Raw genomic sequence first — 144,179 nt, 5'->3', positions numbered from 1 at the left:
TAGCTTAGTTTGCCGGCGAGGGATTCTCCACACCAGGTAAAGAATTGGAGTCTTCTGATGGTTTCTCCTCACTTTTATTTATCCATATCTTATTCATCTCAATTCTGGTTTCTCCCACATCTACCTTCTTCTTTCCTTTCCAATCAACTGAGAGATTAACTGATTGGCTCATTCTAGCTCTACAAAACCTTGCAATGTGTCCCGGTTAATGACAGTGGAAATATGATATACCAGATTCTCTCCAAGGTCCAGCATTGCCTCTACTAGTTCTTCTCTAACAATTCATAGTGACATGACCATAGTTGTAACAGATTGAACATGTCACATTCTATTTATTCTCCATTTCATATGGACTAGACTGGTTCACATAAGGTCTCTGCCAAGTAGGGTTCCTCCAGTAATTGTAAGATCTTTGATTGTTCACTCTTGACCTATACTCAACAACTCTATGCCCATAGTTGTTGCAATTGAAGCAATATCCATCAAAATTGCGGTGCAGGAGCACCCTTATAAGGTCTTCCTCCATGTGGATTTTGTTGGGATTTTGCTTCTTTAAGAAGCCATGCAAATGTAATAAGAGCCAAGAGCTCATTGGTCTTGTTTAGGTCCTAGTTTACGTCCTAGGTTCACAAGTCTAGGTCGAGTTTTCTTGTAGAGTAGAGGGTAGGTGTTCCATTGATGAGTTTGGGGTCCTTTTAGCATGGATGTGTCCATAGGATAGCCCAATGTAGGCCTAAAAGTCAAGAAAAGCAACATTGCAAAAGTTGCTCAAGAGTTGCAAAAAGTTGCATGACAACTTTTCAAAGTTGTCATGCAAATTTTCCACCAAATAGGTCATACCTTAGGTTGGTGTGGAAAACCCTAACCTTGGCACATAAATTGAGGCAAAGACATGATATATTGTTGCTAACCCTAAAATGAGGGGTTGGATGTCAGATTGTACGGCCAAAAGAAAAAGACCTTGACTGTGACTGTGTTTTGGTTGCCAGTCGGCACAAATGGAGCAATGAAGGATTGTTAATGGATTGTTCTGGAACTTAAATTGTATTGGGAGTCTTGTTTAGAGTTGACACAATCATTTTGAGCACTTAGATTAAGTTTGTTTTCCAAGTTTTGGTGTGTTTGTAAATACTTTGCAAATTTCTTCTTTACTATCCAGTTTTGGACTGTTTTGTGTAAATGGGTTGACAACTCCTATCCCCATTGTGGAAACACCATGAAACCATGGGGAATAGGAGTGCATATCCTGTACAATATCTCAGAGGAAGTAGGGCCCTTGAAGATGCAGGAAATCCTTTCAAAGACCCACTCCTAGGCGAGAATGGACCGTGCCCGACTAGGAAGGGTTGAGGTTGCAGAGGTCCGTGAGAGAAAGGAAGGACAAGGAAGGAGGAACCCTTTGGAGGAGTTGTAGAGGGGTGTGTGGAGAACCATTGGTGAGAAGGAGGAGCTTCCACCAATCCAGACAAGGTGGTGAAGATAGAAAACCATCACTGTGACCCTGACAGGCCTAAAAACCCTCATAAAAACCCTCAAAAACCCCTAAATTCACCTAGGGTAGTGTACGGACACTTGGAGGCCCAAAACTAGGAAAATCCTTGAGCCTTTTCCAAATTAATAGCAGTCCCTTTGGGAAGTTTCACAAGTTTGGGCATCGTTTGCAAGAGGGAGCCCTAAAAGTCCGGAATGGAGGCCTAATTGGGCACATTCCTTGTAGCCCTATTTTGTAGGAAAGAAGCAAAATAGTGAGATCAATAACAAATAGGATGGTCAAAACCTCTTGGGGGCACATGAATGGATGGAGAACTATGTCAAAGACCTATCCTATCCTTGCTAGGACTTGAGAAGGTGTAGGAAGAGTTAAACCCTTATTAGCCTATGTGAGGGTTTTTGAAGCTCGTGAGTAGGTGAGACCTTAGGAGAAGCATCACATGTTGTTGGTGGGTGGATTAGGAAAGGTCAAGGGATTCCATAAGCAAGAGAAGTCTTAGAGACCCTGGGGTGTGGTTGGAACACCTGGTGATCCAAGGAGAGGATCAAAGAGCATAGACTAGGCTAGTCTATCCCATACCTATTCCCATCAGATTGGTATCAGAGCAAAGTTAAAGATTTGGTGGACCGTTCATGTCTCTATATTCTGGTGAATCAGTAGGGGATAACATAATGGTCACTAATGCAGAGCTAGCTAGGGAGGTAGAAGAACAAAAGGAGAAAAATAGACTCCTTGAAGATGCTATGAGTGAGATAAGGAACAAGTTGCAAGAAGTGGTTGATCAGAGAGCAAAAGAACTCTGGGGTGCGGACACTAGTGACAGAGGCAAGAAAGCTATTGATCTAGATGACATCATACCTAAACCAGACCCCTTAATCAATGAAGAACCTTTTGTAAATGCCATCAAGGCTTTGAATACAAAAGCTTTTGAAGGATTGCCACATTTCAGTGGAAGGATGGACATTGACACCGTCATGGAATGGATTGAGGGTATGGAGAACCACTTTGAGTGTGAAGGTGTGACAGAAGATCAAAAGGTTAAGGTTGCCAAATCAAGACTAAGGGGGGCAGCCTTGACATGGCAGAAGTACTTGCAAGAGGAGAGAATTAGCATGGCGAAGCTACCTATTGCAAATTGGAAGGCCATGGTAAGTAAGATTGGGGAGAACTACTTGCCAGAGGATTATGAAGTCCAACTTCATAAGAAGAGACAGGGATTGAGGAAAAAAGATCTTGATGTCGCCTCCTACATAGAGGAGTTTCAAAAGCTTTGTCTTAGATCCAAAGTCCAAGAAGAGGAATCTATCAAGGTGGCTAGGTATCTAAGTGGCCTAAAGTGGAACATATAAGAGGAGATAAGCCTATGGACTCCTACCACTGTCCAAAAGTGTCATCAACTTGCTGCTAAGGTGGAAGAGAGGAAAAAAAGGAAGGGAGACTCCAACAACGGGAGTAGAGGCAGAGGTAGAGATCAAATTAATCACCGAGGTGGTTACCAAAGCAAGGAAAGTGAGCAAACGAATCAAGGAGAGTCCAAGTTGACTGAACATGACAGTGAAACCACTCTTAGAGGAGGCCATTCTCGAGGAAGAGGTGCACAAGGGGGCCCAAATAGGAGCAGAGGTACCGGCAGGGGTAATTCCTACTTTACAACCATGAAATGCTACAATTGTGGTCAATTGGGACACTCGGCCTATAGATGCCCTGACAAGCCTACCTCATCAAACAGTGGAAAGAGGGTTGCTTATGCCCATGAAGACACATCAAGCAACAAAACACCTGAGGTGGACCATATTGAATCAGAGATTGGAGAAAATATGATGTTCAATAGAGTCTTGATAAGACAGCCGGTTAAGGATAAACCTAAGCATAAGAGAGCATTGTTTAGGGTGAGATGCAAAATCCTTGGTAAGGTTTGCAAGGTGATAGTTGATTCAGGGTCAACTGATAACATCATATCAGATGAGTCAGCCAAGAAGTTGAAACTCACAAAGATACCCCACACTAGCCCTTACAAGGTGACATGGTTGAATCAAGGACAGAGTGTGCTTGTCAATGAACAGACTCGGGTAGAGTTCTCTATTGGAGGATACAAGGATAAGATCCTTTGTGATGTGTTACCCATGGATGCTTGTCATCTGCTGCTAGGTAGACCCTGGCAATTTGATAGGAAGATGATCTATGATGGAGAGGAGAACTCCATTTCCTTCAAGAAGGACAACAGAACCTATAAGATTCAGTCTCTGACAGAGAATGATGAGGGAACCTCAAGAACACCTAGTGTCTTACTTAATACTGGTAAAGAGTTCTTACACCTGCTGCATGAAGAGGAGATAGTGGGATGTGCCATCTTTGCGAAGCCAAAGGAGGAGGAAGATAAGTTGCAGACAGAGGTACCTAAGGAGGTAAAGCAAATGTTGCAAGAATATAAAGACATAGTGAGTGATGGAGCACCTGCAACACTTTCACCAAGAAGGTCTATAAGCCATCAAATAGACTTTGTCCCTGGTGCATCCCTGCCCAATAAAGTAGCATATAAGCTCACACCTTATCAAAACAAGGAGGTGGCAAGGCAAGTGCAGGAGTTGTTGGATCAAGGACTGATCAAGAAGAGCATCAGCCCATGTGCAGTCCCGGTGGTACTAGCAACAAAGAAGGAAGGCAAGTGGAGACTTTGCACTGATTCAAGGGTAATCAATAGGATCACCACAAGGTACAGATTTCCTATTCCTAGAATAGAGGATTTGATGGACTGTTTAGGAGGGGGTGAACTCACAATACTGGTTCCCACTTTTTTACCAACTTTGACACTTAGATGAACATTTTGCAAAAAACCTTCACTTTTCGACACCTATAACTTTTAAACCGTTAAGAATTTGAAGATGATGTAAACTAGTGATTTGTAACATCTTTTTTGTAGATTCTGAATATAGTTTTTTCAATTTTTTTTGAATAAAATTTTATTAAGTTTTCCATCTCCCTCAAAAGTAGTTTTTTACAACAAACAACATTTTTTAGGAGTGATGTGCATCCCGAAATGTATAATTTTTTTTCTATATATGATAAAAGCTTATCTTTATTAAATTTTGGTTTGTAACATCAATACCTGGGGCATATAGTTGGTTTGATAGTGATATGTTGAATATTTTTTTATTTTATTAATTTTTGAAGTTCGACTAATTATAATTTAGATATAGGTGTACGTTTGAACACATAACTTGTTCTATATATATCAAAATTCAGTTTTATTTTTTTTGTTAGAAAGAAGACATCAATACCTAGTGCATAGATATTTTTCAGATTTTTTTTGAGTTATTTTACTATTTTTCCCAATGCATTGAACAAAGAAGTTCATGTTCGGTGAAAAACCTACATTCGTAAAAAATAAAATAACAATATATTAATGAAATTAAATGTATTAAAAATTATACTATTTGGAAAGCTTATGATAAGGACTAAATCTTTAAGAAAAAAAAACTTCTAAATGAATTCATTTGACCCTTCAAAATCTAATGTAAAATTGATTTTTTATCAGCATTTGATAGATGCAAAGGAGACTCCATTGCAAGTATGATTTAGAAGTAGAGAGGTTATATCCAAGAAATTTTGATCTAAGAGCCTTTGATCTAACTATCTTCAATTAATTACTTCAAATGGGACCTCTTAAAGCTTGAATTATTATATTTTCTAAAAAATGTATGATTTCAGCAAAAATCAAGATGTACCAAAAAGTGGGAACCAGTTTTGTGAGTTCACCCGAGGTGCCATGTATTTTACTAAGTTGGACCTTAAAAGTGGTTATCATCAGATTAGGATTAAGGAGGGTGATGAGTGGAAGACCGCTTTTAGGACCACAGAAGGGTTGTATGAATGGCTTGTGATGCCATTTGGACTTACTAATGCCCCAAGCACCTTCATGAGGTTGATGAATGAGGTGTTGAAGGACTTCACAGGTAGATTTGTGGTGGTGTACTTAGATGGCATACTCATCTATAGAAGAACCAAAGAGGAGCACCTAGAACATTTGAGGTTAGTCCTAGAGAGGTTGCATGAAGAGAAGTTGGAAATCAACTTAGAGAAGTGTGACTTTTTGAAGAAAGAGTTAGTCTATTTGGGGTTTGTGGTGTCTAAGGGAACCTTGAAGATGGATCCAAGCAAAGTGGAGGCAATCTTGAATTGGCTTGCCCCTAAAACAAGGACTGAAGTTAGGAGTTTCCATGGTTTAGCCCAATTCTATAGAAAGTTTGTGAGGAACTTCAGTGGCATATGTGCACTAGTACTTGACACCATAAAAGAAGGCCTTAAAACTAAGTTCAAATGGACTGAACAAGCTGATGAAGCATTCCAATTATTGAAGCAAGAAGTAGCCACAAAACCCATCCTACTCTTACCTACTTTTGACAAGCTATTCACATTGGAATGTGATGCAAGTGGAATTGCAGTAGGGGGTGTATTGAGTCAAGAGGGAAGGCCTATGGCATTTTTCAGTGAGAAGCTTAATGAGGCAAAAAAGAGGTATTCTGCATATGATCTAGAGTTGTATGCACTAGTTCAGTCTCTCAAGAAGTGGAGGTATTACCTACTCCCAAAGGAATTTGTGGTGTTCACAGATAACTAGGCTTTGACTTACATCAACACTCAAGAGAAGCTTAGCAATAGACATTTGAAGTGGATGGAGTACCTCCAATCCTTTACCTTTACCATCAAGCATAAAAAGGGGTAGCTCAACAAGGTGGCAGATGCTTTAAGCCGGAAGTTGTTGACTGTCCAAGAATTACAATTGCAGAGCATAGGGATAGAAGGTTTCAAGGATCTCTATGAAGAAGATGAGGACTTCTCATCAGCCTACAAGGTCTGCAAGGAGTTTGCGAATCATTTTCATGGTGAGTATGCAGATTACACTCTTCAAAATGGTCTCTTGTTCAAAGGCAATCAGTTGTGTGTGCCTAGAGGATCCATGAGAGAAAATCTCATACAAGAGAAACACAATGGAAGTCTAAGTGGACACTTTGGAATCAATAAAACTTTGGATCTAGTACAGAGGTACTACTATTGGCCTAGGTTGCCAAGGGATGTGAGAAGGTATGTGGAGCAATGTGGTGTGTGTCAAAGGGCAAAAGGAGGATCAAGAAATGCAAACCTCTATCAACCATTACCGGTCCCAAATAGGCCTTGGGAGTGTGTGAGCATGGACTTTGTGGTAGGACTCCCCAAGATAAAGACAGGTATGGATAGCATCTATGTGGTGGTAGACAGATTTTCTAAGATGAACCATTTTATTCCATTTTGGTGGAGAAGACTAGGGACTAATTTATCATTTAGCTCAACTTACCATACACAAACTGATGGTCAAATTGAAGTCATTAACAAGGTGTTAGGAAACTTGTTGAGGTGTCTAACCAAGGAGTATGGGCAGACTTGGGATCTAGTTATTCCACAAGCTGAGTATGCCTACAATGATAGTGTAAATAGGACCACTGGAAGGAGTCCTTTTGAGGTTGTCTATGGCAGACATCCAAGAGGGGTGTGTGAACTAAGAGAACTTGGTTCCATGGAGACGAAGAGTGGGAAAGCAGAGGACTTCACTCAAACCATCAAGGAAGTCCAAGAACAGGTCAAGAGAGCCATCCTAGAGTCTACTCAAAAGCTAAAAGCTAAAGTGGATGAAAAAAGGAGAGAGGTTCAGTTCAAAGTGGGTGACTACGTGACGGTCCATCTAAGTAAAGCTAGAATGCAAAGCGGAAAGCCTACTAAGATACAAATGAAGAGGGTAGGACCTTGTATAATTTTTTCCAAACATGGTGAAAATGCTTACAAGGTGGATCTTTCTTCAGATTTGGCTATATCACCAGTCTTCAATGTTGCTGATCTGATATTATATAAAGGTGAAATAGCAGGGCAAACTGAGAATCAAGCCAAGGTGCTGCAGGACTTGGATGTGAATGCCTTGCCTCAAGTGAAGCAGCCCATAGCAGAGGAGATCTTGGAGTCAAGGGTGAAGAAGTCTACTAGACACTAGGTCTACATGGAACACTTGGTGAAGTGGGCAGGTCAACCTAAGTCTAAAGCCACTTGGGTTGAAGAGGGTAGGTTCAAGAAACTTGGTATTGACCCATCTCTCATCTCTCCCCTAGTTCCTTAATTTTGTGCAGAGGGGGAGTATGGTGCAGGAGAACCCTTCTAAGGTCTTCCTCCATGTGGATTTTGTTGGGATTTTGCTTCTTTAAGAAACCATGTAAATGTAATAAGAGCCAAGAGCTCATTGGTCTTGTTTAGGTCCTAGTTTAGGTCCTAGGTTCACAAGTCTAGGTTGAGTTTTCTTGTGGAGTAAAGGGTATGTGTGCCATTGATGAGTTTGGGGTCCTTTTAGCATGGTTGTGTCCATAGGATAGCCCAATGTAGGCCTAAAAGTCAAGAAAAGCAACATTGCAAAAGTTGCTCAAAAGTTGCAAAAAGTTGCAAAAGGTTGCATGACAACTTTTCAAAGTTGTCATGCAACTTTTCCACCAAATAGGTCATAACCTTAGCTTGGTGTGGAGAACCCTAACCTTGGCACACAAATCGAGGCAAATACATGATATATTGTTGCTAACCCTAAAATGAGGGGTTGGATGTCAGATTGTACGACCAAAAGAAAAAGACCTTGACTGTGACTGTGTTTTGGTTGCCAGTTGGCACAAATGGAGCAATGAAGGATTGTTAATGGATTGTTTTGGAACTTAAATTGTATTAGAAGTCTTGTTTAGAGTTGACACATTCATTTTGAGCACTTAGATTAAGTTTGTTTTCCAAGTTTTGGTGTGTTTGTAAATACTTTGCAAATTTCTTCTTTACTGTCCAGTTTTGGACTGTTTTGTGTAAATGGGTTAACAACTCCTATCCCCATTGTGGAAACACCATGAAACCATGGGGAATAGGAGTGAAAAACCTGTATAGTATCTCAAAGGAAGCAAGGCCCTTGAAGATGTAGGAAAGCCTTTCAAAGACCCACTCCTAGGTGAGACTGGACTGTGCCCGACTAGGAAGGGTTAAGGTTGCAGAGGTCCGTGAGAGAAAGGAAGGATAAGGAATGAGGAAACCTTTGGAGGAGTTGTAGAGGGGTGTGTGGAGAACCATTGGTGAGAAGGAGGAGCTTACACCAATTCAGACAAGGTGGTGAAGACAACAAACCATCACTGTGACCCTGACAGGCCTAAAAACCCTCATAAAAACCCTCAAAAACCCCTAAATTTACCTAGGGCAGTGTACGGACACTTGGAGGCCCAAAACTAGGAAAATCCTTGAGCCTTTTCCAAATGAATAGCAGTCCCTTTGGGAAGTTTCACAAGTTTGGGCATCATTTGCAAGAGGGAGCCCTAAAAGTCCGGAATGGAGGCCTAATTGGGCACATTCCTTGTAGCCCTATTTTGTAGGAAAGAAGCAAAATAGTGAGATCGGTAACAAATAGGAAGGTAAAAACCTCTTGGGGGAACATGAATGGATGGAGAACTATGTCAAAGACCTGTCCTATCTTTTCTAGGACCTGAGAAGGTGTAGGAAGAGTTAAACCCTTATTAGCCTATGTGAGGGTTTTTGAAGCTTGTGAGTAGGTGAGACCTTAGGAGAAGCATCACATGTTGTTGGTGGGTGGATTGGGCAAGGTCAGGGGATTCCATAAGCAAGGGAAGTCCTAGATACCCTGGGGTGTGGTTGGAACACCTGGTGATCCAAGGAGAGGATCAAAGAGCATAGACTAGGCTAGTCTATCCCATACCCATTCCCATCAAATTGCTAGGATTATATCCTTCATATTCATTAGGTCTATATCCATCAAAAGTACTGGATCTACTTCTACAAACATTAGCAATATGACCTACCTTATGACATTTAAAACATATTGGTTTGTAGATTGTCTTACCGGTGTTCTTCCTGGTCTCAGGTGCAAATTTGGCTTCATGCATGGTGTTCTTGGTACGAGATGGCTCTCCTTGTTCAAAGTTCATGTATCCCAAGACATGTGTATCTACATTCTGCCTTTGTGTCTGAATCTGCTCATCAAGCACAATAGTGCTCTTGTTGAATTTAGATAGTAATTCATTAGCATCGGCCAACTCCTTTGTAAGCTCCTCATTCTTCTTTGTGAGACTTTCCCTAAGAGACATAGCCATGTCTAGATCAGCTTGTATTTCCTCTTTTTCTTCTCTTTCCTTATGAAGATATGCATGTAGGGTACCAATCTCTTGGTTTAGATTAAAGACCTCATGCTCCTTCTCTCTTATCTTGTCTTCAGTTGTCCTCCTGGCTTCCAACTCTTGACTCATCCTGATGGTAAGGGCTTCCAACTCTCTCCTCAGATTTAACTTGTCATCATTCAACTTTTCCACCTCATTAGACAAGGCATCAATTTTTGCTTCCTTAGATGAATTATTTTCACTAAGTTCCATCAACTACTCAACCAACTCTCTTCTCTTAACTATTGAAGTTTTGTACTTGACTTTAAGTTCACCAAGAGCTTGTTCAGATTCTGCAAGCCTATTTGAAAGCTCTTTGTAACTCATTGAACCTTCCCCCATGTTAGCCTTAGATATTCTTCCCAAGCGGTTAAGCCTTAAGGGAATTAGGCTCTGATACCAATTGATAAACTTATAAGGCACTGAGAGGGGGGGTGAATCAGTGCTAGTAAAAACTTAATTAATTTGATAACACCTTTCACCAACTTGAAAATCAATATGCATGCACGAAATATAACCAAATGATCAAACATCCAATAAAGCATGCAAACCATAACACAATGACTTTTCACGTGGAAAACCAAATGGGAAAAACCACGATGGGAATTAGTACCCACAAAGATAAGCTATCTGCAGTATAGAGATTTGATCGGTTAAGGTCATACAATCACCCCGTTAGGGGCACACCCAGTTAAGAGTGTCTTATCTCAGTTAAGAGCTATACAACAAGGCTTGTTAAGACCCAGCTCTGTTAGGAGCTACCCAAGTGACTAGGATTTACAAACATAGGCTAATGTGTCACCTTATTAGAGGATTTTACCTTCAAACCTGTTAGGATCCTACCGCACCCTGTTAGGAGTGACCTTGCTAGAGGATTTTCTTGCTGCAACTTTTAGGAAGACAACAAATTTGACTGATTTGTTGTTAGCACCTTTGTGCCTGATTAGATCCGCTTCTTCTCTGCTTATATCACTGACTAAACATCAAAACCTAACTCCTTTCACTACATGAACAAATTCTCTCTCTTGATACATGAAATCATACAATTTACATCTCCCTATAAAGAACTCTATTAGGCTGATGAAGAACCTTGGAACAATTCCCTAGATTAAATGAATCTAGTCACCTTTTACAATTTCCCACTCATTACAGTTTTCTTATGTTGGCACAATAATTCATAACTCAAAAACATAACATAAAGTCTACCGGTCACCGATCAAAGTAATTCTACTATACTGGTTCTTTGTTCTTCCTGCTTGTGACTGTTCTTCTGATCATAACTTGCTTAGTACATTGAATCTGTTGATGCGGTTTGGAACATAGGTGCATGTTTCTATCTCCAACACTCTTGTAAAACTGCATCATCTAACACTTCACCAATCATCCGTATCGGTTGTCTGATCATCACTTTGTTCTTGTTTACGGGTTTGACAACAACTTAGCAATTTTGTTGTCTAACAAATTCTACTACCAGTTAGACTATACCAATTGGTCTAGATGACTTATATGACTAACAAGACTATTAGACAGTTCAAATAACCAGAAGATAATTGAGAGGGGGGGGGGGTGAATCAGTTGTCATAGATTATCGAAACTATTAGCAATTTAAAACATTAATACTAGAACAGTAGTTAAACCAATTAAGCATATACAATAATCACATAATAAAAACCATCCACATGATACCAAGATTTATACATGGAAAACCCGGTAAAGGGAATAACCACGATGGGAAGCCTACCCATAGTCAGATAATACTTCTGCAACAAGTATGTGAATTACAAATGAGGGGCATGCATTTGCAGGAAGGCCAACAACCTAGAGCGCACTGCTCATCACAAAAGGAGCCTCACTCAATACATAGAAATTCTGACTACAATCCGAAGAAGTGTTGAACTGCAAAAGATAACATCTCCTATTCCTGAGTACAGTTCCAGTTAAGCTCAATACTGGAGGATTTAATCCTCTTACATAAACTCAATTCGATCTCGAATGATCGACCAAATCCTCTGCCTAAATGATATTACATTATTTGCAGATTACATTCCTTGACCATGACTTCTAACATAACCATGATGATCTACAATGAGATCTTACATCTATATATACAAACCCTCAACCATAAACAATTAGGTCAGCCACCAGATAATAAACCAATTACATAATATCAAACCATGTTGGCCTTAGACCAAACAAATAATATCCAACACATAAGACATCCCCAAAACACAACGAGAGGTCCAATCCACGCGTTGCATTAAAGCCAGTCCATAACCTAGATCAATCGGGACCCAATATAGGTCCACATGCTACAAAAGTGATCTCCATCCACCAGGTCTCAAACATGATCACCAACAACATCCTAAAACTCCACCAAAAGCTGCAATTCATCAAAGATCTTCATCAAAATCTCTGCCAGTGAAACCCTCGCCAGAACCAGAAACTAAGTTTCTAAGCAAGCAGGATAGCATCCGATCATCAGACCAAAACCAACTGACTGCATATGGGCATAAGTATCACGAACAAGCCAATTCCATCGCCAAACTATACCGGAGCCTACCGAATCATGTCGGATCCAAAACAACCAGAATCCACTCAACCTACCAAGACCAGAAGGGTGTCGGTAAAGAATCCAAACAACTAGTGTTGGCATCAATGACAAAAACATAAATGCAACACATAATCAATTCCACCAAATGGCCAACAATCTCCCCTTTTGGCATTGATGGCAACACTGGATGTGAAAAACATATAAGTACCAAGAAATGCCAAACAAGTCTCCCACAATGGAAGACAACCAACAAACTCTGAATGTCAATATCTCTCCCCTTTACTTTTCTTATTCATATCTCTCCCCCTTTGATATCAATGCTAGAAATCTGACAAAAATATCAAAGCAAAAACATAAACCACTGAATCACAAAGCTAACTACTCCCCCTGAGCAGTAGCTTCCCACATCAGTGCCGAAATGAATACTATCTCTGATAGTGCATGTCAGACTGATGCTAAACCACATCAATCAAGTCTTTACTGGAGGAGCAAAAACCCCCAATTTGTCTCTCAGGTACTCAAATGATTCCTTGGGCAAAGGTTTAGTGAAAATATTTGCAATCTGCTCTTTAATGTTCACATAAACCAGTCTAACTTCATTTGCTTCCACCTTTTCCTTTAAAAAGTTATACTTGATAGATACGTGTTTTATTTTAGAATGAAATACCAGATTCTTTGATATATCAATAGCTGCAGAGTTATCACAGTGAATAACTACTGGTGCATCACAATCCACCTTTATATCCTTCAACATTTTTTTCATCCATAAAGCTTGTGTACAGTTAGTAGTAGCAACAACATACTCAGCTTCAACAGTAGATAAAGAAGTACATGATTGTTTCTTGTTGATCCATGAAACCAGCTTCTTTCCAAGAAAGAAAGCTCCACCAAAGGTGCTTTTTCGTTCATCAATATCTCCAGCCCAATCAGCATTTGTATATGCACATAAAGTAAAGTTATCATCCTTAGGGTACCACAACCATATTCCGATGTACCTTGCAAGTATCTAAAAATCCTTTTCACCGTAATCTCATGATTTTCTTTAGGATCACTTTGAGATCTTAGAATAATACAAACAACATTCATAATGTTAGGCCTAATTTGAGCCAAATAAAGCAGACCTCCAATCATAGATTTGTATCTTGTAGGATTTACCAGTGGAGAAACATCTTTTCTTGTCAATTTCTCACTTGTAACCATAGGAGTACTTACCGGTTTAGAATTTCCCATACCAAATTTCTTCAACAATTCCTTAGCATATTTAGTTTGATAGATGAAAATACCTTTGATAGTCCAAGTAATCTATAAACCTAAGAAAAATTTAATTTCACCAATCATAGACAACTCAAATTATTTCTCCATATTCTTATAAAATTCTATGCATAACTTATCTTCACCTCCAAAAATAATGTCATCAACAAATACTTCGATAATCAGTATATCATCATCAATGATCTTATAATATAAATTATTGTTAACATTGCCCTTATAAAACCAAGCTTCAAAAGATATTTATCCAACCTTGCATACCAAGCTCTAGGTGCTTGTTTCAATCCATATAAAGCTTTTCGTAACCTGCAAACCATATTTGTATCATTTGATAGTGAAAAACAATTAGGTTGCTCAATATAAACATCCTCATGAAGATCCCCATTAAAAAATGAACATTTAACATCCATTTGATAAACCTTGTAGTTTTTATAAGCAGCATAGGCAAGAAATAATCTTACAACTTCAATCCTAGCTACAAGTGCAAAAGTCTCCCCATAATCAATTCCTTCCTTCTGAGAATATCCTGTACAAACCAATCTAGCCTTATTCCTTATAACTTGACGATCCTCATTCAATTTATTCCTAAAAACCCATTTAGTTCCAATAACATTTTTATTTTTACGCTGAGGAACCAAGGTCCATGTGTTATTTTTCTCAATCTGATCTAATTCTTCTTCCATAGCTTTCAACCAATATTCATCTTTACATGCCTCAATTATTGATACCGGTTCAACTTGTGAAATTAAACATACCTCATTAGTTGCCATCCTTATGCTTGTCATCACTCCATTTCTCTTATCCCCAATGATCTGATCTTCTGAATGATTCAATCTCACATACCCAGGAGTCTTCTGACTTTGTGTTCCTCTTCCTTGTTCTTCAATTACTGTAGAATTCTCTGATACTACTGAAGTAACTAGTTCAACAGTCTATTCTGGTAAAGGCGCTACCGGTTCAGATATAATCATTTCCATTGTCGGTTCCTTCTCATAAACTCTGATTTGATTTCTATTCAACTCATCTACTTTGACATTACCACTCTCCACAATTCTTTGTAATCTCTTGTTATAACATCTATATGCTTTGATTTCATTAGAATAACCAAGAAATATGCCTTCATCACATCTAGGATCAAACTGCCCAATGATATCATCTCTCCTGATATAACATTTACTACCAAAAATTCTGAAATACTTAACTGTAGGTGTATTGCCAAACCATAATTCATAAGGTGTCTTATCAGTTTCTCCTTTGATATGTACTAATGTTGAATGTATAAACCATTGTGCTCACTGCTTCTCTCTAGTAGATATGAGGTAGACTAGCTTCCATCATCATTGTTCTAGGAGCATCCAAGATAGTTATGTTCTTCCTTTCCACAACTCCATTCTGCTGAGGTGTCTGGGGAGTAGAAAATTGTCTTCTTATACCATGCTTCTCACAAAAGTTATTAAACTCACTGGATGTGAATTCACCACCATGATCTAACCTCAAAAATTTAATTTTCAATCATGTCTCAGTTTCCACTTTAGCCTTAAAGATTTCAAACTTTTCAAATGTTTCAAATTTCTCTTTTAGAAAAGTAACCTGCATCATTCTAGAATAATCATCAATGATTAGCATGAAATATCTATCACCTTGAAAACTTTTAACTCTAGCAAGGCCACGCAAATCAGTATGAATAAGATCAAGAACATTATTTGATTTATCTTGTATACTCCTAAAAGAGGTTCTGACTTGTTTACCCATTTGACATTCTTTACATACCATATTACAGGGCTTCATAATCTTAGGTATATCCCTATCTACCTTAGTTGAACTGATCTTCACAATGCAATCAAAATTCACATGACACAGCCTTTTATGCCATAGCCAACTCTCATCAATCTGTGTAATCAAACATGTCTTCTCACTGGAGTTAATATATTACCTTTTGTCTGTGTACCAGTTGCAATCTCTAAACTAGATATGTTAATGATTTTGAATTTTCCATCCTTGAACTGTAATTGAAATCCCTTATCTACCAATTGTCCTACACTCGAAAGATCATGTCTTAAACCTTCAACATAATAAACATTGTCAGTATTGTTCTTACCATCTAATGATTGTTAGGTCCCAGAGACAACTGAGAGGGGGGGGTGAATCAGTTGTCAAATAAATTCAAACCAAAACAACTTAACCAACTTAATGCTTAATACCGGTAAGCCAGTTTAATATGTCAGTAGATAGTTTTAATAGTTAATTGCTATACCGGTAAGGATTAGTGCATAAAACATAAAGACAAAGTCATCCACAACACATAACACCAATATTTGTACGTGGAAACCCTGTAAGGGGAAAAACCACGGTGGGAAACCTTACCCACAATCATATGATACTATTGCAGATAGTAAGTGTACATAAATGGGGTCTACACATGCAAAAAGGCCAAGCGCCTAGAGCTCACTGCTCAATCACAAAATGGGAGTCACACTGACTACAGTTGGATGGTTAAATCCAATAAGAATGTACTGCACAAAATAACATCTTCATATGCTGGATTCAGTACCGGTGTAGTTCTGATTGTCTTCAAAAAACCTTCCTTTAATCTTCAAATGATGTCTACGTGTATAGCTCTGCTTATTCTCGCATATACCTTCACACAATCCTTTTTCACATTCCACACTTGATCTTACAAATAAGATCTTACATTTATACCATACCCTAAGACCAATTTTAGTAGGTCGACTCTACAAGATATTACAATAAAAAACATTTTACAAATAATACAATATCCGATGCAATAACCGATTCAACATGTCAGCTTAATACATTTATAACAATAATTAATCATCTCCATAGCGTGCCATGCTGATCTGGAAAAGATAAACATGTCGGTGTAACCTTGACCTATTTGTCGGTAACAACAAATATGAAAATGCTAATGTACCAATAAACAAAAGTCCAAAACAAAGTGTCCACACGATGTTTTCGACATAACCAAGTGTTTTCCATATTATTCCAAGTGTCAGTGATCATTATATCCTGCCGGTGTACCATATACTAGTGACTGTGCATGAGTCACTTGCTTGCCGGTGAATGTTGCCGATTCTCCAAAGTGCTAGAGTTGATAAGTGTTTAGTGGGTGTTGACATCAATGGCAAAACCATACCAAAATACCAACAATATAGTTCTTTTTCCTTTGATCATACATGCTTTGCCATCTCCAAATCTAACTGGATCACCATCAAAATCTTGTGAACATAGAAACTTCCCTTTATCTCTAGTCATATGATGTGAACAACCGTTGTCAATTGCCCATTTATCGTTGTCTTCAATTTTAGAAGCAAGTGCCTTCTCTTCAGGTACATTCACTTCTAGTGCCAGATCATCTTCCTTGATATCCAAGAACACCCATTCCTTCCCATTGCCAGAACCACTAGTAGATTCTTCTGCCAGTTCATCATCAGAATCAGTAATGCCTTCCTCATCTGCTATGTAGCATGATTTGTCTTTGTTTTTCTTGTACTTGTACTTGTTCTGGTATCTAGGGTTAGTCTTAAATGATCTTCTAGCTCTTTCTTCAAATCTTGAATTCCTTTTAGGACATCTAGATGCAAAATGACCAATCTTATTACATGCAAAACATTTAAAAGGTGCTTTTTCCTTCATACTTACTTCCTACCGGTCCTTTAGGCACTCTTCTAGCAAATTGTGCTTCAACTTGCTCGAACTCGTCATCTTCTCTCTTCGTATCTTCTAATTCCTTTGAATACAAAGCTTTCCAGTATTTCTTACCGATTGTAGATGTTGATACATGAAAAGCAGGTCCAAACTTCATAGCTCCAGAAGGTCCAAATTCTTCAAGCTCAAAAGAAGATAGTTTCCCAACCAAAGTATCTCCGTTGACAGATGTATTATCTATTGTTCTCAACTCATTAATAGAAGTAGCCCTCATTTTGTAAGTCGATGGTAGGGCTCTCAAGACTTTATCATCTTCACTCAGAGTTCCACCACAAAATTAAATTCCCATAACAATCTCATTTACCCTTTCCATGAATGTAGTAATCCTTTCATCTTCTTCCATCTTTAGGTTTTCATATCTCACCTATTAACCGTCAAGTTTAGCAATCTTCACTATAGGGTCACCTTCATTAAGTGTCTCCAACGTATTCCATATAGCCTTTCCGGATTATTTATCGGTTAATCCCATTATTTGTTGATCAGAAAGTGTACACAAGAGGGCTTCTCTTGCTCTACAATCATTCTCAAGCTCCTTGTCTAGTTTTGTCGTAGGAGGATTGCCAGATCCCGAATTATAAGTTGTGACACCATTTTGTGTGATCTCCCAAATCTCCTTGCCAAGACATCTCAGATGAGTCTCCATCTGAATCTTCCATACTATGTAATTTGTTCCATCGAGCCTTGGAATATCCCTCTAAAAGATAGCTCTATAAGAACTAGATGAACTTGAAGTGTTAGTCGCCATAGGATCTTCCTCAAGTGGTTAATCTTTCTGCAGAGAGGACCAAAGCTCTGATACTAATTGTTAGACATTTCAAATAACTAGAAGACAACTGAGGGGGGGGGGGTGAATCAGTTGTCACAGATTACCAAAACTATTAGCAATTTAAAACTTTAATACCAGAACCCAAAACATTAATACCAGAATAGTATTTAAACTAATTAAGCATAAACAATAGTCATAGAATAAAAACCATCCACATGACACCAAGATTTATACGTGGAAAACCCCAAAAAGGGAAAAACCATGGTGGTAAGCCTACCCACAGTCAGATAATACTTTTGCAGTCAGTATGTGAATTATAATTGAGGGGCCTTCACTTGCAGGAAGGCCAACAGCCTAGAGCGCACTGCTCATCGCAAAAGGAGCCTCACTGACTACAATCCAAAGAAGTGTTGAACTGCAAAAGATAGCATCTCTTATGCCTGAGTACAATTCCGGTTAAGCTCAATGTTGGAGGATTGAATCCTCTTAGATAAACCCAATTAGATCTCCAATGATTGACCAAATCCTCTATCTGAATGATATTACATTATTCGCACATTACATCCCTTGACCATGACCTCCAACATAATCATGATGATCTACAATAAGATCTTACATCTATATATTCAAACCCTCGACCATAAATAATTAGGTCGGCCACCAGATAATAAACCAATTACATAATTACAAACCATGTCAGCCTTAGACCAAACAAATAATATCCAACACATAAGACATCCTGGAAACACATTGAGAGGTCCAATCCACATGTTACATTAAAGCTAGTCCATAACCTAGATCAACCGGGACCTAGTATAGGTCCACACACTACAACAATGATCTCCATCCTCCAGGTCTCGAACATGATCACTAACAACATCCTGAAACTCCACCAGAAGTTGAACCAACACCACTTATGCAATTCATCAAAGATCTTCATCAAAAGCTCTGCCAGTGAAACCCTCACCGGAACCAGAAACTAAGTTTCTAATCAAGCAGGATAGCATCCAATCACTAGACCAAAACCAACTGACCGAATATGAGTATGAGTATCATGAACAAGCCAATTTCATCACCAAACTATACTAGAGCCTACCATCATGCTGGATCCAAAACAACCAGAATCCACTCAACCTACCAAGACTAGAAGGGTGTCGATAAAGCATCCAAATAGCTAGTGTTGGCATCAATGACAAAACATCAATTCAACACATAATTAATTCCACCAAATGGAAAACAAAAACATGGTTGCCATCAATGACAACACAAATAAAGTCATCAAACATCCTATTACAACTCTATCATCATCATCATCATCATCAAGCCAACACTGAACACATAATCTATGCCGAAACACATGCTCTAGCGAATCAAAGATTTCAAGAGTATATATCTCGGATCACCAACACCAAGAACATCAAAGATACCAATGACAACCATTATGTTGACATCAATGACAACCACACATAATCATCGATAACATATTTGCAACAAATGCATTTATGGTATTTGCAGTATCTGTACTGGCCAATAAAGAAAATACTGATCCAAGACAAGACAACCATAATCACGAGTTGTATGCCAAATATGATCTGAAAAATATATAAAGTAGTCGATCCTGGAAATTAAAAAAACATCAACACTCTCTCAATACAAAGAACCACTCATGTATAGGTTGATTGAACTAGGTTCCAAAGCATTTCAAAGAAGCAAAAATATGTCTAGGCAAAGAATGTTGACTACTAATGATCCAGATCTAAGCAATTGACAAGATGGTCTAGATCGAAGCAATAATGTACCAATGAAATGGCACAAAAAATACCAAAACAATGTAAAGGCCAAACCACTATGGTATGTAGTCATATTAAAATCACTTCTTGTATGAACGATACATAGCCACCATGGAATATGGATCTATAGAGAGTGGAGAACACGAGCCATTGAAGGCTAAATGAGCCTACAAATATAATGCACAAATCTAATAAAGTGAGATATAATGCAATAAGGCGACCAACCAATAAATTGTGGCTGCTCCAAAAATCGGCTTACGAGTCTGTGAAACACTACCGATGAAATATTAATTAAATTGCCTCTAATGAAATTCAGGCAATCAATCTTAAACCTGCCACTTATACAATACAATTCAACGAAGAAACTGGCAAATCTTGTAAACATACAAGCCTTCAAATAAATATACATCCTAACCAAAGATAATAAAGGTCGGTCCAAAATAAGGATGGTAGGCTAAGGTAAATTAATGTAGACAAATTACAGTGAATATAGATCTCCACAACACGTACCACTAAAAAGTCCGATCCACCAAAATATTTGCCCAACAAAATAATATTTTGCCCATATTTGATAAAAAGTGCAGAAATAAATTAAAGATGGAAAACAATTTCTACTATCTGCTACTTAGGAGGGGCCAAATTGCCCTCCGACTAAATTTTTTTTTAACCCAAAATATAGGTGTATTTGTAGTAAAAATTCATGGAAACAACCTCCTGAACGTGATGGTGGAGTTGGATTTAGCCTAGGAAGCTCTAAGAATGCATTGCACAACAAATCTCCCAAGATTAATATCAAAGGCACTCTATGGGCTCTGGTACCATGTAAGAATTTGCTTGTAGAAACTCAAGATATAGAGGGAAATGAATAGAACAAAAACAAGAGAGAACAAAATAGACAAGAATAAATTGTATTCTCATCAAGATGCAAAATACCCAACTAAATATAATATACATAAGCCTGCTTATAAAGGCAAGGCTATAGGGAAATGAGAGCATATAATCATGACAAGTGGCCCAATGAGATTCAAGGGTAGGTGGGAGAAATAATAGAATATTTCACTAAAAGTGGATCACCCATAGAAGGTGGAATGTGATATTAAGATAACACCACAAAAGGTAGAATTTCTCCTACAACTATTTTTCCTAGATGTGCAATTCCCTAACTATCTCATATGCAAACTACAATGAATGCATTATCCTAAGTCAACTTGAGTAAAATGTAATTATAAGGCATAATTTACACCAATACTACTCAACTAACCTATACACATTCCCCTCCCTCGTACATATATTATAAATGACCTATTCCAATAATCTAACATAGTTTCATTTTTTATGTAGAATCCTCACAAAACATCAAGATATGACGATAGCCTCATACATCTATATGTTTCTAGATATTAGTAAATAATAATACAATGAAATTTAATTATTATATCAACCTTGATAAAAAAAATTAAAAAAAAGTCCCCACCTTATAACAAATTAGGTGACCACTAAAATTTATGAAAGTAAAGTAGTACATAAATGAAATATACAACTATAACAATGTGATTAACTTCAAAATAATATTAGTCAACTATATTCATCAACTATACAACTATACACAAGTACTCAATATCAATTGAATTTTAATTTAGGCGTTGACATTGTTTATAATTAATTAGATGCTATATATTGTTAATTCTCATATTACGTTTCATGACTCCTTTAGTCTGCAATGTCTATTTGTTTAACATTATAACAAAAAGACCATATGAAACAATGATCATTGTGTAAACACAATGATAACAAATAAGAAGAAAGGCAAATTTGCAAGGTGGAAAGTTAAGGACATATCATCCATATATGGAATGTTAAAACTCGATTTGATAATATTATTATAGCATAAGCATAAAACTAGTCACTTTAATAAGAAAGAAATGCAAAAAAAAAAATCTTATCCTTATTTTACTATTTGCGAAGGAGATGGTCGAATTAACACTATATTTGTGATCTACCACTGAGAACTCTTGTCCCAACACCCACTTGAATGCAAATAAAATTAATCTATGATTGGCTTGGAAGACGCATTTTAATCTCTGCTCTGTGATGACCCCTAGAAAAGCCATTTATCAATATGTGCTCACATTGATTGAATAGGGGTATCCATTGTTGGCCATTTGATGAAATTGATTATGCGTTGCATTGATCTTTTGTCATTAATGATGCCAACACTAGCTATTTGGATGCTTTATCGACACCCTTCTGGTCCCAGTAGGTTGGGTGGTTTCTCGTTGATTTAGATATGGCATGATCCGATATGATTTGGTTATGGAATTGGCTTGTTCATGATACTCATGCTCATATTCAGTCAGTTGATTTGGTCTGATGATCGGATGCTATCCTGTTTGCTTAGAAGCTTGGTTTCTGGTTCCAGCGAGGGTTTCGCCGGCAGAGCTTTTGATGAAGATCTTTGATGAATTGCATAAGTGGTGTTGATGCATCTTTTGGTGGAGTTCCAGGATGCTAATGGTGATCATGTTTGAGACTTGGCAGATGGAGATCATTGTCGTAGCGTATGGACCTATACCGAGTCCCATTTGATCTAGGTTATGGACCGACTCTAATGTAATTTGTGGATCGGACCTCTCGATGTGTTTCTGAGATGTCTTATGTGTTGGATATTATTTTTTTGGTCTAAGGCCGACATGGTTTGTAATTATGTAATTGGTTTATTATTTGGTGGCCGACCTAATTATTTATGGTCGAGGGTTTGTATATATAGATTTAAGATCTCGTTGTAGATCATCATGATTATGTTAGAGGTCATGGTCAAGGAATGCAATGTGTGAATAATGTAATATCATTCAGGCAGAGGATTTGGTCGATCATTGGAGATCGAATTGGGTTTATTTAAGAGGATTTAGTCCTCTGGTATTGAGCTTAACTAGAACTGTACTCAGGCATAAGAGATGTTATCTTTTGCAGTTCAACACCTCTTCAGATTGAAGTATGGATTTCTATGTAGTCAGTGAGGCTCCTTTAGCGACAAGCAGTGCACTCTAGGCTATCGGCCTTCCTGCAAGTGCAGGCCCCTCAATTGTAATTCACATGCTTATTGCAGAAGTATTATCTGACTGTGGGTAGGCTTCCCACCATGGTTTTTCCATTTGTCGGGTTGTCCACATATAAATATTGGTGTCATGTGGATGGTATTTATTATGTGATTATTGTTTATGGTTATTTGGTTTAATTGCTATTTTGGTATTAAAGTTTTAATTTCTAATGGTTCCGGTAATTTGTGACAACTGATTCACCCCTCCCCCCCCCCCCCTCACAGGTGTCTTCCAATTATTTGAACTATCTAACAATCCATATCTCTACCATTGTTGAAACTTGGTAACTAGATCTTACCTAGACCTATAGAGTGTGATTGCTTCCATAAATTAAAATCATGAGTTAGGAAGAAGTGAAAATCTGAAGCACATATTTTGGGACTGCTTGTGGGCTAGGAAGAAGTGGAATGAAATTTTCAAATATCTCCTTGTTGTTTTTGGTCATGTTCTAAGTTGGAGGTAAGCCATTTTGGGATTTGGCTTACATGATAATGTTCTGGCTAACTCAATGAGGCAAACTATTTAAATTCATATATGGAAAGTCAAATATTTGACAATTTTTTCAAAGCAAATTATTCATCCAGAAGCACAAATGTTGAATTTTTACTCTGACATCATCTTTCAAATTGTCTATTTGTGCTCTCAAATGTAAGGGGTACCCAAAGAATAGGTGAAGACTACTCGACAATTGGATGCCATCAAATATCAAGTTCTTTCGCTAAATGAGAAATACACCACGTGTTCCAAACAGATGCAAATATTATTGAAGTTCAAAGTCTAATTTTGTTGTTGTTCCTGACTATCAAGGTCCTTTTGTGTAATGATACTTTGTTGAGATTCAAAGTTTGTTTTGTCACAATGTATGTTGGTACAATGTTTCTTTTTGTTTAGACTGTTGTTATGTTCAAGGTTGTGTAATCAGCTATCCAAGTCACGATGAGGTGTTGCAACTTTAGTTTGCTCGATAACATTGACTACCATATTGGCAAGATTATTTTCCTAAGTACATGCTTAATGATAAGTGTGATTGATAACGTGGTCTTCAAACCCAGTTAATAACACAAGGGCTAGTTCTATTAGCCTTAGGTCTCCACCCTTGCACAACAACTTTATCATTTTTGTATTGGTCAACAAAGTAAAGTCTTTAATTGCAATATTAGAAAGATTTAGCTTCAAGCATAGTTGTAGGCCAAGGATGAAAATTTGGTTCTGCTTTATTGTTTGTTCTTTTTGAAGGCGTTTTTGAATATCTAAAGAACCTTCCCCAACCAATCCTGAATTAGACAACCAATATTGAAGGTGCAAGGATTCCATCAATAAGCTTTCTTGAAATTGAGCTTGAACTAGCTATATCTTGGTAGTTGCCATTCAACCTCTTTGTGCTTTATCAAGTATTGAATACCCCAACCAATAGGGGCAATAATAATTTATATTAACGAAAAAGTTTTTTTTCAATACATTTTAAAGTTATCTAATATTTCTAAGCTAGATGTAGTTAAGATATGTATACCAATTTGATTAATGACATAATACATAATAATTCAAATTAATATTTTTGGGTTAGATGTATTTTATGTTGTGGTTGATAGTTCTGATACTTAATATAAGTACAGATCCAATAGCCAACAAGATGAGGGGGGCGGGGGGGGGGGGTGTGAATCATACAAACTTAATCATCCATAAAAACATCAGATTCAACCTTGGTAACATATATATCAGTCATATAACCAAAATCTGTCAAACATGCAAACTCAAAAGCATATGAACAATATAAACCTCATAACACCAGATTTAACGTGGAAACCCAAATAGGGAAAAACCATTGTGGGATTTCGGACCCACTAAGAAATATACTCTTCTAGAGTATGCTCGGTTAAAAGTAAATCTTGTTAAAGATTACAAACACATTGCTAGATGTGACCCAGTTAAGGGATTTCCCTCAGATCTGTTAGGATCTTCACTTTGTTAGAAGTGACCTTGTCAAAGGATTTCAAACACTCAATCAGAATGTCAACTTGCTAGAGGATTTACATATAAGACTGTTAAGTCCACTCGGTTAAGAGATTTTCTGTCACTTTCACAAAATAACAGTAATAAAAATCTATCTGCAACTTCACATCTAAAATGCTAAAGCAGATTCCTATTTGTTCAATACAATCTAGACATAGAACTAATCTTGTCTATCTGTTGGGCATCAATACTCTGTTATTCTAATAGGTCTTCAAGCTTATGTGCTCGGTAATCACTATGTAGCATCCCTGTGCATACACTTGCCCGCATACCTTGTTTATCAACAGTTTCCTATTTATAAACAATCTTCTAACCGCTTAATCTTCTTGATCACATTTCCCATGATCAATCATAGCCATCAGATCTTCAATCTTGTCCAGATTCATTGTATCTTTCGATCTGAAAATGTTTTACCCCACCTTGGAACTTGCATATTCACCTTGGAACTTGTGTTAGGGTAATGTGGTTCAATCTGAGTTGTAGATCTTCCTGTCGACTTTCCATTGCCTTAGATTCGTTAACAAACTTCTTCCACGGCTTACCAATCATTGATCCGCTCCAGCTCATCAGCTTCTTTCATTAAATATCACATGTAAACATTTAATGCATTCTGTTATAGCTCAGTTGTAACTCGGTGAATACTAAACTTCACTCGGTAGACATTTTGCCTTCATTAACCGATAGCGATAACCTTAGGGTTTACCGACTAGGTTCTTTGCTTGATAACATAGTATAGTATTAACCTTTACATTTTACAACATATGTATGATGTTAAAACAATCTAAAACATCATGATCTCATCATTGTCTGACTCGGTAGTAGTTGCCCATTGAATAACTTATCCCCTTATTCATCATATTCTTTCCTGTGTCTTTTATCGACTTCTTTATAATCTTCATATCATACTTCTCAAGATATGGCAACATCATACTGAATTAGAAAATCAATTTCTTGACATCAATGACAAAATAATAATATCAAGATAGTAAAACATCTTTAATTAGTTATGTCCATAATCATCAACAACCTTCTTAATATCCTTATTGAAATGTCAACAATCTTTCATTGTCTGTTATAATGTAATATTGCCAACAGTGGTCTTATGGAAGGGGGGGGGAGGAGGGGGGGGGCGGGGTTTCCTAAAATAGTTACACGGATATGCATGGATCTCATAGATGTTTTAACAATGAGCAATCTTAAAACTTTATAAGATTAAAAATTTCAAGATGTTGTTGGTCTAATGATTATTTAGCGAGGGAAACTTTCAACCCCACTTAAAAGCACTCATTTAAATTTAATATCTATTAAATAAATACTCCTATTTATTTTCAGTATGATTTATTTATCACAGTTTTTTATTCTTATGAAACCCCTCTTCACAAGACTAATTATGGTAGTGACTCTATAAGACTCCTTCCTAAAATATACATACTAATTTAATAACATATTAACAATTATAAATTATTATAATATTGCAAAATAAAACAACGTTAAAATTATTAGTACTTGTCATTAGGCTAGTACTATTGCAATCGTTTGCACCCAAATTTCATTAACTCGTTATTATTCAATTGTTTTCCGCCAATTATATCTATGAGTTTTTTCTTTGGATGTTTTTAAAAAAAATTAAATAGTTAAGATGCATGATTTTTAAGTTTTCAAATTATAGAAATTGTTTTTCTTCAATCTAATTGGCTCAAATAATTTGCATCTTATTACTGGATTTTCGAGCTCCACTTGCTACATGAATTTTTTAGGCAAATTTTTAGGTCATTAAAATAATATTTAGTATGTTTTAATTTTCTTTTCAAATTATTTAAAATATGTATCTAAATATTTCCTCATGCAATTTGATAATATGAAAAACTTTGATAAATATATATTTTCTATATAGTATATAATTAAATTAAATATTAGATAAAAGATGAATAAATAATTTTAATATTATAAATATTATTAATATATTTAAGTCTATATATATACAATAATATAATTGAAGTTATTAGGATTAAATACATTTTTGATACTAAAATAAATAAAAATTAAACATGTTAAATATATATAATCAATGAATAATAAAATTAAATATAATATTTATTTATTTATTTTTTGATCGGTAAAAGGTCGAAGCCTAAATTTTTTATTAATTAGAGATAATGATTACATAATGGTGCAGGAGCACCCAGTTTTGGTTGCATTTACAAAGTTTTCAACAATTTTGGTGTGATTAGGTTCAAATGTGTGTTTTCTCAGTTTGAAATGGCATCTCATAAGTGCATCGGGATAACCTATGCCGATGGGTTATTTATTGGTGAGTCATCTGGTATCGAAAGGAGCCAGTTCAAGCTACCCCAATGACCCGATGAGTTAGCATTAGCTTGGAGCGGGGCCATCAGGTATCAGTGGAAGTGAAGGAGTCGGTTCAAGCTATCCCAATGACCCGATGAGTTAGCATTGGCTTGGAGCGGAGCCATCAAGTATCGACAGAAGTGGTTGCAAGCTACCCCGACGACCCGATGAGAAAACATAGGCGTGGAGTATTGTTATCGACTATTGGGGAGAGTGGTTTCAAGCTATCCATCGGACCCGATAGGAAAGTGGACAGATCGGAGTAAGTCATCGGCTATCGGATGGAACGCTTCAATGTTACACCGATGGCCCGATGACAAAGCACAAGTGAGACCCGTTGGAAAGTGCCAAGCAAAAGTGTGAAGATGTCGGTCATTGGTAGCCCGTTCTGATGTTACACCAAAGATTTGATAGGAAGTGCGAAGAGTTGGAGGTTGTCATTGGACATCGGTAACTTTGTTGGATGTTACCCCGATGCTTCGATAGAACTTGCCCGACAGTTTCCGTTGGAAACCATTGGTAATGAGATCAATCTTGTCCAATAGGAGGAGTTCATGATAGAGGATGGAATGTATAAAAGACCCAATAGGAATCTGTAAAAGGGTTGTTGTGGTTTTGAATATGGATCGTTGATTGCCACAGAGAACACATCTGTTTTCTTGAATAATAAAGAGAAGTCTATTTTTTGGTTTCCTTTTAGTGTTTGATTTCTGTTGTGAACTGCAATAATGTTTTAGAATCTTTAAGTTCACTTATGCAATCAATGTAAACGCTTCATTTCTCTACTCTGTGAGTTACTGGGTTGAACCCGGGAATAAGCTCAGAATCTGTAAATAAGTTTTCCTTTTTCAGTTTTGGTTCTCTGTTTGTAAATAATAACATGGCTCTGGCTTGAAACTCCACACGACCATTGGAGGTGGTCAAGCAGAGCCAATCATGTATAGTAGGTTTTCATTTGCGCAAGTCCAAGAGATGGCATTAACTATTCCTGCAAACTAGCCCTAAGCGAGCTTTGTGATAGTCCGACTAGGTGTCAGTAGTGTGAAGGAGATAACTTGCAGGGTAGGAATCTATTGAGAACTGGAAGAAGATCCAGAAGTCTATAAGCCATGGACCTTAGTAATTTTGTAACCGAAAGGAGAGAGTTTGCCAAACCAAACATGAAGGGTGGTTCTGCAAAGAAAGAGAACAAGTGTTGACTGTCCTGCACCCCTGCAAGGATATAGTGAGCAAGCTTACCTTGTGAGCTTGAGGAAGGTGAAACATGCAAACTAATGGTAGGGGAGTATATAGGAAAAGACTATGGGCCCTAATAGAGAATAGGATTACACCATCAAAGAACTTCGGTTGGTGGTAAATTAGGACTCTCCCCATCAAAGTGGTATCAAAGCAAGTTAAGACTTGGAAAGAAACTTGTTGATGACAGACACTGAATTCGTAGGAGAAAATAGTCTCAGAATGGTGACCAATGCAAAGTTAGCCAAGAAGGAAGAAGATCAGGAGGAAGAGAATAGACTGTTGAGAGAAAGATTGTTACAATAGGAGAGCAAATTGGACGTAGTTAAGGATAAAACTGAGAAAGTAACAATTAAGGTCAATGAAGGGAAGGGAAAAGAATTAGTAGAAGAGGATAGGATACCTAAACCAGACCTTGTTCTACCTGAAGAACCTTTCCTTAAATAAATTAAAGCCTTAGGCAGAAAATCATTGGAAGGAGTGCCACTTTTTATGGGAAAATGGAGCCTGAAGTAGTCATGGAATGGATTGAAGGATTGGAGAATCACTTCGAGTGTGATAGAATTAGTGAAGCCCAAAAGGTGAAGGTAGCCAAGTCTAGATTGAGAGGAGCAACCTTGACTTGGTGGAAGTTTTTCCAAGAAGAAAGGCAAAAAGAGGGTAAGAACCAAATAGCCAATTGGAAAGGAATGGTAGCCAAGGTGAGGGAAGCCTATATCCCTGAATATTATGAGATCCAACTGCACAAAAGGAGACAAAACTTGAGACAAAGAGACTTGGATGTGAGCAGCTACACTGAGGAATTTCAGAAGTTGTGTCTGAGATCCAAGGTGGTAGAGGATGAGAGCATCAAGGCAGCCAGATACTTGAGTGGCCTGAGATGGAATATTCAAGAGGAGTTAAGTTTATTATGTCCAGACACCGTGCATAAGTGCTTTCAATTGGAGCTGAAGGTGGAGGAAAAGAACAAGGAGAAACAAGAACAAAACAACAGAGGTAGAGGTAGAGGAAGAGATGGCAAAGGACATAGAGGTAGCTATGGTGGTAAAGGTGTAGACCAAATATCCCAAGAGGAATCCAAGTTGGTAGAGAAAAGTGGGGATTCCAATAGCAACAACAATTATAGAGGAAGGGGATCTAACAACTCTAATAGAGGAAGGTCTAGTGGATCAGGAAGAGGGTCCTATTTTGCCATAATGAAGTGCTACAACTGCTATCAGCTTGGACACCTAGCTTATAGATGTCTTGAGAAGTCTTCTTCATCCCAATGAGGTGAAAGGAGACTAAATTATATTCAAGAAGATGCAGCAAATGTGAAGGCATCAGAAGTGAGTTTAGATTCTGAGAGTGGACAGAATCTCATGATGAGGAGAGTCTTAATCAAAGAACTGATTAAGGAGGAACCTAGCCAAAGAAGATCCTTGTTTAGGATAAAATGCAAGATTATGGGTAAAGTGTGTAAAGTGGTGATAGATTCAGGTTCCACTGACAAATATTGTGTTAGAAGAAGCAGTAAGTAAACTTAACCTGCAAAGAATTTCACATTGTGATCCTTATAGGGTTACTTGGCTCAATAAGGAGCAGCATGTTCTAGTGAATAAACAAACTTGGGTGGAGTTCACTATAACAAGTCACAAAGACAAGATTTTGTGTGATATCTTGCCAATGTATGCATGCCACCTACTCTTAGGTAGACCCTGGCAATTTGACAAGAAAGTAGTACACCATGGAGAAAATAATTCTTATACTTTCCAAAAAGATGGAGTTACTTACAAAATTTAGTCCTTAAAAGATGAAGAAGGAAGCAGACCTAAGGGTTCCAATGTGTTGTTAGTTGGGGAGAAGGATTTCATTAACACCCTCAAGGAAGGAGAAGGAGTGGGGTTTGCACTTGTAGTGAAACCTAAAGAAGAAAGCAAGGAAAAGAAAGTATGCATTCCCAGTGAAGTGCAGCAGATACTAAACCAGCTCAAGGAGATCATTAGTGATGGAACACCTACAATGTTGCCTCCTCAATGTGCCATCAGTCACCAAATTGACTTCATACCTGGAGCTTCTTTGCCTAATAAGGTAGCCTATAAGATGACACCAGAGCAGAATCAGGAGGTAGCCAAACAAATACAAGAGATTTTGGACAATGGTCTGATAAGGAAAAGCATCATCCCATGTGCAATGCCCACTGTGTAGGCACCAAAGAAGGGAGGTACTTGGAGATTGTGCACCGATTCGAGATCCATCAATCGGATTACAATCAGGTATAGATTTCCTATTCCCATAATTGAAGATTTGATGGATTTTTTAGGGGGTGCTAAGTATTTTACCAAGATAGACCTCAAGAGTGGTTACCACCAAATCCGAATCAAGGAGGGAGATGAATGGAAGACAAACTTCAAGACTACAAAATGACTTTATGAATGGCTTTATGCCATTTGGACTCACCAATGCCCCTAGCACATTCATGAGGCTCATGATGAATGAATTACTCAAGGACTACATTGGTAAATTTGTTGTTGTTTACCTAGATGACATCTTAATTTTTAGCAAGTTCAGAGATGAGCATCTTAAGCATATAGGAATTGTATTGGAAAAACTATATGATGGACAACTAACCATCAATTTGGAGAATTGTGAGTTTATGAAATAGGAATTAGTGTATCTTGGGTTTGTAATCTCAAGTGGTGATTTGAAAATAGACACTTCAAAAGTGGAAGCAATAACCAATTGTCCTACTCCTAAAACAACAAGTGAAGTAAGGAGTTTTCACGGTTTGGCTCAGTTTTACAGGAAGTTCATCAGAGGGTTCAATGAGATATGTGCACCTATGCTAAAGACAATCAAGGGAGGTGTGAGAACCAACTTTGTATGGACAAAGCAAGCACAAAAAGGTTTTGATTTATTGAAGACAAAGGTGGCTACACAATCGATACTTATCCTACCAAGCTTTGACAAACTTTTCACAATTGAATGCGATGCCAACAACATAGTGGTTGGAGCAGTTTTAAGTCAAGACAACAGACCAGTTGCATTTTTCAGCAAGAAACTCAATGATGCAAAGAAAAGGTATTCTTCTTATGATTTGGAACTGTATGCACTTGTCCAGTCACTTAAAAAAATGGAGGCATTATTTTCTACCTAAGGAATTTGTGGTTTACACTGATAATCAGGCTCTTAGCTTTCTTAATTCTCAAGAAAAGTTAAACCATAGGCATATCAAATGGGTAGAGTATTTACAGTCATATACTTTTACCATCAAACACAAGAAATGAAAATGTAATAAGGTAGCTGATGCATTGAGTGGGAGGTTACTAATAGTACAAGAAGTATAGCTCGAAAGCGTCGGATTGGATAGTTTCAAGACTTTGTATGAAGAAGATGAAGATTTTGCTGCTACCTACAAGGTTTGCCAAGAGTTTACGAATCATTTTCATAGTGAATATGCAAATTTCACTTTGCAGGATGGAATTTTGTTCAAAGGAGGACAAATTTGTGTACCCAGAGGGTCTATGAGAGAAAATTTGATGCAAGAAAATCACAATGGATGCTTGAGTGGACATTTTGGTTTGAATAAGACTTTGGAACTTGTGCAAAGATTCTACCATTGGCCAAAGATGCAAAGGGATATCAGGAGATATGTGGAGCAATGTGTAATTTGTCAAAGAGACAAGGGAACATCTTCTAATGTTGGACTATATCAGCCTTTACCTATCCCAAACAGGCCTTTTGTGGTTGGTTTACCCAAGAACAAATCTGGATTTGATAGAATCTATGTTGTCGTAGATAGATTCAGTAAAATGGCCCATTTTATTCCTTATAAGGTGAATCATGATGCCAGTCATATTTCTCCTTTGTTTTTCAAAGAGGTCATTAGGATTCATGGTTTACCCATAAGTACAGTGTCAGATAGGGATACAAAATTCATTGGATATTTTTGGAGAACTTTATGGCAACGTTTGGGAACTAACTTGTCTTTCAGCTTAACATACCATCCCCAAACGGATGGCCAAACTAAGGTGGTCAATAGAACATTGGGGAACCTTATCAGATGTTCGACAAAGGAGTATGGACAAACTTGGGATTAGATCATTCATCAGGTTGAATTTGCTTACAATGACAGTGTGAATAGATCAATCGGTAAGAGTCCTTTTGAAGTAGTTTATGGCCTTCATCCCAGAGGTGTTTTGGAGCTCAGATAAATTGAGAAGATGGGACAATAGAGTGGACATGTTGTTGGCATGGCTCAGTCCATGAAGGATATTCATGAGCAAGTTAAGCAAACTTTACTAGACAACTCTAAAAAAATCAAGGACAAAGTAGATGAAAAGCGAAGAGATGTACAATCTGTTGTTGGGGACTTGGTAATGGTTCACTTGAACAAAGAAAGGCTTCAAAAAGGTGTCCCTAACAAACTTAGAATGAGGAGAATTGGACCTTGTAAGATCTTGGCCAAGTATGGAAACAATGCCTACAAACTTGACCTACCGAGAGACATGGCTTTATCTCCTATTTTCAATGTTACAGACTTGGTAGCGTATAAGGGTACACTTCTAGAAGAATGTCAGTGATTTTCAGAGGTCTCACAGGCACTTTCAAACCTACCCTTACCACCAACAAATGGGCCACAAGCCAAAAAGGTGTTGGATTCACAAGTCCTCAAGAAGACCAGGCATACCACCAAATGGAGAATTTAGTTAAATGACAACACCTTCCAGAATCTGAGGCCACTTGGGTTCCTGAGGAAGACTTTTCAAAACTCAGACTTACCTCCTCTGTATTGCCCCAAGGAGTCACTTGACTTCTTTCTCATTGGGGGAGTATGGTGCAGGAGCACCCAATTTTGGTTGCATTTACAAAGTTTTCAACAATTTTGGTGTGATTAGGTTCAAATGCGTGTTTTCTCAGTTTGAAATGGAATCTCATAAGTGCATCGGGATAACCTACGCCGATGGATTGTTTATTGGCGAGTCATCAGGTATCGAAAGGATCTGATTCAAGTTACCCCGATGACTCGATGAGTTAGCATGGGCTTGGAGCGGAGCCATCGGGTATCGGCGGAAGTGAAGGAGCCGGTTAAATTTACCCCAATGACCTAATGAGTTAGCATTGGCTTGGAGCAGAGCCATCAGGTATCGGTAGAAGTGGTTGCAAGCTATCCCAATGAACCGATGAGAAAACATAGGCATAGAGTATTGTTATCGGCTATCAGGGATAGTGGTTTCAAGCTATCCATCAGACTTGATAGGAAAGTGGACGGACCAGAGTAATTCATCGGCTATCGGATGGAACACTTCAATGTTACACCGATGGCCCGATGACAAAGCACAAGTGAGAGCTATTGGAAAGTGCAAAGTAGAAGTGTGAAGATGTTAGTCATCGATAGCCCGTTATGATGTTACACCAAAGATTTGATAGGAAGTGCGAAGAGTTGGAGGTTGTCATCGGACATCGGTAACTTTGTTTGGATATTACCCTGATGCTCCGATAGAACCTGCCCGACAGTTGCCGCTAGAAACCGTTGGTAATGAGATCGATCTTGTCCAATAGGAGGAGTTCACGACAAAGGAGGGAATGTATAAAAGATCCAATAGACATCTGTAAAAGGGTTGTTGTGGTTTTGACTATGGATTGTTGATTGCCATGAACAACACATCTGTTTTCCTGAATAATAAAGAGAAGTCTATTTTCTGGTTTCCATTCAGTGTCTGATTTCTGTTGTAAATTGCAATAATGTTTTAGAATCTTTAAGTTCACTTATGCAGTCAATGTAAACGCTTCGTTTCTCTGCTCTATGAGTTACTGGATTGAACCCGGGAATAAGCTCAGAATTTGTAAACAAGTTTTCCTTTTTCAGTTTTGGTTCTCTGTTTGTAAATAATAACATGGCTCTGGCTTGAAACTCCACATGACCATTGGAGGTGGTCAAGCATAGCTGATCATGTACAGTAGGTTTTCATTTGTGGAAGTCCAGGAGATGGCATTAGCTATTCCTGCAAACTGGCCCTAGGCGAGCTTGGTGATAGTCTGGCTAGGTGTCAGTAGTGTGAAGGGGATAACTTGCAGGGGAGGAATCTATTGAGAACTAGAAGAAGATCCAGAAGGCTATAAGCCCTGGACCTTAGTAATTTTGTAACCGAAAGAAGAGAGTTTGCCAAACCAAACATGAAGGGTGGTTTTTCAAAGAAAGAGAACAAGTGTTGATTGTCCTGCACCCCTGCAAGGATATAGTGAGCAAGCTTACCTTGTGAGCTTGAGGAAGGTGAAACAAGCAAACTACTGGTAGGGGATTACATAGGAGAAGACTATGGCCCTAATAGAGAATAGGATTACACCATCAAAGAACTCCAATTGGTGGTAAATTAGGACTCTCCCTATCACATACTCCATTCAGTGTGGGCATCGGTAGGAAAGATTGGAGGAAGAAAACATCCGGTCTCATCCAGATCCCTTAGAGGATCAAGATCTAATGATACACTTAACAAGAATGCGAACAAGATACAATAGTCCTTGGGAAAATCCCAATAGGCTGAGCTATATGACAGAGAGATATCATTCTAAAATTTTGAAGTTCCAAAAGAACTGCTCATTCCTAAAAAATGATGTCTACATCACCCTTTATTGCCTGTATCTAGTCTCTCGGAAGCAAGTTACAAAATGATATCCTAATCTGCAAAAGATCTTACGGCCAAGATCAATGTCAGGAAATGCACTACAAAGCTTAAATGAGAGACTCCCTAAATGAATAATAAAGCCTTAGAACCCTCAAGGGGAGGCCCTGCAAGGCTAATCATGACCAGACCTGTATAAAAACTTCAGGCTTATCCTACATCAATCACTCCAAGAGATGTTAGCTCGAAAAAACCGCACAACTGGTGGTGCCAAACCTTCATACCTAATCTACAACATCCCCAGAGACTATAAGTAATGTTAAGAGTTTATGAGGCCCAATCATGGAATAGCAATATCATAGCATTATATTGGGAAATAGAGCCATTCAAAAAGGACAATAAGACCAAATCTTATCAAAGTTAGATCGTTTCTCTCCTGCTTACTACAAAGAGAAATCAAGATGCCTTCCACCTTTCAAACATAGACAAACATCCTGCGCAAGAGAGGAGGAAGAAGGAGAAAACCCTGAACCGAATTATAGAAAGATGCTCACATAATCAACATAGAATCTTGCAGATGAAGTAAAAGACAACCACCTTATTGAATCATCCAACATCATTCAAAAAAGGCCAAACACTACTTAAACGAAACCAGATAGATATTTCTATACATCTAGATAAGAGATTTTACTTTTATATTCCCATATATATATATATATATATATAGAGAGAGAGAGAGAGAGAGAGAGAGAGAGAGAGAGAGAGAGAGAGAGAGAGAGAGAGAGAGAGAGAGAGAGAGAGAGAGAGAGAGAGAGAGAGAGAGAGAGAGAGAGAGAGAGAGAGAAATTGATTAAAAGCTTGGAACGAACTGAAACGAGTTTCCAGTCATAAAGGGCCATCAGTTCACATAAGATAAATAAATACTACTAGAGTAAAGACGATAAGATTAATATACTACATCCATAAACACTTTCAAAAAACTAAGTCCGGGCTACAAAGGAATGATCCAGCTTAAGGGATAGAAGCAAAACTAAAGTTAGAGTAAAAATTATTGCTTAACAACCATATGTCTAAAGATAGATTTGACTAATCTAGGTCAAAATACAAACTATAAACACTTGAGAGTCATAAAGAGGTGAGAAGCCTGTAACCATAACGAACCCCTCTAACCAGCCCGACATCTCCTTACTCGCTCCTGTGGAGACTTTTCTCTAGAGTTGACTGGCAGATTTGCAGGGGAGGACGCAGCGGATGGAGGGATTTCCACATCTTCCATAACCACTTCAATATTCTCCACTTCTAGATAGTTAGCCAACCACATGTTGCACATCGGTTTCCTAACCTGCAAAAGCCACATGAGGAATAAGAGATTCCTTTGCCTAACTGGGTTGTAGGCTTCAAAGGCTATCAGATCCTCAATTGACATAATTGGGTATCTAGGCACCCGATTATTCATCTTGATGAGAATATCATAGTCATGAGGCTTCGGAGCAGAGAGCTCCTCGTCAATATTAACCACCACCTGGTCCAATTCTCCAAGCAGTTCCTTCTTGAGGACCTTTTCACAAAGTTTCATTACCACATTCCTGTCATTCTCAAAATGCATAGCCACTGCCAAGAACATTGCGACAATGTCTGAATTGGCTCTGGTGCGGTTTTCATTCATAATATAATCATTCCCGAGGATTTTCATGACCGCCCTGATGACTAGGGGGTTCAGAAAGACTAGGATGCCTTTCAATCTCTCCTCCTTAATTTCTCCTACAAAAGCCATTTGTCACTTGAGCCTTATTAATCTTAGCGGGGTATCCATAGGAGTTGCTAGAATATAAGATAAGCTAGAGCCCAAGCAAGTAAAAACTTAAATAGAACTAGTATTAAAAGGCATCGTGAAATACAACTCATCTTGCCTAAGAGGGACGATAGACACTAATGGATGATAGAGATCGAAGGGCCAAGATGCAAATGAAACAATCTCCACGATCAAGGTAATTAATACCACCGCCTTTACACGAACGAGCTGCTAAGAAATTGTTGGCTATCGCGGTAAAGGGAGTCACATCATCACCATAAGTATGCTGCCAAGTTGCTACTAATTGAGGGGAGTCGCTGAAAGAAGATGTCCCGAAAAGGTATCGACTGCCTCTAAAATATGGCTAAAAGCCATAGATAGATATGGTCTAAATCAGAGCTATAAAATACTTATAGAATATAAAATAAATTAATAGATAATTCTAACTCTTAAAGCACCATAATCTCTTATTCCTATTGGTATACGATATATCTATATGAATATTAATACATATACATCCATGCATATATATATATATATATATATATATATATATATATATATATATATATATATATATGCATGTCTATATAAATATGCATATGTATACCAATAGACGTAAAATCTTACAATGCTCTAAGAGGAGGTCTAAAGAAGATATAAGAAAATAAGCTTTCCACGAGAAAGACCAGAGAACCATAAATATATTCTGAGAGCTTAGAGATAGGATCACTAAACTACCCCACCTTAGAGCGATGATAGGAACACTTCCTTCCATCTTCGATCTAGGATTATCCCCCTGAGGTAGCAGAGACTCACCTCCTTCAGAAGAAGGGGATGGCCACATTTCAAAAAAAAAGAAAAGAAAAAAAAAGACCTCGGGGGGACCCCGAGCCAAGTTGAACAAGACCAGAAGCCTGGGATAACCAACCAATTAGCTAAAAAAGAGGAGGAGGAATCCCTCCTAATTAATGAACTGCCCATCAGCTCCTGCATTAGCTAATTCATCTTCCCTAGAGTTTCCTTCTCTGTAGATATGGTTGAAGGTCGATTTCTTGAAAGCTTTAAGGAGACCAAGAGCTCTAGATAAGAGCGCATTCAACTTCCAATCAAGCAGAGAACCTTTTCTAAGGCCATTGATAATAATGGTCGAGTCTCCTTCAATGGCCAGTTTGCGAATACCCCTATTTTGACAAAGAAAGAGATCTTCAATTAGAGCTAAGATTTCAGCCTTGTTATTGGATTCAAACCCTATAGGTTTTGCTAGCCTAGCCAGTACCCTCCCACCCTCATCATGCAGACAACATCTGATGCCTACAAGACCTGGGTTCCCTTGGGAAGATCCATCAAAGTTTAGCTTAACCCAACCCCTTTTAGGGGCTCTCCACTTACATGCCTTTCTCAGCTCTTGTTTGTTAGAGTTGTCATCTCCAACAAAGGGAGGGATCCTCAAACCAAACCACCGCCCCCTCATCTTCTCATCCTAGTAGGCAATCTCTAAGAGATTACTAGGAAATTTAGAAGTTCTACTATTTAGAGTCTCCACAATTGAGGCTTCTATTTTATTCACTAGAAGGGTCCACTCCATCTTCTCCTCCTTAAAGAGTCTCCTATTGCGTTCCTTCCAGAGTTCCTAAATAACCAAAGAAGGGGCCAGGTTCCAAAGCCCACCATATAGGGAGTTCTTGAAAAGGATAGGCTATGCTTGAAACATCCCAAGGATGGTATTGGGAAAGGCTGAGTACCACCCTAATTTGTTGCACAACCAAAGCCAACACTTAGAGGAATAATTACAGTTGAGAAGGATGTGGTCTTTATCTTCTTCAACCTCTTCACATAAAGGACATCTGCTAGGGCCTTCATAGCCCATCTTTTTGAATCTATCTGCTGTTAAAATCTTATTCTGGAGAGCAAACCAAGAGAATAATCTTGCCTTTGGTAAACACGTCTTATCCCAACATAAGGCTGAAGGGACAAAAGTGGAAGAGGAGAGCTGCCGACTCAAAAGGAGATTATAACCATCTTTTGAGGTATATTCTCTCGATTTCGACCCATCCTAGACAAGAGTATATAACCCTAAGTTGAAAGAGACCATCCTCTTATTAAGGATGTCTTGAAGCAACAATTTCTCCCTTGAAGAGATGTCCACCTGATCAAGGGATCTCCAAGACCATCCCTTGGCTAAGTTTCCCTCAGAAGGCGTGATGTAATCCTTAACATACCTACCCCAAGCAGATTCCAGGTTAACTTTTTCGGAAGGACTGGGAAACCTCCCCAAGAAACAGGCTAGAAAAGGGCTTTATCACCCTTGCCCAGATTCCATGATAACTTGTCTAAGATGATTTTCCTACAGTCAAGCATAAAGTTACAAATACGCAAGCCTCTCGAGGGGGAGGAGTCCCTAAAGAGGCTCATATGGTCCCTGCCTTGGAGATATTTATGGTAAAGGATTTGGGCCCACTTAAGATGAGGAGATCTAAACATTCTCCATACTAAGTTGGCCCCTAACACCCTGCTTTGAAATTAATATTCTTAATCCCAATACCCCCTACCGACTTGGGCCTACAGATCTTATCCCAGGCCATAAGGGAGATCCGTTTATTCTCTTTCGCCCCTTGCCAAAAGAAAGATCTTAGATGTCTGTTAAGCATATCCTTTTTAGACTGGGGTAGGTTAAAACATGATAGCTGATAGATGGGCATAGCAGCCAGAACCGATTTGACCAGAGTAGCTCTACCCACAGAGGATAGCCACTTACCCTTCCAGGTTGCTACCCTGCTTCTAATCTTATCTACTACTCCATCCCACAAATTTGTCGACCCAGAGCCCTTATCCATGGGAAAACCTAGATACTTACAGGGGAGATTTCCTAGATTGAAATTCAAAATGCCACAAATGTCTTTTTGAAAGCTTAACTTAGTGTTGAAAATGAAGACTTCAGATTTAGCTGGATTGATTTCCTGACCCGAGGCCATGGAGTAAGAATCCAAGATTTTCTTAAAAGCCTGAGCCTCACCCAAATCACTAAGCCCATATAGCATAGTGTCATCCATAATTTTTCGATGCGTTATAGGGTCGAGGTTGCTAGTAATTCTAATCCCCTCAATTTTACTGTTCTCCCTAGCTCTAGAAATCAATCTCCCTAAGGATTTTGCCATAATGATGAAGAGAAAAGGGGATAAAGGATCTCCCTGTCTCAAACCCCTAGAGGAGCTAAAAAAACCTTCAGGGGTACCATTGACCAACACTAAGAATTTAGGCATAGAGATACATTCAAAAATCAAGTTAATCCAGGCAGAGGGGAAGCCAAAAGCTTCTAAGCATCTACATAGAAATCTCCAATTCATCTTGTCCTATGCTTTCCTAATGTCTAATTTTAAGAGCATACTGGGAGTTCCATTCTTCTAGACAAAGTGGATAGCCTCCTGAGCTATTATAACCCCATCGTAAATAGATCTTCTTGGAACAAAACCTATTTGTTCCTTACTGATCAACAGGAGAAGGAGTTCCTGAAGCCTATTAGCTAGAGTTTTAGAAAAAAGCTTATATATAGTATTGCACATGGCTATGGGTCGAAACTCATCAAAACGCTCAGGTTTGTCCTTTTTTGGGATAAGGGCCAAAAAGTGTTATTGATTTCCTTGAGGATATTACCTGAGTTCCTCATCCCTTCAAGAGTTGTCGTCACTTCCTCACCTAAGAAGGGCCAACATTTTTGAAAGAAACTAGTCGGAAAGCCATCCGACCTAGGGGATTTGTCTGGGCTCATCTGTATAAGAGTTGCTTCTACTTCTGCTAAAGAAAATTTAGCAGTCAGAGAATCGGTTTGGTCCTTACTCAGAAGCTTTGGGATACACTTAATAAACTTCAACTGGACAAAGCCATGAGGGCTCCAATCAAAGTTGAGAATAAGAGAAAAGAAATCTACAGCCTCCTTCGCAATGAATTTAGGATTAGCCACCTCAGAGCCATCATCCAACTTGATCTTGGAAATATGGTTAATGACTCTTCTCATCCTCACACTATTGTGGAAGAATTTAGTGTTCTTGTCACCCTCCTCCAACCAAGTCTCTCTAGATTTTTGTTTCCAAAAGACTTCTTCTTTGGCTAGAATAGATTCATGATCTGCAAGGAGTTTCTTTTCTCTCAGAAACAGGGCCTCATCCATCCCATGTCTCGTCACTTTCTCATTAACTACTACCAACTCAGCTTCCACTTGGGCCTTTTTGTCAAAAATATTGCCAAAGTGCTCCTTATTCCAGTGGATGAGATTTTGCTTAATAATATTAAGTTTGTTAACAAGCTTGTAGATCCCAAACCCAAAAACCTTGGCCACATTCCACCATTCCTTTAGACTCTTAAGGATATTGTCATCCTTTACCCACATATTCTAAAATTTAAAAGGGCATCTTTTTGGGCCAACCTCACCCTGAATGCCAAGTTGAACAGGGAAGTGATCCGATCCTGAGAAAGGTAGGATACGAATCCAAGGTATAGGGAAAGTTGATGAGACTACCCAATACAAAGAATCTATCAAGTTTCTCTGCATTGTTGCTAAAACCTAACCTTCGGTTATTCCAAGTAAAGGCTTCTTTTACCATATTGATCTCTATCATGCCACAACGATAGATCCAATCTGCAAAGTCAAGAGAAGCACGAGAATTTTTGCCAAGGCCTCCTCTCTTATCACGATGATGCAAAATTGCATTAAAGTCCCCTCCTAAAATGCATAACTGATTAAGGGTGCTCGTAAAATTCTCAATTTCTTCCTATACTCTCATTTTATCCTCATTAAGGATTGGCCCATACACATTAATAATGACAAAATCTAGATCATTTTTTAGGCTAGTAACCCTCCCGCTCATCCAATTGTTATGTGACTCCATAAGTGAGAAGATTATATTGTGTGGATCCCATATTATAGCAAGTCCTCCAGAGGTCCCATTGGTTGGAGCCCCTTTAATCTATCTAAATCCTAATAGCTTGTCGAAGGAGGCTAAATCCTCATTCCCTAATTTGGTCTCCTGTAACAGAGCTAATTATGGACTGTAAGAGGATAGGCATCGCTTGACTATCCTTTGTTTGTTAGAGGCATTTAAGCCCCTAACATTCCACGAAACTACTTTCATGATGCCTTGGGAAGGAACTTCCCCTTCCCTGCATGAAACATGTTCGTGAGTTTAACCTGGCCTTCCGCAGTACCATCATTAGCTCTTAGCTCCGATAAGGATTTCCTACCTCTCTTTTTGCAGAGGTTGGCACAATCCAGAGTAGATTTGTCATCTGCCCAGAGTTCGATACCCAAGGTTTTGTTTTCCTTGTTGTCTAAATCTAAAAAAAGTTCCTCCATGTCTGAGACCACAGGGGGGGAGAAGCCTAAAATCTCTTTTCTAAGCATTTTTTTCTTCTGAATATCGAGCTCATCCCTGTCTATTATTTCATCCAATAGTTTCTCCATAATTTCCTCAGTAACTGAGTCACATAAATAGTCTATAATGCAGTTAACCTCTTCCTCTTTGTGGGCTTGATCAACCCTTTCCACTCTAATGGGGCTTTCCCTCAGATGGGGGGAGCCATTAGAGTTGCTCTGACCATCCAAACTAGTAACCTGATTAGAGGAAAGAGGAAGGGATTCCTTCTCCCCACCCTTCCCATACTTAGAAGCCAAAGAAAGTTCTCCCTTCTTGACAAGGGGTATCTCTGGATAAGCAGTCCTGCCTAGCTTATCCAACGACAATTCCTCAAGGATGTGAAGAGAAGAGGGGATCAACCGATCATCCCTGCTCTGGTTTGCTATAATTTCCCCCTCTTCTACCTCCTTAGGTTGCCTAGTCGGCAAGGAGACTTCCTTGATCACAAACCCTCCTTGCTCCATATTTAAACTAATGTCTACCTCAGGAATTGTTCTAGGTTTTGATTGAGAAGAGGGAAATTCTAAGATCAGATCAGAAGCAGGGTCTAAATCCAGAAACCCTTTATAAAATTCAAGGTAGATAAGGAAAGATGACGCCCCTGATCTAATTTCAATGGGCCTTAAAGATTTAACACTAATATCCATATTAATTATCATTACATAGTTCAAATATTTCTTATTTTATCACTAATCTCTACAAATTTACCCAAGTGATTACCTATTTTTCTAATAATTTCTATGTCCATTAATTCTACTGGTAGGTTAGGGATCATAACTGGTCTATCTACCTTAAAAGATTTCAGTTTGTTTGGGTTAAAATCCGATTGCCATTCTAGAAAAATAAAATCAAAACCTTTGAAAGTTGGAGATTTACCTGTTAAGAATTCCTCCTTATGCCTCAAGTTTCCACAATCAATATACAAAAAACCCTCAGTCAAGATAGCTATACTTACTATCCATTTGAAGGAGGACTTGAACCAGTCTGCAATAGCCTCTGATGGAATTCCAAGTCCCCGCCATATAGCGAAAACCCCAAAATCCTTGCAAGATTGTTGAATACTCTTTACTAAATTGTCATCAATCTCTAAAATATTTGCCAAATCTGAATTAGGGCTCATATTTGTGACCGACTCAGCCCCTGAGGATTTAGGAGGCGTTGAGAATTTCTCGCCCTTACCCTTAGAAGCCCTAGGTCTGGTTTGAATACCAACCAACCTACTACAATTCTTATTTCCTCTGCTTCTAACATTGTCAGAATGAGATCCGACCGAGGGAGCTGGTTTTATGAAACCTTCCTCTCGATTCTGCAAATGATTAAACCTATTGGAGATAACCGACTTAGTGCCTCCTTGGCAACAGTTATTCATTTTACTCTGCTCGCCAATTCTAGCCATTAGAGGGTTTTTCAAAGTTGCCATGCGAAACCTCCTAGGTTTCAGCACTTGCCATTTCGAATTAGCCTGAGGCAAGGGAGCCCTATTCCTTGGGTTGCAGACCATGGACGCATATTTGGTTCGTTCAAAAAACCACCTCTGTTGAACAAGGTCTGGAGATTTCCACAGAGGAAATCACAATGACAAATTCGCTTGATGCATTCGCTTCATTTTTACAAATATAATAATTTATTAGTAAGGTATATATTAAGTAATTAAAATATAAGAAAGTTAGAGATTAGGGTTTGAATAAATAATTAAATATTATACATATTATTGACAAATATTATTAACATATTAAATTATAATCTAAATTATATTTATAACATAAATGAAATACAATATTATATATCCTTATCATATAATATTAAATATATATAATGTAATAATATAATTTAAAATATTATATAAAGATTAATATATTAATTATAAATAATTTATTAATAATAACATTATCCAAAATATATAATAATGAATCTATTATTAATAATTAAATTTAATTTTTTCATTAAATAAATATTAATTAAAATTAAGATTATTATTATTAATTTTATGGTAATAATTTAAATAAATGATTATAACTTAATTTATAATTCTTAATTATATTATAAATTTAATCTTAATTGTTATTTATTATTATAATTTTAAAATCATTATTATAATGATTAGGATTAAAATTAGGTTTCTTAATAAGAGTTAGCGGTTAGGGTTAAAAAAAAAGGTTCAAATTATTTCTAAATTAAGATTAGATTTAGGCTTAGAGTTAGGAATTATTTTAAGGTTAGAATTAGTTATAGATATTATTGTAATTTTATAACTATGTTATAATTATGAACACTCTCTATTATATTATTGTAAGAATATATTATCTCAAATTATTATCCAGCACTACAAAAGAAAACAGAATCTATTATTATTAAACATTTCCAAAACTTAATACTATTATTACATCATTAGAGAATCTATATAACAAAACATTTCCAAAGATTTTTTTTTTAAAGAAAAAGACAAAAAAAAGGGTGACATATTTTTCCCCTCATTGTTACCCGCGCGCCTTTTTTCAAATACGATGTCATCGAATTTGAAGGGAAACCCCCAAACAAAATGAGGCTTGACGAACAAACAAAACCCTCCCGCCTTTCGGCAGCGATGTAGCTGAATACTTCACAAATATCTCAGGTTTCGATTGTTTTTAGTTTTGGTAAAAATAAATTCTCTTCTTAGGAATCAAAAGATGGATGATGCCATGGCGGAATGCTCACAGAATGCTTCTCCAACAGAAGCAATTGTTGCCAACGGTGGATTACAACCGCAGCTCCCTTTGCTTCCTTCAATTCAAAAAATACCAGTTGCAGGTACACGGAAATGTGATTTTTGTTTGGTAAGTTTTCTTCCTAGGTTGTCCTTTGGCAGGACTTGTGCTTGATCTCGACCTTAGCGGATGCCACATCCAACGTAATTTTATAGGATTTGACATTCAGCGTTTTGCGCATTTAAGCATGCAACATGATTGCTGGGAACTTGAATGCAGGCTTTTGCAAAGAAAACCCTGATAATTTACCACTCGAAGTCATCCATTTGACCTGTGGAATGTAAATTATCTCCGCAGTTTTATTTTAATTTATTTAACATATTTAACTTGAAAAACTCCCCGTGCTCCAGAACTATCAGACACTTGCAGATTAGGGTAAAATGTAAACTACTTCATCAATGTAAATTTATATTATATTGTTCTGTTAAATTTGATAAGTTTTAGTCGCGGGGTAACCTTGGACTCCATGAATGTTACAATCGAGAGGTATCTATTTCATTGAAGCGCCCCGTGGCTTGCGAATTGGAGCGAGTACCTTATTATAGTTATAATTTTTTATTCATTTAGCATGGAAATTTTGACACAAAAATACTCTCTGTGACGTCACTTAGCACTTGTGGGTAACTTTATTCACTTGGATATTTTATCCATTATTAGCATTAACATATTTTCTATTATGAAGAGTGGAAATTCTTACATAGAAACATTTGCTGAAGCTTTTCTGGATAGCTTGTGTAGAAGTTTTTATTCAAAATTTTAAGTGAGTTAACTCACTCACCATGCAGGGGTTTGACAAATATTGTTTTTTGCTCGGCAATTTTTTGTATGTTTTATTTTGCCGATTAGGATCTGGTTTTCTGCTATGGAAAATTCCATGATATTTAGTCTAAGCTTTTCTCATTCCACTAATTGTCCCAAGAATTATTTCAATTGCTTCCGTTTACTTTGTCTCAAATGCTATTTTGATTATAACATAATTTGTATTTGCAAAATATTCAAGCTTTAATCTGAAGTCATCTCGTAGGGTAAACCTTTAATGTAAATGTTGACCACCATTAAGGTAATCTTTATCGTCAAAGTCACCTAAGACTTGCATGTCTATTGATATATTTTATGCAATTTCAATCCTTAACGTCTTTTTGGGTAGCAATTTTGACACTTATCATGTCTTCTAGGATAGCCATTTAATAAAACATGCCTTTTAGGGTTTAATTAAGAAATTTGTTTTGTGAGCTCCAATAATTTGCCACTCAAGATTGTTCCATTGAACAAGATTGTCACAAAAGTATTTTTTTTGGGCAAAAAGGGGAAAAATTATATTAAAAAAGTTAAAAAAACCAAATTACACATTACAATTCAAAGATTTCCAAATAATGAGAGCCACGTGTAAGCAAAGAGACAAAATACCTAGATGGGCTTGTTGCATGACCATCCCCAACAAAGTTTGAAAGAATCCATTAGATAGTGAGGAAATTGGAAGATTGGGGTCTTTTGAAGAGCAAAGCACCAATTCTAGAAGGATACTTGAGAAGAGAAGATCCTAGAAGAGTAGCAATCTTTAGACTTATATTGCCACAAAGACAAGGAGAGATCAATTGGAGTAATCATTCTAAATATGTTGGAGAAGTTGAGAGGTTTTGTTAGGAGCAAGAGACCCCCACTCAAAAAGTTACCAATTCAATTCTCCTTAGTAGCTTACTTGGCAAGACAATCATCCATTGAATTCCATTCTCTAGGATATGAACAAAAGACATAGCTTCAAACGAAGGAGTTAGATGAAGAGTCTACTTAATTGAAGTAGCAAGTCTCAAGGAGGACTTGTGAGTTCTTTGTTTATTTAGAAGAGAAATCATGATTAAGGAATCAAAATAACAAAAAAATTCTTCTAGCTCTTCCCATAAGCTTTTACAAGAGCTAGAAGAATAACATGGCCTTACATATGGTTATTGGTATTGATCCCCATAGTGATAGAGAAGAATAAAATGTGAAGATCCATCTCTAGCACAATCAATCTCGCCAATCCCATTAGCACCAAGATTGCCACGCGAGGAGCCATCAATATTTATTTTTAAAAAGCCTAATGGGGGAGTGTTGACGTGTATTTTGTACACTATCAAACACAGAATAAAATACCCAAGGGTACCTTATCCTCTCTTGAATAAAGCCTCTGATTGCTGAAGATGTCGTGAAAAAGGATCAATCAGGATGACTTCAAGGTTCTTGTATGTAGGGTCTCTACGTGTGGATAAGCTCTCTGTGGTATGATGTGATTTGCTGGAATCACAAGGGGACTTACATTTGATGATTGAACGTCTGATCTGCTTTGAATATTGCTGGAACTCGGGCTCTTGCTAGCTTTGATTTGAAAAAAGGAAAAAAGACGAGGGCGAGGAGAGGATCTAATCCTAACACTAAGAATGTAAGAGCAATGAATGATCTTTGATGAAATTCTAACTAAGTCTTGTTTTGACATCACATGAACATCTCCACAAGGTTAGTGCGATCTTCGAAGGAAAGCTTTATGATGTTCAAATCATCACTGCAGGCATAGACACCATCAGGTTGATGCATATCAATGAAGAAGCGACAATTGAAGTTAAGCTTAAGCTGAATGATTCCAGTTGACTACGCAAGGCAAGTCTGCAATCAACAAACTGCTAGTAGTATGGATATACGAATTCCACCATCAATCAAGCACATTTCTTCCATTCGTCTAATAACACAAAATCAAATATGAGAAGTATAAAGACCATGCAAATTGTTGAATCGACCCATAAATTTCACCATTTCTTCAATGAAGTTTTACAAGTCTCTTACAACAACATCTTGGCAACAATCTTTGCCTTCTCTCTCTACTCTACTCTAATTGCTATTCTAATACTTCCAACTGCTTACTAACTCCCTCTAACTATTGCCTTTACAAAATGAAATGCCAAGGCTTATATAGTGCCCCCAATACAATTCGATGGCTTAGATCAATTCGAGATCAAAGGCCAAGATTCAACAATGAAAAACCCTAATTAGGGTTTGTTACAACCATTACATAACATTTAATGCCTGACCAATGATAAAATTGTATTGCTTGGACACATGTACTCTCTAGAAAATTCCACCAATGGATAGCTAGGGTAGGTACATTGGAGTTTGGGCCACCTTCCATGAGTTAGGTACATTGAATCTGGAAATGCTGAGGTGGACCACACTGACTGGAGAAGTGATGACTAGGATGCCACCTCGTCTGACACTTGTAACTTGGTAGATATTCAACTTGATGTTGTTGAGAAGCTAGCTTTAATTAATTCATCTGGAACTATCTGCTTCTTCAACGAACCCTTGTTCTAACTTCTTGTGTCCTTATGTGCAGGATGATTGATGTACCTCGCCTTGGAATACTGGATTGGAAAAGTCGCCCTTGATGACGTTAGTCCAAATAAGGCCGTCCTTGTCGATGCTAGGCTGGAGGAGGTCGCCCTTGTCAATGCTAGGCTGGATCGAAGAAGGTCATTCTTGTCCTTGCTTGATCGTCCTTGATGAGAACCTGCCGACTTGTAGATCCTCCGGGCTTTGGAGTCGCCATCTTGATACCTACACAACATTTCAAAATTAGTAATATATTTTGAAATCTAAAAATTAAACTTTAAAAGGAAGATTCAAGATTTTAATTTAGGAAACCTCATGATAAATCTTGAGTTATCATTTCCTAATTTAGGATTTTCAAAGCAAAATTTAAATCTTCAAAAATGGTGCCGAGGTGATTACGCCATACCTCCACTTGATAATTAATTCTAGAAAAAGATGCAAAAATAAGGTGAATTCGCTAGGTAAAATGTAGATCAAGACTCCCTTTAGCAAAATGCGCCTCCTTTAGCTTGGAAAAGAACTCCATCTTCCTCCTCAAACATCTGGAAATTCGCCTTCAAATGTCTTCAAAAATCTGGAAATTATCCTCCAAACTAGCAAGAAATATGCCTCTCCAATAGCCTTCAAGATGAATTTCTCCTTCCTTAGTCTCCACACTTGGTAGAAATTCGCTCCACACAAGCTAGATTTCGCACCTCCTTCCTTGCTTCTCCAAATCGCACTTGAAATAATGAGTGAATGATTTGAATAATGAAAAAACACCTCCGATATATAGAGCGCTCACCTTCCACTTACCCATGAGGCCGACCTTGCAAATAAAGGCAAAAAAAAAAAAAAAGTTAAAAAAAAAAGAAGAGGCCGACTTGATAAAATGAATAAAAATAATACCTCAAGCGCTTCATCTTTTAATTTTAATTTAATAATAATTAACTTCGAAATGCCTCAATTAATAAAAAAACGATTTTCCAAGGCTCAAAATTAATTATTAAATGCTATGCGCTTTTATTAAATGTCAATTTGATTTTTAAAATATTTTGGAGTTTTAGCGAAATTGGCATTTAATGTGATTTGAAGGACATTAGCGTTTAGGCATAGTAAAAATATCAATTTGTTAATAACCTCGCTCTGGTCCCTGGGAGAGGGACAGGAGCGCCTTTTCATTTTGGCCTTGTATTCCTTGTCTTCTAAATCGCCAATACATGTTGGGGGGGTAAACAAATAATCTTCATTCGTCCGTTCAATGCATGTTTCACTCGCCTTCTCAAGGCAAAATTGGCCCTCTTAAGATTTTCGCCCTGGTCCTCCAGTGAAGGACAGGAGCGATTTTTGCATTTGTGCTTAAGATAGTTGATTTTTGGGGTTGATTCCTTGTTCATCGTCCTTTGAAAGGCATTTTTGACTTTGCACAACCTTGCTTTGGCGTGGTCTTGGAAGGGAATTATTGTTTTTATGAAAATCGCCTTGGTCCTTGGGTGAAGGACAAGAGCGCCTTTTAGCTTATTGCACACATTTATGATCGCGTCAACTTCCAGTTACCTTCAAGGCAAAAAACGTCATTGCTTATTCCATCTTGAGTGCTGGAAACGAAAGTGGCATTCTAAAATTAGGCATACTTGAATATTTCGCTCTGGTCCCTTGGTGAGGGACAGGAGCGCCCTAGCCAATTTTCATCAAGTTTTGTGGTTTTTTGCAACTTCGTTCTTCCTTGAAGCATTCCAAATATCATCGCCATCTTGTGCCTTGGCCTGGATTCGTCCAAGTTTGGAGGGAAAGACTTGATGATGTGTTTTCGCCCTGGTCCCTGGGTGAGGGACAGGAGCACCTTGGCCATCATGAGTTCACTTGTGCTTTGCCAACATTCAAAATTATCTTCAATGGAGTGACTACGCCTTCCTTCCTTCATCTCAAACTTGAAACTCGCTTTACCTTTGCCAAAAACTTGTCTCTTGAGAAAATCGCTCTGGTCCCTTGGAGAGGGATAGGAGCGCCTATTGCAACTTGGGTCGATTTTCTCCTTTGTAGGCCACTCAAGTTATATTCAACGAATAAAACATACCTCTTTTGACCTCTTCAAATCGCGAAATCACTTAAATCTTGCGAGGATAATGCAAATTCGGAATTCAAGCTCCGGTCCTTTAGTGAGGGACAGGAGCGATTTTTGTCCTCAAGGCCAAATCACTTTATCTCAAATTGCCTTTGCTAAGGAAGATTTCACCTTACTTCATGCTATGAATAAAAGTTAATGTCCAAAAAAGGTCTAAAATTGTGCATATAAAGAAAAGCGCTCTGGTCCTTGAGTGAGGGATAGGAGAGAATTTGACCTTTTAGGCAAAAAACTTCATCATTTCATTGTCTTGTCTCGATGCTCTATCATGCTCATTTCGTCCTTCACCATGCCTTTGATGTTCCAATTTGACCAAACAAGGTCAGGAATGACTCAAATAAGCCTTTTCGCCCTGGACCCTTGGTGAGGGACAGGAGCGCTTCGCCTTGGTCCCTTGGAGAGGGACAGGAGCGAAATTCGCTCTGGATCCTCGATGAAGGACAGGAGCGAAATTTGACTTTTTGAACTCTCTATCAGGATAATATTTATGGAATATAACATTTATGGATAATATTTATGGAGCGAAATTTGACTTTTTGAACTCTCTATCAGGAGTATAAGTGACATTTCCATTTCCTTCTATCTTTCTTCTTCATTTCCTTCTATCTTTCTTCTTTCTTATACTTTAAGTTATATTCCATATATACTTTCAGGATGTTTGAGAGTGGTTTCAGACCTCCAGGAGTTATATTGCAAAATCTAGTTTTTTGAGGTTTTTCAGTTTCCAGACTTAGTCAAATTTCAGGATTAGGACATTCCAGACTTAGCCAAATTTCAGGATCAGGACTTTCAGACTTAGCCAAATTTTCAGGATCAGGACTTCACTCAAGCCGGACTTGCTATCCTATTGATCCCCTTGACAACACTCAAAATGCAAAGGCTAACTAACAAAACCCTAAAAGACCCAAAAACAAACCCTAAAAAGCAAAAAAAAGCAAGGGTCCCCATTTGCAATGGGGCGATGTGTGAAAACGTCACAACAGGGAGGCAACCATTTACCATTTCTATTCACCTTTCTAGGAGCTCAAGAGGGACGATGAGGGCATCGAGAGGGAGCACTAGCAAAGAGAAGTTCTAAGCTTGTCAAGATTCTTAAATTAGAGGGAGACAATACTATGTTTAAAGAATGCTAAGACAAAATGGTTCCTTTGACAACATCAAAAGCGTTTTTCCAAACTTGAGAAATCAAGCTTGAGTGACATTGGAAAATCCAACAATTCGCTTTCAACAATATTTGCCAAAGGATGAAGGCCTTGGTCCCAAGCAACATGTAGAAAAGTAGCCACAAAAGGTTGCTGACCTAGGCTTGCCCAAAACTCTTGCATGGAGGTGGCATGAATGGAAGGACAACCCTAGAGTTGCCACAATTTTTCCACATGCCAATAACAAAAGGACAAAGGAAGAAAAAATGAGCAGTAAAATCATCTATAGAACCACATAGAGCACATTTTGAAGGCCCTTGAAATCCTTTTTTTTTGAATATTGCCCTATGTAAGACATTTGTTTTGACTAAGCAACCAAATGAAGAAGTTACATTTAGTTCATTTAGATTTATTCCATATCTTCTCCGCCAAAGGAACTCTTTGTTCTCACCATTGTACTTGATAAGGGACATGTGACCAAGGTTCACAAAATAAGTCCCTTTAGAATCAATGGCCCATGCAAGATCATCACCCTCCTCTTGAGTAGCATGGTCTATCAACAAGAGTAGAGGACAATATGTCTCTGGCTTTGAAATAATCCTTTGTAGGTAATAAGCTATAATCTTTCCAAGATATGTCATGGTATTTCCCAAAACTTGAGATCTCTTGAAGTCAACAATTGTTGTCCATCTTGCAGCAATAAAAGGTTGACTCATTGGTTAGAGGGAAGGATAAGAGGGGGTGATTGGAGGGTGAGGATCCCAAACATCATTCTAGAATTATGCTTGCTTCCCACTTTTAACCATCCAAAACAAGCCTTCCTTGACAAGTGGATCTCTAGACTCAATTGTGTTCCATATCACTGATCCTTTGCCAACAACATTCACTCTAGGGATCACAAAAGTAACAATCCCACCCATGTCTTTGGAGTTAGAATTCTAGTCCACAATCGAGTTGGAAATTTTACACCATCTCTAGTATAGCTTAGTAGCCAAGGTTTGGCTATTGAGAGTAGCATTTTGACTGCCTACACCACCATTTCTTTGGTGTCTACATGCTTGAATTCAACTAATAAGGTTCCATTTATTTGAATCTAGATTGCCTTCCCAGAAGAATTTCTTTGATGGTGCATCAAATTTATTAAGGATGCACTAGGAGTAGGTAAGACAAAGAATCTATACATGGGCAAAGCTCGTAGAACATATTTTAGCAAAGTTAAGCAGATTGCAAAAGACAACCAATGAAAGGTCCATGGCTGGTCTTCAATTTGAATTTGTCAATAATCATTCTCCTTTGTTCCTTTTTGGGAGTAGTAATATAAAGAGGAATGCTGAGATAATTGAAAGAAAGTTGCCTTATGTTGAAATGAAAAGGCTAAGCTATTTTTTGTTGGATAATGAGAGGAGTGTTAGAAAAGAAGATGTACATTTTCTCATTAATTTGTTGGCATGAGGTAGCCAAGTAAATGTTTAGGGCTTTCCTAAAATTTATTGCTTCTTGAATTTTAGCAACTCCCATTAAAGTTGTGTCATCCATGAGTTCAATGTGAGTAAGAGACTTAGTACTCGAAGCAATCAACCAACCATAAATGTAGTCTGAAGATTTTTATTTCTGCAAAAGTTTGTCCAAGCCTTCGACTAGTAGGATGAAGAGGCAAGGCGAGATGGGATAGTCTTGATGAAACCCTTGAAAATTGAGAAGAGAGGTGAAGGAATGCTATTAATCAACATTGAGAAGGAGAGAGAGAATCCTCACAACTCATCACCCATTCAAATAATTTTAAATGTAAACCAAAGGTCATGAGAATTTTCTTGAGGAAAGACCATATGAACCAATCATAAGCCTTGGACATATCCAACTTAACAAGCATAGCCTTCTTAATAAAGTGGGACATATAATGGATGGCATGAGTGGATATAACAATACTATCAGGCATCTACAATCCTTGCACAAACCACCTACTTAGAAGAAATGGGAGATGCCAAGACCTGCTTTAGGTTTTCAACAATAAGTTTAGTAATGATCATATAAATGACATTGCAAAGAGCAATAGGGTGAAACTGATCCAAAAGATTCACACCATCCTTTTTTGGTATTGAAGCCTAAAAGGTGGAGTTGAGTGTTTTAAGCATCCTTCTATTAGCATGAGATTCTTGAACAACCTGCAAGAGATTGTCCTTCAAAATATCGCAATTTTTTTGAAATAGTTCAATGTGGGTGCCATTGGGGCCTCACATGTTCAGGCTTCTTAAGAGAAATGGGCCTCACAAGCATGTTGTTCATGTCTATTGAGACAAGAGAGGGAATGCATTCTAGAATAACTTGTTTGTCCTTTATAGCTGTAGGGCATTCTCATGGAAGAGAGAAGAGAACTCGTGAACAACTTCCACATTAATATCAATCAATGAAGATGGAAGGCTTCCTTGATCATAGATGGGAGAAGAAAGAAAGTACTCATTTTGCCTTTTTTTGATCGAATTGTGAAAGGAGGTATTCCTATCCTCTTTGCAAAGCTGATTAATTCTCATATATTGTTTCTAGAAGATCTCTTTTAAGAGCTATTCATTCTATTCCTTTGCTGATAAGGACTAAGAAGACAATTCTTGGTCATACCTTACTCAATTTGATTAGTGAGGCTATCCAACTCCTCTTGCAGTTTTTTTTTTAATTTCTAGAAATGTTACAAAACTGCGATCTATTTCATTGCTTGTGCCTGAACTTAAAAAAATCATTTGAAGAAGGAAAACATAGTCGTAGCATAAGTAGGTTTCCCTTCTTGTCACCATTCATCTATGCATTCATAAATTGTTTGATCCCCGAGCCATGTTAGTTGAAATTTTGAAGGTGGCCTTTTTACATGAGAAATGAAAGGAATAAAACTTAATAAGCCAATGATTTGATCCCTTCCAATGAAGGATATTTGAAGAAGAAAACCGACATATTTGAGACCACGAATGTAACATACACCCTTGTTTTGTTTGTTTGTTTTCTGTTTGAGTTGTTTATAGAAATAGACAGAGTGTAAGAACCTACCAAGGGTTCTCAACTCAGACAACAGAGGTTTAGTTGAACATGTTGTGTTTTATGTTTTGTATTTTGCAATTTCTAACAACAAGGCTCGTTTTGAACAAATAGTATGCAAAAAGCAACATTGGAAAGAGCTGAAAATTAATTGAACTTCATAAAACTAGGATTATCAAACCCTTATTACATCCAATTTGCATAAACACCTTCAATAAAGAAATCAGACAAGACCAGGAAGATTTATTGTCAAATACCTCAACTTTATGAAACCCTTTATTTATCCTTGTTGCCGTACAACAGCAAATAATGACAGCAAAATTATTTATCAGTACAAACTACCCGGAATGGTGAGTTTAGCAGCTCAAACGGAAGCTACCAGCTAGGCGTCTCCTTTAGGATTTATTTCAGCATTTTTGGACTCCTCCTTCAACAAAATCGTACCCTTTCAAGGAAGAAAGGTACGACAGATCTGCAGGCTGTACATGCACAAAAACCCCAGCTGTAAACACACTTATTCTTGCCTCTGTTCTGACTCTGTGGTTGCAATCAATCCTTTGCATAAAATGAATAAAACCCTTTCTAATCTGCCCAATCTTGGTTTCTGGATAAAACCAACTGAAAGCAAAATCAACTGATATTTCACAGCCTCTAATGTTGAAGCACAAAAATCCACCATTTTCCTGTACTGATACTTTTTCAGATCATCTATAGGAAGAAACCCTTGCTGAAACCCTCAAGCCAAAGTCTCCTCAGAGCAAACTCAATATCAAATCTTCACATAATGAAAAGAAGACCTAAACAACTTCTTTTATCTCCTCCCTTTAGGGTTTGATGCGATTCCCAAGAAAAGTACGATTTGGCATTAAATGATGTTTTATCTTTTAATATTTATTTTTGACTATTGAAGCTTCAAAAATAAATCTTTTTTCAATTTAATATAAAAGTGGCCCCATCTGATGAGAAATAGACCCTCACTTAAGTTATAACTTAAAGTGACTTTAATTATTAAAACATTAAAGTTTGCCACTTAATATTTAATTACTTTAATTAAATATTAATATCTCTCTAAGTATCCATTAGAATTGCCTCTCGTCAGAACTGGAGACTGCCAAGCCATACTCTACCACTGCCCAACCCATTGGCTAAAAATAGCAGGACTGCTAAAAATAGAAAGTGTCAAACAGAGTCCTAGAGACCTCAAATGAAAACCTGTCCTGTCATGCTCACTCTGAAGATGAAGAATCAATATCCGGGAGACCCTCTAACCAACCTCATCAGCCTACGAGGGTCAGTGATAGGCTAATCTACTCAGCTGACAGATGTCAACTAGAAGGGGACATCACACAAAGATGCAGAAAGTGGTATAACAATAGATTTATTTGCAGCAAATAAACAACTGAAATAACTCTTCAAATACAATATTTCAAAGCACCCACAACTAGAAATAAACTGAAAGTACAATATATCATCAAAGCTTGAGATACCTAGATGGTGAAATAATGTTACAGTGAAATACTAGACATACCCATTTGCTGATTACAAATATTACTGATAAATAGCAAGAACCAGCAAATTGGCATCATCAAACCCTAATGCCACCTCCCATACTGGCATCAAATCTGTCTCGAAACAAAACCCAATGGAATGCAACCACGGGCAATCCCAAACAGCAAATATAGACAACAAAACCCTAATGCCATTCCAAAAGCTCCCACATCCCTCACAGGGCTGTATGACCAGCAAGTAGAGGTACAACTAGCCAAGGAAGTATAAACAATTCCACAAATCTGCAATAACTTCTTTCTGCCCTTTTGATGCTTCCTCAAATCTGTCCTAACATTCGAAGATCAATACTGCAGATGCAAATCAATTTATGAAGCCTAACTGTGATCCTTGAGGGAAATCACCACTGAATCCTTTAGATTAGATCTTTCACTAATTTATAGGATGTTCCTTGAAAGGGTTTTTGTCCTCACAAAGCCATAGGATGTATAAGTTCAACTAGCCAAATCTGTTTTCATAATATCAATTCCAACATGTAGCATATGAACTCAAACATTGACTTATATAGGCTTCCAAAAACCCATGCCTAGCCAAGAGGATTCACGTCTTAGTATAATTAAAAATCACCTTATATCTCCCCAATGTTGGCACCCAACCTGTTGTGTTTTTATGCACCATGCAACACATAATAAAAAGTATTCTATTGTCTCTTGAACAAAGACTTCCCAAGTGCTAAACTGTGTGATCAAATGGGATGACTCCAAGGTTTGGAATGTCAGGTCTTGATGTGCTCTTGGATAGACGCAGTGTGTATCATGTGATATTGCTGGAATCACAAGGTGAACTTGTTGTGACGTTTTCACACATTGGCCCATTGCAAATGGGGACCCCCTACTTTTAGGTCCTCTTGATCTTTTGGCTTTTGTTTGTTGGATTTTTTCACAATAGTCTCACCAATCCTCTCGGTTTGCAAGTGTTTGAGGGTCAATTTGATCAAGTCTGCAAGTCGTTTGAGTAAATTTAGAACTTGTTTTGTCTGTTCTAGGGTTTCATCCTTCAGACTTGGATTTGAGGCCTTTCCTTTAGGGTTTCGAAAAAACTGAACATTGCATTGGAATCAGGACCCTTCAAGGAACTTGCACTTGAAATTTGAGTGAATTTTGAGCAACTTTCTATTTTTTAGAAAGTTCCTATTTTTTAGGAATTTCATAGCCTCTTGGATTGGTCTAATTTTGCCAAAAATCAAACTTACTATTTTTTAGTAGTTTCTATTTTTAGTATCTTTGCATCTTGTTTTGTCCCAATCCTAACATTTTGAAACACTTACTATTTTGGGAAAGTCTATTTTTGGCAGGTTCTTCACAAGTAGACTTTGAAGATTGAGCATTCCTGAAATTTCTAAATCCGGAAAGTAAAAAATCAGGCTATTTGATAAAAAAAGTGTCTTAGTGTGGACAACCATTCCAGAAGTGCAAAGCATTAGAAATCCTCCAAGTTTGACAGAGAAATTCACTTCAATTCCAAAAATGGCATTTTGATATGAGAATGAGCAAAAAACGGCTAAGTTTGGATGGAAAATCAAGTAAGAATTCCCTAAGGCAGAGAAAAGCATCCTAATGCAAGTGGGCGCCAAAATGAGGCCATGGAGGAATTTTCCTCCATGGCAAACGTTCCATGGCATAGTGTTTTTAGCATTTAAGAAGCAAGGTGGGCGCTAGAATGGGGTGTTGGAGGAATTTTCCTCCACAGGTTAAATTCCTTGACTGTAAGAAATTACTGCCCAGGCTTGAGGTTGGGCGCCAAATATGAGGTGTCAAGGAAAGTCATCAAAGTCAATTTTTTCCTACATAAGGCTAATCTAGCGCCCAAAGCCAGTTGAAACGTATAGACAAGGGGGGATGATGGAATTTTCTCTAAGGTAATGAAATTCTATCCACAAGCATAAATTCCTCCAAGACATGATTTCCACGCCCAAGGAGAAACTAGAGCGCCAAATAGAGGGTGTCATGGGAAATCTTCTCAAGTCTGAATTCCTCCATAGGGGTGAATTAGCGCCCAAGGTCAAGGCATAGCGTTGGAGAGGGGGTGTTAAGGAATTTCATCTAGGGCACAAATTCCTCCTCGTGACGATTTTCATGCCCAAATTAGAGCGAGAGCGCTAGAATGGAGGCATCAAGGAAAAGTCAAGCAAAGAAAAATTCCTCCACAAGGTCATTCGAACCTCCAAGATTGAAGGTTGAATTCCAAGGCATGGAAATTTGAAGTCAAGGATAAGAATGAGAAAGGAAAATACCCCTTGGGAAAAATTAAAAAAAATCCTCTTTCAGGCATGAAAATTCGTCCAAATTTCGAGGCAATAACAAAATTGGCCAAGGGAAAGAATTTTCTCTCTCCTCGACCTTGGTACTCAAATTGAAAAAAATTCCTAATAAGTAGGAAAAGTGAAAAATTGACAAAGTGTTGGAAATTCCTTCCTTTAGGGCAAAGTTGCAGGAAAGTAAGAAAAAATGGTTGACAAAATTGTAGGAAAGTAAGAAAAAATGACTGAGTGTTGGAAATTCCTTCCTTTAGGACAAAATTTCAGGATTTAAAAAAAAAATTGAGCAAGTGTTGGAATTTCCGTCCTTCAAGACAAAATTCTTGGAAAATATGAAATTTGGCTAAAGATTGAAGAAATTCCTTCCTTAGGGAAGAAATGTGCCCAAGGTGAAGAATTTCAAGGGACAAGGAAAATTGGCTAAGTAAGAAGATTTTTTCTCTCCAAAGCTCAGAACAAGACAAAATTCCTTAAGCATGGAAAATGGTCAGTGGTCAGGAAAATCTTCTTCAGGACAATCTTCTTCAGGACAAGAATTTTCTCTCCAAGAATTCCAGATGTGCAGGATTCCTGCAGGAGTGGATAAATTTGTTAAAATTCTTCAAGGCAGGAAAATCTTCCAAAATGTCTTTTGTAGGCTCGGAATGGAAAGATTCTTGTAAAAGATGAGTTGGCAACATGTGAAGAGAATATTTTGTATTAATGAAGCACATCCCAAAAAATTATAGAATTTCCTATGATGGTGCGGTCCACTTGCATGTCGGGAATCTATTGAATGCATGGCGGCATGATGGCACATGTACTATTGGCCAGTGTTTGACGAAGTGTCGGTTGAGTCAATGCATGGCGAGGTAGTGGAACATCTTTTGCATGTAATCATCGTATTTAGGAGATGATGGTGCATTTAATGCATAGTGGATGCCATTTTTGGCAGAATGTAATTAATGAATAATGGGCATGATGGGTTACTAATGTTTATTCCCACCTTTTTGCATCATGTGTGTGGAATCTTTTGGGTCAAACCCTAATTAGGGTTTGCATGTGCTCAAGGTTTGAAGCTTGTATAAAGGGGTGACCCCCTCATTTGTAAAGGGGAGGGAAATTTGTATGAAATTGTTGAGATAAGTTTTGAGATAATAACAATGAAACATTGTTCTTTGATGTTGTCCACTTACGTATTTTTTCAAAACTTGCATGGTTTCACCTTCCTCACTTAGAGTAGAAGTAGAGCAGTGCTTTGATTTCGATGGAGAATGTAATGGTGTTTGATGAATTTCCATGGTTCATACTTTTTGCATCTTGTTGATTATAAGTTGTAGTTTAAAGTTAGCTTGGATCCCCAAATTTGTGCTAAGTTCGATTGTGAATAGTCGTTTGGATTGTGCCATGATGGGCATTCAAGTGCACTTTCTCAATGTGAAAATCCTTCAACATCCTTAGAAGATTGCATCGGTTCTTGCAGAGTTGTAGTTAATCTTAGTGAAGCAGAGCTTGGTTTATTTGAAATTTGTCCACTAAAGCATTATCTATTGATATCATTGAAACAAACGCATCACAAAACTGCCATATTTGATGATGAAGTTCCAACCACAACAAAGAAGTGAAAGAATGATTCAAACGTAAGTCCCCTTGGATTACTAGCATATCACATCAGGCCAACTGAGTCATGCCCATTGCGAAAAGGAACCTTGGAGTGGATTGTTTGAACTCACGACAATCTTAGCATAGAATCATACTCTGATCAAGAGAGAGTGAAGTGATCGTTAGACAACTTTAGTTTGTGTTAGGCGCTGTTATAAAAACACATCAACAGGACTTACATCGAATTTTGAGTGTTGTTGCAACATGGAATTTCACTTAACTTAAAATAAAGGAAAAAGGTTAAAGGGTTAAGAAAGCTAATCTAAGCCTAGGAATGTAAGAGAAATGGACAATATTTGGTGAAACTCAACTAGACTTTGCTGTGCCATGCAAACAACTCCACAAAGTTTAGTGCGATCTTGTAAGGTAAGCATATGATGTTCAAATCACTAGCACGAACATCAACGCCATCAAGACGATGCATATCAATGAAGAAGTGGCAATTGAAGTTAAGCTTGGCTAAGATTGATCCAATTGACTACTCAAGACACTTTACAATCAGCAAGGTGTTAGTAGTATGGATGTACAAATTTCGGCATTGATCATGCACAAAGTTCTTCCATTTAAACAACATGAAAATTAAATGAGAAGTAGAGACCATGCAAATGTTGAATCAACACATAAAGTTCACCATATCTTCAATGAAATTAATATGTTGCTTACAACAAAGTCTTGGCAACAATCTTTGCCTTCTCCTCCTAGTCTACTCTAATTGCTAACTGTTGATTGCTTTTGCTACTAACTATTATCTATTCTCCATTAACTATTAACTATTAACCTTTATAAATGAAGAAGTAGAGCTTTATAAAGTGCTCTCATCACAATGAGTGGTTCAGATTGATTCACAATTAATGGCCAAGATTATAAGATAGGAACCCTAATTAGGGTTTGTTACACCCATTACAAAGCATTTATTGCTTGACCAATTGTTGATGTGTTTTTTGTAAACATGCGAACACAGAATAAAATACTTAAAGGTATGTTATCCTCTCTTGAACAAAGTTCCCGACTGCTGAAGATCTCGCCGAAGGATCAATCGAGGCAACTCCAAGGTTCTTGTATGTAGGTTCTCTATGTGTGGATAAGCTCTTTGCGGTACGATGTAATTTTGCTGGAATCACAAGGGGACTTACGTTTGACTGCCTGAGTGTTTGACTTGCTTTGAATATTGTTGGAATGTGAGATTTTACTGGCCCTAGATTTTGAAAAAGGGAAAAAGGAGAAGGGTTGAAACGGGATCTATTTCTAATACTAAGAATGTAAGAGCAATGAATGACCTTTGATGAAATTCTAACTAAGTCTTGCTTTGACATCCCAGGACCATCTCCATAAGGTTAGTGCGATCTTCTGAGGAAAGCTGAAATGTGTGTTTAATTTAATTTACTTTTCTCCTGGCTTACATTAAGACCTATACAAAAACATGACACAAACACTTTTCTTCCGGCCTACATTAATGAATTAATACTCACACATGCTCTGTTTGCTATACTCACATTTTCTCTTTTTCTTGCCAGTGCTTTTGTTGGTACTGGGTGGGTTCATAGGTATGGAAGAGGACGAAGTGTTTGGCAGCGAGACGGTATGAAACACGTGGAAGGTTAGTATTTCGTAAAGCAAGAAGGGACGGATAATTATATGACGAGGACGCGAAAAAAAGGGAAACAAACAGTGAGAATAGTAAATGGCAATGAAAAAGGTCAAAAACACCGAACAAAAATCCATCGGTAGGAAAGTTTTGAATTGTCTTGCACGGTTCTAAGAGGCTATGAACCATTGATCTGCAAAGTCAGCTGGTGCATCTCATATAAGAGACGCCTTCAGTGTAATTAAATTCTGCATAAGAACATTATTAGGCTTCATATATTAAGCATACATATTCAACTCATCCCCATGCATACCACAAAGAACAAAGATGTTACTGCCTGTAACTTAATAACAATTGTGATCTGATCTGATCCATGGTGATGTCACTGGATGCTTTTGATTCCTTTCCTTTATATCTCTCAATGTGAGGGAGAGGTCACACCTCTTCATCATGTATGCCCTTTCCACAGTTAGCACCCTTTGAGAGAGTGCAACTCTTCATTATATCTGCCCTTTGAAAGGGACACAACCTTTCATGATCAGATCTGAATGTGTCAGATTCACTATCAACCTGACGAAGACTTCCACACGAATTGCATTAGGTTCGCTGATCAATGAAATTTGTTTCCAGCCTAAGGAAGATGTTCATAGTTTGAAGACCTAATTCATTGATCAACATGCCATAACCTAAATCTTTCTTTTGGTTTCAGTGTTGCTTCAGATCTGATTTCTATTTGGACCTATCACCAAAGAAGGAAGGAACAAGAGACTGAAATTACATGATTAAATCTGATCACTGGTTAGTATGAACCTGGCTCTGATACCATGTTGAATTTTAGACTTTCAGATTTAAACTATACTCAGAAAACTGAAGTTAATTATTAAATCAATATATTTGCTGTTTAGTTTAATTACTTTCAGACTTAGACATAAACATAAATTGAGCAAAATGAACACGACACACAAATACCATGAAAACCTCCTAGGAGGAAAAACCTAGCCAACAGATCCTCAGATCTGACTATGAATTATATCCAATTGTAACAGTACATTACTTAGCTGGTAGCTTTGATGTGGCACACCAATTTGTCTAAGCCTTTCACACAGCAATACACCTCTTGAATCTGATTTGCATATAACAGCAAGATGACTTTCAGATGAACAGATCTGGAAATTGTCTTTGGCTTCACATATGTCTTGCAATTCGCATCTTCTATTGAAGTTCACCCTTGTATTAACAATCGCCTCAATTCACACTTCCTTCACTTCGCATTTAGAATTCTTTCTTTCTGATTTTCGTACTTGCAGAATGATTATCACATGTGATGTCATTGTGTGTTAATGAGTTCAAGTAGTTGTTTATTTATATGAGGCAAGAGGACCTATTTGAGGTCGGCTTGGTGCTGATCCTTTTTATTTATTTTATTACTTTATAGGGTCGGCCCTATTAGAGGGAACATGTTTCCCTTTAGTGTGGCGTATGAGAGGGGAGAGAAGGGCCCAGCCCTTGGCGGATTCCAATGTTGCCTTAAGGCAATTGGAATCCGCATTCTACCTAGTTACAATCAACAATTTGCACAAACAATTTGAAGTTTTATTTTGTTTAATGTTATATGATTCAATGTCTACTTGTAATTACTTTGTTTTGGGAATCTTCTTGATAAATTTGAGTCTAGGTAACAAATTATTATAGACCAAGAGATTTTGTTAAAGCAATTTTATCCATAATATATACTAAAAAAGCTATGCATTGTAGACAGTCTTCAAATGTTAGTAATCACTGTTTTTTAACCTTTTGTTCACAGTGGAGGTATGCTTGCAATCATCTAGCAGTGCTCGGGCAGAAGATGTACATGTTGCAGTTCAAAGGTATTTTTCTTATAGTCTTATGCAATGTGCAGCGTTTTGTTTCTCTTTTTTTTTTGTAAAGTGTTTGTAATAAAATAAGTATTGATATGTATCTGTGCAGAAGCAGAGGGAAATACCAGCATCTATAGTTATACTACTATTTATGTGTTAAAAATGATAAAGTGTAAATCCTGTTAAATGATTTTCTTGTGCTTCTTGATTGATATGATAATTTTTATTGTCAGAAGTGCTTATTGCTGTTGTCTTCTTGCCCTCTGATTTAAAATACTCAAATAATATTTTGACTCATTTTGTTCAATTGAATTCTGTATTTGTATCTGCTTTTCCTTAACTAGGTTTTCTTATAATATCCTTTTTCATGAAATGTTTAGTTTTCTGTACTTTAGCTTGCATATGCACGTAGTGTCATATGAGCGCTAAAATGAGGGTTAAATGTGGCGTCGTAAATTGTACACCCTTAATTGGGTGTACAATTACACGCTTAGGTTAGCACCCGCCTTAGTGTGTTGCATCTTGCATTTTAATTTTTAATTAATTAATTTAATTAAATCTTAAATAAGCAACTCTAAAGTCCTTGTTAACTGCTTTCCTTCTTGCATTTCTACTTATTATATTTTTTTTTCTTTACTAGATAACATTTATCAGTGAGTATAAATCTCTCCAACTAGCTTTTGCACTTATTGTATAAGACACTGCCTACTGTTTATGAGATGTTTTGCAGCTAACATAAATCAACTTTGTTGTTTGTTATTTAAGTAATGCATGGGAAACAGTTTTGGATTCTCGTGTTAATATTAGGATGTAGATTTTCCCCACTGAATTTTGTTGATGGTGTTGTATGCAATGACAGGATTTACCAACTCCAAATGTCATAACTGTTTAAAACGTGTGATTTTATGCACATTCAGGATGCTAGAGAAAAGGAGTTTGACATACAGTGACGGTCCTGTAACTATACCTACAGATGACCCTTTTCTTTTGGAAAATGTGCGAAGCATTTACATATGTGACACAGGTGAATTTCAAACTGGAAGTTGTGATTATGTCATGATGATGCTTGTCCTTAAATTTTAAGATGCTCATTTCTTTATCTCAAATGCTAGAAAATTAATTCTGTAGCTGTATGAGAACGTGATTGCTCTTTTAGGTTTTATTGTTTGTTTCATGTTATACTAATTTTTTTTTTTAAATCCATTGTGCAACATAGTTTATGACAGGAAAGGGACATATTTGAATTTCATTATGATCTTATAATTTATATTGCTGCTACAGATGGGAGGGTGGACAACCATGAAATACATTTGTTTTGGCAGGTTACACCTGTAGTGCATGTTTATCAGGTGTCACTTCTGAAAGACTTTTTAATATTTAAAATTTTAATTCCGTTTTAGTTAAAATTTTATCTTTTTTATATGGCAATCAATTTAAAGGGTACTGTATGCCTTAAGGCTTTTGAGATTTCTGTGCAAATATTATTACATCTGCATACACAAACCAATATGTATGTTTGTAACCAAGGGCATTGTTAGGTGTTTGAACTCTTTGATCCACACTTATGATCATTTTTTATCAAAAACATGGACCTTGGTCTTAATTATTACGGAAAGTAATTACACAAAGAATGATTACCAAAATTTTCGATATTCGATATGAACAAAGGAGTGAAAGTCTCCTTAAATAAGACTTACAAAAGATCTAACTGATAAGGATAAGATTGATAACTAGGAAAAGAAGAAGATAACTAAAAGAATAAAGATTATTCCTTAAGTCTATCCTAATAATTTGGTTGACCATTATAACTAAATATTACAATATTATTTTAATATTAATTTGTACCTCTGAACTTTGGGCAGCTTAATGAAGAGGGACCTGGTGAGGAATTAGAAGGCGAGGATTCAATATCAAGTTTTCAAGAATGGCTTCTTCCTGCAAAAGAATTTGATGGGTTGTGGGCAAGGTCTGGCAATCTAATTGGCTATTGGATACCATAGATAGTCAAAACATTTATGGTTTCAATGATTTTCTAATACTTCATTGGTATGAGTTGATGACTACAGCTTGATTTATGACACTGGTCTGAAACAACGGTTGCTGAGATATGCTGCAAGTGCTCTTCTGTTCTCTGAGAAAGGGGTGAATCCATGTTTGATTTCATGGAATCGGTAATTAACTTAATCTTGTTGGTTTATGGTTTGCATTTTCAGTCTCTGCTCTTAAATGGTCTTACAGATCAGCTTTGGTTATAAAAAATAACATTTTACCATAGGGATAATGGGGTTTTACGAGTGTTCCCTTTTTAGTCAAAAAACAATTGTCATTTTTCCTTTCATAAAGTGAACATTTTATATATTAATATAAGCCTTCATTGTGGCATTAATTACCAATCAGTGTAAAATTTGAATGCAAATAACACATTGACAAAGTTATAGTACAGGAGTACATAGAGTATAGTAAAAGCTGAATTTTAAAGATCAATCACAAAAGTGCATACAAGTGGCATGCCTACATGAAGGGATAGAAAGTGCATACAAGTTGCATGCCTACATGAAGGGATAGAAAATGTTCTCGGGTTTCAAATTTACTTGTCTTAATAAGTAAGCCTTTTCTTTGTTGTAGTAATAATCAGCTTAGACTATAGGACGTAATGTTTCACTGTTTTCAATGTTGGAGTTGATGATTGAATTCTCACAACAATCACCTGCAATAAAAACACCTTATCACAGAAGAGAAAAGTCACTGATTTGCCATGGAGCCTGAGATCTCATTAGATTTAAAAATTATAATGATTACAATTTATAATGAAACCTTTGTTATAAAGACAAGGATGAAACCATTGGTAGAATTTAATTAGATCATGGCATGTGTCGTCCTAATCCTATGACTTGAGACAAAAAACATGTGATCTAATTATGCTTAAGTATGCTCAATAAGAAATATTTAGGTGATTTTCCTTTTTACACTAACATTTAATAGGGAATAGGGACAATAAAAGTAGTGTCTTAAAAGGCATTATGATTAAAGTGTCATGAAGGATAAATGACATGTAACTCCAACCTGTTGTTGTATATATTGTCATTGATGTCAATATTTTAGAAATTGTGCTTGAGCTACTTCAGGTGTTGACCAGCTCATGTTGTTTGAGCTAAGTTAGTTGCCTATGTATTTGTGCTGATGCTGTATACACCTTAATTCTTGTTAAGTCATATCGCATATAGAAGGCTACAGGTGTATAATGGATATTTGTTTGTAACTAAGTTTGGATGGCTACAGGTGTAAGTTGTTCTTCTGGATGCACTGAAAAGTTTTGGTCAGCTACCAAACTTTGGAGATGTTTTTCTTGTTTCTATTTGCATCTTTTTAATGTATTGTTGATGTCTTCTGTTTCCAGCTGTGCATAGTTGTTTATGCAAAGTTTTCGCCATGTGGTTTGTGGAACGATTTTTTCTGCTCCATGGACATCGTGTTCAGAGTTGGTTTCTTAATAATTGGCGTCAGGTGTTAATACTCTTTATCTGCATTTTCTTCTCTGATTCGTCTGAACGATAACTGAAAAAAGGGTGATGCCATTCTTGTTAGATGTCTCTCTACGATTGTTGGAGGTTCTTATTGCCCGATACATGTATGCGTTGATTAAAATATGGATTGAAGGCAGGTTTGTTCTTTTTTGGAATGATTTGCTTTCTAATATGTAAAGTATTAGTGCTGTTTTTTATTCGCTTCTTCCTGAAGGCTGACGTTTAATGGTAAGGCGAACAGGTTTTGTCTTGTTTTGGTTAGTGGAGATTATCGGGCTGCTTCAGATTTATGTTACCGCCAGGTGTTTGAGCTCCATTGGTTTTTTACAAATGTGTTGAGCCTATTCTTTCATCTGCTATGAAGTTCTGAATTGAACGGTTTTAGGTGTCGGGTTTCATTTTTGTGTCAGGCAATTTGGTATTCGAATGGTGAAAAGAGCTACGTTTTTATGTAGAGTTTTAAATTTTTTTCGAAGTCTTTAGCTCTTTTCGGACTTTTCTATTAATAAATTAGGGGATCTTAGTAAAAGGTTTTGTTTTTGTTCACAGAAATTTATATTGACAAAATGGAGAGTTTTCCATGTGAACATATGTAAAAGGTAACTGTGTTTTGAAAACTTTGCTGTGCGTTGCAAGAGGAGACATGAAATATCATCTGTTGCTGTTAGTGTGAGGCAGTGATCAGTTGTGAATCATCTTTTCTGTTGATGTATTGAGCTGAGAAGATGAGATTTTTTTTAGTTGTAAAAAGCAGGGAACGGTTTTTTGTGGAGATATGAATCTGAGAAACATCATATGTTGAGAAGTGGATTAGTGTATTGCATTTTGTTACTCATGCAACAGATGGTTGGTTAATCTGAACCTAGATACTGGATGATTTTATATACATTGACAACTCTTGAGTTGGGTTATTCAGAAAATGGCATTCAAATTCTTACACATGATATGAAGTCAGCCTTAAGAGTATTATTTGATTGAGTTGCATGAGTCGTTTAACAATACTTTATTGTGTTCGTGCCTTAGTATTTGGGAATTGGAACTTCAGTTACTCGAAGTTGGTGCTTTGAGAAGGGTTGGTGCCCTAAATTGTAATCTTCGGTTGGTGCCCATTTTGTTTAATGAAAGTCTTTGATGCCGTGGTTTTTTACCTGAAAGGGTTTTCCACGAGAGTTCTGGTGTTTGTGTTCTTTTGATTGTTTATTATATGCTCTATGTGTTTTCAAGTTTCCCCTCCCCCCCTCCCCTTCTCAGTATTGCCTGTATGCTTTTCACCTGTTAATAATTTCTAGAAGCTGAAAGTTTTCACTGAAATTTACGAGGTTCAATTTGTAGAAGTAACTGACGAATTTATGATTTACTCAAGGTTAGACCGTGAATCACATGCTTAGTTCATTACATGAAAATTTTGATGGTCCTTGTGTTGTAACCAAGATTTTAATAGTTTGGAGTAATCTTGAGCACTTCTTACATTCTACATATTTTCCATATCTATGTTTACTGCCCATAATCAATTTCATCAAATGACAACTGATAGCATAACCTTCATTTATTAACTCCTGCGAATGATTTGAGACTAGGTGAGTATAGTTGAAGTTTGCATTTGGGCTTACACCATACATAGGTTATCCAAGTTTTCCTTAAGGTGCTAAAAGCCAAAGTTTGCTTACTGGTTTGGGTCTAAGACTATTGCTTAATGCACTAGGCAGGGACATTTTAACAAATTCTCTCGTTTAAATGACATATTCTTCCATACAAATTTTACTTTATGGAATTCAAATATTAGCATTCGGCACATTGTTTTTTTTGGCAGAATGATTTTCCTAAAGCCTATCTACATAAATACATTTTAATATTTAGTCTAACCTTGTAACTCGTGTTTTCTACTGTGTGAATGTGTCTCAAGTCTCTGTTTTTCATTTTCTGTGCAGTGTTATCCTCTTGCATGGTCCTCCAGGTACAGGAAAGACATCTTTGTGCAAAGCACTAGCTCAGAAACTTTCAATTCGGCTTAATTCAAGGTTTTTAATTGTAACGCAAATTGCACTTCAGTTTTCTGTGCCTCGTATAGTTGAGATTTGCACCAACTGATCATAAACTTTTTCTTTTTTTTTTTTTGCTTTTAAATTTAGATATTCTCACTCACAATTGGTTGAGGTTAATGCTCACTCACTCTTCAGCAAATGGTTTTCAGAGAGCGGTAAATTGGTATGTGGCTTAAGGTCATGTTTGTAAAGTGTTTGGTTATATTATTCTTTTTTAAAGTTGTCTAATCTCGTCTCTGTTATTGTTCGTGATTGGATGTCATCATCATATATCCCAATTACCAGGCTTCCAAATTGTCTTCATATTTTCATGTTTTGACACAGTACACAAATTTGTGGACACACCCAAACAACCCTATATAAGTACACATATGCATGTAGGTACATATGTATTTGTGTATTACATGAATGCAACTAAGTAGACATGTGAACGGATGGTAATAGCAGTTTATGTCATTTATGCAAAAAATGGATGACTTATCCTTTGCTTCTGTGCTTGCTTCATAGTACAGTTTATTGAAGCTATATATTTTTGTGCTTACTTGTTAGTCTTTGCCTTCCTATTTCTCTACATGCTCAAGTGTTTCTTTTCTTTTGATTGGTGAACAAGGAGATTTTATTGGGAACTCTCACCTCTTGATTCCAGTTTCCCTATGGGCTTAAAGCCCTGGTCCTTGACACATGGTCCAAGCCACTACACCGAAAACAACAAAGAAGCCAGTTATACTTGTCGAAAGATTAAAACAAACTAAAAACTGATCAATAAACAAAGCAATTATAGAGATAAAAAAGACAAAATAAACACAATCTGCAAAAAACTTTGAAGAAGTAGGAGGACCTCAGATACATGGATTATATCCCACATCTTTCTGCCCTTCCTAACCCAAGTCCGCACTGGGCTTAACAGCCATCTCCTCATTTATGATGGTAACAAGGAATTCAATAGTTGGCTAATTCAGTCTAAAGTCTTCTGTCATACTTTCTGCCTAGGTTGGTCTCCCATCAATTTTCAGATCTCTGGTTTCACTTTCTCTTATTCCTCCTTTTCTTAGTGGGTACACCATGATTGTCAAATCATTAATGTTTCCTCCTTTGAGTGTCATCAATAGCTCTTTCCTCTGGTGGTTCAACTCTGGCACATCTTCTTTGGCTGAGAGAGCATGTTATACCTGTAGAGTCAAGTTCGTATATATGCCTTGGTAACGAAGAACCTTCATAGGTAGAAACTGGCTCTTAAGGATGCCTTAAATTAGTGAGCAAGGTCTCAATGACCATAGGAGGATTTGATGCATGGGGTTCACAAAGTAGGGAGGGAGGTAAGGGCTTTGAGTTGGTTTTTAAAGTGCCAACTATTGTCATCCTCTGCCAACTTCTTGGCTTTGTTATGTGTGAGGAAGATTTAATTTTTTTCGTACAACTTATTCCGTTGATCCTCAATCAGTTGAATTCTTTCTTGTACACCCTCGGGTCCTTAGGTGGAATTGAAGGGTAGTTAGGAGATTTCCTCAGGTTTGTTGGGTTAGCTTTAGCCAACATATCTCATATAGTTTAGAGGAGTTGTTAGCCAACTCCTATATTGGAATCAGTTTCTCTCGTTCGGCGATTAATTTGCTTTGCAACAAGCAAGTCACCATCAATAGAAAAAGGTTTTTGTTTGTTATTTGTGTGGCTCTCTTAAACAAAGAGGCTTCAATGAAGCTAGAGCTGGTGCATTTTCTCCGAAAATTGAGGGGACTAGGTCTGTACTTTTGTTATACCCCAAAGTGAACATCATATGCAACCTCTTGGAAGAGATTGGTTCACCAAAGGGCACGTTTATCAGATGCCGTCACTCCAGCAACTGTGGCCTGCTGTGTTTACATGCCTTTATGCCCGAGCCTTTCTTTACTGTACATCCTTGTAACTATACATTGTATGGGTGATTGATTGATGTATTGTACTAGTAATATAGTGATCAAAATGATAAGTACAGGAAGATCATATTGCGTAATTATAAATAAAATTTCCTCTAGCATGTGCCATTGTGTCTTAATAGGGAAAATGTATGGCAAACAAAGATGGGTGAAGTGAGATAAATTTTGAATTGAAGGCTCTAAAGAATGTTTTGAGGAAGAAGAGTCCGAGAATATATTATTTTCATAAAAGTGAAATGAAGTAAAACAAAGGAAAGGTGGGCAATTTTCTCCTTTTAAAAGGTGTATAAACTCAAGAATAGCAATTGTGATTAATGTAATGGCTATAATTGGAGATACGTACTCATATCTTGAATATTTAATGAATTGTCAACTACATGAAATAGAAAGCTCTTATGCAATGATTGGTCCAAACTTAGATCATAAATACTCTATAGAAATTTTGGGCCAAGATGGGAGACAAATTTTGTTGCAAGCTTGGATGAAGTTTACTTAGAACAGCAATTGAAGAACTTGACAATAGTTCCAATAACTGAGATTGAATTCACATTGTCCAGATTTGTTGAATTTGCAAAAAGGGAAAATGATAAGGGCAACAAGATTCTAGAAGATAGTTTGTTATGATCATGTAGCGTCCTAAAATTGCGACACTTGCAATTTCGACTGCATTTCGGTCTTCACGATGGCGACGCAACACGGAACCTGAATGGAGACCCCGAAACTTGTCCACGACACTGAAAACTGCATTTTTCAAGCACCCTGGCCTGAACCTCCTTGCACCCTGATGTCCCGGGAGGTGGGACCAGAGCGCCCAGCGCCCTGGTCCCTCAGGACCAGGGCGCCCAGCGCCCTGGTCCTCCAGGACCATGGCGCCCAGCGCCCTGGTCCCTGGGTCCTATTTTGGGCCCGGTTTCCTAAGTGATATCGGGTCTTTTTGATTGCAATTTGGAAATATACTTCCCTGGTCGGCCTAAGGTCGGGAAAATCAGTCTATCAGCCCTAATTGACAAGTATATAAACTACATTTTCCTCTTTCATTCGATATGAGGGAAAAGGCGTGGAAACTATACTCAAGCATTCAAGCATTCAAGCAATTGATCATTCCAAGTCTCCATTCAAGGCTAAGTGTTGCATTCAAGACAAGGATTCAACCATTGAAGAGGAGATCACATACTACATGCTACAACATACAACATACAACATCTAAACCTTCGCACATAAGGATACAAACATCCTTAGAACAAGGTATTAGTACTTGTTTTACAGTCATTTACATTTACAGCACTTGCTCATTTCTTGGTTAATTCCAAAACCGGGGTTTGACCTAAAGGCAAACCCCTAATCCCTAACCCCCCAATCGTCTTTGCTTTTCTGTGTGTAGGTTGCAGGTACGCGGCTGAAATTGAAGATCTGGAATCCTTGTGCAGAGACGAACAGATCCCCCTTCGTTTCGCGGATTTTTCGGAGGACCGTGGCGCCGGGCGCCATCGTCCCGACAACTTTTGCCCAAATTTGCAGGACAGCGCCGTATCGACATTTTACTGCTAATTCCAGGTCCGCAGCTTCATCCTATAACCCGAACTCAGTTTATAAGCGAATCTTTATGACTTTCTATGCATCCTTAGCTTAATCAACATTCTTTACAAAAGAGGGTAGCCTTGCTTTCCTAACCCTTGAAATTCATTTAGCATCCAATCTTACATCGTGTGGGATTGGATCTTATGAGTTTCAACCCCTCTTTTGAATGTAAAGTCTTCCCCCTAAGTGAAAACCCATCGAATCCTAGCGAACCTCCCTTCTCTCTCCTTGGAGTTAGAAGAGGGGAGACCAACTAGGGTTCGACCGCGATTTTCCGCTTTACAGATCATATGTGGTGTCAATTTTTCCTATTGGAGGATTTTTCCTCGTATTTTGTTCCAAATGGATGTCAGATTCCCATTGGTTGATATTTAATAATTTGCAATAATTAGGTATTTTGTTGTAACAAACCCTAATTAGGGTTTAGGTGGCAAAATTTGGGCCGTTGATTTTGATTTAATCTTTGCCATTCATTGTAATGAAGAGCCCTATATAAGCTCAACTCATTTCATTTGTAAGGGATTTATAAGAATAGTTTTGAAGAATTGTTGCATAGATGTTGCAGAAATTAATAAAATCATTGAAGTGTTGGTGACTTATTGAGTTTTGGGAGCATTTGCTTGTTTCTTCATATTGAATGAAAGATGCATGAAATTTGAATGAAAGATGCATGTGCATGATTGATAGTGAAGCTCCTTGTTCATACTATTAGTACTCCATCGATGGTGAAGTATCTTGTGTAGTCGACTGATCTCATTATAGCAAAAGCTTAACTTCAATTGCTATTCCATCACTGGTATGCTTCACCTTGAAGGTATCTATGCTTGTGGTAGTGATTTGAAAATCATCAAGCTATCCTTAGAAGATTGCACTAGCCTTGAGGAGATGTTCATGGCATGTCAAAGCGAAACTTAGTTGAACTCACTTGAAATTGTCTGTTATCTTGCATTCCTAGTATTAGCATAGCATTCCTAGACCTTGCTCCTTTTTCATTTTTCTTAATCAAAGATCATTACTAGTAGGAAATAGCGATATTGCAACATCATTCAAAAAAATGTCATTCTATTGAGCTTGAATTGAGAAAAAGAAGAAGTACGTAAGTCCCCTCGCAGGTACAACAAATGCATCACACAATTGAAGCTATCCAACACATCACGATCTGACATTGAGAATCTTGGAGTCATCTCAAGTGATCCTTTTTTCTAATCTTCAGCTTTTGAGAAGTCTTTGTTCAAGAGAGGATAGATTATTCAATACTTTATTCTGTGTTCGATTGTGCAGAAAAACACCATCAACACTACCATGGAAGATTTGAGATGGAAATATTATTGGATGTTCAAGGATCTGTTGATGGTGGTTGAGTTCGAGATATTAATTATCAATGACCTACAAGTGTTTATGTGCTCACTTTATTTGGTGGAGCAGTTAGTTGGATGAGCAAGAGGCAAGCAATTGTTGTATTATCAACTATAGAAGGCTAAGCTGAGTATATGTCAGTCGTTCATGCATGCAAAGAAGTTCTGTTTAGATGTTGGTTTTATATAAAACTCTATAAAGATATATTGTGACAGTCAAAGTGCAATATGCTTGGCAAACAACCCTACCTATCATGGCTGATCAAAGCGTGGTGATGTTTGGTATCATTTTGTTATAAACATGGTTGAAGACAAAAAGGTCTTGTTGGATAATTTGGATTTCTTGGAGAATTTTGCTGATCCATTAATAAATTCTGCAAGTATTGAGAATTTTTCTTGGTGCTTGAATCAATGGGCATAGCCACCCTTAGCAGCTAATTTATGTATACTTGGCCACCTTTTTAAATTATTCAACTAGTGGGAAATTTGTTGGATATGTGTTGTATATGTTGGATGTTTGACACCTCTTATAGGCTATACACTCACCCAACATGGATTAGAGTTACTTATAGTAATATGTCTATAAATGATCACAAATGGATGTGTTGGTGTCTGTTTTATCATCTACCAAACATTAGGATAGGATACCAGAAGGTATTCTATCCTCTCCTGAAAAATCACTACTGATTCCAAGGTCTATATGTGCGAACAAGCAATTTTGGTGGAATAGCTTCTTGGGTAGTGTATGCTCAAATTTTCAAGGGGGACTTACGTTTGACAAGTATTCTTAAATTGTTGGACTTAGATGGATTTAGCAATTTTAGGCTCTTCTTTTTTTGGGGAATTTTCTGGGATTTAGACTTTTAAAAGAAAGGGAAAAAGAGATAGGGTTTAGGGAGGCTAATCTAATCCTACGAATTCTGGAGACGGTATCAACTGGATGCTTCCGAGAAACCAAACCTTGCTTCGCCACACTAGGGACAACTACACAAGGCCAGTGCAATCTTCAATGGGTTGTGCTTATGATCGAGATGTTGGGATGCACAAGGGATGGGCTCAGACTAACTTTGAACGGTAGAATGGACATCATCCATTTACCAAAAGTATGAGTGGAAATACACCATCAATTGATACTTATCAAATCCTTCATTCAAATTAACAACAATGAAAGCAAATCTAGATTAATTTTAACTAAGTGTTGAGGCCTAAGTTACCGAATCGGGTACGGATACGGGTACGGGTACGTAGTTTCGGTACGCGGATACGACAATATTTTTTGGAGGAGGTTGGGTACGTTTTGGGTACGCCTCTTTAATAAACATCTGAAATCATAAATATATCCATATTTAATACCTAAAACTTTAATGTCATAATAATATAGATTTATATTATATTAAATTTATAATTTTATTAACTATTATCTTGATACCATATTAATATAAAGTTATTTGATATTATTTAGTTTTTAAACATGTTAAATATTAATAATAAATATTTACAAAATAAAGTAGAACTACTTAATATAAATACTACTTAATAGGTCATTCATAAAATAAAACATGTATGATAATAATATAAATAAAATTAACAATAAATATTAAATAATATTTAATTTAATATTAATTCATATAATTTAATATAACTAATTTAAGTTTAAATTTAATAAACAATAGAATTTATTAAAATAATTGTAAGCTTCTTAATGTTGTTAATAATAATAATAATAATAAACGATATTAAATTTAATAAAATTCTAATAAATCAAAAACCTAAAATTAAAGTTAAAACTTATATAGAGTAATTAAAGGAGAATAAGAAAACACTTCCGCACATTTGGTTTAATCTCCGACCATCCCGACGGGAGGCTATTCGAATGGATGAAAGAGTGAATACACCCCACCGGCTACTGCTAGGATTGAAGCTGTTCGAATGGAAGACTATAGATATTCCGACAGCAAGGGTGGAAGAAATGTTTAAGTGCGACCTGAACAGAAGAGTAGTTGTCTCTGTAAAACGCATGCAAACCATGCCATCGAAGTCTTGCTAATCTGTAACTGCTTGCAAAAATACATTGAAAAATATTGTTGTTTAGGGTTGTGGTCATATATTTTATGGTAAAACGGTTAAAGAAAAGTCTGAAATTTTTTATTTGACCATTGGAATCGTTGTGAAAACCCCTTGTATGGGTTGGAATCGGCCAAGTACGTTGCTTGATGATTCCAAACGAATCCACCTCAAGAATATCGTATCCAGCCCGATTCTACAGACGTTTGTATCCGAATCCGATTCAGAAACGCATCGTACCCAGATACGTGAGGATTTTCTGCCGATTCGGTAACTTAGGTTGAGGCAATTGAAACCATGCAAATCATTCAAATAATAGAGATTACAAAGCAGCGCACATGCAATATATTATGTGGAAATGACCTTAAGCAACAATACATCAAAAACCTCACCCTCTCCAAATGAGAGAAGGCAACCTTATATGGTTTTTCGAGAATCAATGAATGGCCGAGATCGAACAATGATCAAGGGCCAAGATTGATTGCTACAAACCCTAATTAGGGTTTCCCCAAATACTACTTTTGATCAATTACATTTGGGACACATTTCCTTGCTAAAAATGAACCTTTAATGAAAATAGAAGGTTGTTACATTGTGAAGTGTGCCCTTCTAGAAGCTTCTGGATAAGTTAGGTTCATTGAACCTGGACATGCTGACTTGGAGTAATTTGATTGGTCGAAAAGATGACGAGACACCATCTCAACATGTTTGATGTCTTCCTTGAATTCTTCAATTTGTGTCAAGAAATTGTCTAAGTATGGAAATTTGATTCCTTCTTGTCGCCATTTGATTTTGCTTAGGCGGTGCAGGAGCGGGTATGGGAGGTGGATTAACTTCTTGTTGTTCCCTCTGATTTTGTGCTTCAATACGTGCGGCGATGTCTAACTCCTTGTCAAGGATAAAACTCATGCGATACCAATTAGGGGTGTTTCTTCTCACAGACCAGGCCAAGCTATACAGCTCAGTGATAACGTGTTCTTGTTCATCGCTGAAATCCAAGTCAGGCTGAAGCACTGGCTGAGGTTCCCTGCCTGGTTGAGGAGGAATGATGGGCAGGCCCATGTTGAAATTTATCTGGCTGCGATCTCTATGATGATGATCCCGCCTCTACTTCCTCTTGCGACCTGTAAAACCAAAGGAAAAAATAAGTTAGAAAATTTCCACAAAATTTCGAAAAAAAAAAAATATCGGGGCCGTGAAATGGCTTAGTGTTGGAAAATTTTCCATTTTTCACTCTCATACTTAGCCATAAAAATTGAATTTTCACCTCCAGACCCTCAGCCTTGAAGCTGGTTGAAGTCACCATCAAGTGTTAAAACTTTCGAAAATTTTCATACTTAGCCAAAAAATTGAATTTTCACCTCTAGACCCTCAGCCTTGAAGCTGGTTGAAGTCACCATCAAGTGTTAAAACTTTCGAAAAATTTTTTATACTTGCCAAAAAAGTTGAATTTTCACCTCTAGACCCTCAGCCTTGAAGCTAGTTGAAGTCCCCATCAAGTGTTAAAACTTTCGAAAATTTTTTATACTTAGCCAAAAAATTGAATTTTCTTTCTTCAAAATCATTTATTAAATTCTAGAATAATATCCAGAAAATTCACAATTTTAATTTTACCTCTGACTTGGCTAGGCTTTTCTCCAAAATATTGAGAAAATTCAGAAAAGATGCCTTTCTCCAGAAATCTATAAGCCTTTTGCCAAAATATTATCCGACTTCCAGCAATATCTAGAATTTCCTCCAGATGATCTTCAAACTGACATACTTTACTAAGCTCTCCTTAGTAATTTTGAACTTCTTGGTGTAATAATGAATTTGATAATGAAGTATTTGTAGACATGTTTTAAGAAAAACCCCTAAAATCATCCAACTCATACTTTCCATTTTGATTTAAGTTCGAAGATATTCATTAATCCTCCAATATTCCCTTTCAAAAAAAACTTTCCATTTTGAATTAATATCTTAATAAATTTTTAATATTCCCTCAATATTCTCAAAAAAAACGTTCCATTTTGGATTTATTTTGAGGCTTTTTAATTTAGATATTTCTTTATTTTGAATTTAATTTTGAAATCTATGTGGATTTTGTGACATCATGTTGACTTTGTTTGACCTTCCATGTGTAGGTTGATTTTTCGAATTTTATTTCTATCTTTTTCAAATTTTGGCGAATTTAGCCAACCTCTCCGAGGTATGGCGGACTTTGTCTAGAACTCCTTCGTGGCTTCCTTCATGGCTGGGCAGACTTTGGATTTACCTCCTTCATGGCCTCTTTTATGCCTTGGGCGGACTTTAAGTCTTGCACCTCCATGGTCTCCTAAGGTGGGTGGACTTTAGGCCTAGCGCCTTCATGGTCTCCATCAAACTTGGGCAGACTTCAAGCTCACCTCCTTCATGGCCTCCTAAGGCTTGGGCGGACTTTAACCCATGCTCCTCCTTGGTTGGGCGGACTTTGACTTGCCTCCTTTATGGCTCCTAAGCCTTGGGCGGACTTTAACCCATGCTCCTCCTTGGTCTCCTAAGGCTTGGGCGGACTTCAAGTTATGCTCCTCCTTGGTCTCCTTTATGGCTGGGCGGACTTTGACCTTGCCTCCTTCATGGCCTCTTCATGGCTGGGCGGACTTTAGAGTAGCCTCCTACGTGACGTCTTCATGGCTGGGCGGACTTTAGAGTAGCCTCCTACGTGACCTCCAAACTCATGGCAGACTATTTATGAAATATAACATTTAAGTATAAGTGGTATTTCAATATGTCTTTTCTCTTTCTTATACTTTAAGTTATATTTCATATATATTGTCAGGATGTTTTTGAGTGGTTTCGGGCCTCTAGGATTAATAATGCAAAATCTAGTTTTTGGAGGATTCTCCAATTTTCCAGACTTAGTCAAATTTCAAGATCAGGATGACATTCCAGACTTAGCCAAATTTCAGGACATTTGAGGATCAAGATGATTTTTCGAGCTGATTATCCTTTGAAGGTGCCATGACCCCCTAAAATATAGGAACTTAGCTTTTTGGGTCAAAACTTGAAAATTTTGGATCGCGGTCGAAGTAGGTCAGTGGTACAAGTGTAAACCCTAGGTTTGCATCCCGAAAAAGCAAAAAGCCTAAAATCTAGGGATTTAGCTTTTTTAGATAAAAACTTGAAATTTTCGAGTTCCGATCGAAGCTGGCCAGTAGTACAAGTGTAAACCCTAGGTTTGCATCTCGGAAAAAGCAAAAAGCAAAAAGCCTAAAATCTAGGGATTTAACTTTTTTAGATCAAAACTTGGAATTTTCGAGTTCCGATCGAAGCTGGCCAGTAGTACAAGTGTAAACCCTAGGTTTGCATCCCGGAAAAAGTAAAATGCCTAAAATCTAGGGATTTAGCTTTTTTAGATCAAAACTTGGAATTTTCGAGATCTGGTCGGAGCTGGTCGATGGTGCAAGTGCAAACCCTAGGTTTGCATTCTGAAAAAGCAAAAAGCAGACATCCCTAAAAAATAGGGAAAACTTTCTAAAAATAGCCATACCGGGGATCGGGCTAAAAAAGCCAAAAACAAAACTTCCTAAAAAATAGGAAAAAGCAAAAAAGCAAACTTTCTAAAAATAGAAAGTTGTCCAAATCCGTCCAAATCAATTGCGATCTTCGTCCTTTGTCCTCTCTAAGCACTCTGGTGGCGCTCACACCTCGGAATCACATAACTTGCAAAAACTAACTTTCAATTGTCAGGCCTGAAATGCTCTGAACTGGACAAGGCTTGGTGAAACTGCAGCAAAAGGTCACAGGACACTAACAAAACCCTAGAAAGCAGGAAAAGAGAGGGTCCCCATTTGCAATGGGGCGATGTGTGAAAAAGGTCACAATAGGATGTAAAAACAAGCAGGAAATATTTATTGTATTGTGAACTATTGTGAATGGTTGAGTTAATACTGTGAGTGCTGTTCTTCCTAGGCTTTTCTTTTGGAAGTATTTCTTACGGTAAATAATCATGTTATTTTGTGACCATGTGGCTATTTTATTTCTATTGCATTCAAGGTTCTGTTAGCATTACTTTTATTAGTTTATCAGAATTATATCTTTCCACATAAGGCTGCCTTTTGCTTCATTGTATAGCTTGCTCATTGTCCCAACTAACTTAGCTATTTATCATGTGTGTGCCACTACTCTTGTCCGTATGCACTCCTGTGCTATCAAGGGGCTGTTCTATTATAGCTTCCTAGTTCCAACTTGGTCAGGACCTATCTGTTTGCAGTGGTGACGGTGCTTCAGTTTAATAAGCACTGCCTTCCTGCAGGCCAGGATTAATTTGTTGGTAGCAAATGGCAGTATTTTGTCACATGAAAAGCATGTTTATGAGTAGCCTAATTTAGCAGGGTAGAAGAGTAGTTAGGTTTCTATCTCATGTCAAAATCCACTGGGATTTTTTTATGGTTTTCATGCATCTTCCATCCTTAGTCCATTGCCTTGGACAACATGTAGGTATGACAGGATCACTTTTGGATAGAGTTTTTTTGTGCCTTCTCAGTTTGTGTTTAATATGTGCAATTATTTTGCTACTCGTTTCTTGCAAAGTGCTTTTGTCTCTTATTGTTTCCCATTTATGTAGTTCTCTTTTGATAAGAATATTGGAGAAACATGAGCATTTTTGGCTTATAGTTCTAGTCCATCAGGTCAAATTATCTGTTTTTCCAATCGTCTTTTCTTGCTTTTGTGGATAAATGGGCATTGCATATTCCACACCAAAAATTTGATACAGATTTTGAATGTCATGATGCTTTTATTTTGAAATTGCCTGTGTTGCTTCCCTGGATATATTAACTGCCATTTTATCCAGATGTTGTTCAAATTTCAATGTGAATGACAGGTGACAAAGCTTTTCCAGAAAATTCATGAAATGTTGGAGGAAGAGAACTCTTTACTTTTTGTTTTGATTGGTAAGTATAATAGATTTTTTTATAGACTGTATTGATGTAGTTTTTTCTTTTTGCTCCAACGCAAATGTATTTGTGTTCCTTTTTTGATGAATACAATTCTCATTAGTAGTTAGATGTTTCTATAGCAATCAGTTGTTCACTCTAAAAGTTTCCGAGGTAGCTATGAAAAACAAGGGATTCATAAATTGGCCTTGATTGTAGGTGAAGAAAACACAGAGAACACCAAAAATAAGCTTCCTCAGCAAAATAGATTTTGCTTGCATTTTTACAAGAATAAATTGCATCTATAATCTACATCCTCTTGTTATAAGGTTGTACTATTCCAATGTTTTCTAATTCTCCTAATAAGCCAAATATTCTTTCAGATGAGGTTGAAAGTCTGGCAGCTGCAAGACAAGCAGCATTATCTGGTTCAGAACCTTCTGACTCTATAAGGGTATACTCTACTTGCAATATTTAATGCATTGAGATTAAAGGGTGGCTTGCCAGCTTGAAAAACAATATTTTCTTTAGAATTTGACATGTTACTGATTATTCTTTAGTTCCATCTGTGTTTGTATTTTGATATTCACTGTTTCTGCTACAGGTTGTCAATGCTCTGTTAACACAGTTGGACAGACTTAAATCATGGCCAAATGTTGTTGTTCTGACAACCTCAAACTTAACATCTGCTATTGGTACTGTAATACAAGAGATGGTTTTCACAGATCAAATATTGCTTTGGTTCTAATGAATTTTGTGTTTTAGTGACCATTGCTTAGAGATCTTGATTTAAAAAAAATATAATGTCTTTAGTCTGCTCAATAATTCATAATTGGGATTCTCACTAAATTTTTTGTTTTGAAACAGACATTGCATTTGTTGACAGGGCAGATATTAAAGCATATGTGGGCCCTCCTACCCTCCAAGCTCGCTATGAGATACTTAGATCCTGCCTTCTAGAGCTTATAAGGGCAGGAATTGTAGTTTCTTCTGTATGTAGTGTGCCTCCCTTGCTCACGCACATTATCTTTCATATTCTTTTCTGCTTTTAAATCTCAGTTAGCTTTAACATGAGGTAAATTATAATACAAGGTACAATGTCTCAAATAATTAACAATGGACGGAATGCTTTGGTACCTGACAATATGAGGATATCAAGATACAATCATGTTCAATGAGCAATGCTTCATTTCTTACTAAGCTGTTTTGTTCGGTAATGTTGACAAATATCTTACATTTTGCATTCTAGTAACAACATGGTAGCATGATATGACTTTGTCTGAGTAATATTCTAGGCAAATAATCTATTGTAACATTAAGTAGAGTTAACAGAAGATAAGTATAATTTTAGTATGAAAATTGTTTTCTTTTTTTTGATTGCTATTTTAATCTTACATGCTCACCAAAACATTAGAAAAGCTCTCTGAAATTCATAATCCATTTTAGGGACGTTTATATACTTTTTTTGGTAATTTAATAGCTGCTATGGGCAGCACCCATTGCATTAATTATAAAGAAAGTTTACATTGTCACGTGGATTGACTATAGTCGATATCTACCAACATCTGCTCAATAGCTATTCTAGTACAATTTTCAACATAAACTGTAACTACAGTCCCCTTTACTATTGACATGTGTTCCAATATTTATAGAGTACATACAATTCGATATATATGACCTACCAATTCCCATAGCTATAGCACTCCCCAACTTACAAAATAGTGCCTAGCTACCCCCATAGGAAACCAAAATTTTCACCACACCTTGAAAATGGTGACAGTAAACATATCTTTCAAAAAAGAAAAAGTATCTTCATGACGGGAGGCCGTGTCTTCCCATCAGGCTTCCTCACCAGCCTCTTAGCTTTCTAATTGCCATGTCTCTGGCCTCCATAGGACAGTTGATGCCACATGTGTCATGAGCAGAGCTGGCCACAACCTTCTCCACTTCTGTGAAGTCATTCTCGACCCAATCTTCCCTCATGCTAAAATCCATTCTTCCCCACTCTTGCTGTCACTCTCCAACAGTAGGCCTTCGTCCTCCATGTAGCTCTTCACCCATTTGTCTTCCGGCTGCTAGTTGATTCCAGAAAGTCGCAATAGGAAAGTAATGCTACGCTCCATGCCCTCCCATTTCTCTTCAAGTGTCTCCGGCAGCTGGGTGGAGACTACGGGGAATTTCCTCACCTCCACTCCACACCTGACCGACATATAGTAGTCTTGTGGCAATGGAATAAGAAGATTGTAGTCTATATTATCTACCGAGACGTCAATTTCCCTAAGAATGCATGTTTGAAATCCATTTGGCACAGGCGTTTCGCCTTCGCCGTGGACACTCCCATGTAAACCAGCACTAGCAAGAACATTGCCGTGATGTCTGTGTTCACTTTGTAGCGATGATAGGCTTTTATGAACTCTTCTCCCAACACCATTTTTGCCACATGCAAGACTAAGGGATGGCCTGAGGCTAAAATGGCCTGCACACGTTTGTCTGTCACCTCTCCTAAAAATGCCATCTACCGCTTAGTGGATTCTAGTAGGATGGGGGTGTCCATCGCTCACCGCTCAAAGTAGTATGTTGGCAGAAAAAACATAGTGAATAATCCTTTTCCATTGCCTTCTATAAATATTGTCTTGCCTTATGCCAATATGATGAGTTACTGACAGATCTATTTGATGCCCTATCGTCTGGTACATCATCCCAAATCCAAGGCTTCCTTGTCAAGATATTTGCCAATCTATGTTGCCTTCACAAAGTACATGGCACGTACCTTTACTTTGGTGAGTCACTACCCATACATCATCTTCCCTCGTGTCTTCGCCACATGTCTATCATCCATATGCAATTAGTTATGTTTCCATTCTTTAAATGGCAGCTTATTCTCATTAATGATTTTGGAAATGTGCTTGGCTTGTCACACCCATTATTGATAATGTGTGCTTTCCAAAAACATCAAATCTTTCCAAAATCGTACTCCCCACCCCCTCAATGTGATGTCTTGTCCGCCACCTCCTTTGCCAACCTGTCGGCTATCTCATTTCCTTCCTTCCTCCAGTTTGCTGAGCGCCTCCCTGATTGGCCGTAGCCATTAACCAAGCTTCCAATATGGGGTCTCGTTGAGTCTAATCGCATTGATCATGATCATGGAGTCGCCTTCCAGGTGTATGCAATTGGATCCTATTTCTAGACCCATCTGCAACCCTATCAGTGCCGCTCTGAATTCAGCCACGTTATTGGTGGCTAACCCCAATGGGATTGACCTCTCTGCAATCATCTTGCTGTGCTCATCTCGAGCTATACAACCCACCCCACTTGGCCCTGGATTTCTGGAGGAGGCACCATCGAAATTGATTTTAATCCACCTCGTGTTAGGAGCACACCATTTTACATCTCTTCTTTTCCTCTCTTGTGTTTGCCCCCCACCATCTCCTTGCATATGAGGGGTTTTTAGTCTTGTGAGGACTTTAGATATTTACTCATCCCAATTTGTGAAGGGATTCTTCCTAAGAGCCTTGCTTCTAGTTGCTTCATTGACGAGCTCAATTAACTGTCCTTCAATCTTACCTGAAAGTCTCTCACATTCCATTTCCTTGTCTTGGAAGATCCTTTTATTTCACTCCTTCCAGAGTTCCTTGATGATCGTGGACGGGGCCACAATCTAGAAACTGCCAAACAAGGAATTCCTGCCATAATGCGACCACATTTTGAACCAAGATTCAATATTTTGTGGATTGGGCACTGAAAATTCAGTTTCTCCTTGATTTTTTAAGAACAAACCTCCGTATATGGGCATCCATGCAATAGATGATCCTCTATTTCACTGTTGCGTTTATAGAGAACACACCTTGCTGGCCCCCAAATCCCATACCTTGCCAAACAGTCTTCTGTGAGTATCTTCTTTTGAATGGCTAGCCAGGCGAACACCCCAGCTTTAGGCAAAACACTTTTGCTCCATAAAAGTTCTTTTGCCAATCCAAAAATAAAAGTAAATTTATTAACAACCAACGTTTGAAACAGGAAAAGGCAATTCTTTATGTGTTTTCAATGAGGGTTTTAGTTATGCAATTATGCCAGAAATAAAGATGGCAGATAGATTGGACATATTGAATTGCATAGTCATAAGAATCCTGGATTTGGCTTATCTGCTATTGGTTCATCCTATCCTGCCCAACTAAAGTCTAAACTAATTTGTGTTGTTGCCAGAATTGAATTTTTTTGTGGCTTGGTCTGATAATGGGTCTTATATTCTAATATTTTTTGTAGAATAGAGAATATTTACAAAGTTTGTGCAGACCACTATATCAGTAGTTTAATTCCTTACCGATTTCTCTTCTACAGTTAAATTTTGATAAATATTAGAGGATGAGAGTTGTTGAAGTATTTAAATGGCCCTAGAAATATGTGTAGTTTGGATTGAAAAGGCCAAGAGATCTGAGGCAGAAGTAATAGATGAAGAGCACACGGTTATACTGAGAGGGGGGGTGAATCAGTATAACAACCGATTCAAACTTTTTCAACTTTAATCACAAGTATATAACTTATCTCATTAACATATTCATTGCATACCAACATTCATATGTGATTTAACTAATATGAACACAAGTAGAACACAAGATATATACGTGGAAATCCTTATGGGAGAAAACCACGGCAAATTAATGCTTTTATAAATTTCTTCTTTTACAATGTTCGTAGGCACCAACCCCTACGTTTCTGAGCACCAATCCACTAGAAGCACCAACTCCCAAATCTGATTTTTGTGAGCACCAACCCATTGGAAGCATCAACTCCCAAATCTGAATTTGTGAGCACCAACCCATTGGAAGCACCAACTCCCACTTCAGAAATTTGTGAGCACCATCACTCAAATCTGATTTTCCACCTTGACAATGTTGCTATAACAATGGATGATGGACAATTTGATCTTCTCAAAACTGCTGTGATGAATATTACTAATCAGTCACATAAATCTGATCATAATTTCCTCATAATAAATATGTTCTCAAATTCCACATAAAAATCTGCTTATAATTCTTTATCTCTGCATGAAACGCTGCATAATTCTCCCACTATATCTGCAAACACTTCTCTTCTATCATCATTAATATGTTATGTTCCACGGGGACGCGTCCCCTGCCCTTTTTCCCTCGTACCCGTACCTAGGATGAAACGGGGACGGGAATTTGCCGTTTCCTAAGCATCTCCTTTTTGACAAAAAACACGAGACGTTTCGAGGACAATAGTTGGGTAGTAGGGGACGGCAGGGGACGATCAGCTGTCCCCGGGACAGCCAAGGGACGCCTAGGCGTCCTTTGATTGTCCCCGGGACAGCTGGCCATCCCCTATGGCCCATAATTTTTATAAGTCCAAAATAAATAAATAAACACATTTTTAATTTAAAATATAGGTTTGGCTGGCCCCACCAAGACCCCAAATAAACATTAAAATATAATAAACCCTAATCTAATGCATAAAACAAACAAAAGGAAGAAAAAGGTACTTATTTTGACATTTGCAAAATAGGAAAAGAGCGGCAAGAAGAGAAGAAGCAGTTGGTTAAGGAGTGAACAGCAAGTGAAAGAGGATTTGGTCCAGTTCCTTTGCTGCAGAGAGGAATTGGTCCACATATAGCTTCATCCAATCAATCAAGAGGAACCACCTTACCTCTAGACAACTAGAGAAGTTAGTGGCTGTTCACAGTGCATTGCGGCTACAGTATCGCCAGACTCCTGAGTATCGTTAGACTCCAGCCTTACGTTGGGATGTCAATCTTGAAGGTGCTATGCAAGTTGAGGAGGACGAGACACCTCTAGGATTGCTTGGGGTTCCATTGGTTAAGGAGGCAACCCCTCATATTGATAGTGACTCAGATAGAAACTCTAGCTTTGATCTTGATTTAGACTCTTAGTCTTGGACCTACCATGTGCTGATTATGGACAGCCATATATTTTCTTAGTTTATCCTGAGTCTTGACATTATGATAGACAGCTGATTATGGACTTATATGTTTTAACTTTTCTATTTACAATTTATGTCATCTCGTAGTTATGGATGTTTATGACATGTTTGTTGGCAATGGCATAAAAGTATTTGAATTTTGGTAAAATGTTTGTCAATTCTCTTGTGAAATCTCAATTCAAGTCTAATGCAATGTATTAATGTCTATGATGAATGCTTTGCCATTGTTATGATATGCATATTCGAAATCTCTCTATATTTGTAAAAACCCCCCTATTTTTTTAACAGCCGTCTCTTGTCGTCCCCCCGAAAATGACCCAAAAGTACCCCTGTACTAGAAACACGTCTCGACGTCCCCTGCTGTCCTTGCCCCCATCCCCGAAACTCCGTGGAACATAGTTAATATGTCTTCTATCTTCATATGCAAATCTGTATATGTCTGATTGATATTTCACTCATCATTCATCTCTTAATCCTCTTCTAAAACTCTTTGTATACTTCAAAAATATGTATATACACAGCCACTCACATACTTTTCTCTTATTGTAGTATACTTTCAACTCTTTGTATACTTCATACTTTCTCTTCTTTCACTCCTCAAACAATGATTTGAATCTCCTTTTATATCCTTGATATAACCTTTCATAGAAAGGTTGTGACTTTATGACGTGACCCTTTCTTAAGGCTTTTAATTAATCTATATTGTATTTATATTAATGAATATATAGGATATTCTTTTTGCACACTTTTCCTTAATGTTTATTCTTCACATTATTTTCTTACTACACCCTCTTTTTTTCACATTTGTTCTTTTTATAAAAGTCTTCTTACAAGGATAGTGTCTCTTCAACAGCCACCGATGGTATTTGTGCATAACTATCGATTATGACTTAGTTACAATCTTGTTTGATTATCGATAGGTATCATCTTTAGTTATCTTTGTTTACCAAAGACTACATTGGACCACCGGTTACTTTTGTTTTGAACTCCCTCAACATTAGAGTTGATATAATTTGTATCATGATAAAAATATGACTATCGGTCATATTGTTTCTGACTGAAAGCATCATTTATTGTTTTGACGATCTTTGAACTTTTAACATCTCTTTGGAACTGTTGGTGTTTGTTTTATCATCTACCAAACATTAGGATAGGATACCCGAAGGTATTCTATCCTCTCCTGAAAAATCACTACTGATTCCAAGGTCTATATATGCGAACAAGCAACTTTAGTGGAATAGCTTTTTGGGTAGTGTATGCTGAAATTTCAAGGGGGACTTACGTTTGACAAGTATCTTGAACTGCTGGACTTAGATGGATTTAGCAATTTTAGGCTCTTCTTTTTTTTGGGAATTTTCTGGGATTTAGACTTTCAAAAGAAAGGGAATAAGAGATAGGGTTTAGGAAGGCTAATCTAATCCTATGAATTTCGGAGACGGTATCAACTGGGTGCTCTCGAGAAACCAAACCTTGCTTCGCCACACTAGGGACAACAACACAAGGCCGGTGCAATCTTCAATGGGTTGTGCTTATGATTGAGATGTTGGGATGCACAGGGGGTAGGCTCATACTAACTTTGCACGGCGAGATGGAAATCATCCATACACCAAAAGTATGAGTGGAGATACACCATCAATTGACACTTATCAAATCCTTCATTCAAATTAACAACAATGAAAGCAAATCTAAATTAATTCTAACTAAGTGTTGAGGCAATTGAAACCATGCAAATCATTCAAATAATAGAGATTACAAAGCAGTGCACATGCAATATATTATTTGGAAATGACCTTAAGCAACAATACATCAAAAACCTCTCACTCTCCAAATGAGAGGAGGCAACCTTATATAGTTTCTCAAAAATAAATGAATGGCCGAGATCAAACAGCGATCAAGGGCCAAGATTGAAAGTCCTAAACCCTAATTAGGGTTTCCCGAAATACTATCGGTTAAAACAAATGAAAGAGTGACAAGTGGCGCAACTGCTAATTTCACTGAGGTGAGTGGCCACTTTCCTCTTTCAGAGATTCAACGTATCTGGACACAATGAGCTTGACCTCCTCCATGGTGACACTTGGCAAACCGCCAATCTGGAAGTCAATGAGGTCCACATCGTCGACACATGTGGCAAGGATGCCTTCCCACTCCACTGCTTGGGTGAGGAAGTTGTCATCGATGGAGAGGAAGTTTGCAATCTTTGAAAGATCGCCTTTGTCAATCATCCCTGAATCCCTGAAGAAGCTCGCCTGAATCTTGGCTTTTAGGTTCTTTGCTTGTAAATGCTTCTCCCTTAGGCTTTCCTTCTTCTAGATCTCTGACGCCACGCGGAATACCTTGCCCAGGATCTCTGTAACACTTGCATCTGTCTCAAAGCACTTGTTCTCGGATTTCTTCAAAACCCCAATCCGAGTCACCAGAGTATAGTACCATGTGCCGAAGTCGTACCTGTCTCCTGTTTGTATGATGCCTGCATCCACTAAGCTTCTCTTCGACATGCCTCGAATAACCTTCAGATGAGGGAGTATTTCATTCTGAATTTCATCCACCTCTTCCCAATTGGAGGCTAGATCCTGGATACGATCAATCAACAAAGAAGTCGCCTCATGTGCCGATACTAAGTTTTCTACCAGGGTGTTAGCACGTACCGAAGCGTCTGAAATCCACTCCTTTTCTTGAGTGTATGATCCCTTCATATCATCATAGTCCTTCATTGATCCCTGCTGAAGAGGCTGTGGTGGAGTAGCCGGGACTTCACGGTTGAGTGGGCTGGTAAGATGGAGAACATACTTCTTCAACTGCTGGTTCTCTTCTTCAACCTTCTTCCTCTTTTCCTTTTCATGAGCTAGCCTTGCCTTTAGAACGTTGCAGGAGTCATCAAAGTATTGGACCTCTTGGTCCTGGGTGGGCTTACCCAGCTCTATGGTGGTAACCTTGTAATCATCCGCGGTGACATTGTCTCTGGTCTTCCCTTCTTTGGGCACTGCTATCTGGACTGTCCTGAATCCGGCATTGTCTCTCTGAATTAGGGAAAACTTCCTGGCGGGTTTGGGTGGTTTAGCTATAGAGGGTTCATTCACCTTCTCCATGAATGTTGCGGATAGCAATCGTACATTGGAAACTGGTTCTCCTTGTTCCCAACTTCTCCTCTGCAAGTGAGACCTCTGTATCTGTAGGTCCTGGCCAATGAATAAAACAAGTAAGAACTCATGAAGAAAGTCCTATTTGTCTCCAGGTTCCTCAGCTAGCTATCTAGGTTGTCGCTGATCATCCGGGCCCAGTCTATCATCCTTACTCCATTGATTATTTCATTAATGAAATAATACATCCAGGGTTTGAATGGAGCTCCCTGAGGATTTCCTATTATTCTATTGAGCAGGACAATCATGTCCCCAATGTCCTCCTTGAAGTATGCTTGCACTAGGCTCTTTCTCTGGAGTTTGGAGGCGCCCTTCCTCGGCTTGTCTAGCAAGGAATGGTTAACTATGGCATCATATTCCTCTAGGTGTTCTTGGTACAGATTGTTAGCTTCGTCCTTTGTCATATACACTGTGTTGTGGTACTCTGGAATCCTGAAGGCCTCTCTGATGGCCTCATCGCTGACATTTGCCAACACTCTTCCATCAGGTGCAACAATGTCCTTACTGACGAGGTTGTAGTGTTTGGCACATTCGACTACTAGTTCATTGCACTGCATGGTGGGGAGGAAGCCAACAACATGCACGATACCACTCTTCATCATCTTTCGCGCAATGGTGGTAGGCACAAGGTTGTCCAGACCAAACATTTGCTTCTTAAATTCCCTCAAATTGATGTGTCCGAGGTTGGTGTCGCTAATGTTCTTCCACTTTGAAGTCATCCTCGACTCTGGAGGAGCATCTTTGTCTACCTGGAATTTCATAATGTCTAGGGCTTGCAGGCAAACAATGAAATTTTGAAGTTAGAAAATGATTTGCAAAGTTTTGAAAATAACGGGGCTGCGAAATGACTAAGTGTTGGAAAATTTTCCATTTTTTATTCTCATACTTAGCCATAAAAATCGAATTTTCACCTTAAAACCCTTAGTCTTAAGGCTGGTTGTGGTTACCAGCAAGTGTCAAAACTTTCAAAAAAAATTCATACTTAGCCAAAAAAAATGATTTTCTTTCTCCAAAATTTTCGAAAAAATCATTTATTAAATTCTGGAAAATATTCAGAAAATTCACAATTTTAATTTCACCTCTGACTTGGATAGAAGTAAGGCTAGAATTTTCTCCAAAATATTCAGAAAATTCAGAAAAGTTTGGATGATTCTTCCTCGTACTAGTTGCCTTTCTCCAGAATTTGTAAACCCTTTTGCCAAAAAATATTATCCAACTTCCAGCAATATTTAGAATTTTCTCCAGATGATCTTCAAATCAACACACTTTACTAAGCTCTCCTTAGTAACTTTGAACTTCTTGGTGTAATAATGAAGTTGATAATGAAGTATTTGTAGACAAGGTTAAATCTTCAAGTAAAACCCCTAAAATCATCCAACTCATACTTCTAATTTAAAAAAAAAACTTTCCATTTTGATTTAAGTTTGAAGATATTCATCAATTCTCCAATATTCCCTTTCAACAAAACTTTCCATTTTGGATTTATTTTGAGGATTTTTAAACAATCCTTAGATATTTTCTTCATTTTGGATTTAATTTTGAAATCTCAGTGGATTTTGTGACATCACTGGCATCTTGTTGATTTTTGTTTGACTTTTCAATGCGTAGGTGGACTTTTGAATTTATCTCCATCTTCTCCAAGGTATGGCGGACTTTGGTGGTCTCTCCTACATGGCCTCCATCAAGGCGAATTTTTGGCTAAGGCATGGGGCGGACTTTAGCCTTTGCTCCTTCATGGCCACCTAACCTATGGCGGACTTTGGTGGAGGCTCTTGCATGACCTCTCTAGCCTTGGCGGACTTTGGTGGCTTCTCCTCCTTGGGCAGACTTTGAGGCGCTCTCCACATGCTTGGGCGGACTTGAAGAGTGCTCCCACATGCTTGGGCAGACTTTGAGGCGCTCTCCACCTTGGGCGGACTTTGAGGCGCTCTCCACATGCTTGGGCGGACTTTGAAGAGTGCTCCCACATGACCTCCCAACCCATGGCGGACTTTGAAGGTCTCTCAAGAGGGCGGACTATATATGAAATATAACATTTAAGTATAAGAGGTTCTTATACTTTAAGTTATATTTCATATATATTGTCAGGATGTTTGAGAGTGGTTTCGGGCCTCTAGGAATAATAATGCAAAATCTAGTTTTTGGAGGATTCTCCAATTTTCCAGACTTAGTCAAATTTCAGGATCAGGATGACATTCCAGACTTTGTCAAATTTCAGGACATTTGAGGATCAGGATGATTTTTCGAGCTGATTATCCTTTGAAGGTGCCATGACCCCCTAAAATATAGGAACTTAGCTTTTTGGGTCAAAACTTGAAAATTTTGGATTGCGGTCGAAGCAGGTCAGTGGTACAAGTGTAAACCCTAGATTTGCATCCCGAAAAAGCAAATAGCCTAAAATCTAGGGATTTAGCTTTTTTAGGTCAAAACTTGGAATTTTCGAGTTCCGGTCGAAGCTGGTCAGTGATGCAAGTGTAAACCCTAGGTTTGCATCCCGAAAAAGCAAAAAGCCTAAAATCTAGGGATTTAGCTTTTTTAGGTCAAAACTTGGAGTTTTTGAGTTCCGGTCGAATCTAGGTCAGTGGTACAAGTGTAAACCCTAGGTTTGCATCCCGAAAAAGCAAAAAGCCCAAAATCTAGGGTTTTAGCTTTTTTAGGTCAAAACTTGGAATTTTCGAGTTCCGGTCGAAGCTGGTCAGTGGTGCAAGTGTAAACCCTAGGTTTGCATCCCGAAAAAACAAAAAGCAGACATCCCTAAAAAATAGGAAAAACTTTCTAAAAATAGCCATACCGGGGATCGGGCTGAAAATGCCAAAAACAAAACTTCCTAAAAAATAGGAAAAAGCAAAAAAGCAAACTTTCTAAAAATAGAAAGTTGTCCAAATTCGTCCAAATTGATTGCAATCTTCATCCTTTGGCCTTTCTAAGCACTCTGGTGGTGTTCACACTTCGGAAGCACATAACTTGCAAAAACTAACTTTCAATCGTCAGAGCCTGAAATGCTCTGAACTGGACAAGGCTTGGTGAAACTGCAGCAAAAGGTCACAGGACACTAACAAAATCCTAGAAAGTAGGAAAATCAGAGGGTCCCCATTTGCAATGGGGCGATGTGTGAAAAAAGTCACAACAGGAACGTATCAAACATAACCACTATACTTGTTTCTCATAATACATAGGTGGAATACATATTGCTGCATCTACAGTCTGGTTACTGTTCCTTGGCTTAGACTTGGATCGTTGTGTATTCATAGATTGCTATCGCTGTCCTGTGTTTATTAAGAATTGTTGTCTTGTGTTCTATAAGATAGGTGATCGCTGACTATCTTATCCATATTACTGTTCTGATTGCCACATTTCAAACTGGATCGCTTCCATACTTAGAATAAATCGCTGGTCACACAATGAAATCGCTGTATTATTAACATAGATCCTTTGTCGACTTCTGACTGGAAGATGGCTGTCTTGTATCAAGACATGACATATGAAGTCGATTTATCTTACATAATATCCCTTCCATTTCTTTGTCCTTTATTGCTGCAAATGTATACATTTATCGCTGCCACCATTTGTCGTAAAGTGCTTCAATATAGGAATCAACTTGATTATTAATTTGTTCCCAACTGATTCCCTCTTTCCATATGAATTGCTTCATTAATATGTTTTTTAATCGATTTTCCCTTTTCATATAGAGCAGTCTTCATGTCTTATTCATAAGAAGTAATAGCTGCCTTTACTTCCTCAATAATAGTCGATGCTTGTTTTGAATAAATAATAGGCTACCTTGCTATTATAAAGTCAATGTTCTGTATAAAGGAGGCTTGCCAGTCTTAACTCATCATCAAAACATTGCGCACCATATAGTATTATAAATCTTTAGCAATCACTGTATTATATGATCGCTACCTTCAAACAAAGTGCTGCTCATAATTCTTTGAACATAATCTGATATCTACTCAACATCAGCTCTGTTATGTATATTTGTCTTTGTGTCTATCTTCATTACCATTAATAATATCTCTTTTCTTTAATTGCTGTTTATATCTGATATTTCTTATTTCCACGTCTCTGAGTCACTGCTCTTATCGCACCATAGTTGCTATCTCTTGAATTGCTGTCAAGATCGGATTTAAACACTTAATTAATTTCAAAAACTTCTTTGGAGATAATCACTGTTTATCTGTATAAGACGTATTATTATTTTGGCTGCATCTTTCATTAATCTCTGTTATTCACTATTTTATACGAAGTGCTGCATATATTTCCTTAATTATATCACACCATCTATCAAGAAAGGAAGATCGACTCCATAGAAGATCTTTTGCTGAATTATTTAATGCTTCCTTTTTCATTTAATTGCTGCACTTTATATTGTATTTCACTGGCGTCTTTAGCAGATTTCCTTAAATAATTCAATTAGAATCACCGCCTTTGTTCATAAATAATTCAATTAGAATCACCGCCTTTGTTCATCATGGAATCGCTGCTCTAATACATTGCTGACCATGTATAATGATGTCAACCATCTTAATGAGTATGCTGTTCATTTTATATCACTGTCATTAAGAACCGAGTCATTGTCTTTCTAATTTCAATTGCTGCTACTTAATGATATTCGTTGTTGACTTTAGTATTTTTTCTTTTTGATTATTCCATCCTATCTAAGATACTATTTCTTAAATATAATCAATGTATTTATGTTCTTTGCTGAAAAAACATATCTTATTTGGCAACACCTATTTCTCATGCCACCTTGGACATCAATGACAACTTGTTTATGACACTGTCTTCTTACTTGACATCAATGGCAACATTTCCAACAATAGAGATCTGCTGAATGGGTTTAGGGCGAGACTTCAACTCTCAATTTATCTGTCTCTATATTTCTAGACCCTCAAGCTGATTTAGATTAAAATGTAACAAAAAATAGCGTGCACCTATTTAATTGTCATGAATCTAAAGATGAACAATTTGGCCCGAGGTTTTGGGCATACTCAATTGTCTGGGCCTTTTTGTCACCTTATTTCTATATGTACATGACATTCACTAAATGCATATCATTATTAATTAATCTTTATTAGATCCTCTCATGGATATTCATCATCCTTTAGGTAATATGTCATGTCCCTTCCCGGCTGGGCTGACAACAATGGTGTTTTTAAATAACTTATTAATTAATGCATATTTAAACAAAAAAATAAAAAATAAAAAATTAAATAATGTAATTTTTAAATTGTAAAATAAGGTGCCACATTTTGGGCTCTAGAGCCTCAACGCAAACATGCATATCATTTTGTCTTGAAGCTTTGTGCCAACATTTGGAGATTGAGTTGGATTTTGAGCTATGTTACCTCGAGTTTTCGAGACAGGGACAACAAGGGACGAGGGTATGTGTTTTCGGGGCAATATTTTCTTTTGCCAATTTTGGGGATGGCAAAGGGGATGGCTATATAAAAATAGGGAAAATTAAAATATATAGGGAAATTTAAAATATTCATCTGAAAATATGGATAAAGCATGCACATATACATTATAGAACCTTAACATATAAGAACTAGCAGAGTTCTTATGCCAAATTTGTGTTAAATTGAGAATTAATGTCATTGCTTATAGAGTTCATTGTCAAAATTCACTGTCAAAATGTAGAATTTATGGGGACGTTCCTTGTCCTCAGGATAGGTACGCCTGAAAAAAACCGAGGACATGTGCCTGGGTAATGTAGATTTTGAGGTTTTCTCAAGCTGGTCAATCGGAATGCCAACCCTAGATACTACCTACCTCAGGACAGAAACCTTGATCTAGAATTTGATTTAGTCTCTTCACCCTTGCTGTTTGTGATCAGGAAAAATAGCTTTTTAGATCTAAGATATCTTTTTAATCCAATACAAGTTTGTTCCAAGGAGTTAAATGCCAATCTAAGGCTGCCGATACATTCAAATCTGAGTGCAGCCATTTGATAGAGTTTAGTTAGGGTTCAGATGAGTTTGGAGGGTGCAAAAGCCCTAGAGTGCCATTGTTATTTTGAGCATTGAGGGGAGAGGATTTGCCACCAGTCAAGTTGCATTTGAAGGATTATCACCAAGGTATTTGTTGGGTTGCACTATGGTTTTGAACACCATACAAGGGGCGATTGGAATTTGAGGGAGTTGGTCAAGTGCATTCTTGTATTGGGTTTGAAAGGATTATGTCTTAATTTCTTGCTAAAGATTTACTAAAGTGGGTGACTATACCACTCAACCACCCTCATAAGATTTGCTATAGGTAGGATTAGTGTCCTCTATCATTCTCACATCCACCTAACACATGCATAGCGGTAAGCTATACTGTTGATGAGTGGCTATAGACCAATAAAGATTGTATGTACACATTGTGTAAGCAACAAAGGCTATTAATGTCCTAGATTTCATACCTATATTTGCAGATCTATCTATAAATTGTAACTGTTTACAAGTTGATTGGGTGTAGCATTTCAAGGCTTAGTTTCTTTTATTAGTAGTCCTTTGCTTTGGTTATATTTGTTTTATTGTCATTAAAAAATAATTAAGTTTGCCAAAAAATGTTAGTTTTAAGGGAAGAGGTCATTTGGTGGTATCAAAGCCAAGGTCTCAAGGTCAAGCTCTACGAAAGGTGGTGAGCTTGTGATGCCTCTAGTGGAACCCTTGCTGACATTCCCTCATTGTGTTGGTGGATGTGTATTAGAACTAGATGGTGGGGTTAGTAGCCATGTGTTCAAGAGGGGGTTCACCTTTAGTGGCGCTTTGATGTAATAAAAGTCTCACACTTAACCTTGATGGGCATCATTCGCTAACAATTTGGGCTTTTGGTGTAGTGGTTGTTTAGCTTTGGTATCAGAACCATCAATTCTACTGGCTTATGGCTGTCTGATGCAGATTTATGCAAAAAAGTGATCAAGAAATCAGGTATCAACAAAGGGAAAAGGGAAATGAAGAAGCCATGGGTGATAGGAATGAGGAAATCAACCTCCAAGAGGTCACGAGGAATAAAAATCAAAGTTGCATGGACACGAATATCGATACAAATATGGATACGGTGTTAGATGCGGATACCAACATTTTTTAAGATTCCCAATATGGATAGGATTGGATATGACATTCATAAAAATCACATACACATTTATTATGTTGAAAATGTAGCTAGGTTGTATCCCTTGATTGGGCTGACCTAGCTTGGTAAATTTTAATGTGGCCTTCGGCCTTAAAATTTATTGTGTATGGGCCTATTTGGGATATTATGTAACGTGTTATAAGGGCCAACCCAAATGTGTCTTGCATATAGGGCATGACCTATATTAATGTATAACGTGTGGATCTAATTCAGTTTGGCGCCACCTCTAATACATTTGATTTTAATTTAATATATGCTAGCCGACTTGAAGAATTAAAGGTTAAGTCTCCTATAAGTACAAAGTATTTATCATTGTTCATCATCATCCTTTCAGTGAACTATCTCTGCAATACAACAGCGAATAACTCTGATACATCAACGAATATATATTTGAAGGTTTGCGATCTCAGTCTGAGCCCTAGCGAATCTCTTCTTAGCTGGGCGAACTTCATTACCAGCTGAGCGAACATCACCCTAGGCTGTTCTGAGGTTGCCGAACCTGCTACAGGCAGTAGTACCTGCATTTTGGAGACTTCTTTAAGTCTGATCTCAGGTTCCAGGATCAGATAAGTTGTGTCACTTATGTTTGTGCCCTAGCTGGGCAAAGTTGTAACCTATTTTTGTGATTAATCTAAGGCAGATCTGAGACATTAGTTGCTGGGTTTTTCCTCCAAGAGGGAGGTTTTCCCAGGGTATATATGTGTTGTGTGTTGTTCTTTCTGTGCATTTTGTTTTCTGCTCATTAATTGTTAATCTGATCACTAAAACCTAACATATTACACAATTTTCTAAGTTATTATAGGAGATTTTTATTACTTCAAAATCAATATAGACACATAATTGCTACATAAATAACTATAATTTGATTTACAATATGCAAAAATAGTAGAGTTGCATTGGAAGATAACCCTAAAAAATGTTTCATTTGTCTTTCTCATTTAATGTAGGTTTTGTTTATACCATTTTTGTAAAAAAAAATGCATGAATGAAGTTTTTAAAAACTAAATTTAGGAAGATTTATGTCAAATTTTAAAAAATTCAAATCATGTAGTATCCAACATGGTTGGAAAATCAAGGTTTTTTTGGCATGCGTGGGTATAGTATCTGTTGTGACGTTTTCACAACATCGCCCCATTGCAAATGGGGACCTGTTGTGACCATTTCACACATCGCCCCATACAAATGGGGACCCCCTCTTTTTGCTTTTGTTTTGCCTGTTCTTCTCTCTGCTTTTAGGGTTTTGAGTAAGTGAGTGAGTTGTCTGGACTAGGGTTAAGCCTTAGGGGTTTCTTTTTGATATTTTCAAGCCAAAGTCCAGTCAAATTTTGAAAGATTATTATGCATCCTCCCGAGGCTTGCAATTTTGAAATAAGATACGCCGGTCAGGAAGTCAGGTATGTCTCAGGATGGGTCCAGTCAGGATTTTGAGGGCAAATTCAAGTTAGGTCTAAGTGTTAGCATTTTAATGATGGAATTGTGCATTTTTTTGTCTGGATAAATTTTGACCAAACTTTTGAAGGCTTGATAACTGATTCCCGGCCTTGAAGATGACCTAATTATGCCTTGTGAAGTGATTGAAGACCTAAATTTTGGATATTTTGGCTTATAAAGGCAAAATCGCTCCTGTCCCTCTCCCAGGAACCAAGGCGAAAATGTTATTTGGTGCATATCTGTCTCTAACTTCCTTTAATTGTTTTGTGCAGGGTCTCCAGGGGAGATGATCGGACGTAAATTGAAGATTTTGAAGACTCGAAAATGATAAATTTTGAAGGTTTAAGGTGAATTTGCTCCTGTCCTCTACTGAAGGACCAAGGCGAAATGGTTTACTTAGGTCATTCTTGGCCTTGATTGGTCAAATTGAAGCGCCAAGGATACAATGATGGATGAAATCAACATGATAGAACACCCAGACTTAGTCGTTAGCAATGGAAGGTTGAACTTTTTGTCTAGAAAGATGAATTCGCTCCTGTCCCTCACCAAGGAACCAGAGCGATTTTCTTTGTATGCACCTTTTTGGACCTTTTCAGGATTTGGGCTCTTCTTCATAGCTTGTAAAAAGATGGTTTCTTCCCCAGCAAAGGAAATTTGAGATGAAAATTGTAATGATTTGGCCTTGAGGACAAAAATCGCTCCTGTCCCTCACTGAAGGACCGGAGCTTGAATTCCGAATTTGCATTATCCTCACAAGATTTAAGTGATTTCGCGATTTGAAGAGGTCAAGAGAAGTATGTTTTGCCCGTTGAATATAACTTGAATAGGCCACAATGAAGAGAATCAACCCAAGTTGCAATAGGCGCTCCTGTCCCTCACCAAGGGACCAGAGCGATTTTTAAAGGATGCTCCTGTCCCTCTCCAAGGGACCAGAGCGATTTTCTCACAAGACAAACTTCTGGCAAAGGAAAAGCAAGTTTCATGTTTGAGATGAATGAAGGAGGACGTAATCAATCTATTGAAGATACATTTGAAAGTTAGCAAAACATAAGTGAGCTCATAATTGCCTAGGCGCTCCTGTCCCTCTCCAAGGGACCAGGGCGAAAAACACATTATCAAGTCTTCCTCCCCAAATTTGGACGAATCTAGATCAAGACATAAGATTGGGGTGATATTTAAAATGCTTCAAGGAAGAATGAAGTTGCAAGGACCACAAAACTTGATGAAAATTGGCTAGGGCGCTCCTGTCCCTCACCAAGGGACCAGAGCGAAATCTTCAAATATGCCTAATTTTGGAATGCTACTTTCGTTTCCAAGACTCAAGATGGAATAAGGAATGACGTTTTATGCCTTGAAGGTAATTAGATATTGATGTGGTTAAGAATTTGTGCAATAAACTAAAAATCGCTCCTGTCCTTCACTGGAGGACCAGGGCGAAAATCCTTGGATGAGCTCATTTTGTCTTGAGAAAGCGAGTGAAACATGCATTGAAGGGACGAATGAAGATCATTGTTTACCCCCAAACTTGAATTGGTGATTTAAAAGACAAGGATCAAGGACAAAGACAAAAGTCGCTGCTGTCCCTCTCCAAGGGACCAGGGTGAAAATGCTTTAAGGCAAGCTCCTTCCAAAGATCACATGGATTAAACTCAAAATTCCAAACAAAAAATGCCATTTTGGACGCCAAAGGTGAGATTTTGAACGTAAAAACGAGGAATGCAAGGTCTAAAGTGCATGATCGCTCCTGTCCCTCTCCAAGGGACCAGAGCGATGTTATTGATGTCCATTATTTTCCCATGCTTGAACACTTACTTCAAAAAACTCGTATTAAATGCCAAATTCGCTAAAACCTTGAAATATTTTAATTAAATTGGCATTTAATAAAGGTGCGTTGATATTTAATAATTAATTTAAGCCTTTAAAAAATCGATATTTTTAAATTATAAAGGCATTTAAAATTAATTATTATTAAATTAAATTTAAAAATAGAGCGCTTGGGGTATCATTTTAATACTTTTTATAAAGTCGGCCTCTTCTTTTATTAAATTTTTGTTTATTTTTGGTTTATTTTCACCAAGTCGGCCTATAAGGAATGAGGTGGTGAGCGCCTATATAGTAGGGGTATTTTGAGCGATGTTAATCCATCATTCATCCATTCATTCAAAGTGCGATTTGGAAGAACAAGAAGGAGTGCGAAATTTGGTCTAAGTTGGAGCGAACTTTGTTAGAGGCTAGAGGTGGAGCGAATTTTCCTCAAGGCATTGAAGACTAAAGGTGGTGGAGTTGATGCACGTGAGGATAAAAGGGAGGCGCATTTTGCTAAAAGACTTCGATCTACCTTTTTCCTAGCGAATTTCCTTATTTTGCATCGTTTTTTAGAGTTAGTTCTCAAGAAGAGGTATGGCGAGATCTCCCTTGTTCAAATGTTGAAATTTTGAATTTCAAATTACGTAGTCATATTTAGGAAATGATAATTCAAAGATTTATCATGAAGTTTCGTAATTGAAATCTTTGAATCTCCTTTCTACTCTATATGTTTAAATTGCAAAATATATTACTCATTATGAAATGTTGTGTAGGTGTCAAGATGGCGACCCCAAAGGCGGGAGCATCCACTAGTCGTCCAACTCTCATGAAGGAAGATCAAAGGAATGAAGAATTGGAGACCAAGATCGTGTCAAAATGGAGCAACATTGGAGATACCAACTTGGGAAACTTCAGTGTGAAGAAGTTTCGAGAGGTCCCTTATATTGGAAAGCCATCACTTGTCGCAAGGAGAATAATTGAAAGTGGCATTATCAAGGCGGCCGACTTCCCTCCAGCAGTCCAGTGTCATGAGCTGGTGATCGAGTGTGCCCGCCATTATGACCCACAATCAAGATCAATCGTGTCCAAGGAAGGAAACACTTTGGCTTACCTTTCAGAAGAGGCTATCAGTGAAGCTCTCCATCTGCCAGAACATAAAGATATGATTTACAAAAGCTTGGAAGGAGCTAGATCCATGTACGAAGATGATCCAGACACTTGCTTGAGCATCATCAATAAGAATTGGTTACTCAAAAGTCGTCCTCGCCTGAGCAAGATTCCCAACACACCACATAGGATCGACTTCCAGGAGGAGTACAGAGATTTGATAACTTTACTCAATCGAGTTACAGGGGCTCCTCAAGCCTTCTATTTTGAGAAGTGGATGTTCTACTTCATCCAAGTGATAGTTCAAGGGAAAGGAACAATTCATTGGGCTAGAATTATTAGCCATTGCTTGGACGTGCAGTTGAGAAGACTGAAGGCTACCAAGTCATTCCACATGAGCTCGTACATCATATATGCCTTGATCAGGAGTTTTGAATATGCAGGACTACCTCACAGAGGAGTGATCGGAAGAGGGCCCGGGGAAGTCAGAGTTTGTGAATCTTATGTTCATTTGCATCACCCACCTGGAAATAACTACAAGTTAGTTAATGATACCTTCATGATGAACATCACCAGGATGTTGCAAGGTGGGATTCACCATCGGATATCTCAAGATGCACAAGAGCTTGTAAAGAGGTATGGTGCTTGGTTTATCCAATTCCAGAAGTTTACATATATTAGAGTTCATGGGTGTCCTTCACCTCCATATATGTTGCCAAGATATCCGACAGACAGAATAGTGTTACTGGAGGTGACTAGGCAGTTGGCAGCTTATGCAAAGGCATTCAGACACAGGCATGGAAATGGAATTCCTGTGCCTATCATACTAGGGAATTCAGTTGAGGTATGTCCTAATGCTCTAGCCATGGATGATGCAGAGAAAGAATTGGCCTTATATTCATTTTCGTTCTTTGCCTTGAGAGAGAACTTTGATCCTTATGGATATATAGAAGAAACAGTTGGTAGAAAGTACAAGCACGGATTTCAGATAGAGGACTTTTTGATGAATCTCTCAGATGATTTAGAAGTGAAAAGAAAGATGCATTCCAGGTTACCTTTGGATTTCATCAGGAAATGCAAAGTTTACAGAGTGGCTGATCAAGCTCAGGACAGTGGCAGACATCTCCAATCATCTTATGACCCAGAAGACAAAGTAGTAAAGATAGATTGGAATGAACCTGAGGTTTTTGACTTAAAAGCTTTGATGGCTCCAGTTCTGTCTTGTACTCGCAGATGGGTTGATGTGCAACATCAAAAGTTGAGAGAACAGAACATACCTATGACTTTTACTTTGGAGGAAAGGCCAGGGGAAGGAGGAGCAAGCACAAGCGAAGGCAATCCTCATCCTAGGAGCACAAATGAAGACAATCCTCATCCTAGATGCGTAAGTGAAGGCAATCCTCATCCTAGAAGCACAAAGAGGAAAGAAAGACCTGAGAAAAGAGAACCCTCCAAGAAGAAGCAAGAGGCCCATCGAGATCACTCATCTGGCACATCTTCCCGACATGAAAAAAGGACAAGTCAAGGACAAGAGAAGAGGGTACTTGAAGTTGAGGAATCTATGGAATCAATGGTCTAGAATGATAAACATGAAGAAAGGCAAGCACCTCAACGTTCATCAAGTCAATCTCCCCAAGTCAATGAGGTACATGAAGACAAGAATGATGATGAAGTGACAACTCCTCTCCGAGAGGAGGGATTAGTGCCTAAAGAGATACAAGTCAGAGAGACAAGGTCCGCCATTCCAGATTGGTTAAAGGAGAGGCTAACAAGGGTGATTGTGATCGAAGACGAAGATAATGTGATTGATTTAGAAAGCCTTGTTGGAAATTCTCAGGGAGTAACAGAAAGGAAGAAGGCCACCAAAATGTCCAAGATGATCAGAGATGAGACAGGGTCCAGGAAGTTGCAGATAGCTACACCGGCAGTGGACAAGTACGAAGGTGAAATCCTTGTAGAAGAGTATGATGTAGAAACATTTGAACTTGGTCCACTCACAGCCGAGCAGACACTGGATGAGGCAACTGATTCATTTGAGGCACTTAAAGACAAGCTTAAAGAAGAAATGGAAAAGAATAGAAAGCTTGAGCGAGAGGTCGGTGCTTGGAGAGGCTACTTTAGCCATCTCAATCAGCCTTTGGGACGTCAGTATCCAGCAGTATCTCCTGTGCAAGCACTTCCCCTTGAATCAGTTGGTGAGGCAGAAAGAGTTAAGAGCTTGGTCCAGCTTATGAGCTCTTGGATTGACAAATCCCATACCGTTGCCATTGAGTTCGCAACAAGAATGATGCAGACTACCCATCGAGCTATCCAGGTCCTTGAGATCATTCACAACCTAATGATAACAGTAGCCGCCTTTGCCCACACTAGAGATGTTATCATTCCTGTTCTGCAAGTAATCAGGCAAACACCAAGGAAGATCTTAGCACAAGAAAAGATAATGGATGGAGGAGCTCATAATTTACTCCAGTGGTCAACTCTACTTCAGATGAAGGAAGTTCTTTTCGAAGACATTAGTACCAAATGCAATCAAGTTGAGGAGGTCATCCATCCAATTCAGGACAAGGTGTTTGAGGTGTTATGTTCTATTCTTGGCAGGAGGATTGAAGATGAGACAGATGTGAATCTTCAAGAGTTGGAGGAGAAGGTCAAGGTCATCTTTTGCAAAGATGAGAATGTTATCACAGATGAGCAAAGAGATCAAATGTTCGCTACTATGCTCCTGATTGAGAAAATCAAGGAACTCGAGCCTGGATGGGATGCAACTCTTCTCAAGGCTTTTGATCAGGTCATCCACTTGGAGGAACGAATGAGGAATCTTCCAGAGATTCCTATTGCTGAGATTGAAGGAATTGTGTCTAGATTCGTTGCATATGCTAAGAAGGAGCATTGGAAAGGGAACAAGGTTCTAGAAGAGAGGTTGTTATAGATGATGTGGCACCTTAATTATCATTGGTCTATGTTTCCTAGATTTTTGTGCCAATTAAATATTTGGCTATGCATTTAATATTGTTCAATAAAAGGGGAACTTTTTGTAATAAAACCCTAATTAGGGTTTAGGTGTCAAAATCTCAGCCGTTGATCTTCTTTTGATCTGGGCCGTTCATTGTAATTGAGGATGCTATATATACCCTCACTCATTTTCATTTTGATATAGATAGAGAATAGCAGAATAGAATTAGAGCTTTTGGAGAGAAGAAAGTTATTTTGTAGCAAGATTGAGTTTTGAAGAAAGAATTTTGAGCAATTGTTGTCTATTTTTGGCTTTGAGATCAATAAAATATTGAAGTTATGGTGTTTTATTGCAATTCTTGTGGCTATTTTCATGGTTGCTTACTTTCTTGAATCATTCTTGGTCGAAGTAGTATTTAAATTTGAAGGACTAAGTGTTGAGCTTGATCTTTGGTGAGATTCACGTTCCAAACCACTAGCTTCTTGTTGATTGTAAGGACGCCTTGTGTGGTCAACTGGAGATATTTGGATTGCTTAAACCTTCAGTCATTATTGAACTATTGATATGTACCTTCATGGTAGTGTCTATGATTCTTGATGAATTGAAAAATCAATAGTCACCTTAGAAGATCGCATCAACTTCAGTAGAGTTGTTATTCCTTGGCAATACTGAAATTGGTAGAATCTTACCAAAGCTAGCCTACATTGAGTCATTCTTAGGATTAGATTAGAATCTATCTCTTGCAAACCCTACCTTTTGATCCTTTTGAGAACTTGTTAGTTTTAGGAAATTCTGTTCCTGTACGAAAACGTAAGGCCCATTCACAACGACCACTGGTGCTTATCCACACGTAGAGACCCTACATCGAAGAACCTTGGAGTCATCCTGGTTGATCCTTTTTTGCGACATCTTCAGCAATCAGAGGCTTTATTCAAGAGAGGATAAGGTACCCTTGGGTATTTTATTCTGTGTTTGATTTTGTACAAAATACACGTCAACAGGACCCCCTGCTTTTAGGCCCTTCCGGTCTTTTGGATTTGTTTTCTGGGTCTTTTTTGCAACAGTCTCTCTAGTCTCTTTGCTTTGCAGGTGTTTGAGGGGTTAGATTGATTAAGTCTGCTTTTCGTTTGAGTGAATTTGATGAAGTCTAGGGCCTGTTTTGTCAATATTAGGGTTTCTGCCTTTAGTCCTAGATTTTAGGGGTTTCTGTTAGGCTTTTGAAGAAACTAAACATACGACTGGAATCAAGACCCTTCAAGGAACCTCCTTGTAAAATTTGATCTAAAACGGAGTAACTTTCTATTTTTTGGAAGTTCCTATTTTTAGGGATTTTATTAAGTCCCAGAATGTCGTCATTTTGCCAAAAAATCAAACTTACTATTTTTTGTAATTTCGATTTTTAGTAAGTTTCTCTTTATAGTAAGTCATTCCTATGTCTTGTCTAGGGATCTAACGTTGACACTTTAAAGGTTTCTATTTTTGGAAGGTTCGTTCTGACAGGACCATTCGGGCAAGGTGACAAAGGTCAGGCATTTGCAACTACTTCTAATTCCGGAAAGTCAGAAAGCAGGCAAAGAGAGCCAGAAAATGGTTGAGTGCTGAAAGCCCATTCCTGAAATGGAAAGCTCAAGAAATTTGTCTAAGTTTGGGAAATCACCCCAAATTCTTATATCGTGGCCTGATCCAGAAGAAACTCGAAAAATCCATCCAAGTTCAGAAGAGGCATTAAATGTTAAAATTCCTCCTCTAAGGCAAAATTCTGCTCCAAGCCAAGGACAGGCGCCAAAATGAAGAAGTCATGGAGGATTCAACATTCAGTGAAATTCCTCCACAAGCAAGAATTCTGCCCTAGAAGGGGTACCAAGGCGCCAAAACCACCCTGCCATGGAATTCATGAAAAATGTTGAAATCCTTGCCTTAGGTGAGATTGTGCCCTAGGAGAAAGGAGGGTGCTAAAGGAAGGTGATCAAGGAAAGATGAAAAATGCATGAATCCCCCACCAGTGAGAAATTCCACCCAAATCCTCATCTGGGCGCCAAAATGAAGGGGTCATGGAGGATTCACAATTTAATGAATTCCTCCTCCATAGCTAAATTCTGCCCAAATCCTCAAGCTGGGCGCCAAAATGGAGAGGTCATGGAGGATTCAATGTTTTTTTTCCCTTTGAGCTATGTTATAATAATGCAATTGGGGGTAGCCATAGATGACACTCGTAGAGTACTCGGCGAGTTTTGCCGAGTTTTTGAGCTTTGCGAGTTTTTTTGACTTTAACTCGCAACAAAAACTCGCCGATTTTTCAAAAACTCGGCGAGTTTCTTTTAAAAATTCGGGTAGACTAAAAAAAGAGGCCCAAACATGTGAAAAAATTTGGTCTCTCCGTCAAGATTCATATATGGAATATAACATTTAAGTATAAGTGACATTTCTTATACTTTAAGTTATATTCCATATATACTGTCAGGATGTTTGAGAGTGGTTTCGGACCTCCAGGAGTTATAATGCAAAATCTAGTTTTTGGAGGATTCTTCAATTTTCCAGAGAGTCAAATTTCAGGATCCTTCGGCGATGCCCCTTGACCCCAACTTGGGGGTGTGTTGAGGTGTTTTTCATGCACATGCGAACACAGAATAAAATACCTAAAGGTACCTTATCCTCTCTTGAGCAAAGTTTCCCGACTTCTGAAGATCTTGTCGAAGGATCAGTCAGAGTAACTCCAAGGTTCTGTTATGTAGGATCTCTACGTGTGGATAAGCTCTTTGTGGTATGATGTGATTTTGCTGGAATCACAAGGGGACTTACACTTGACAACCTAAACGTCTGATTTGCTGGAATCATAGGATTTCAGTAGCCTAGATTTTTGAAAAAAGGAAAAAAGTATGAGGGCGAGGGAAGGATCTAATTCTGATACTAAGAATGTAGGAGCAATGAATGACCTTTGATGAAATTCTAACTAAGTCTTCTCTTGACATCCCAGGACCATCTCCACAAGGTTAGTGCGATCTTCGGAGGAAAGCTTTATGATGTTCAGATCATCGCTACAGGCATAGACACCATCAGGCTGATGCATATCAATGAAGAAGCGACAATTGAAGTTAAGCTTAAGCTGAATGATTCCAGTTGACTACACAAGGCAAGTCTGCAATCAACAAACTGCTAGTAGTATGGATATACGAATTTCACTATCAATCAAACACATTTCTTCCACTCATCTAATAACATGAAATCAAATCTGAGAAGTATAGAGACCATGCAAATTGTTGAATCGACCCATAGATTTCACCATTTCTTCAATGAAGTTTTACAAGCCTTTTACAACAACATCTTGGCAACAATCTTTGCCTTCTCTTTCTATTCTACTCTAATTGCTATACTATTAACTGACTTATTCACTATTTCTAACTATTCACCTTCTAACTCCTGACTAACTATTAGCCTTTACAAATGAGGAGCCAGGGCTTATATAGCGCCCTCAATACAATTCAATGGCTCAGATCAATTTGAGATCAATGGCCGAGATTTTACAATGAAAACCCTAATTAGGGTTTGTTACAACAAACTCAATTCTGGCCAATGAAATAATTGCATTATTTGGACACATGTCTTCTCTGGAATATTCGACCAATGGAGAACCGGGGTAGTGTTGTGACCATTTCACACATCACCCCATTGCAAATGGGGAGCCCTGTTTTTTGCTTTCTAGGGTTTGTTCTTTAGGTCTTTTAGGGTTTTGTCAGTTAGCCTTTGCATTTTGAGTGTCACCAAGGGGATCACCTGGATAGCAGGTCCTGCTGGAGTGATGTCCTAATCCTGAAATTTTGGCTAAGTCTAGAAAGTCCTGATCTTGAAATTTGGCTAAGTCTGGAATGTCCTGATCTTGAAATTTGACTAAGTCTGGAAACTGAAAAACCTCCAAAAACTAGATTTTGCAATATAACTCTTGGAGGTCTGAAACCACTCTCAAACATCCTGAAAGTATATATGGAATATAACTTAAAGTATAAGTTCTTATACTTAAATGTTATAGTCCATAAAAATTATCTTGATAGAGAGTTCAAAAAGTCAAATTTCGCTCGTCCCTCACTGAGGATCTAGAGCGAATTTCGCTCCTGACCCTCTCAGGAGGTCCAAGGTGAATCTCGCTCCTGTCCCTCACCAAGGGTCCAGGGCGAAAATCAACCTAGGACTCATTCCTGGCCTTATTCGACCAAATTTTGATTTGCAAAGCATTTTGTTTGGACTTTGGAATTGATTGAGCACCTTGAAGAAAATGATGAATTTTGGCCAAGATTGGGAATTTCGCTCCTGTCCCTCTCCAAGGGTCCAAAGCGAAATTCATTGTAGATTTCGTTTGCCAACTCGCTTGAATTTGAAACCTTGTTCCTGGCCTTGAAAATGATCTTACCTTGCCTTGGGAAGTGATTTGAAACTAAAAGATTGAGCAATTTAGCCTAGATTGTAAATTTCGCTCTTGACCCTTGCTGAAGGTCCAGGGCGAAAATGTTGTTCAAGTTTATTTCTTGCTAATTTTGGCTAACTTGTTTTGTGCAGGGTTTTCCGGAGAGAAGATTGGACGTTACTGGATGCATTTGAAAGTTTGAAAAATGGTGAATTTTGGGCAACAAAGACAAAAATCGCTCCTGTCCCTCACTGAAGGACCAGAGCGATTTTCTTTATATGCACCATCTTGTGACCTTTCTTGGACATGAGAATTTATTCATAGCATGAAGCAAGATAACATCTTCCTTAGCAAAGAAATTTCGAGATGAAAAATGAAACGATTTGATCATGATGGCAAAAGGTGCTCCTATCCCTCACTGAAGGACCGGAGCTTGAATTTCAAATTTGCACTATTTTTGCAAGATCAAAATGATTTTATGATTTGAAGAGATCAAGGAAAACATGATTTGTGCGTTGAATATAATTAGAGTGGTCTACAAACAAGGAAATATACCAAGATGACAAAAGGCGCTCCTGTCCCTTGCTGAAGGTCCAAAGCGATTTTCCAAAAGTGCAATTTTTTTTGCAAGGACAAAACAAGTTTTGTGATTGAAACGAATGAAAGAAGGCATGTTTATCCTGTTGAAGATAATTTGGAAGCCTAACAAAGGACGGATAAGCTTGGATTTGCAAGTTCGCTCCTGTCCCTCTCCAAGGGACCAGGGCGAAAAACCTAATATCCACCCTTTCTCTTCAAGTTAGGACAAATCTAAGCCTTCACACAAGTGTGAAATGAGGTTTAAAATGCCTTGAGGTAGAATTGAGATGCAAAGATTACAAATTTTAATGACAATTTGCAAAATCGCTCCTGTCCCTCTCCAAGGGTCCAGGGCGAAATTTCTAAGTGTGCCCATTTACCTTGCATTTCGAGATAACTTTTTTGTTTCCAAGACTCAAAAGGGAATGGGGAATGATGTTCTACGCTTTGGAGTAATTTGAAGATTGAAGTGATCAAGAATTTATGCAAAGAACTCAAGAGCGCTCCTGTCCCTCTCTGAGGGTCCAGGGCGAAAAAGTCCTAAAGGCACTTCCCTTCTAAAAATCAAGTGAAATTAAACTCAAAACTCCAATTAAAAATGCCATTTTAGATGCCTAAATGAAGTTTTGGCAATTAAAAATGAAGAATGCAAGGCTTAAATTGCAAGTTTGCTCCTGTCCCTCTCCAAGGGTCTAGGGCGAAATTAACGACATTCTTCACTTTTACTATATTTGAGCGCTAATATCCTCCAAAATTGCATTAGATGCCAAATTGCTAACTTCAAAATATTTGAAAAAATTAAATCACATTGGCATTTAATGAATTAATTTTGAGCCTCAAAAAATCGAATTTTTATTATAAAGGCATTTAAAATTAATTTTTGTGAAATTAAAATTAAAAGTGGAGCGCTTGAGGGCTTATTTTTATTATTTTATCAAGTTGGCCTCTCCTTTTTGCAATTTTATTTATTTTCTTAGCCTTTTGTTGGCAAGTCGGCCTTGGAGGGAAGAGGGGTGAGCGCTCTATATATTGAAGGGGTTTGTTTCACAATTCAAATCATTCAATCATCCTTTTAAGTGCGAATTTGGAGAGCTAATTGAAGGTGCGAAATCTAGCTGGAGTGGAGCGAATTTCTACTAAGTATGGAGACTAAGGAGGGCTAAATTCATATTGAAGGCTATTGGAGAGGTGAATTTCTTGCTAGATTGGAGGATAATTTCCAGATCCTTTTGAAGGCTAAAGGAGGAGTACTTCATCCAAGGGATGGCTATAAATCTTGCCCAACAAAATCCGGTCTTCTTCCTTCATTTTTCAAGGTTTTGTACTTAAGTACTCAAGAGAAGGTATGAAGAATTACTTTTTTTGAAGATCTCATTCAAGACTTATTGTGATCCCATTGCAATTCTGTAAAATCTAAGTCTTGAAAATCCAATTTCATTCATGATTAATTTGAAAATGTATAGTTCTTGATTTATCATGACTTTTTCAAATTAATATCTTAAGTTTTACCTTTGAAAGGTCTTAAATGTCATGCTTTAAGGCTTGATGCTCAAAAGACTAACTTTAATATTTTGTGTAGGCATCAAATGGAGATCCCGGAGTTGGAAAATCAAGCCAAATCAAGGACGGTCTCCTCCAAGAAGATCAAGCAAGGACAAGGGCGACCTCTTCCAGTCTAGCATTGACAAGGACGCCCTTCTTCGGACTAACATCATCAAGGGCAACCTTCTTCGATCCAGCATCATCAGGATAAGGGCGATCTCTCCCAATCTAGCATTCCAAGGCGAGGTACATCAGTCATCTTGCACATCAAAGACAAAAGGAGTTAGAGCAAGGGTTCGTTGAAGAAGCAGATAGTTCCAGATGAATTAATTAAAGCTAGCTTCTCAACAACATCAAGTTGAATATCTACCAAGTTACAAGTGTCAGACGAGGTGGCATCCTAGTCATCACTTCTCCAGTCGGATTGTTCCACCTCCGCATGTCCAGATTCAATGTACCTAACTCATGGGAGGTGGCACAAACTCCGATGTACCTACCCCAGCTATCCATTGGTCGATTTTTCCAGAGAAGACATGTGTCCAATTAATACAATTATTTTATTGGTCGAGTATTAAATGTTATGTAATGGTTGTAACAAACCCTAATTAGGGTTTTCATTGTTGAATCTTGGCCATTGATCTCAAATTGATCTCAGCCATCGAATTATATTAAGGGCACTATATAAGCCCTGGCTTTTCATTTGTAAAGGCTAATAGAATAGAGTTAGTGAATAGAGAGTAGTTAGAAGGTGATTAGCAGTTGATAGAATAGCAATTAGAGTAGAGTAGAGAGAGAAGGCAAAGATTGTTGCCAAGAGGTTGTTGTAAAAGACTTGTGAAACTTCATTGAAGAAATGTTGAAATTTATGGGTCGATTCAACAATTTGCATGGTCTCTATACTTCTCATGTTTGATTTTATGTTATTAGATGAGTGGAAGAAATGTGTTTGATTGATGGTGAAATTCGTACATCCATACTACTAGCAGTTTGTTGATTGCAGACTTGCCTTGTGTAGTCAACTGGAATCATTTAGCTTAAGCTTAACTTCAATTGTCGCTTCTTCATTGATATGCATCAACCTAATGGTGTCTATGCCTGCAGTGATGATTTGAACATCATAAAGCTTTCCTTCGAAGATCGCACTAACCTTGTGGAGATGGTCCTGGGATGTCAAAACAAGACTTAGTTAGAATTTCATCTAAGATCATTCATTGCTCCTACATTCTTAGTATTAGGATTAGATCCTCTCCTCGCCCTCGTCTTTTTCCCTTTTTTCAAATCAAAGCTAGTAAGAGCCTGTGTTCCAGCAATATTCAAAGCAAATCAGACGTTCAATCATGAAGTGTAAGTCCCCTTGTGATTCCAGCAAAATCACATCATACCACTGGTGCTTATCCACACGTAGAGATCCTACAGCGAAGAACCTTGAAGTTTCTCCGATTGATCCTTTTCGCGATATCTTCAGCATTCGGAAACTTTACTCAAGAGAGGATAAGGTACCCTTGGGTATTTTATTCTGTGTTTGATAGTGTACAAAAAACACGTCAACAAGTAGGTACATCGAAGTTTGTGCCATCTCCCATGAGTCAGGTACATTGAATCTGGACACGCTGAGGTGGACCAATCCGACTGGAGGAGTGATGATTGGGATGCCACCTTGTTTGACACTTGTAACTTGGTAGATATTCAATTTGATGTTGTTGAGAAGCTAGCTTTAATTAACTCTTCTGAAACTGTTTGCTTCTTGAACGAACCCTTGCTTTAAGTTCCTTTGTCTTCGATGTGCAAGATGGATGGTGTACCTTTCCTTCGAATGTTGGACTGGAAGAGGTCGTCCCTGATGATGCTGGACCGGAGAAGGCCGTCCTTGATGATGTTGGGCTGGAGAAGGTCGTCCTTGTTGATGCCGGGCTGGAGAAGGTCATCCTTGTCTTGCCCTGGTCCCCTTTTAACTGCAAGACAAACAAAAAGATGATTAAGGACACGTAATAAATTCATTTCAACATAGCATTTTATACCTTAAATCATCAACAAGAAGACATCAAAATTAAGTTTGTTCAAGAGTCTTTCCAGGGACAGGCCCTATAAGAATTTCGCCCTGGACCCTCTGGAAGGGTCAGGAGCGAATTTTGCACTTTTGGACAAATTCCATCATGTCTATTCCAAAATACCTTCCAAGGCAAGCATACACTAGTCTTTTCTCCACCAAGGCCTGGGAATCCATTTCTTGATCGTCATCGTGAGCAATTTAGGTGATACTGGGAATTTCGCTCTGGACCCTTTGGAAGGGTCAGGAGCGAATTTTTTGTTTGTAGCTCACTTCTCCATCATTTCAACTTCAAATCACTTCACAAGGCAAGGAAACACTTCTCTTCTCTCATCCAACTCCAGTTTGACTCAATTTTGCAAGGAAAAAAAGGTGATTGAAGAATTTTCGCCCTGGACCCTTTGGAAGGGTCAGGAGCGAATTTCTTCCTTTAGCCCAAAATCATCATTTCTGGAGACAACAATCAACTCAAGGGCAATCTCAAGGGCATCTTTCACCTTGGCCTAGGCATGGTTTAGCATAAATTTGAAAGGAATATGTAAATTTTAGGATTTTCGCTCTGGACCCTTTGGAAGAGTTAGGAGCGAAAATCTTGTTTTAGGGTTATTTCCTCATCCTTTCAACTTCAAATCACCTCCAAGACTTAGAACACCTTGCCTCACTCCTCTCTAGGCCATAAAAATCAAAATTTTACCTTGCCTTGCAAAGAAAATAGGTGGAATTGGGATTTTTGCTCTGGACCCTTTGGAAGGGTCAAGAGCGAAAATCACTTTTTGGCTCAATTCCTTCAAGTTTGATAATCATTGCTAAGTCAAAGTCATTCCTGAGGACCTCTCCCATCAAAACTCGCCCTAGTCAGCACTTGGCTTGGCACAAAATTGGGAAAAAAGGTGATTTAGAGAAAATTGGCTCTGGACCCTTTGGAAGGGTCAGGAGCGAATTTCTTAATTTAGGCTTATTCCTCCATCATTTCAAGTTGCATTCACCTCAAAAGGCTAGAAAACACTTCTCTTCTCACGTCCAGCCCAAGTTTGACTTGATTTTGCAAGGGAAAATAGGTGTTTGAAGAATTTTCGCCCTGGACCCTTTGGAAGGGTCAGGAGCGATTTTCATCATTTGGCTTAATTCCTTCAAACTTGATAATTATTGACCATTCAAGGACATGCCTAAAGACACCTCTAATCTTGACCCACACTAGATTTGGCATAAATTTGAGGGAAAAGATAGGTTTTGAGAAAATTCGCTTTGGACCCTTTGGAAGGGTCAAGAGCGAAAATCTCATTCTTGACCAAAAATCATCATTCTTTCAACTTGAAACTTCATTGCAAGGTAAAATCTCATCTCTCTTCGCCCTAGGAACAAGGTTGTAAGCCTAAGAAAGGTCAAAAAGTAGGCTTGTAAGGAATTTCGCCCTGGACCCATTGGAAGGGTCAAGAGCGAAAATTCCTTTCTTGGCTAAAACCCTCATTCCTCAATGTTATCAAACACTCTCAAAGGCAAGATCATGTCCATTTTCCCTTTCAACATGCTTTGCAAATCAAAATTTGGTCAAATAGGGAAGGAAATGAGGTCTAGGAGGATTTTCGCTCTGGACCCTTTGGAAGGGTCAGGAGCGAAAATCATTATTTGGGCTTGATTCCTCACTTCTCCAACTCAAAATCACCTCAAGAGGCAAAGACATGCTATCCCACTTCCATCCATGCCATAAAAAATCAAGGACTTGACCTCCTCTAGTGAAAAAAAAGGTGTTTCTAGGAATTTTGCTCTGGACCCTTTGGAAGCGTCAGGAGCGAAATCCTTGGAAGGGTCCAGAGCGAAATCCTTGGTTTGAGCTATCTCCTCCATCATTTGACCTCAAACAACTTCAACAGGGCAAGAACACCTCTCCTCACACTCATCCAAACTATAAAGACTCAAAGTTGACTTGATTTTGCAAGGAAAATAAGGTGATTTTAAGATTTTCGCTCTGGACCCTTTGGAAGGGTTAGGAGCGAAAATCTCACTCTAGGCTTGATTCTCCATTTCTTCAACTCCAATCCACTCTAGAAGACAACTAGACATCATTCTTCACCCAAGGGATAAGGTCTTAAGCCAAAACAAGGTCAAAAGAATAGGCTTGCAAGGAATTTCGCTCTGGACCCTTTGGAAGGGTTAGGAGCGAAATTCACCTTCTTGGCTAGAATCCTTCATATTTTCAAAGCTCTCACACATTTCCAAAGTCCAAACACGTCCATCCTTCCTTTCAAGATGCTCTGCAAATCAAAATTTGGTCAAACTTAGGAGGAAATGAGCTTTAAGAGGGTTTTCGCTCTGGACCCTTTGGAAGGGTCAGGAGCGAAAATCACTTTTTAGGCTAGATTACTCACTTTTCAAACTTCAAACCACTTCAAGAAGCAAACTTAGATCATTTTCCACTTGAGGAAGAAGGTTTCAAGGTCAAACAAGGTAGCAAATGAAGTTTATGATGAATTTCGCTCTGGACCCTTTAGGCCAAAATCTTGTTCTTCAAAAACAATCAACTCCATCTCAAGGCAAGAACATACCAATTCATCCCCCAACATGCCCTAGAAACCAACACTTAGCCAAAATTGGGAAGGAAATGAGAGCTACCAAGATTTTCGCTCTGGACCCTTTGGAAGGGTCAGGAGCGAAAATCATGTTTTGGGCTTGATTCTTGACCTTTTCAACTCCAATTCTCTTTGAGAGGCAAACATAGATCCTTCTTCACGCATCTCCATCAAGATCTTGACTTTAGCCAAGGGAAAAATGAGAGTTTTCAAGAATTTTGCTCTGGACCCTCTGGAAGGGTCAGGAGCGAAATTCACATTTTTGACCAAAATCCTTCCTCTCATCCACCATAAATCACTCCCTAGGGCTAGAACGTATCAAATTGCCCTTACTATGCCTAAGGAAGCTATGGTCCTGGCCTTGACAAGTGTAAATTTGATGTTTAAGGGGATTTTCGCTCTGGACCCTTTGGAAGGGTCAGGAGTGAAAATCCCACTCTTGGCTAGCTTCTCACTTAGGTTCACTTCATTCTCCACCAAACTTGATCAAATCAACTTCCTTCTTTCCCTATCAAGATATTCCATCACTCAACTGGGTCCAGGCAAGGTCAGACTAGGTTTTAAGGCCAAAGGAAGGCAAAAAGGGAGGATTTCGCTCTGGACCCTTTGGAAGGGTCAGGAGCGAAATCCTCATTTGAGGCTAGCTTTCATCATCTTGAGGTCCAAAAATTCCTCTTTAAGGCAAATATGTATCAAAACCTTCCAAACCATGCCTTAGAAGTTCCTAACTTGGTCAAGCTAAGAAGCAAAATAGAGGAAATATGGATTTCGCTCTGGACCCTTTGGAAGGGTCAGGAGCGAAATTTACATTCTTGGCTTGATTCACCTTCAAACTGGCTTGACTTTGTTCTAGGCTAGATCCTTGATTCATTCCTTCCTTGTCTTAGCCAAATTTGCTCAACCACTCATTGACTTCCTCGAACTCAAACTAGACACCACCAACAAAACCAAGCTTAAAGAAGACCTAGAAAGAAACCCATCTACTGACTCATCTTAGCTCGAGCAGAGCCTGCTATCCATTGATCCCTCTGGCAACACTCATCATGCAAAGGCTAACAGGCAAAACCCTAAAAGACCTAGAAAACAAACCCCAGAAAGCAACAAAAGTAGGGGTCCCCATTTGCAATGGGGCTATGTGTGAATACATCACAACAGGGTGCTGCCCCCAAACCCCCGTCAAAAAATATGGGGGGAAACTGCGCTGATGGAAGTAGGGAAAATTTAACCTCCGAGTCTGATTAGGCTCCATATAACAACATAATTAGCATTGAAGAAATCTTGGTATTATACATTTTTGAGTTGAAAGTTTGAAACTATGAGTATGAATGATGAAATTTCAAATATGATGAAAGTTTGAAACTAGTTTTAGCTAGAGCTGGGAAGAGGAAGTTGTATTTACTTTTGGTTTTACAAAAACTATTTACTATGTTGCTTCCAGCCATCAGCATTTCTCATGAGGATGCGATTTTGTAGACAATTTGCATTTAAATATATCTAGAATCAGCTTGTTTCTTTTGTGTTATCATTTATTGACTCATTGGATGCATCTTCTCATTAAATTTTGCAAAAAAAATGCATTTTTTATTAAAATTAAGCGTGTTTTTACGTTGCCGAGTTTTTCGCCGAGTTTTTCTCTCAGGGGCTTGGCGAGTCAAGCCGAGTCGTGAGTAGTTCAACTATGGATTCAACATTCAGTGAAATTTCTCCATAAGCAAGAATTCCGCCCTAGAAGGTACCAAGGGGCCAAAACCACCCTGCCATGGAATGCAGGATAAAATGTTGAATTCCATGACTTAGGTGAGATTATGCCCTATGAGAAAGGAGGGCGCTAAAGGAAGGTGATCAAGGAAAGATGAAAAATGCATGAATCCCCCACCAAGGCAAAATTCCGCCCAACACTTAGGTAGGGCGCTGAAAGTGAAGTATCGTGGAGAAGGGAGGAAGTTGTGACTTCCCTCTCCCAGGTGGAATAGCGCCCAAGAAGAAGGAAGGGTGCCAAAGTGCCCATGCCATGGAGAAAACCAAAATCATGAATTCCATGCCTTCGTGAAAAATCTGCCCATGCACAGGAAAGGGTGCCAAGAAAGGGAGTCAAGGAAGAACTCCAAAGTGTGAAATTCCTCCTTCATGGTCAAAATCTGCCCAAGGCCAGGTGAGGGCGCTAGAATGAAGTCAACATGGAAAGTTTGAAAAATTGTGAATTCCTTCACCTCAGTCAAATTCCACCCTACTACTGTGGAGGGCGCCAAAATGGAGTCAGCAGGGAAAATTTGGAATTCATTGAATTCCTTGCCCAAAGGGAAATAACGCCCTAGGGAATAGTAGGGCGCCAAATGGAGGGGATGAAGGAAAATGTTAAAAATCGTGAATTTTTCCCTCAATGAAGAATAACACCTAGCAATGAAGGAGGGCACCAAAACACACAGGGCATGGAAAAATGGAGAAAGTTTGAAATTCCATGGCAGGGAAGAATCAATGCCCTGGTCAAGGAAAGGCATTAAAATGGCTAAGCCAAGGATGAAATGATGAATTCCACCGTGCAAAATGAATTCCATGCTTAAGCTTGAAAACTTGAAAAATTCTCCAAGGCATGAAAATCCAAGGGAAGAGTGTTGAAATGGCTAAGTCAAGGAGAATCAAGGAAATGATGAAATTCCAAGGCATAGGGAATTCCATGCTCAAGCCAGAAAACTAAGGAAATTTCCAAGGCAAAGGAAAATTTCGAGGGTCAAGGAAGAATGGGAATGCAGAAATCCCCTTAGTAGAAATTATGAAAAAAAATTCTATTTTTAGACACCAAATCTCGTCGGAATCCGGAAATGTTTGTAGGTTTGGACTCATGAGATAATTCTCTCTCTCTTGGACTCGAGTCCTAAATTTTAGGAAAGTCCTAAAAAATAGGAGACGATGGAAAATCATTAAAAATCTCCTCTTGAGCAAGGAAAGTTCGAGAAACTTCAAGCAAATTATTCATGGATCAAATTCTTCTGTCTTGATGTTTTCTCTCTCCAAGGTTTTCTCGTCAAGTGGCAGTCGAGTCAACGCGCGCTGAATTAATGAAGCATCTCTTTGCATGTAGCTGTCAGATTTGTGGCATTATGGCAGAGTCCTTCTGCATGCAGTCGTCACGTTCAAGAGATGATTGTGTATTTATGACATCATGGGCGATTTTTGCATGAGGGTACATTCATTGCATAGTGGGCACTTTTTGAATGTAATGGTTAATTAACACTTTATGGGTGCCATTTTTGGAAGGATTGTAATTAATTGTATATGGGCTTTATGGGGTATTTATTGGAGATTCCCACCTTGTTGCATCTTGAGTGGGGAATCTTCTAGGGTGAAACACTAATTAGGGTTTTGCATGTAGCCAGGGCTTGAAGCCTATATAAAGGGGTGACCCCCCCTCATTTGTAACATGAGGGAGCTTTGTATGAAATTGTTGCGATAAGTTTTTTGAGAAAATAATAGTGAAACATTGTTCTCTGATGGTGTCCATTTAAGTAATTTTTTCAAGACTTGCATTGTGCTTTGATTTCAATGGAGAATGTAATGGTGTTTGATGAATTTCAATGGTTCATACTTTTTGCATCTTGCTGATTGTAAGTTGCAGTGTAAAGCTAGCCTGAACCCCCTAAATTTGTGCTAAGTTTGATTGTGGATGGTCGTTTGGATTGTGCCGTTTTTGGGTATTCAAATGTACTTTCTCGATTTGAAAATCCTCTGGCATCCCTAGAAGATTGCACCGGTTCTTGCGGAGTTGTAGTTGATCTTGGCGAAGCAGAGCTTGGTTTATTTGGAATTTGTCCACCAGAGCACTATTCATTGTTATCACTACCCTTAGGAGTAGATTTAGATCCTTCTAAACCCTTTCCCTTTTACTTTCAGTTCATTTTAGTTCGTTCGAAGCAGAAGCATCACAAATTTGCCATATCCGATGATGGAGTTCCAGCCACAACAAAGAAGTGAAAGAATGATGCAAACGTAAGGCCCCTTGGATTACCAACAATCACATCAGCCAACTGAGTCATGTCCGTAGCATAAAGGAACCTTGGAGTCGATTGTTTGAACTTCTTGCAATCTTAGCATGCAATTGCACTTTGATCAAGAGAGAGTGAAGTGACCGTTAGGCAACTTTATTCTGTGTTCGACATAGTCGTAAAAACACGTCAACAGTATCCAATGTGTATCCAAGCCGTATTGGATACATATTTGTTTTTGGATACAGGGATACTCACGCCCTATGTCACTGCATTTGCCGAATTTTCGGCTTTAGATTCGAAATATGACAAACTTATAAAAAGCATATGAAATTTTTCGAATTTTGCCTTAAATTTGTAGGAGAAATGGCAAACGTTTTTTTCCATTGATGAATGACCTCTTGATAGGTGCCGTTTGGAGGAATGAGGGCCGCCGTTGAAGTTCTCTGGAGGCTGCAAGCAAACACAATGCTGGAAAGGCTGCCACCGGTAGGTTTTGTGGACAGCCGTGTCGGGAAAGGTTGCTGCCGCTGCTTTTCAATAAATTCATTATAGTTGCCTTTATTCGTTGAAAACAAATTTTATTTGTTGCCCTCAAATAAACTCTTCAAAGTTCGCAAGAGGACATTATTAAATATATTATATATTTAGTATAATATAATTTTATTTTAATATATTCAAAATTTAATATTTTAGAATATTTAATTTAGTTTTTTTAAATATTAACATATAAAATTTAATAAATGTAAATTAACTATTTAAATTAAATTAAACAAATTTAATATTATTAATTCTGATAATTTATATTTTTCTAGAAAAACAAAGTTATATATAAGCGAATTTAATAACAATTTTTTTTTTTCCTATTTTTTTCTCGTATTGCATTTCATCCGAATTTTATAGTTGGCGAATTCAAACTCAAACTCGGACCTGGTGACTTAGCCCGTGCCCAAGGAGGGACAAAAGAGTTTCCATCTACTCTAATAAAAATAGTGAGCTGGCTATAGAGAATTTCAGTTCACCATGAGGGAGTCTATGGTAGAGATTGTGAGGACTTTGAGAGGACTGAATCAGCAACGGAGTGCTAGGTCTAATGCAAATGGTGGTGAAAGAAGCCACTCAGCCAATGATGAAGTTTCAATCAATCCATACACCAAGGCATTTGGAGCCACATTTTTACAAAGAGAAGAAGAGGATCCATTTATGGAAGAGTAGCAAGTTTGACCAGGACTTGAGGATGATCTGGTGAGGTACCTGTTGGCAAACTTGTCATTGATATCAAAAAGATACAGATCAAATAGAAGTATCTATAGATTCGTACACAGTTTCCATTCATCAGATTGTAGATTCCAAAGTTGTATTGGTTTAAGATTTGTTTTATCAGTGATTTCTTTCATGCTCATGTAGAGCATACATAATTAGTGCCATAAAATGGAGTGTATGAGAAACAATCTGCTTCATATTGTTGACTGATCTGTACATTTCATTGGGGTGATCTCTTTAAAACCTTCAATATGTTCTGTTGATTATCTGCATCATTCTGCTCTGCGAAGTGCATGTTTTAATGAAGACAGTGGGAAGAATGTTTGATCAGTTCAATATTGGTTAATGCAGTTAGAACCGCTGCTAACTGTCTTCAAAATGATTTGCAAACTTTATTTCTATTTATGACTGCAATCTAAAAAGGACTCTTCAGCAATGAAGGATTTGTTAATTATTGTTGTTAACAGTTTGGCTGTAACTGCCAACCAACTACTATTTGGTTGTAACTACAAAACTGATGGATAGTAAGAGATTTCTAATTAATGATGCTAAGGTTAGATGAAGAAAAAGTTACAAAGCATCATTAATCCCACAAACACAAAATTCGATACTGACAAGATAATTTGACAGACTTAAATACCTATGCATTATCTCATCAAATTTAATATAGAAGCCTGAGTTGTCACAATCACAATAGCATGAAATCCTTTACAGAAGTATAAAAACTTTAATGTTTGAGTATAAAAACTCATTATTTAAAGCATTTTTGGATGTGCATTGTCTTTGCCTACCTTGTTGAATTCAAGGTGAAAAAAACTTGCAATATTAATTTCTTATTGTTATTGGAAATTTGAAATTTGATTACCAAATCTGAAGTAAACATGTGATTGCAACATTCAACAACATAACAATCAGCAACCGAATGAGACACCGGATTTATGTGGAGAAACCCTTTTGAAAATAAACTCCACCAGAGAAAGAGACAAGTATATTATTAATCTTCAAAGGAGAGATCTCTATAATAATACACTTCACTTCTCTAATCAAACTTGACAGCACCTGGATGCATGCAAATGGATCATATCAAAACTATTATGGCATGACTCCAAATTATAGCAAATTAAGAGAGCGAAAACCATAGTGGTAACCTGAAATAAGAGGCAGAAAACCACTTGCAAAAACCCACACCTAGAAAGATGGACAACCAAGAGATATAATAAAATATTAATTTTCATCAAATGGCTCCAACATGGGCACCTAACCTATAGTCACTCAAATCCTTAGCTTCTTGGCTGCTCCATAACTCCTTAATGACTGTTCAATTATCCCAATGGATGACCTTTCACCTTCCAATGTATTGCATCAGCATGCCCTCTCCTAGGGCTTCCTTGCTCTGAATCATCATATCCTTCCTAGAGTGCTCTTTCTTTTATACAAGATGTTAGAAAAATGAATGCATGGAGCTTGAGATATTTGTGTGCCACACACTTCAATTTGTGTATGCTTATTTTTATTAGTGTATGGAGAAGTTATGTCGGTAGTTGTGGTGTTACTGCATCATTAGCATAAACAATAAATGGCTATGTACACCGAGTATATAACATTATATTATGTCCAATAGCTAGCTTAAAAACTATGATTAATTAGACTATTTCACTTATCAAAACAACCTAAAAGAAACAAAAAAAACATTCTCATTTTGACATTTGCAATCTTGTGTTGAAGAGCAGCAATAGAAGAGTAGTAACTGAAAGAGGAGAGAACATTAGTTGAAAGGAGAGACTAGGGCATCAAATCCACTACATTAGAGGTAAGTTCTTCATCTTACTTGAGTTTTTTCCAATTTGTTTTGCATTTTTTTTCACCTTTTTTTCCAAAATTTTTAACACATAGGAAGTGCGTTGTGAGTTTAATTTTCTTTTATTTGAACTTGCAAATCTCTTTGAAATTCTTAACCAATAAAAATCATGAGCAGTAGTGAGAGTGTGATAGAGAGGAGGTTGAGATTCAAATGTAAGAAAAAAGTAGACTTAGAAGTAGAACTCATAGAATAATGGCAGCCATTGGGGGCTCTTCAGGGAGTGGGAGCATAGTAGGGCCAATAGGTGAAAACCCATTTGAATGTCCTTCCCAACTCCTCATGATCTATGCAAAAGGCCCATTCAGCCCCAAGAAACGTCTGTGACAATTTGCATCACGAGTTGATGAGGATAAGAAAAATAAATCAGGGGGGAGTAGATAATGGCTTTGCCATTTGTGATAAAAAAGAATATAGGGGCAAATATACGAGAGTTTATTGTCATCTTTTGTGGATAGGTGGCAAAGGTGTGAGAGGTTGTGAAGCTATAACTCTGGTTGAGAAGATTGAGGCAACTAGATTGCATATGGAGGGGGAGGCACGAAAGCAAGGAATTCCATTGGAGATTTTGCAGCCTAGTGTGTCATTGTCTACAAGATCTGTGGATGTTGGATTTCATGGGGGAGAGTGTTCTACTTCTACTTCTACGAGAGGAAAGAAGCCAACTACTATTGTTGCAGCTATGTTTAACACACAATTGCAAGATGTGGCTAATTTCTCTATTGCTTTTTATGCTCATGCCATACTATTTTATGTGGCACGTTGACACCATTTTTTAAACAAATGTTCAAAGATAGGTGAGTGTTTTGATGGAAGATATAAGATAAACTTTGGGTAAGGGATGGATGCTCCATCATCATGGATTGGTGGACCAATATCAAACATCGGCCACTCATCGATATTATCGTCACAAGTTCAGCTAGCTCTTATTCTATTAGAGCTATTGTTGTTTGGGGAAAAGGAAGATGCAAACTTTCAATTTCAAATTTTGAAAGATGTGATAGAAGAGGTTGGAGCCTCTAATGCTGTACATGTAGTGACCAATCCAAGTCGTGTGTGTAAGTCAGCTGGCTTGATGGTGGAGGGTGTTTATAAGCACATTTTTTGATCCCATGTTGTGCTCATGCATTGAACAATACCTTGAAGGACATTGGCAAGATTGATTGGGTGAAGATTGCGGTGACAGGATTGACAAACTCCTAAGTATCGTCAAACTCTAGCCTTACATTGGGATGTTGATCCTGAAGGCACTACACAGATTGATAAGGAGGAGACACATGAGGGATTGTTTGGGGTTCCATTGGCTGAGGCAAACCTTTATACTGACAGTGACTCAGACCCAAGCTCTGATTTTGATATAGATTCACCATTTGGATTTGTTGATTTAAATTAGGGATAGCCATGTATTTTCTCTATTTTTTGTGATTTTATAGTTGAAACTTGCAGCCTTTAGGAATTTTGTTATAATTCTTATGTATGATGTATGCACATTGACAATGGAAGCATTTAAATCTTGTTAATTTGTTTGTCATTTCTCATGCGAAATCTCAATTTTAGACTAATGCTATGTATTAAGATTCTATAACGTCTATGATGAGTGCTTTATCAATGTTATGATATGAATATTTGAAACTTCTTTGTATTTTAAAAAAAATCCCTCTTTTTTAATAGCCATCCCTTGTCCTTTAAAAATGGCCCAAATGTACCCCCATATCAGAAAAACGTCTCACCATCCTCTACCGTCGCTGTTCTAGAAACTGTTGGGGGGGGGGGGGGGGTGTGTAAGATTGAAATGCTTGAGAATAAAGTGTGTGGGGATGTGGAGGTGCATCTTCATTGCCAGCATGTTGCAAAGCACCACGCAACTCATGAGGAAGATTTTGGGAGTTGAAATGGGGTTTTGCTTGTGCACACATTTCAGGCATGACAAGCTTCACCAAGCAACTCATGAGGAAGATTTTGGGAGTTGAAATGGGGTTTTACTTGTTTACACATTTTAGGCATGACAAGCTTCTTTTAATTGATCTGCAGCATAGATACTCGATAGGGAGTACAAAGGAAGACTGGTCTTTGCTTAAGAGAAGGCTCCCTTGCAAGATAACTCGTATATATGAAATATTGTGTTGCCTTGACAATTTAAAAAAATGCTATCTCAAGTTTTGGATGATTTGAATCTGTGCCAGGAAATTAAGTGGTATAAGTTTTTGCAGCCACAATGTGCCAACTTGCTAACAATGCATGTATTTAGGGGTTTTTTAACACGAAGAAGCTCCATGCTATTTTCGTTCTTTTCACTACTATGCAATGTTTTGGAGTTTTTGGATATTGAAAAACAAAATTAATGCTCATTAAGTTTTCTTTTTGTGAAGATAGAAAACATTATTATTACATTATGTAACGGGAGATGAATAGTTACAAGAATGCATTTGTGTGCCAACAGCTTCAACTGTCTCGATTGTTGCATGATTAAAAAAACGTGAAGTATTATTTGTCTATTTATGTAATGCCCCTACTTTGAAATATAATTTAATAATAATATTATAATAATAATCATAATAATAAAATTAAAATAAAAAAATTAAATTAAAATATAAAAGAATATAATTAAATTTAATTAAGTTGTGTCCCTTTGAAAAGGCAGAAATAATGAAGAGTTGCACTCTTTCAAAGGGTACTAATGGTGAAAGGGTGCGTCTCTTGCCAAAGGGCATACATGATGAAGAGGTGTGACCTCTCCCTCATATTGAGAGATATAAAGGAAAGTAATGAAAAGGATCCAGTGAGATCACCATTGATTAGATCAGATCAAATCGGATCAGAACTGTTATTAAGTTACAGGCAGTAACATCCTTGCTCTCGGTGGTATGCATGAGGATGTGCTTAATATGTATGCTTAATATATGATGCCCGATAATGTTCTTATGCATATTTTAATAGTAATATTCATAGTTGAACTACTTGCCAAAAGCAAAAACTTGCCAAGGCTTGAAAAAAAACTCGGGAAAAACTCGGCTAGTACTCGGCAAAAACTCGACAACTTAAAAAATTGCTTAAATTTAATTAGAAATGCATTTTTTTTTGCAAAATTTAATGAGGAGATGCATCCAATGAGTCAATAAATGAGAACACAAAAGAAACAAGCTGAGTCTAGAAATATTTGATTGATTTAAACGCAAATTGGGTACAAAATGGCATCCTCTTATGGAAAGTTGGTGGCTGATATACTGAAACAAAATGAAATAGCAAATTGTTTTTCTAAAACTAAAAGTAAATACTACATCAAAACATTTTACATCTTCCTCTTCTTAGCTCTAGTGAAAAATAGGGGAGAGATAGAACTAGAGGGTCTAGTCCTAGGAGTCCGATGTGCCTCCTCCACCTCGCCAAAATGAGGTTGAGTGTAGCACCCCTTGCAGGGGTCTGAGGGTGAGAGAGAGAGGTAGAGAGATAGGTCTAGATCTTGGGGGAGAGAGGGAATGGAGGAAGAGTGATAGGAAGATAGATAGGTCTAGAATTCGGGGTAAGTGTGAATGAGGTAGAGAGAGCAAGAGAATGCTGATAGGAGCCTACTGATGACTGAAATTTGACTGTCTGAAAATTAAAAGATCTTCTAAAACCTAGAACTTGCATTATAACTCCTACAGATCTGAAACCACCCTCAAATATCTTGCCAATATACATGAAATATAACTTAAAGTATAAGAAAGGAAAAAGACATTGAAATGTGACTTATGCTGATATTGAAGCATTTAAATGGTAATCATGCTACTTAATCATGATAAGAAAGGACTTAAATGTTATATTTCATGTATATATTCTAATGAAGAGAGTGAGAGTGACTTGAAAAAAAAAATTAGACAATTTTTTGACATGTTTGGGTCTTTTTTTTTTTATGCAGCCGAGTTTTTCCCAAAGACTCGGCGAGTTTTTCATGATTTTTTCCCAAAAACTCTGTGAGTTAAAGTCATAAATACTTGTAGAGCAAAAAAACTCGTTGAGTACTTTGCGAGTATTCCATCTTTGGTAATATTAATATAGACTGCAATATGTATGACAGTCATACTTAATTTTATATATATTCATAATACATGAGAAGTTAGTATACTTATAGTCTAAATCATGTTATTGCTGTCAGTATTTAAGAAGATGGGGATGAGATGTTCCAAAGAGGGGCAGTCTAAATCCAAGCAATTGGTTAAGTCCTAAGATAGGGTGGGGATCATCGACCCATAAGCCTTGATGGTATAGACCCAAGATAGGCAAGGGCCTGGATCTGTAAACTTTGAGGGAACCTATTGTATTTGGTCTCTACGTGCTTTGGTAACATACATAGACCCTTCTCCCTTAAAACTGAAGTAGTAGTAGGGTTTGATATCTATATTAAGAACTATGAATAATGAAATTAATCATCTAATGAGGAAAATAAATAAGCACTTGTTAATAACTAATATATTAGAATATCAATGATTGGCTTCGTGATTAGTCTCTCAATCAATTTTAGTATATTGAAATAGATTAATTATGTTAATTAGGTAGGGGACATTATAATTTAGGCACAATATCTGCTGTTCCAAGGGCTGGGCTTGTAGTGCATGTGGAGTCCCAGCCACAATGTGTGTTTGCCAATGGGAAAGTTGATAATGTTTTCCACATAGTTGCATGGGTACTTGTACCCTGCCCTTGGGTACTCGTATCGGAGACTTGGATGTGTATCCCACACCAGAAACTTCGTTGGAAACCTCTCCATAGAGAGGAGACTTACCGCTAACGTATCCGCCCGTCTCCCACCATCTCCAAGCCAAACAAAAAAAAGGAAACCCTAAAATATTAAAGAAAAACCAAAACACAGGTAACAAAATAATCAAAATGCAGTACAAATGGAAAAAAAAAAAACACTCAAAACAAATGCAGGTCACAAGGATTTCATAAAACGTTGCAACAGCCATTACTAAATTATTATATTATATTTAATGTCATTATATTTAATGTTCAATGTCATTATATTTTCAGAATTTCTATAAATTATTAAATTATATTTAAAATAAATTGGCATCTCCAAGTACCCACGTCTCCTATTTTGGAAAAATAGTCGTACCGGTACCAGCACCAGTCTCCAAGTACCCCGGTACCCATGCAACCTTGGTTTTCCCTTGCATAACACATAATATGATGGATGATTGTTGTATTAGGTGTGAATTTATTTAGATATGTGAGGTGAGTACCCAATCTTGAGGTGCTTGTGCTGCTAGGATCATAGGGTGTTGATTTGCTTCGATTACTTTCTCTGAGCTTCTTGACTCTTCAGCTCTTGAAAATTTCCAAGATTCTTGAGTACCATGTGTGAGCTTTTTGAGGTAAGTTGTAATTTTTTTTCAACGTTTAGGTAAGGATTTGATATTTTTCCTCTTGTTGTTTGCTATGTTGCTCATGTTTTATGCCTCCAAAGCATCTTCTCTTTTTTCTGTAGCTTTACTAGTTCTGCTACAGTATAGTCTTAATTCTGAGGATGGTCATGTGTGACTGTTGTCTTCTTGATTCCGATCTGAATTTGCAGAGAATTTAAATCATCTTGAACATCTTTCATATTAATGAAAATATTTTCAAAATTGATTTGACAGCATTCTTTCATGTGCTTTGCAAATTTTGAAGTTTTCTTGCAAGGCAATATGTATCAAAGCTAAAGATGCTGTTCCTTGCGTCACATTGATTTTGAATTGAATTATTAATTTGGATCACACGAATATATTTTTAAACATGAAGGATTTTTTGTCAGTGGAGACAGGAGAGATTCTGGCTGTATTGACCACTGATCTGTTATGGTGTGATCATGAATGTATGATGCAATCTAAGAATTTCTGTTTATCTAAGTATTTGTTTTCAGGAAGTGTTAAAAAGTTTCTGCAACAAAATGTGGCCACTTGGAACACCGAAATTAATTGGCCTTGAAAATTCCATATCTACTGAGTTATTGTGCAAAAGGGTAGCGAAAGATTAATAGTCTGGCATTGGTTTCGGCTCTTTGAGGCTGCCTTTTTTTCCCCGTGGGTAGCTTTACTTATTTTGCCTTGTTTATAGTATGTACATTCTTTGCTTGCTTGTAAAACTTTGTTTCTTGAACAAAACTTTAACATTTTAATCACCTCTGGGTCTCTCACCTGTCAACGATACAAGATCAATTGGTTTGGAAAATATGGTGGGATAAAATGGATATTGTTAATTGTGCGCTTAACAGTTATCTACATTTTGTTTGGTGGTTGATTGCTTTGGAGTAGCAGATATGCCAGCTTGAAAATGTCGAATCTTTCAGTTTTAATGGCTCCACCTGTAGCATGTAGGATGTTTGAACAAGGGTGAAAACAGCTTATATTACAAAATGTTATAAGTGAATACAAAATGTTATAAGTGAATTACCAATTCAGTTGTCTCTGCCAAGTTTAGAGATTTCATAGCTGATTAATTTCTCTCAGCTTAATCCAGCAGTTCTGTTTCTTGCACTTGACCCTTTATGTATTGAGCCAGACAACTTGTCATACTCATTCTGGTTTAGCAAGTGCTCTATGATCCACACTCAAGGTTCTCATTCAAGCTATATACTTTATATTGTGCAATTATTGGGAATGAATGCAAAGATTGAGTTGGTGGTTAGGCTTCCCAATCCATCTCATCTTGTATGTTGTGTCCCAAACTATTGCCCACAGTGGAAAGCAGGCTTTTATATTGGTAAGGATGAATGACGCTTGGTTCTGCTGCTTCAGAATATTGTAAAATATACTATTAAAATTTTCTAGATTATTTTGGGAATAGATGCAAACCACTTGCTCTCACGAACAATTATTGGTAGAATATCAAAATATGTTGTGGATGTAAATGTAATATATTCGAAGAATTTTGCATTGATTGCTGCAATTAGGTTTGTGTTAAGAAAAATTCAAGACTGAACATGTACCTTAAAATTTGATTTTGTGGTCATACACAACTAGTTCATGATGGACGGCCATTTCATAGAAAATATAGAGTTACCTGGTATGTTTAGAATTTGATGTTTTATCCTATTGTGAAAGATTTCTTAATCATGTTGTTTCAATTTGGTGTAAATTTTCTTATTATGCTTTGTCCTTACATCTGTTGGCGTTATTATTTTCTAGGAGAACAATGAGGTTCAACTTTTAAGTTATGCCAACCTGCAGCATTGTATAACTACAGACGGGCTGAATCAAGTTGACAATTCATTGAGCTCATCTAAGAGATTGCTGGAGGCAGCAGAAGCTTCTGAGGTTAGGGATTGATTATCCTTTCTTCTCATGATTGCTATTTTGTACAGGATTATATTGCATTGGAGTGAGTGTGCTTTGGTTTGGATTCCTTCAATAGTTGTATTCTGCCTTCCATATTCCAGTTATTTTGAACTGCTTTTATTGATCTCTTAAGCAGGGTCTCAGTGGGCGAGCATTGCGAAAGCTTCCGTTTCTAGCTCATGCATCCTTGGTTAATTGCTTCTCTTGCGACTCTGCAAGGTTCATTGCAACATTGGTAGACACAGCAAGAAATGAGCTTTCTGAGCAGACTGGTTAAGCTGATTGGTTGTTGATAGAACTAGAGGACATCCATCAGCAACATAATTCACTGATTGAATTGCATAAGTGCCATCTAGATTTTCACTAATTGATCTCATAGCTGTTAATGGCTGTGCTGTGTTGTAGAGTGTTGCCATGATAATTTAGGGATTTGCTTTAATGAGGTAAAATTGTTTCTGCACGTATCAATCAATTTGTATCACATTTTACATTGTTCTTCAATAGAGAAAATTTAGGTATTAATGAAGTAAAGCATTTATAATTAACATATGAAATAGCTGGTAGTAGGGTAATGTGCCACTGAAAAAAGTGTTTATTCATAAACTCAAAGGGAGCTTAATACAGCTAGAGTGCATCTGTAAGGCAAGTAGTTGATCAGCTACATAGATTCCATGATTCCATACTATTCTCTTTTTCCGACCCGTGTCCATATGTAGCCAGCTGTGTCAATTGATAGACTCAAAACTTTATGACTAAGCATGAATTATTGACAAGGTTCACAATGTTAATTACACTTATATGATGTTCATGATAAGTTGTAATTTTCTTGTGATTGGGAAATCTTGGTCGGGATGTGGTCTGTGTTTTTTTTCTTCCCATTCTTAATTTTTGTTATTTCTTATCTCTCTTGGTATTTAGTTGATTATAAGGCACTTTTATTCATATACAATCTGAGACCTAAACAGCTGATATAAATCTTGAATTTTATAATTTGGTCCAATCTTTTTAAAACTATGTTACTGATACTGGATTGTTTAGTTGAAGTGTATACAAAACTTTAGGATAATACCTGGTTCATTATGTTCTTACGATTTGCACATTTTGATATTTTTGAGTACTTTAAGTGCCAAAACTTGTACAAAGTATTCAGTTATGAAGAAAATGTTACTACAATGATGTAAACCTACGATCCACTAAATTTCTAGGATGGGAAAGGAGAGATGTGTTTCTGGAATGACTTTTTTTAATGCCATTTTTGGAGGGATGGTAGGAGACCACAATTAAAAATTTGGAAAAAATTAATAATAAAAATATTTGAATATTCAATGATAACACATTCATTATATTTCATTGTATAATCATATTATGAAACGTAAGAATTAAATTAAGAATTCATGAGTCAACATACAAATTCATGTCCATATGCATGCACAACATAATGAAAACAATGAAAATCAACTACTGCAAAATGACAAAATGTAGACAACTAGGCTTGTTGTAATGTCCTTGGCAAATATTATCACTATATTTTGTCCATTTAAAATGGTTTAAAATTTTAATTAGACATTTCAAAACCCCTATAGATTAAGTTAATATTTGTACACAGTTTTAATAACTCAACATTATGCTTTAGACTTCATTATTTAACCTTAGAATGGCAAGCCCTAACATATTCCTATTGAACTATTAAACTCTTCATTTACACTAAATGTGATTGGAACCCTTTTCTATGGTAGCAGTCACAACACAAAGCACAATAGTTTGCCCTAGCAATCTAAATATCGTTTGGATAGTCATTATACAATAAGAATTACAATGGCTTATTCCTAAGGCAACTTGCAAACCAAATTGCCTTGATGCTTTTGAAGAGATATTATCATTTAAGTCTTGATGTGACCTTTGGGTGAAATTGCTCTTTGAGTTGAAGGGTTTCCATCCTTCAACGTGATATTTGCAAGGATTTGGTCCTTTGATCTCTACAATTTTGTGTTTCTTGTGATGCCCACTTGATGTCGTCTTTGTAATCTTAATGAACTCAAGAACATCAAAAGTTGCACAATGTTCTCCATCTTGGGCTTTGTAAACAAAAATGGCTTCTTGTACTTATTAAGTGTTATTTCCCTTTGAATCGAATCAGAAATGGTGTCCTCTCGTGTGGAAACATGTTTGGAAGGTGTGGAGGGTCACTTGTGACTCATAATTGTCTTAAACAAGTATGACAAGGAGCTCTTTTTGGTTCAGAACCTTGAACACCACCGTACCTTAACATTTAGTTAGAAATTAGAACTCAAGGTTGAGGCATATTGGAGGGAAGGGGGGTAACATCTTGACCATGGCATGTGGAGGAACGATGATTGTTGACGACGGATGATTGCATTGAAATGGGGAGAAGTGAAAACAAGGAGTGACCTAGAGGCATGATGGTAGGGGAGAGTTTGATACTTTGACATAGGGTTGGTTAATCTCATGATAAGATTAACCTCATAACTTCAATGCCTTACATAGGGTTGGTTAATCTAAATTGCTTCCATACTTAGAAACTTCAAGGTTCATAGGTGGAGGCATGGGAGATGGACTTGAAGAATGTATGTACAAGGTGGAATCAAGAATGATAGAGTAAGGAAATGGGTAGTTTGGTCCACCCCATGAAGAGATGAATGATGGGACATGAACAAACTCATTTTGTTCGAATTTCTTACCCTCAAGCAATTGCAATCTTCTATGTTCTACTATTTGTTGGCCTTTTATGTTGCATTTGAAGGTTGTGCAAAAACCCATAAGAGATTCAATAAGTCCTTCAATGAAAAACATTTTTAACCTTTTTTTTTGAAACATCATACATCATCATAATAGCTAGTTTTTTAAAATTTTGTTATAGTTCTCCATCAAACCAAACTACCCAAGTTGAGCTATCTCTTTGATGTGCACCTTAGGATCCCTCCTATCGAACCTTTCAATTACTAATCATAAGAACTTGTTACATGTGTTGATGGAGATGTGGCCTTGAGTGGATAGTCCATGGTACGATCATTCATGTGTAGTATTCTCAAGATGCAATGTAGCAATTTTGTAGCCTTCTTAGTCATGATTTTGAGAGAAACGTATATGTCTAACCTTTTTCCCATGCACAAGTTGTGCATTTGTTGGAGCCATTGAGGTCGACAATGTCAATCTCAAAAACATGTTGTATATCTATCAAGATAGTAGATAACATTGGTTCAAGATTGGGGTTGTTCTCACTTCCTCAAGTTTCTAAAGTTCTTAAGAGATATTTTAACTTCGATTTTCTCTCCATAGCACACTATAATGCTATCGAAAATTGGGATTTGAATTTCAACCTTAGGAACCTTTTCATGCACCTCTTCTTCCCTAGGGAGGAACATAGGGTTGAAAGGCCTAGTTGGGAAAACCAAAATAATCTTTTAGGTGTCACTATGAGTGGCATCACAATTTTTAGCATTTGAAGTGATTTCCTCATCATTCTACTACTTAGGTAGATTTATGTTATTATCCATTTTGTAAAGCATCTATGCCAACATATCTAGCATTATGTCATTTTTTTTCTACCTCAACCTTAAGGATCGTGTTGTTTTCCTTTTCTGCCATACTACTATGTTTTGGGGTAGTACTCTTGGAAGGGTTTCACTCTTTAGAATCCTTAAACAATGTTTTTTCTTATTAATTTCTCTAAAATAACACCTTCTCACTCTAACATTGGAATGAATAAAAGTTTACCATGCAACCAAGAAAATTTACAAAGAAAACGTGCTATTAGGAAAATTCACTATGGTACCATTGTTTATGACCGAAGAAACACACTTATATTGATAGGTGGGGCGAATCAGTATAATACAAATTTTTACTTATTAAAACTTTAGTAATCATAAAGCAATAAACAAAAGTAAGACTTAGCAATAGAGAACACAAGATGCACCTCTTATGTGAAAACCACCACAAATTACTACTTATATCTTGCAATTTCGTAGGAACCAACCCACAAGAGGCACCAATCCCCTCCATTGAACACCAACTCAACTGGAGACACCAATCTCTTTGAATGAGAGGCACTAACCTCTCGATCTCTCAAATAGAAGACACCGACCTTCGAGATATAGTAAAATAATTTGTTTATAACTTTTTCTTGAATCTACCCTAAACCACCTTCAAGAATTTGTTCATATCTTCATAAAAATATTCCTTAAATCTATACTCTCAAATCATCACTTTGATCTATAATATGATCTTCAATATATGCTTATAAATTTGAATTAAATCTTCACATAGATCACTCTTTATCAACTCCTTATATGCCTCATTTTTTATCATATATTTTCTCTTTGAAACTCCAATTTTCCCTCACAAATCTAATTTTTTCTGATCTAGATTTGCTTCTAAAATAGGAAAGATATGTAATAACATTCTTGGTTTCTAATCCTTATAACTCTTCATTTATACCTTCCAAAATGCCTATTTACTAATGGTCATATTCCCTCAAGGTAGGTTGGCCAACAATAGATAATAAATGTTTATTAAATTTGTATTGTTTTATTCCACCCTTCAAAGTGGGTCATCCCTCTTAGGGATATATCAAATTTTCTTTTGAAAAAATTAAGTCTTTCAAAAGGTTGACTCTTATGAGGCGGTTATTCCAAAATACAATATTAATTTTATATTTTTTTATTTAATTTGAATAAAGCATGAACGCCATCATTAAATGCTTGTGCAATTTAATAAATAAATTGCTTTTATCTTAATCAAATAAATCTTAATCTTAGTGCCATAACTTTGGCACAACCCACACATCACTTATTGATCCTTTGACATAAATGACAATAACTCCAACAATCTCCACCTTTGTTGTTGATGGCAATCCTCTAAAAAAAAATCTTTTGAATGAAATTGGCAACCATACAACCCCCTCTGACCGAAATGCTTCTCCTTAATGTATCTCCCTCCCTTTGACATCAATGACAAAGGGTATCCACTGCTAACAAAATAAGACAACAAATAGCTCCCCTTGACCACATGGTTTTGTTATGCCTTGCATACCCACCCCATCATTTTTCTTGGATTTCAAAATGATTGGTCCCCTTTTCTTGCTTCTTGTTTGTCTATCTTCTTTTTGTTTTGGCTCCATTTGTATTGATCACCCCAGAACCCCAGAGTCCCGAGGTGATCTTTCTTTTGCTTTTGCTTTGTTTCAGAACCCTGGAATCCTGAAGTTCCGAAGTGGTCTGCTTGTTCTTGTTTTGTTTTGGTTCATTTCAGAACCCTATAGTTCCAAAGTGGTCTCCTTTTGTTCTTTTGTTTTGTCAGGATCCTAGAACTTCGGAACTCTGAAGTCCTGAGGTCCTCCTTTACTTGTTCGCTTCAAGACCTCGGATCCTTGGAACCTCGAAGTTCTGAAGCCTTGAGGCTTTGTCTTGTTGAAGCTTCGAGATTTCAAGATTCTGGAACCTCAAGTTTTTTGTGTTTTGTTGTGGTCAGTTTCAAAATTTTGGAGTCTCAAAATCATGGGCTTGTTTTTTGTTCCAACTTGGAACCTCGGATTCTCGGAGTCCCATAGTGCGTTTGTGTAACCCCGGAGTCCTGAGGTGTTTTTCTTTTGTGTTCTAGTCAAAGCCTCGAAACCCCAGAACCCCAGAGTCCCTATCTTCTTTGTGTTTTGTCTTGGAACTTCAGAACCCCAGAGTCTCAAGGTGTGTTATGAGTGAGGTCGTACAGTCGCGAAGGGGGGAGTATAAATATGCTGAAATGGGTGATTTTCATTCGTTTGTGGAAACTGCTTTTGCGAAATTTGAGCTCTTCCTCCCGTGCTTCCACCTCCTTGCTTGTCCGTGTCTTCCATCTCGCCGACCTTCCAAGTTGGTTCCCTCGTGTTTTGCTTTGCTTCATTTCATGGAACCCTAACGTCAGCACCTCGGGGTCCCAGAACCCTGAAGTCTCGAGGCGCTTCAGTTTTGTCCATATTTTCCCACCTCGGAACCCTGGAGTTCCGAAGTAATTGAATAGGGAGTTTTTACCCATTTCGGGATTTCGGAACTTTGGAATCCCGAACCCTTTGTGCTCGATTTTAAGGTTTGGTCCTTCCCACCTCAGAACTAGATATTACTTTAGTGGCAAATATTCGCCAATGGCGAATTTTTCACATCAACGACCTAGGAAATGACGAATATTTTGTACTGACTGGGGGTGGCCATGTCGCTAGAACATTATCAATTTCCGTCAAATTCATGGCGTGATCGCAACATGTTTTATGTAATTAGATGTTTCTATGCGAGGATTTAGCCAATACAATATACGATGGACACATGGTAAATTTATTTTTTTCGCCCACACTCTCCGAGTTTGGCTTAATAGATGACCATAATTCGCCTATAGGCATATGGAGATTTGTTGGCTAGGAGGACCCAATTCGCCTGACATTTGGCCGACGCGTGTCTCCATTCACCCCAATTTTCGCCAACTATATTTTATTTGCCAATTATTTGGACGACCCATAATCGTCTCGAAAATTACATAGGTCGTGTTATAGTTAAGCGTGATTCGCCAAATATTTGTATACCATATACAATTCCTATGAAATTCGCCATATAAGGATTGGTATAAATACATTCGAAGATCAGATCTATCTCTACACAATCTAGTGGGTTCTAGGCTCTGAATTCAGATCAATAGTGAAGTTTCAGACCAAGGAAAATCATTGCTGTTGACTGCATTGTCAACTGCTAGTGACCTAAAGGTGAGCAATCATATTTTTGAAGTGTTATAATATTATTATAAATTTATCTAGATCTGTTTTCACTGTTGAGTTCATTCTTATTTAGTGGGGACCCATCAGTGCCAAGTGATCAATCGAGATATTCAGACCTCAGACATCTAGATTGTAGGTTGTAGGGCCAATGAAACATATATTATATTTTATAGTCTATTATTACTTCTTCAACAAATTGATATTTTTTTTGCAGCCTTTATTTCATTGGAGATGTCGAACAAGAAGAAGGGTAGGAAATTTGAATTTGGGGAAGGCCATGAGAGGCCAACAAAACGCAAAACGTTGTCTTCGTACTTTGGCTTTGGAAAAGATTATGGTGCAAATTAGGAAGGTACATAATCACAAGTACAAGTACAAAATTCACAACCTACACCGCATGTTGAAGACATCGACGAACATGATATCTCGAATCAGGATGATCTTGAAGAAGATTATCTGGTAGATACCCAAGTTAGTCAAAATGATATAATTGACTTGAATGATAATGCCATAGATGATAATGCATGAAAGGGGAAAAGAAAAGCCAAATAAAAAAAAGATCAACCAAAATAAAAAAAAGGATCGGGAGTGGGATATGTCAGTGAGGAATTTTCAAATTAATTGCGCATCAAAGTATCCATTCATTGAACCAGTGGAGAATCCAATTGAAGGCAAGCCTGCAAGAGAATGGAGGTGTAAGATTTGCACTTGGAAACATAACAAGGAAATTAGGTTGCAACTAAAATTTGACACCATAGAAAAACATATGGGTAAAATTTAAGAAAAACAAATGATAGACGGAGTTGAAAAATCAGTGATAAGATGGAAAACAAAGGAGGAATGTAAGCATGTGAGGAGTGCCAAAGAGTATTATTTTCATGAGAAAATACAGATGAAGCCTGTTGAAGTTAAAGGTTCTATTGAAGCTACTTTTGGAAAAGCAATGCAAATAGGACAATTGGGAAAAGCTGTTTAGTTAAGTGTTGTTTTTTATATTTTGAGTAGAGGGCGTGCTATGATAGATTTCCCATCAATTAGTGGTTTGTTACACTTTTTGAAAGTTCCTAACTATCCTAATAGTCATTGGTTAGTAAATAGTGGATGGGAATGGGCAAGTTGTCTTGCCGAGGTTGAAAAAGAAGATGTAAAGGAAAAATTAAGAGACAAACTTTATTGCATTCTCCTTAAAGGAAGTTACGACAATAGACAATACTTTGTGGGTATGCATGCATGTTTATACTGTACATAATCATGCCCGCCAACCTCATCTACTATATGTTGCTAAAATGAAGGATAGTGCGATAACAAATAATTTATTTCAACTAGTAAAGAGATGTTTAATTGAATATGGAGGTATGGATGACATGACGATTGCCAAAAGATTGGTGTGTGTTGGAGTAGACGGAGCTTCAGTAATGGAAGGTCACAGGAACGATCTTTGTACAAAGATTGAAACTTCTTTTGCACTCTACATTACTGCAATTCACTGCATGGCTCACAAAATGAATGTATATTTTAAAATTGTGAGAAAGTATGCTCCAATAAAAAAAAAGAAATTTTAATCAGAGAGCTCTACTCACACTTCTGTCGAAGTCCCAAGCGATTTATGAAATTTCAACACTTTGCTGATGGAATAACTGATGGGAACAAGCTTCTCAAGGATAATGATACCAAATGGATCTCTTTGGATGGTCCAACGCATCGAGTTTTTTTTCAGAATGTCCATCTTTGATTGGACTATTTCGCACAACTCGCGACGAATCAGAGCAATCAAAATTTCCCGACCTTCTTCGGAGATCAAGTAATCTAGAGACACTCTTAACTTTAGCAGCTCTTCTGCCCATGCTAGAGAAAATAGGAATATTATGAAGGCTACCCAAAAAAGAGCTATGCATGGCCCTCACCAATCTCTATTGAAATCAACCAACACTATTTGATGAAAAATTTGTTAAGTGGCAGACACTCATAGATTTGAACAACCCTGATAACTTTTTACAAATCGGGGAAAATGGGGAGGTATGTGCCAATGTACGGGGAGTTGAGATACCAATGCACTTTTATGCCACGGTTGACCCCGGGGAACCAAGAAAACACCCTAGGAAGCAACTAGAAAGAGTTACAAGGGAAGATTTCGACAAGATTGTTGAGTCTGTAACTACTTCTGTGTAGAAAATTGCCTATGCTCTTTCCTCATAGATTAGAAGCAAATTTCCTCCTGACAACCTACTCGAATCCATGTCTATTGTGTTTCCTCAATATTGGAGCCTCAACAGTGCAACTGATTTTCAAAGCAAGCTACTGACTTTGATAAAACAATTTTGCATATCCAGAGAATTGAATGGAGTAACTATAAATGGAATATTAGATGAAACTCATCTTAGAGAGCAATCATCTTGTTTTGCATACACTATGAGGGAACAATATGGCAGAATGGAGAACACCTGCGAAGAGGGACAAGGCTTTGGAAATATTTAGGTGAGAACTTAGTGTTGCGTGATTCAATACCAAAATATTTCAAGCTTGTTGTTTTATGTCTTACCATGATATTGGGTTCGGTGGAAGATGAGAGAGTTTTTAGTTCTTTGGGGTTCCTAAAATCAAAGCTAAGAAACAAACTAGACAAAAATTTGGAAAATTGCTTGAGGCTTTATACATCTAGGTATGATGTCCACACTTTTCCTTATGATAGGGAAATGAAAATATGGAGGTCCAAATGTGAAAGAATAGGTTTGGGAAACACTCCAGACCAAAGTGCAAGTGGGACTATTTACTCATGTATTAGACCTACTGGTAGCATTGAGATGCAGTTCAACGAAGGTATGCAGACTCAGAGTGAAGAAAACACAAACAAGAATCAAGAAAGCTCTGAATTTGATGAGGATGAATGGTAATGTAGACACCTAAAAATTTCTCATTGATCATGTACTAATTATTCCTCTAATTGATTAAATAATTCTTTAATTAAATTAATTAATCTTATTCTTCTAATTTCATATTTCCTCATCATCTTACTAATTAGTCTATTTCCAATTCTATCATCATTTAAACCATTTTTTAATGTTAATTAAATATTTATTATTTAATTAATTATGATTTTTAATCCTCAATTTAAATAATCTTTATTATTTAAATAAATTCTTTCTCAATTTCTATCTCTAATGATCTAATCATTAATCCTCTTCTGAATATTAATTAAATATTTATTATTTAATTAATCTTTTAATTTAAATAATCTTTATTATTTAATTAAATTAAATTTCTAAAATAATTAAATAGTTTCTTTAAATTATTTAATTAACTAATCAATTCCTGTAATTTAAATTTCAAATCCCCAAATTCTAATTTCATTTAATTCCAAATTCTTCTAATTTAATTTAATTTCTAATTTCTTCTAATTTCAAATACATGTTAATGTCTCCTTTTTCATTAGAGGAGATTAGGGGGGCTGTTTTTGCTATGAATCCGGATAAGGCACCTGGGCCTGATGGACTCACTCTTTTATTCTTCCAGAAATATTGGGAATTTGTGGGTCCAGATGTTCTTTTGGCCCTTGAGGAAGCTAGACGAAATAGGTCGGTCCTTAAGGAAATGAATACTACCTTGATAGTCATTATACCTAAGAAGGAGGACCCTAAAAATTTTGCAGATTTTCGTCCTATACCTTTATGTAATACCCTCTACAAGATCTTCACAAAAGTGATTTCTATGAGATTGGCTAAACTTTAACCGAAAATTATTTCTTTAGAGTAAGGAGGTTTTGTCCCAAAAAGGGAAACAACGGAGGGGGCAATAGTTGCACACGAGGTTCTTCATTCAATATCAATCCAGAAATGTCCTGCCATGATTCTAAAGTTAGATATGATGAAGGCATATGATAGGGTAGAATGGAATGCATTAAAAGTTGTCTTGTCGAGGCTGGGTTTCTCGTTAGCTTGGATAAAATGGATCATGTCATGCATCTCCTTGGCTAGATTCTCGATTCTTGTTAAGGGGTCTCCTTGTGGGTTCTTTCATTCTTCTAGGGGTTTGAGGCAAGGGGATCCCCTATCCCCTTTCTTGTTTATATTACTAGCCGAAACCTTGAGTTGGGCAATTAGAGTAGTTAGATTGAGTGGTTTATGGAAGGGGATTCAAATTCATAATTTTGATTAGAGGATTTCTCATTGCCTTTTTGCTGATGACACCCTTTTGTTCGGCCGTGCATCTTTGAATGAGGCTAGAATTATTGATAAAGTGGTTAAGAATTATGCTTCATTTTTTGGTTAGAAGGTCAATAAGGATAAATCTAAGATATTCTTCTTAAATACTCACCCCTTGATTCAGGGTAGGCTTCAGAATTTTTGGGGTTTCCAACTTGGGGATTTCCCTTGCAACTACCTTGGGATCCCCTTTTTTGTTAAAAAAGACAAGGTGGGCTTTTGGGATAAATTAATTTATGAGATATCAAAGAAAATCCTGTCCTGGAACCACAAATGGCTTACCATGGCAGGGAAAATTGTTTTGATTAAGTCTGTGTTGAATGCGATGCCAATTTACTTAATGTCAATTCTGAAAGCTCCAATGTCTATTCTTGTTAGTTTGAAGGATACTCTTAGATCCTTTCTTTGGAATAATAGTAAGGATGGGAAAAGTAGGATCCCCTTGCTAGCTTGGGATAAAGTTTGTCTTCCAAAAGAACTTGGTGGGTCAGGGATTAAAAGCTTGGAGAATCAAAATCTGGCCTTGGGGACTAAGCTTGTTTGGAAATTGTATGATAAGCTAGATTCCCTCTAGGCTAAGATTATGTTTGCTAAGTATTTTAACAATGGGACAAGTAAATGTGTTTTTCGTGCTTCGAGTTTGCCCCATGGATCGGCTATTTGGAATTTTTTAGTTAAATGTAGAAGTGTCTTGTTGCCTCATCTTTCTTGGGTTGTGCATAATGGTAGCAAAACTAGATTTTGGGATGATGTTTAGAATGGTCATTGTCCTTTGGACTCCATTAGGGATTGGACCCCATTGAAGTCAATCCTTTCTGCCAGATGGGGAATTTTTTTGTTTGACTATTTTGATATTGTACAAAGTGGTCATGTGAAGTTGGCTAAATGGAAATCAATTTACTGTCTAGATGTTGACTTTAGTTTGAAAGTAGAATTCTATAATGTCCTTAAGAATAGAGTTGTCATCTTGTCTGAGAAGGAAGATGAGCTTATTTGGACTAAGAGTGTATCAGGCAAATACTCTGTGAAAGATGGGTATAATTCCCTAATACCGGCTAAGGACTGGTCTTCCTGGTCCTTTAAGTTGTTCTGGCATTTGTCTTGCCTTCCTAAGGCAGGTGCATTCGCTTGGCTTGCTGTACAAGACAGGGTTCTTACAGGGATGAGATTGGACAAGATGGGACTGACTGCTGTTTTCCCTTGTGTTTTGTGTAATAAGAATTTGGAATCTTCCTCTCACCTATTTCTTCACTGTGATTTTTCTTTTGGATGTTGGCAATGGCTGTTTGAGAAACTAGGCCTGTACTTTGTTAGTAGCAATGATCTTCTCTCCCACTTTAGAGCTTGGCCTATCTTGTTTTCCTCATCCTTTTATGCTTGTCTCTGGCTCATCTCTCCTTCGATTATCATTTGGAACATATGGTTAGAGAGAAATAATAGGATCTTAGAAAGCAATCATCTTCGCTCTCTGACATTTTAACCAAGATTGAGGCTTCTATCTTGAAGGCGGCTCTATCATACATACATAAAAATTTGGAGAATTTGACATCCTTCTCTCATTGGGATGGTAGGATTACAAGGACCTGGAAATCTCTCTCTGCTATCCCTTCTCATGGGTTTGTTGCAAAAGGTCTTATTACTATTAATAAGAGACTTGCTACTAGATGAGATCCTCCTCCTCTGGGACATTTCAAGCTTCATTTTGATGGAGATTCTAGGGGTAATCCGGGGTTGGCTAGGGCTGGTATGGCTATTTTTGACCACAAGGTAGTCTTGATAGCAACTCAGTGTCATGCCCTTGGTTCCCAGTCAAACAATTGTGCTGAGTGCCAAGCTTTGTCTCTAGGGATTGATTTGGCTATCTCTTTAGGGATTAAAAATATGTTAATTCAGGGGGATTCGATGGTTATTATTCAGAGTGTTTTGTCTAGTAAGAGCAATTGTTGGCATTTGAAGTACATATTGGAGCATATTTTGGAAAAGTTGTCATTTTTTGATACATTCTTGATATCACATTGTTATAGAGAACTTAATCGACTTGCAAATTTTTTGGCGAATACTACAATTGATTCTGGTGCTCAATTTAAGAATATGGAGGCAAGTGACATTCCTCATGATATTATCCTAGGGTATTTGATCTAATTTAAGGGTATTATATGGTCACTAATCGCCCATTGCACTCCTAGCATCTAAAGTTTTGTTTGGACAAGAATACTTGCTGAGTTTGAATAATTCCTACTTTATGGTCTATTGTTACAAGGAAACTAATAAGGTGGCAGAGGCACAACCTTGTACCTTGCTTGGCGATTATATTCAGGTATGCAATGTATTGTTGTGTTGATGGCCTTAGCCTTCTTCACTTCATCATGTCTACATTTTTGTGTGTAATCTCAGTTTGGGCATGAGTTTTTACCTTTGTTGTTATTAATTGGGACTTGCGGTGGGCGGGAGCATCTTACAATTATGCTCTACATCGTTTGCACACTTCAAATCTGCTTTGTGTTTATCTTTATTGCGATGTGGCTTTTTCAATTTCTTGATGGCTGTATGGGGTTTCTTGTTGTACTTATCTCTTTATGATTGTACTTTGATCGGGGGGCTGTGCTTATAGTTTTAATGATTCATTTATCCTCATCTCTTGCGGTGGCAGTTTATTGAGTTATTTCATTTTGTGTGAGGGATTTCATTCGTGTGGCCGTCTTGTCTTTGGTTTTGGCATGCTTATATTGATTTATGGTTATGAGTTTTGTGCAGAGGTGGTCATCATTTTGTAGGAAGGTGGCGGCCTCTGATTTCTTTTTTGCTTGAATGTCGTGGTTTTGTTTGAGATGATATTTATTGTTGTGTCCTTTGGTGGCCGAGCTTGCTCTCTCATAATGGCTTTTAATCTCCTTATATTCTTGTGTTTTCTGTTGGTTTTGCACTATCCTTTTATGGAGTTTGTGGGCTATCACATTTTGATGCCTCGCATGCAGTATGATTTCCAATATTCTCATGTTTTTGATGAGGAAAAGCTTGGGCGTTTGTTTCAAGTGTATTTTTTGGATTTCTCTTTGGCTTTTCACAAGGTTTTGGGAAAGCGATGGCTGGTGGAGAATATAGGCTGTTATCTTGCTGAAATTGCATCTCATTTTCTCACTATTTGTATGGATGTGCTTCTGGATTCTACTATGGTCAGGGCACTTTTTGATGCATACTTCCTTCCAATTACTACACTACTGATGATTTGG

The 144,179-nt window shown here is 37.6% G+C and overlaps 1 protein-coding gene across 3 annotated transcripts; it reads left to right on the top strand.

The window, feature by feature from the left end:
* Window positions 1–44,774: 44,774 nt before the first annotated feature.
* On the top strand, window positions 44,775–130,769 carry LOC131063799 (pachytene checkpoint protein 2 homolog). Of its 3 annotated transcripts, XM_059221484.1 has the most exons (15): window positions 44,775–44,916; window positions 45,018–45,092; window positions 63,530–63,593; window positions 64,502–64,608; window positions 64,866–64,933; window positions 65,447–65,550; window positions 65,651–65,755; window positions 69,037–69,126; window positions 69,238–69,313; window positions 80,904–80,973; window positions 81,339–81,409; window positions 81,560–81,650; window positions 81,823–81,947; window positions 129,847–129,975; window positions 130,133–130,769. In XM_059221484.1, exons 4-15 carry the CDS (start codon window positions 64,503–64,505, stop codon window positions 130,271–130,273), a joined length of 1,176 nt encoding a protein of 391 aa, XP_059077467.1. In that variant the 5' UTR covers window positions 44,775–44,916; window positions 45,018–45,092; window positions 63,530–63,593; window position 64,502; the 3' UTR covers window positions 130,274–130,769. The 3 variants fall into 3 exon arrangements, 2 of the variants coding, with proteins under 2 accessions (XP_059077467.1, XP_057853723.2); XR_009111144.2 differs by lacking the exon at window positions 130,133–130,769 and adding an exon at window positions 122,574–122,653 and having other exon boundaries at window positions 44,794–45,092; window positions 129,847–129,976; XM_057997740.2 differs by having other exon boundaries at window positions 44,795–45,092.
* Window positions 130,770–144,179: the final 13,410 nt, after the last annotated feature.

The sequence above is a fragment of the Cryptomeria japonica genome, chromosome 1 (genome assembly GCF_030272615.1).
Source record: "Cryptomeria japonica chromosome 1, Sugi_1.0, whole genome shotgun sequence".
Taxonomy (NCBI): Eukaryota; Viridiplantae; Streptophyta; class Pinopsida; order Cupressales; family Cupressaceae; genus Cryptomeria; species Cryptomeria japonica.
Note: the sequence above shows the minus strand (reverse complement) of the source record. Positions and strands in the feature narration are given on the sequence as shown.

What these genes read in the sequence shown, in the direction of transcription:
- LOC131063799 (XM_057997740.2), top strand. Translation starts at nt 44,972, where the DNA reads ATGGATGATGCCATGGCGGAATGCTCACAGAATGCTTCTCCAACAGAA. An exon ending in AACCTTCTGACTCTATAAGG is followed by an intron (nt 81,410 to 81,559) that starts GTATACTCTACT and finishes TTTCTGCTACAG; the next exon opens with GTTGTCAATGCTCTGTTAAC. An exon ending in AGGCAGCAGAAGCTTCTGAG is followed by an intron (nt 129,976 to 130,132) that starts GTTAGGGATTGA and finishes TCTCTTAAGCAG; the next exon opens with GGTCTCAGTGGGCGAGCATT.